We start from the raw sequence: 121,896 nt of genomic DNA, 5'->3' as shown, positions 1-121,896 counted from the left end.
TTCGTTTTCATTGAAATAAATCATAATAAGCCAGTTGCGCTTGGTGTTTCACAAAATATAAAATGGCAAAATACTTTCATGCGAATAGTGATGGCAAAATACTATCACAGTTGGCGATTGTTGCAGTGTCACTTACGAGTCTGTGGTGGCAATGAGGATGAAATGGAACATTGAAATGCTGGCAGGGTATACCGACTGTCAGTTATTCCGGACGACAGTCCTCGTGTCGAAAATATCCCATATATTGTGCACATTATAAGTTAAATCCGAAGGCATAATCGATACTGCTGCATGTTTATGGGATCGAAAACACATTAACCGATTATTTAGTCATCGCCGACAAGTCGTATCGATGCGACACACTGTAAGATTCTTTACAAACACCGACATTCCGTCCGGAATAACTGAGAGTTTGTAAAGCGCATAACACTACTTGCTTATTTTGTAATGATTGCACCTAAAAGGATACTTGGTGTACCTTAAGTACACCAAGTACCATTTTAGGTGTTTGCCGACAAATGATATGGCAACTTTTGCTGACACATGATGTACGGCGTACATCAGTATTATTGTAGAACACTGCACGAAGAAGATTTTCAATTCAGTTTGTTTACATTGAATATCATGTCCTTTCATTTAAGTACCAAAGAAAGGCTCCTTCTCTTGATAGATGATATGGAATTGATTGCAAAGTAAGTTGCCGCACATTTATTAGATGATGTTGTTCATTGCCAATATTTCAGAGAGCTGATTGAAAATCTGGTGCCAAAACACCAAATTGTAAAGTCTTCCTCTGCCGAACATACTCACACTGCTCTTGTGGATCTTTTGGTGGCCAAGGATGAAGAGTTTAGAAAAATGTTAGAATTAGCCGATGAGCAAGCCAAACTTGAACAAAAAATGGATGAGCTAAAAGCCAAAGTTGATGTGCAGGTATGAAACATATTGAATGTGTTTATGTTAAAATTAAAATATGTATGATTTCCATATCTTGTAGGATCGTGAAATACAAAAACTGCAAAAATCTCTCAAAGAGGCAGAACAAATACTTGCAACTGCTATTTTCCAAGCTCGTCAAAAACTTGCTAGCATAAATCAAGCCAACAAGCGTCCGGTCTCATCTGAGGAATTGATTAAATATGCCCACCGAATTAGCTCGGCTAATGCTGTCAGTGCTCCAATCACTTGGTGTATTGGAGACGTAAGACGTCCCTATCCAACAGATATTGAAATGCGTAATGGTTTTCTGGGAAAATCTGATCTTAATATCAATGGTGGTGGTGTGGTTCACCAAAATAACTTAGCGGACAATCAACGTAGTGTGAATGAAGTTCCCAATGCATTCCAAAATCAGTTTAATTGGACAAATATGGGAGAACTACACATGTCAATGGGAACATCTGGAAATTCTGTTCCTTTAGAAACTCGGTCACATAAGGAGACCTCTCAGGACGATGTTGAAGTTATGTCCACAGACAGCTCAAGCTCTAGTTCTAGTGATTCTCAGTAAATAAAGGTACAGGTATAGTGATTGTAAAGATTAATTGTTATAAAATTGCATCTACTATTCCTCTATTGTATGTTTTGTCACTGCCTTGAAGTTGGTGGCATTGACACTTATTTTTAGGAAATTCCCTAATCCCGTATGAAACATGGCCTTATTGGCACACTGAGCTTTATGCCCGGTATTCCGTTTCGGAATTCTGCGACAAATCATTAGGAATAAGCGACTGCAAAACTCCGCTCAATTTTTCGACGATAATATTGTTTCGCAAAGTGCAAACTGAACAATGTTTCAATGGAACTTCCGTTGCCGAAAATAGATTTGTATTTCTTAAGGGTAATGTTAATTTCGCTTTCATTCAATTATTTGGGGACAGTGTTTGAGTTCTGTATTTCCGATAAAAAATTGATTGCAATAATTTTGCGTATATCTAATACTGAAAGATTAAAATTTTCTATCCGAAAATAGTGGAGCTTATACAAAAAAAAAAAAAAAAAAAACTGAAAAACACCATGTTATATTTCTATCGACAGTTAAGTAAGACAATGTTATCGACTGTTTATTTTATGCAAAACTGTATTATTGGCACGTCTAACCGTCGCATACTGTTCCGCCATCATTATTTGTGTTTGTGAAAAGACACGTGAAACCGGTATATGGTATATTTAAACTCACTAAGTTAGATCCGATAAAGTACAATGGGCCTAAATAGGCATGGTTTCTCCTTACGAAAGATTGCCCACCTGTCATACAAACTAAATCCAAAGATCACATAAAACATTGAATACATATGGTGATGGCCCAAAGAAAGAGGCCCCTTTTATTCATGTATCGAAGACAAAATATATACGCCTGTTCTAATAATATTATCAACCAGCCGTGGGTATGTATTCGCAAATTAATTTTTTCTATTGGATTTGTATTTATATGTGCTTCGTACATATGAATCTATGATGCCACTTTTCCTGGAATTTAGTTGTGGGTATTAGCAGTGCTGGCAATATTGGGGATTTCCCCAAATATTTTCCGTGGATGGGGACGAAAATTTTGAGTTGGGGACTTGGTGGGAGAATTTCCATAAATTTGGGGATTTTTTCGATATCTTTTCAGTACAGTAAATCAGGTCTGTAATAAGAATTTTCGTGAATTGTACAAAAGGCGCAAATGAAGCATTTGCAGCTCTCAAGCTGGAATAAGATCATATTTTTGTCAATTTTATTTTTGTTTTAATTATTACAATTTTTAAATTATTATTATTATTTTTAGGTTATTTAAATTCTACCGCAGATCATTTCTTTATTTTTTTTTTTTTCAAAACACCTTGTCAAAAAATTATTGGGGATTTTTGTAAGGAATTTTAATATAAATTGGGGAATTATTGGGGACGAAAGCGTCCTAATTTTGGGAGAAGACCCAATAAACACAGGATGAGCGTTTTTCAAATACAACACCTTTTCAGTTTGAGGATAAATATCATTATCAACATAAATTCAACTTGACTTGAAACATGTCATCTTCAATACATTTTCAAATTGTTTGCGGATCACTTCCAAACCGCCAAAATATTGACGAAAACTTTGAAAATGTGTTGAAGATAATTGGAGAAAACTTTGACAAAACACTACCATGAAATGCAACGAAAAAACCACATGGTTTTCAATACTACTTTGTGCAACGAAGTTCGTGGAAGAAATAATAAAATGTGGAAATTTTTTGATAATCAATAATCAACTGAAATTTCTTAAAATATTTTATAATAATTGGTAAGTAAAAATAAAACACGAAATGAAAACTTTAAGGAAGTCACTAAACTCAAATCTCTTTGCCGACAACTAAAATCTTTGGATGCTGCTGCTTGGAAAAATTAAGAGGCTGGTTATGCTTTCCCATACCAACTGGATGATAAATCACATCGATAGTTTAATTTACATCGCATCATCGGTTCAATTTGTTATTTTGTGAATTCATATTGCTAGAAATTTGTTCTAACTCTCTGGCCAGCACGTTAGTTGCAAATTGCCGAAATTTTAATGAATTTTATAACTATTTTGCGACACCAACGTTCTTGAGGAAATCGAATTTTGTGGGTCAGTTGGAAGAAATACAAAAATACGAAATATTTTGGACAATAGACTGGAATTAATCCAAAAAGCTAACTATAATTGGTAAGTCAAAATAAAAAGTGAAATGAAAACTTAATGGAAATCACTAAACTCGATTGTTTGCACAAAACTAAAATCATTGGATGCTATATTCTTGGAAGATGTTGGCCGATGAAAAAATGATGAAATAAACAACAAGGAAAAGTTTCCAGAAAACTTTCAAAGTGCAACAATTCCCATATCAAAATGTGCATTACATCAATTTACATCCCGCCATCAGTTTCTTATTTTGTGAATTGCTCTTGCTGGAATCTATTACAACACGCAGGCCAGCAAGTTCCTCGATAGTAATTATTTCAAACTGCCAGCATATTAATTAATAATTAATTAATTAATTAATAGTTATGTGACACCAACATTATGGAGGAAATCGAATTACACATGTAAAAATGTTTAAGATATTTAAAGTTGTATTGATAGTTTTATTTATTAATAGTTAAATAAGATAATTATGTTTTGATTGGTATTATATTATTATTTTTATATATTATTAATGTTATTTTTAATACTATTCTATTTTTTACCGAAAAAAAATTAATAAATTATACAAAATCCCTAGAAATTTAGCGTTAAATTCAACTATGCTTTAAAATAAAAATACATTCTCCAATATGTTCGAATTTTAAATGTATTGAAAAACTCGTACTAATTTGTTGAATTCTACCCTTTGTTTTTTGTTGAGAACGTAGTTTTCTCAAGCTAAAGGTGGGTATTAAGTTCGAGTTTAGCCGCTAAAGTGAAAACTAAATCAGTTAAAAAAGGCATAACATTATACATTTTTGTTGCAAATTTTATTACAACTTGATGGGGAATAACCCAAAGCAAATTTTCACAATGTTTGTATTCCGTAAAATTGATTATTAAAGGAAAGTAATCGTGAAAAAATGACGATTTTAGCGGCTAAACTTGAACTTAATACCCACCTTAAGTCAATAAATTGTGGATTTCCGTTATGGGAAAGAACTGTGTTTTAATTATTCGTTATGCGCTTCACAGACTATCAGTTATTCCGGACGGAATGTCGGTGTTTGTAAAGAATCTTACAGTGTGTCGGATCGACACGACTTGTCGGCGATGACTAAATAATCGGTAAATATGTTATCCCATAAACATTCAGCAGTATCGATTATGCCTTCGGACTTAACTTATAATGTGCACAATATATGGGATATGTTCGACACGAGCACTGTCGTCCGGAATAACTGATAGTCTGTAAAGCGCATTAATTAAATACGAATCAATATAAGACATAATCATATAAACCATAATAAAACCTTTCACGGCCGTATCTCCGAAAATAGATCTCTCAGACAAAAAATATACATCACTTCATGTTCTAAATCGAAAAATATATGAACTTTCAAAAACTAGACAAGTCGGACAACGTGTGCTATAATAGATTTACGGCCATTTTCATGTAGCTCTGTTAGGTTTTAACTCCCAGTTAACAGAAAGTAAAATCGAAATATCTTCTCTCCGGTTAACTTTAACTGAGAATTTTTCAGCAGTTAAGATCCTAACTGACATATGGAATATATAACCAAGATGTCAGATATGTCCGTAGTACGGTTTAAAAGTTCGTTAGCTAACTGAGCACTAACGGGGATTCATGAAAATGGCTGTTAAGCTCATAATTTTAGGTTATTTTGGTAACGCTATCTTTAAACAATTTAATTGAGCCGATGCAAATTGCTAATGCTTTCAGATATGTATACACAGTCCTTGTGAACGCTTGGTATGTTTGAGGTAGGTTTTTGCATGATAAAACTACTAAAGGTACTGCATCACAGTCAGCTGAGTACATCCAACTGTCAAAAACATGTCTTATTACTATTGGTTACATTTTACATTCCACAGGTTACTATTGTCAAAAATATGTCTGGTTACTACTGGTTACATAGGTAGTTACTAACATTAGTATACTAACATTAAAATTATAAACAAAACTGACGTTTGGATGTAGTTGAATTCTGTTGTTTTTGTTTTTTTGTAATACTGCCTGGGAATTATTGGGTGTTTGTAACATTTTCGTTTTGATATTGACATTGAAGAATACATTTAACTGTGTGCAAGATTTTTGGCCATTTTCTCCATTTACCCGCTTGTAACACATACAACATCAATAATAATGTTTTGATGTATTATGCGTCTTACAAAGTATATGTTCTTCCGGAATGAATTTCTGTGTTTGCAAAGAATCTTACAATGTGTCCAATCGATACGACAATTCTTTGATGACTAAATAATCGGTAAATGTGTTATCGATCCCATAAATATGCAGCAGTATCGATTATGCCTTCGAACTTAACTTATATGGGATATGTTCGTCACGACCAATGTCCTCCGGATAAAATTATATTCTGCAAGGCGCATAAAGCTATCTTATAAATAATTGTACTATGTTATACGTTCCAATTTTAAAGGAAAAGCGCTCCAACTCGTTATCGGTGTGATAAGGGGTAACGATGGAGCGCATTTCATTTGAAGTTATTAATAAAATTCGATCAGCTGTGTGACTGTGTTGTGTTTTGGCCTGTGTACTAAAACACTGATGTGAATTGGAATAATGGAGGAAATTTCTGAAGAAGGAGTTCGTCTAAACTTAAACGGAAAATTGTACAATAAAGTTCACATAATTGCTGAAGGTTATTCTTCCTTCCACTCTGATGAAAGATCATCGGAAATAGTTGGTTTTATGTTAGCCAATTGTTCCTGCACCTTAATACAAACTTCTGGAGGAAGCAATATAATCGTTGACACCATGACTGCTTGGGATGGCGACATAATTAAGGACTCATTGGCGAAAATTGGAATAAGGCCGGAAGATGTCAATTATGTTGTTTGCACCCATGGTCATTCCGACCATATTGGTTGCAATTACCTTTTTTTGAATGCGAAATTACATTTTGTCGGCTCATGCATGTCGCATCGTAACACATATCCAGATTTTCGGGAACCATTTTCTATAGACAATGGTGACGTGGAAATCATTAGCACTCCAGGACATACAATGAGTTGTGTTTCTGTTCTGGTTCACAATGCTGAACCAGATGGTAGCACTATTGGCATTTGCGGAGATTTATTTGAGCGAGAAGAGGATGTATTTAATGATGATATCTGGTTAAGCGCAGGTTCCGAGGACAATATGGCACAACGCAATAATAGAAGCAGGATTGCAGACATGTGTTCCTTCATTGTGCCCGGACATGGTAAAGGATTTTCTGTTACTGAAGCTATTAGACAAAAACTACGGTCGGATTTACAAGAGCCATCGGCCAAGTGATAATATTGGAATTATTATTGGAAAGGTAATTTGTCTACCTGTTCTATTTACCTATCGCTAAATAAATCGGCAGTATGTTCAAAAGACAAATTTAGAATCGACCAGTTATATGACAATACCAAGTAAGTAAACATTTTTTCTTACAAAATGTGTAGAGTTATGACTAAATGTAGGAGAGGAGTATTAAATCACTGCATGTATAACAAAAAATGCCGTTTAAAATGATGGAGGCCATAAATGAGATTTTTGTAGCGATAATATCGTTTAGCACATTCTTTGTTGATGTCGCAGCTTAATTACGGTATGGAGGTTTATTCCGGGACATGGTCATATAACTTGCATCGAATGGAGAGAGTTGTGAAGAAGATTGTCCGATATGTGTTCAATTTACGTGTTCGGGATCATAATCTAGTTAACCAGTGTATTCCTGATATATTAGGATATTTCTTCAGGAACAATATTAAGATGAAGTCTGTTTTTTCACTTCTACAAAATTTTTAAGTATGGGAAGCCGGAAGCTATGACCCGTGAATTTGCATTTATTAATTCAATAAGAAATTTATAGATTGATGTCCCAGAATTCAGTCTAACATATTCGAACAATACTTTCTGGGTCCGAGTTTTTAGTTTGTGGAATCGACTGCCTTCTGATCTTCAAGTTTTCTTCACTTCTTGTAACGCATATCGAAAGAAACTAATTGACTATTTAAATAATGCGAGTACGGTAAATTGAAGAATTGCTGCCTGACACTTATAGGACTTTTTACTCTTTTTTTTGTATTATATTCATGTGGCTGGGGAGCCATATATACTTGTTATAAAATAATTTCAAGGTATTTAAAATTAGATTTACAATATCTAACGTAGCTTTAGGCCTTTAGTGGTTTCCTTTGTATTGATGTCTTAATAAATTATATGAAAAATGATTGCACTGAATACTTTACCTAACACCTCCGACATGTTTCTAAGAAATGATCGGCAAAATTAGGAGTGTTACCCTAGAAGGAAAATTGGCGTATATTCATAGTTATAAAATGCTTAATAGTAAGTAAAATGCCTCCCGTGAACGACAAAAATCCACAGTTGCTCAGGAGAAATTTCAGAGTTTATAGGCCTATAGATCGTGCTAACATTTTGTAGCATGTACTATGAAGTTTGTCCTTTATGGTAGATATGTATGCAGTATGACTTGAGACATTGAGACATTCGTTTTTATCACATTACTGCAATATTAATTTTTACCATCTTTCTGTATATCGAAAGAAATCCCAGACGGTAAAATAGCAGTCGCTGGAATTTGTATCAATTTGAGTTTCTGTATTTTTGATAGTTCGTTTCGTTTGTATGATTATCAAAACTGAGAATTTTCAAACGTTTTTCTTGACACACATTGATATATATTTTTTGCATGTAGTAGGTTTATCTGTTGTATAGCGAACACTCAAGAACAGTTTTATTATAAATTTCACAAGGGTCTGTCTAGAATGAATAGCATTTTTTGAGTTTTGAAAAAGGGACAATACTCACTGTTGATGTTCAGTATCTGTAGGCCCTACTTGTTTTTTAGAGTGAATTTTATCTATTTATTTTATATTTTATTATACCCTGCGCCACACTGTGGAACAGGGTATTATAAGTTAGTGCATATGTTTGTAACACCCAGAAGGAGACGAGATAGACACATGGTGTCTTTGGCAATAATGCTCAGGGTGGGTCCCTCAGTCGATATCACCATGTCCGTCTGTCTGTGAACACATTTTTGTGATCAAAGTCTAGGTCGCAATTGAAGTCCAATCGCCTTCAAATTTGGCACATGTTCCTAATTTGGGTCAAAATAGATCCCTATTGATTTTGGAAGAAATCGGTTCAGATTTAGATATAGCTCCCATATATATTTTTCGCCCGATATGCACTAATATGGACCCAGCAGCCAGAGTTTTATACTGATTTGCTTGGAATTTTGTACAAACATAACACTTAGTCGTATAGTCAAGTGTGCAAAATTTGATTGAAATCGGTTCAGATTTAGATATAGCTCCCATATATATATTTCGCCCGATATGGACTTATATGGCCCCAGAAGCCAGATTTTTGGCCGAATTTGGTTGAAATTTTGCACTAGAAGTACAATTAGTAGTATAGTCAAGAGTGCAAAATTTGATTGAAATCGGTTCAGATTTAGATATAGCTCCCATATATATCTTTCGCCCGATATGGACTAATATGGTCCTAAAAGCCAGAGTTTTGGCCCAATTTGGTTGAAATTTTGCACAGGGAGTAGATTTAGCACTGTAGCTATGCGTGCTAAATTTGGTTGAAATCGATTCAGATTTAGATATAGCTCCCATACATATCTTTCGCCCGATATGGACTTATATGGACCCAGAAGCCAAAGTTTTATCCCGATTAGCTTGAAATTTTGCACAAGGAGTACAATTGGTAGTATAGTCATGTGTACCAAATTTGATTGAAATCGGTTCAGATTTAGATATAGCTCCCATATATATGTTTTTCTGATTTCGACAAAAATGGTCAAAATACCAATATTTTCCTTGTTAAATCGCCACTGCTTAGTCGAAAAGTTGTAAAAATGACTCTAATTTTCCTAAACTTCTAATACATATATATCGAGCGATAAATCATAAATAAACTTTTGCGAAGTTTCCTCAAAATTGCTTCAGATTTAAATGTTTCCCATATTTTTTTACTAAAATTGTGTTCCACCCTAGTGCATTAGCCAACTTAAATTTTGAGTCTATAGATTTTGTGAAAGTCTATCAAATTCTGTCCAAATCGAGTCATATTTAAATGTATGTATTTGGGACAAACCTTTATATATAGCACCCAACACATTTGACGGATGTGATATGGTATCGAAAATTTAGATCTACAAATTGGTGCAGGGTATAATATAGTCGGCACCGCCCGACTTTAGACTTTCTTTACTTGTTTTTTATTCAAAAATTCTGTAATACAAAGCCAATAGAGCCTATAAAATGTGTATATTATATCATAACACAAATACTCATTAAACTCAGAAGAGAACATATTTAATTGGCTCCCTAGCCGAAAGAGTGGAAGTGATTATGTAAATAACGATGAAATAACTAGAAATAGGTCATTTATACGGCGCAAGCCATCATAAAATCAATCACGTTAAAATACATAAGAAATATTCCTCCTTATACGAGTAATAAATATCTGAACATTTCTAATAGAACGCGAAAAGGTAAAAACAGAAACCAAATCTAAAGGTCTAAAGGTGTTTAGCTAGAAACACTTCGAAAAGTGGAGTCCACCTTTCATAATCTTCAGAGAGAAGTTCACCAATGTGGTATCACAATGGACTGAATAGTCTAAGTGAGCCTGATACATCGGGCTGCCACCTAACCTAACCTTTGTAATCTTCAAGTTTGATTAATCGGCTTTATATTTTGCCAAAATCGATTAATATTTTTATTAAGTGACCAAACCCAAGTTCAATGTTGGTCATATGCAACTCGATATTAACATTCATCTTTTAAAGTTGTTTGTAGGAGAATTTGTTTAGTTTAAAAAATTCGTATTATTCGTGTAATTTACGCTATGATTTTCACTAACCGCTAATACAGAATGTCGATTTTTCCAATGTTAAAAGAAAAACGGCGGAAAGACTTTCCAAATCTTTATATAGTTACAAAGTAGACCTTGGCAAAATTCCAAAATTTATTTATTATTTAATTTAAAAAGTGAAATGTTTATAGCGGTTACAATCCCCAAGTGTTTGAATTTGCCATAAACCAATTCCCTTGATTTCACCCATTTTAAGTAAATCAAACACAATTCGAATTAATTTGTAACAAGTTTTTTTTCATGGTATATTTCTTCATTTTTGTTCAATTTTGTTTTTCTTTTAAATTATTACTTTTTTGTTCTGTTTAATTTTTAATTTTTTCCTTCTTGCTTCTTTTTAATTTAATAAGAAAATATGTGTGTACGTTATGCCTAAACAATATTTACAATGGATTACTTCTTCGAAATAGAAAACAAAACAGACTATACTTAATGGGAAATTGCAGATTTGCTTCTTTCGCATTGTTCTTTAAATTATTTCTTAAATTAGTAACAATATCTTAGATTGCAGCTAACAATATACATTACTACGATATATGTATAAATATTTTAGAATCCTTAAATAAACTGTGTATTTATGCATATATATTTACAAAAAAAATTAAAAAATTTTCTAGCATAGGAAATTAGGAATTTAATACATTTTGTTCAAGTATGGAAGTTTGCAATCCATAGTGGTTTGGTGTCACCACATTTGGATAAAAAAATCAGCAGAGCTTTCCTTGGGAATCTGTAGTTAACTTATAGTCTCCCTTCAGTGATCATTTATCTATATAATGATGGATGATAGTTATTTTATGGTGTATATTAGGTAGTAGTGTTGCATTTGAAGATACAAGAGAGATGTGTTCACAACCTGAGCTTATTTTTGTTAATGTGTGAGTGATGTTTCAGAGTTCATATTTCTGCACATATCGTAAAGTCCAATACTGTGGAAAACTGCTACTAAGTTAACTGGTATTTGAAATCCGTGAATCTGTATCGATTCTTGTTGGCGAAAACGATGAACCTGCTTAAAACAAATGCGTTTTAATTTACAACTGATACTAACTTCCAACCATAATGTGTGCTGGCTGTTCCAGTTCATTGTCATATCGCGTGTTTCCGACTGGCGTGAGACTATTTTTGAAGATGTCGTCGGCGGAGGAATATTTACAACTTGGAGCAAGTTCGGTGAATTCAGTGCCCAAGCCGAATTCCATGTCGAGAAAGCCATATTCCCATGTCGAGGCGGATATGGAGTTGGAATTCATATTGCTTACATACGAAGAGGTTAGCGAGTGTGTTGCCGACGAAATCGTAGACAAAGTCGTGAACGTTGCTGTGGTGGTTGCTGAGGGAGGTGTCGTCGATGTATTAGAAGAATTTGAGGATGTTCCGGAAGATTGTACTGTAGTAAAAGTTCCACTTATCGCTACGGATGTAGAGGATGTATTATTTTCAATTGATGATGTGACCGAAACTGGGACAGCGGTGGCTGGATTAGCAGGTGGTAATATGGAGAAAATATCATTGTTGTTCAGGGGATCTAATGCTGATTGAGAAGATAAGCTTAAGACGGAACTCCAATTTATCGACCTTGTTGAGTCATCGTCCGCGAAACCTGAATCAGTATCGGACATTAGTGAATTGGAGGATGAGGTGAGTGTTGTACTTCTCGCACATGCTGTTGGAGAAGATTGCACATTGCTGCAGGCTGATGGGGCAGACGATGAACTTGAAGTAGACGGCGCTGATGAGCCAGGGGTAGGTGGTGATATCACAGATTGGCAGGGAAAAGGTGTCACGCGTCCCGAATTAGACTCTCGGAACGGGTAGTGGTCATAAGGGTGTAATGTTGTTGTCGTTGTCATCGATCCAGCACAGCTACCATTTCCCTGTGAAAATTGTGCTGACGACGTGGCAGGTTTTTGAATAGAATTTTGAAAGTTTTGCTGTGAAATATCGACTAAGCGCTCCGAGTTGTAGTGTTGTTGTTGTTGCTGCTGGTGAAAGCTATTGTGGTTAGATTGTTGTTGGTTATGATACTCCACATTGCCTCCAAGTCTGCCACAACTCAATACAGGCATATAATCCTGATGTTGAGGGTGAAGCATTGGCTGTTGAGTATTATGATGTTGCAGGGACTGTTGTTGACTACTCCCCGTGTGTACGGGCGAAGGTGACTGTATTTGCATATGCGAATGCAAGTGGTGATGGTATTGTGGTTGTTGGTGTAGTGAATGCTGCAAATGATGCTGTTGTTGGTGTTGGACCGCATGAGCTGTGGCTTGGTGAAGCTCCTTAGCTTCCGTTTCAATTTCCCGATCAATCCTCTTTAGTGTATTGCAGATTAGCACAGATCGGTAAAGTGATTGCTCTGAAACCTGCCGGAATCTGGACAATTTAAACATTGATAGGTTGCGAATTTTTAGACGAATGTCTTTATAGCAGTTTTTATTGTTGCTACACCAAGTGCCACGACCATCACAGCACCGTTTAAGAGGTGGATGCCTTGACTCCAGACTTGATGCGATAAAAGGCGTAGAGGCCGAAAGAATGGGGCTCATGTTTGGGTTTGGAACTGGACTACTACAGCCCAATTCCAAATATGATTTACCATTCTCGGCACACCGTATTGTTTGTTGCTGCTGTTGTGCTGAGTAAGTGGATTCGGGAGCAGGGTAGAAGGATGATGGACCACTAGCCCATATGAAACCATTAGGGCCCGTTCGCATATGGGGCGGACTGCCAGTTCTTGAACAATTTTGTTGCGGGAATGGTTCCGAGTAATAATTGGGTCGGGAGCCATAACTCTGCGAGGACGCTGATGAGAAGCTACCACTCATACGCTGTGCCTGAAGGCTGGACGACGAGTTTGAAGAGGCTGGGAATGTGTGATATCTCAATGGGCAATATGTTGGTATAATACTTTCTTCTTCTTCATAATCATCTTCAAAATCATCATCGTCGTCGTCCAGTTCATCTGCACTGAGTAGGGTCGTTGCTAGGGTTGAACGTGTTGAAATGCTGCCCCAGGGATCACTAGGCACTGCAACGGCTTGCAATTTCGATATACAATCGACAGGTTCGGGAGCAGATGACCATGGCTCACATGCACTATTGGCCACAACTTCTAGTTTAGCTATGCTGTCCTCGGGTACTGGCGTTGTAGACGTTGGCGGTAAAGGTGTTGTGGCATTATCCTCCCCCTCGGAAGGTATAGCAGCTACAATTGTATGTAACATGGCTGGGCTACTAGTTGATGATTTTGGAACTTCTTTACCATTTCTAAGACTAATCGATGATGCATTACTGCTGCAGGAAAGCTGACAACTTTTATTTTCATTGTTATTGTTATTGTGATTTGCCGCTTTATAGCCATTGATGAGAGCTGTTACTTTTTGCTCCTGCACTGCATCAATATAATTGTTGTTACTCAATGACCATTTGCTAGATTTAATTGGCGGCGGACAATTTGTGTACGTATTTGTATCCTTGGAATCGAACGATAAATCATGCTTCCGCTTAGTGGCGGATGTGGCTTGTAGACCCATGGCAGAATTTACCTAAAAGTAAACAAAAACATAAGGACGTTTTAAAATCAATATTCCTTGCTAATGAAATATTTTATATTTGTGCTATTCTAAATTCCCATTTCAATTCTTTTCTTACATTCCCAATAACCACAAAAAGAAAAAACGTTACAACATGTTTAAACCGTTAAGAATATATTTAACTACTCGCGGTGACTGAAAGGAAGAGCGTTGCCATGCAGGACTTAAAAGGCTGGCTGCTTTGCCAACTCGGATGACGCAGTTCGTTCAAGTAAATGCCACAACAGGCTTATTTTTCTTCTTTACGGTGGTCGACGAGCCATCCTTCTCCATACACCACTAAACACACAAAATGTAAAATATAACCAGTACGCAAGAAACATTATAGAGTTATAAGAAGCAGAATCAGAAGAAACAACGAGGAAGGCGATTTCAACATTTCACTGAACACACAATGCAGAGGCAAAAAAAGGAAAATATAATGAAAATGTTCCATTGTGTTTATGAGTTGCCATATGCCGTGCCGATGATGTTCTATTCTTCGTTTTTGTTGTTGTTGGACTTTCTTATTCCGAACCATACTTCTATGGCTCTGGCTGTTGGTTCTTTAAAGAGATTTCGTTTCGTTTTACGTACGACGGCTGATGCCACCACATACAATTCCCTTCGCCTTTACGATAACATTGGGGTGAGTTTCAATTCGTTTCAGCGTAAAGTTCTACTTACGAGAATTCATGGTACTATTGCTGCTAAGCTGTCACGGCACGGCATGTGTTATTTTCCTTGATGTGCCTTTTTGTGTGTGCTCTTCTATTGTAAAAAGGTTTTACGTTTTTCCTGGTGGTGGATGGATGGATTGATGGAAGTATGGGATGGTAAAATCGAATTTCACTTCATCCCTTACTCCATTCAAGCAGGCCGCACTGCTGTTGGAGTAATGAAATAATGTACCTTCCTAGTCGACTTATACTCACTACTCAACTCGTGTTTCCTGCATAGAACACACAGCGGCCCATGAAACAGTTCCTATGCTATTTTTCAAACGGCCTCGGCCTCCCTTCGCTCTAGCAAAACTCCTCATTGCATTCACATCTGTGTACATACATACATACAAATGGGCGATGGGATTTAGGAAAGACTTCTTCCTATCTGCCCTTCTTGGAAATAACCAACAGTACGGTAAACGATATGCACCAACAATACCAGATAACCAAAAATATGGGATATGTGTGCGTGTGTATGAGTTTCGATGTTAATCAAATCATGGGACGTTATTTTCATTTCGTTTAGCCCTGTTGTGTGTGTTTCTGATGAACCCAACCAAAATGTACACATTTGTTACACTATGGATGAGATGAGGGGTCGCTTGATCTATTCTCCAAAGCAAAACATAGAATGTATGCACTTTTCATATGCACAGTTCATAGGATGTGGGAATGTATTTTGAAAGTGGAGTTGAAACGGAAAAAGTTTTACCGTAAGCTTTTGCTGAATGAACTTCTCACACTTTGGTGGGCAATGTAGAAATTCTAAAAAAATGTGTCACATAAGCTATGACAACAATATCGCAGATCCTCAGAGCCTGCTATTAAATGCAATTCTAAAAAATTGTAAACACCTTGAGTAGAGAAGTCCGATGATGTGCACTGCCACTCATCGGAAGCTTTGGAATTTTACATAAGCTATTGCCATTTTACCATATTGAAGAGTTAAACCATGCAACTACAAGAGTGAGGTGGAGAGAAGCTGCCAAACTTCATTCATAGCCTTTTAAAAGTCCAGCTCAAAAATCATCATCATCGTCGTCGTCGTCAACAACAATACCACTGTGAGACCGACAAACAAAACAACTTCAACGCCACATGCGCCGACTCTATACCTAATACCAGCAATCCAGTGGATCTTTCGATTTGTTCGTTGCTGGCCGAGATGTTAACTTGGAGGTGAAACCAGCTCTCGAACAGAAAACATTAGCCATTTACCTGTTAGCTTTGCTTTTTTGCCAGTACCTGAATTTAACGAGCCAGAAAGCGGCGAATTGCTTTGCTTATTGTTAGAGTGAATTAAAAGACGTCGGATCGTTTCGTTGTTGGCCAACAACGCAAAAGCAGATAAAAATACGCCACTGTCAGACTGAAACTTTGATACCAGCTCTTATAAAATCCATATGTGTTTTTCATTTTGGAAATAATGAAACTGGTTTTTGGTTTGCGTTGAGAAGAAACCAGCTTAGTAGTGACTGCAACACAGACTTCAACGTCGGCATTTATTTTGGATTGAAAGTATGAACAAAACCAGTGATGATATTTTTGCGATACGTATTTGCGTTGGCTGCCAAGTATTTAGATTGCTTTAATATTCATGGCAATCTCTTCCTATCACAGTTTGAGTATTTACTATCTAAGTATGAGAGAGAAATTTACTTTGCCATTCAAGGTTCATTTATTTACTCATCATGGAATGGGAAAGATTTACTTAAGTACCTGCTATGGGTACCTGTTCCCATAAATCTGTGTCTGACCTTCTAAACATTTTTCAAATCCTTATGTTGTAATTTGCTAGTTATCTCTGGATTTTGGCTGGCTACCTGTTTAGGATTGTTAGGGTGTTATTTCTAAATGGAATTTAAATGACCTAGTCCCTCGAGGGCGACAAGAGCAAATGACGAAGAGACCAAGTCATACATTTTCCTCTCGAAGTATTAAGGATTTTCAATGGATGAATTGCAATTGTGGTGTTAAATAAAACTAGGCTTCACTAAACAATCTCACGAATATTTCAGATGGGTCTAGGGGGTCACTTATTTTTCTATATCAATGAAACTCAATTATTACAATACTATGAAGATCACAACTATCACAGGATAAACCACTGACTACTGACTATTGATATGTAGTGATGACTACCCAAACAAGTCATTCGTTAAACACTCAAGCAACCTTCGTTGCAGGCGAAATTTGAGTGAACAACGGGTCGACTCGTCACTGTTGGATCATCAAAACATTAAACGTCAGTCAAGCTATAAATGCTCATGAACCATCCAACTTTATACCAGCTTTAAACAAACCCAATGGAAAATGTGAAAAATGAAATATTTTCACATTACACAAACACACGCACACATATATCTATAATCAAACATAAAAACGTATATTTTTGTGTACGGGTTCGTTTGGCTGTGCGCATACACTTTTACAGAGTTTGTTTTTTTTTCAATCCCAACACAAAAAGCGAACAATACAACAACAGCAGTCAAGAAATCGTTGATGGTGGATACAACGGCCCATCCATCGAACCAACCATTCAGCTAACTACCGAACCGACCGACTACCAGCCATCGGTGAAACTCAGGCCTGTTTTTATAATACACTTAGGAAAAAATATGCAGAATTAAGTGATTACAAGGGGAGCGATTATACAACAAGAATGAATTCAGTCTCATTTACACAATGCAGTATTTACTGAACTATGGTATAACCAATAAACCGGCAAGAGTTTTGCAGAAAATAAATTAAATTGAATTATTTCCCTATAGCTCTTAGAAAAATATTATGTCAAAATATCATTGTCATTTGCTGTAGAGGTCTGTACTTATGAAAATCGCTTTATTTTCGCGTTTCCTTTTTTTAGATAATTAATTCTCAAGCAGATTTTACTTAAAATTTAACATACCTATGTTTGCTTTCATTTCTATTTTTTTTAATAATTGCACATTAGATATCCAACTTTTTAACCGTCATTTGCCTTATAAAAGGGATTTCAAATCCACTTTTAGCAAAAATCAAGTGTTTTCGAAAACCGTACTTAGCACAGCCCTTATAGGAGCAAAAACGATCATATTATATATATTCATAGATTGTAGTTTCTCTCAAAAACAAAAAATATATATCGGTTCCAAAGATTATTTTCTTGTACTGTTGTTGGCATGTACTGTTGTGTTGTTCGTAAAGATCAAATCTGCTCAAAATTAAATTTCGTACTTTCGCGGCTAATTTTTTTTATTATATATCTTATTGTGCATCATAAATGTTCTCAATTATGGGTAAAATTGACTAACTGAAAAGGAAAAACTATTGTTTGCTTAGTTTATTCTTAATCTTCGGAACTGTCAAACAGCGTTTGACATCGATGAACCATCTATGCAATCTATGGATATACATTCTTATTTTTTATTTCTTTAATATTTATTAAAACTGAGATCACCCTCAGATTAGCTGCTAATTGCTGCCATTGTCTTTTGCAATTCAAGAAATATTTATATATTGTTCTCCACTCATTAAAATATAAAAATTCTCTCGGTGTATTTCGAAAGCAATCCAAAGAAGAAGTAAAATCGTATAAACGCATCAGTATAAATGTATGCTTGGACCCCGTTGCCGACAAAACGACGTTGTACGTCGCCATTGCTGCCGTCATGTCAGCTATCATGGCATTCACTTGGCTCTGTAAGACCCCCTTACACCACAGCAATTCTCCCCCTCACTTTGTCTTCATCGCCATCATCCTCATCATGATTCTATACAAAAAAAAATACGAAAATACGTCGTTGGCCGACTGGCTTGTACGTTGGATGATGGTTGCGTTGTTTATTCGATCGACCGACACAGTCCACACTGAATGTACGACAACGACGATGGCAAGCAAGTAAACAACAACAACGAAAATCGACTTGAACAAAACAAAAATACTGAAAATGTAAAAAAAGAACACCACCAACAACAACACATCTAGTGAAGAAAAAAAAAACTTGAATGTACACAAAGTATTTCCACATCCAATGTTGCTGACTCGTACTAAAACTGAATCGACCGACACACAACAGCCAGCAGCAGTACGGAATGTTTGGTTTTATTATAGCTCTGAACTCATATAACGAGCACAATGAACGACGACGACGACGAATAACGAGCGAAGGAGAGATAGACTGTAAGCAGTGGCAATAACAACAACCAACGACCAAACGAATGCCGTACCACACATTCGTACACATTTCACGAAGTACAGTCTCAGTGTTAAAAATATAACATGGGTGTATTCAGAGAGGGCATGTAGCAGAGGGGATCATCACAAGCACAACACAGCACAACACCACATCAACAGCCCGACATAGCATTCAGAGTACAACAAAGAAAGATGATGATGATGTAGGGTTGCTTTGAAAAAATAAAAGTCCCATGAACGAATAATATTCCGTTCGAAAGCCGAGAATACAACCCAACCAGCTTATGAATACAACAAACTGACGATAATAATGCTGGTTATGCAGTACTGTGTATTCGACTGACTGTTCTGTGTGTTTTAGGTACACAGTGGGCACATTAATGACATGAGTCATAGCGACATCTGTCGGTTAAAGGTAGCTAGAATAATAAATGATATCGAATAATAATGATAACTTCTTTTATGATATTTAAGTAGTTCGATTATAAATTGCATTGAAGGTTTGGTAAAACCAAAAGAAAACCAACTTCGAATTTCAAAGCGAAATTATAATGGATAATATTCACAAATGAAATGAACTGAATTTTAATACAATTGCTTTTAGAGTCACATCATCAGTGCTTTATACAACGAATCGAAAAGATCACAAAATGCATTATGTAGATTACTGTGTTATAAAATTATGACTTTTTATAACACATTCGCCTATACAACCACTTATATATACGTGATGGGTATGGCAGTTTCATCCCCACCATCATCTCTTTCAAAAAGCCCTGTGATGTTTCATTGTCTTTCTGGCACTTCACTTTTGTATGTTTGTCGCTCGGTCTGTCGGTCGTACGCATACACCATCCTCCCTTATGCTGGTGCTTGGCTAAGGTTTTCTGCTATAAAACCTTACAGTCGTTGTCGTATCATGGTTGAAATGACGATATTTCACATTTGTAGGTAAAAGGGAGCTTTTGGGCGTAAATGAGGAGGATGAAATACACGGAATTGAGGATAAGTCGATAGAAGGATGAGGTGGTTGCTCTGGCATTTGGGCGAGTGGGTGGATGGGGGGTTGTTTATAATGTTGGGTGTTATTTCCGTTCGCAGGATAGATAAATGAATAGACCAGGGGAATGATTCAAAACCAGCAACTAAGTAGAATAGTCTGACTGTCAGGACAAACTGCCTGACAGTTTCTTATAACTATATATATATGAAATTTTCAGTCAGTATTCGGCAGTACTGCGCATATACACATTTGTGGTGATTTTTATTTGCCTGTAACAGTCACACGTTTTGTCTGTGTGTCTTTGCTTCAGACCGACAAACTGGCAGTCGTCGTTTTGTTCGTCAGACGAGAAATTCTCTTAAACTCTGCCACAGACAAAAACTAGTGGGCGATGTTGATATCTCAAAAGAGTACACAATCATGAAAATTGGGTGATTTGCTTTTACATGCTGCAGTATTAATAGGTAATGGATGTTGGTATCAACATCGATTGAATTCTCTTGAAATCGTCAAATACCGATTACAAATCACTCTACATTTATGAATGCTTTCCAGAGGACTGGAAGTCAGAAGTTGAATTCAAAGTAAGACAAGGAAAGGAGGAATTAAATCAACAGGTCTTGTGGTAAATTATTTGTCCAATAATTTATGGCCGTGAAATAATGGGGAATGTTTATTTGTTTTCTTGAATCGCGAAGACGAAAAATAACAGGGGAAAAACTGTTATGGGGTATGCCACCAATTGGCTGACAACCACCCCTTGCTGCTTTTAAAGTAACTCATTACTATAACACTACGAAATTGAATCCTTTTCATGTTTTGTTTTCCAAGAGAAAAATGCACAAAAAAATCGAATAAGAAACAAAGGCCGCCAAGGATGAAGGCAGGCATTGATGGAATGGGTGCATGTGAGATTTTATATCCGTGATAAATGGAGAGAAGGAAACACATATAAGGAGCATGGTCATTCATGAATATTTTAAGTGTCGAGAATTTGAAGTGAGCATATTGAACTCATTTTTGTGGGCCATTCAATCTTTATACCGTCATCATCGTAGACATTTGGAAATCGAACAAAGTCTGCAACCAAAAAATGCATGAGAACAAACCTTCAGTATGATGCATGTTCAAATCGAAACATTGACCATCTGCATATTGGGCGATAATATTGGTGACGAAAACATTTTAGTAATCCATCGACGTTCACATATGATTTACATCAATTATTTGGGAATATTTAGATCATCAAAGTAACACTTTTATTTTTCATGTTGTCCAAACATTTCAAATGGTGGACTCTTTCGAAAGTCAAGTGTAAATAATGACATACAATACGTGTGAATGTGTGTTCACCCCACATCCATGAAGCATTGAGTTCCTCCGTATTCCGGTTGTTAATTGAAAGAGAGCCAAAATCTAACTAAATGAATACCGCAAACAAATTAAACTTTTAAAGGAATTCATTACGACAACGTGCTTTTGTTGGAGAGATTCTTCTTCGACGGTGATTCTTTTGTCCAAGACGTAAAGATTTAATGCCTCACCCCATGCAAAAGATATACCAAGCTAGTGGCTGTGGAAATGCCGTGAAGTGTTGTTGGCTGTTTGCTTGCATTTTTGTTAGCAATTACTAGCGACATTGTTGGCGGAGTTTGTTTCCATAAGGAAATGCTTCCGAAAGCAAAAGTAAAATAGGAAAACAGAGAACTGTTGCACCATAAATGATGTTGCGACCATCGAGAAGATGCCTTTAAGAGCGCTTGGCTGTTGAGTTGGTGTTGAAATGAATTGAGAAATGTACTGTGTTTACTGCTTGGTTGGCCTTATTCGTTTTCCTCGAAGGCATGTGAGGGGTTTTGCATGTTTACTTTGGTGGCTGCTGCCTATATTCGAGATAACGCAAGACATCTCAACCCTTAAGGGTCCCTGTGTCGAGCCGTAGCTTTTGTTTTGTTTTTTTTCTTCTTCTTTCCATTATTATTACCCAAGGAGAGAAATGCACCAGTAGACATGACAAGTGCTTTATGTGTGTGTGTGTTGTTGTTGTTATTGCTGTTGGAGTATTGCAGCCAACTGATTCAAACATGCATAAACGCAGATATTTGGGAAGGAAGGAAGTATTGCAGTGTGCTCGTCGTCATTGAGTGGGTGGAGGTTGCTACCAGGGGCTGGTTTCATAGCAAAAAGTTTCTCAGCCATTGCAATTTATAGTCGGTTAGTAGTGTTGTATGAAGTAAGCAAGCAACCCGACCATGCAGTAGCACCTCCACCATATTCTTTGCCACAGTCACGCAAATTTGATGATTGTTAAGAGGGGGAGTATAAGAGGACGAAGTAAACAAAATAAAAGAAATACAAATACAAATACTAAAACAAATTCAATAACCAACCACGTGCTACATCCTAAATACCCTGTTGGATACATTGGTAATGTTTTGTTGATATCTTAAAGTATTATGTGTTACAATCTGGAGAAATAATACCAACATCTTCCAACTAATATCTCTAAAAATTTGTATTAAAAATCGTGGCTCCAAATTGTAATGTTTTCCACATTTGAAGAGGAAGAAGAAGTCTCGTACAATCCAACCGTCTCCAAAAATCTAATACTGATCCCATTTATGGTTTGTTCTGGTAAATTTGCAAAAGGTTTATTTACTAAAATGTCGTAGTATGTCTTCCAAACCTCACCGAATTAAAGATTCCCCATTCCCTTGGTGAAAAGTAAGTATTATGTGTTAAAAATTAAGGGATCATATTTTGAGAAATGGTTCAGAGTATGTTCGAAAATATACAATCCGAAATAATCTGACTTGGTAGAATACAAACTGCACAAGTTTTACGCTAATGGATATCCAACGATTTAAAAGGTTACACTATATGAAAAAATCTCTGTATTTTGGGATAAAGCAAAGACATTGGAATTGAAATTAAAGTTTAGAAGGAATATTTATAGCCAGCTTTGTTTAAGAGGGCTAGTGTTTGTTTTTATTACTCTCCCCACAAATTATACCGCTTCACTGGGACCTATCACAATAACACCTAGCACAGCACTTGCAGTTAATGAATTAAACGAGTTGAAGGAAACTTACCTCTGTGCACATTATTCGATTGAAACGTATAAATAAATCCACAATACTCTCGTGAAGGCTTTGTGGTGATGATGTTGATGGCTGGAAGGGCTCCAAAATACGATGGTCCACTTTTATAGGTTTTTGGATGGAAAAGTTCTTTTTGTGGAGGCGATGGTTATTGGGAGGAATTTTATCGGCTTAGGCTTTATGGCAAACAGATGCTATAGCCATAATATGATTGAGATATAAACACAAGGACACAAACATTTCAACAGGGATATATTCGGACATCTTTCTGGGCTAAAGTTTTTCACTTATGAATGGTCGGTCGGTCAACAGTTTGTTGACAACTTGGTGTTATTGTTTGTGACAGTTGCTTATGGTGAAAACAGTCAATCAGCAAGCGAGCGTGTAAGGTTTCCTTGCTTATTAAAGAGAGATGGTTCTGATGCTGTTTATTGTGTTATTGTTGTTGTTGCTAGTGTTGGGCAAGTACGCGCGGCACAATGGATGGATGGGGGTACATTCATTGATCAATGAATGGGATCTTGTTTGATTTATATTCTTCTTCCTCCTGCTTTTCTTCGTTTAATTTGATTTGATTGTTTATGGTTGGTTGGTTAATTGTTTGTTTTGATTATGGTATTTCTTGTTACGCGCCGAACTAATGGGTGAATGCGAATTTAGCTCTGTCTGTGTTATGTTTCCTTGTTTGGCACTCAACTTTAAACAGAATGACAACAATGACCAATAACTACAACCAAAAATACTTGACAGGTAGTCTTCTGTTTTTTTTTTGTTTTGTTGGTGTTACGCGTAATATAAACAAATAAATAATTTTTTGCACTGTCTCGAAGTTTTTATATTTAGACACTGTTTTTTTTTTTGCTCCAATGTTCTGTCACTTTATTTCACTCTCTTTAATTTTTTCCCACTTAATTATTATTTTGATTTCAAAATATTTTTTGTGTTTAATGTTTATCCAATGTACATTAGGGTTGATTGCTGGCCAAACGATATTAGTTGGTCGAGGAACTGCTGGCGCACTTTATTCTTTTTTGTTTAAATTTCTAAAAAAATCGCGCTTTTTGTTTTTATGACTACGCTAAAATTTTGTATATGTGACTCCAGCGGCTGTCTTGCGAGCGAACGTACGGGCGTGTACTTAGTCTACCATAGTAAAATCAGAAATAAGCAGTCGTTGTGAAAGATATGTTCATCAGAGTCTCAAAGCCGCATACAGGCAGCCAGCCAGCAAACCCTCTCGTTTTTCACCGTCACCCTCCCTTCAATGCAATTATTCCACCGACATTGTTGTATGTTCGAATTCTCTGCTCTCTGCCTCTATATACAGACACCATCACACAAAGGAAGTTCAATGGTATACAATGTGTGTGAGTGTGACGGCAACATCAGGTGTGAGAGAGAAAGGTTGTTACTAACTATACACTCTCACACTCACTGAGTAAATGGTTTTTGCTTGTGTTGCTTGCTGGCTGCCTTTCCTACATAATACATGAGCAAGCCGAGTAGTACACAGCAAAAATAACAAAACCTTATATAAAGCACATCATAGCGAACGGATGGAATAAGCAGTATTGCCAGTGTACTGTAGAGTATTCCCCGATTTTGGGATTTGCAATTCTATTAAATATTTGTCCATTATGGCCATACAAGGTAGCGTATGCAATAAGTTGTTTGCGCCAATCCAAAACGCTTGATAAATAGCAAATACACCTTTGCGTAAAGTTTAGTACAAACTACGAATAATTTCTCAAATTTCTTTTGTGAAATTTGAATTCAGTTTGTGGGAGTACGGGATAAAAATGAATGTGGCAACACTGTGATGGAATATGAACAGAACAATACAATGAGAGATACAAATACACAACACAAATGCATAGCTGAGAAAGATATTCGATTATTTCGATGACGAGATGAGAGAGACATGGGTTACCAGGCCTTAATTTGACTTGCCAGGCAGTCAGTGGCGTAGTGCACTAAATGCTAGTTACTGTATGTAATAGAAATATATTCGTCACACTTAGTGGAAACAACCATTAAAGACTGAATATGAAATAACTAAAGCTGTAGAACATCTTGTTCAAGTAATTTAAAATGGTGCATGGAATCCAACTCCAAAGTTTCAAAGATTTCCCGAACGTTTCCAATACAGTGAAAAAGAAAATAATGGAGAATGTCTTAAAATCAGTGACAATTACCCAAACCTCCCGAAGACAGAGGTGGATTAAAGAAGACTACGTTTCACCAAAAAAATGCATGATGAACAAATTGAGATGCGAACTCTATATCTTAGACCAACTAAGTCAAGTGACTTTTCATGGTGGAAAATTACTAAGAAACTAAATGTGATGAATAAAACAATTTATCGAATTCGAAAGAGTGACGGCACATGGCCCAAAAACAACACTGAAAAATTAAAAACATTCACTGTTCATTTGTATAATGTATTAACTCTCAACAGTTGTGAAGAAACTCCAGTATATAATCGAAATATTTTAGATCAAACTCATCCGCTCGATTTGTCCATTAAAAATCTCGAAATTGAGCTATAAAATCTCTGCAGCTAGCTAAAGCTCTTGGTTATGACCTACTAACCCCCAAAGGTCCTGAAGGAGCTTCCAAAAGAAGGTATTGATTGCATCATGTTTATGTTTAATACGTGTTTAACTTTAAACTTCATAAGCCAGTTGATCAAGTCGAACAATTAGTTTACTGCCCGCATTATCTAAAGTTCTGAAGTCTATTTTCCGTTAAAGATTATTGCCAATAACATTATACCAAATAATCATTTTGGATTCAGGAAAAATCACGGAACAATCGGTCAGGTACATCGCTTGGTGGGGACAATAAATTTACGTTTTGAATCGAGGCAATACTGTACATCTGCGTTTCTAGATATTTCAACAACGGCATTTTATACAAAGTCAAATCACTAAGCTATTATTTGTTATCAAATTTTATATTCCAAAACCGAGGCACATCTTTCAATACAACCATCAAGATATTGCAACAATTTCAATCGAAAATACATGGAAAAATAACCGGTGCTCCTTACTACATAACCAATAAATAAATATACGAAGAACTGAATATGAAAACAACGAAGAAATAATATCTCAACTTCGAAGTTACGGAATAAGAACCCAAAATCATCCAAATCCATTAGCAACAAATTTAATAGCAAATGTGGAAACTTTCACCAGATTAAAGAAAACATTTTTGAGGCAAAAATGTTCCATGTTACCTATGCAAAACTAACATTTTGCTCTTGACACATATTTCTGCGTGTACGATATTGCTGTGGCTATTTCGCAAAAGCTCCTGGAAAGCAGTTATTCGCCTCATAACTTACCCAGTTTTTATGGGAAACGTCAAAAGTACACTTCACCTCTCAAAATGCTGGTTGTTCGTGCCAATTCGTGCGAGCTCTTATGTCTAAGCTTAAAGTGGCTGACCGATTTATTTTCAGGCTCACTTAGACTGTTCAGTCCATTGTGACAAAATTAGTTAAGAAAGAAATGTAAGCGTGAAAAAAGCTTGTGTTATCGGTTATTTGATTTTAATCAAAGATTTCCTTTTGCATCGAATGTTACTACATAATAACCATTTTAATTGCAAATGACTACGCCTCTGGTAGCTACCCAATCAACACTAAGTGTGTGGCAACCCAGAATTGTCTATTTCGGTGATGTTGGGGGAACTATTCGGATATTTTTTTATTTTAACGTAGTGTTGTTAGTTTTATTATTTGGATTCTTTGGTGTGCTTGCTTGTTCATTTCCAAAGAGTGGGGTTTTTGGTGTACACTACACCATTTCAAGAGTGGCATATACATTTCGGCAAAAAGTCTGTCACAACCAATTTCGTTATGTTGGACTCAAAAATGTATTGTATTCAGGTTGCGAATGGGTTTGGAATGAAATATCACACGATTTCCTAATTTTTATTGTTTTTCTTTTCTGCTTCATGAACAATTTTTGTTTAATTTAATTACAAATTTATTTAATTCTAATTTATGTTGATACGCGTGAAGACAATAATATTTTTATAAAATCTACTCAAAACTTAGATGGAAAATTCCTACTGCATCTACATTTTGTCTTTTGAAATTTACTTAGAAAAGGAAACTGAAAACCGAGCATAGTGCCCACATTAAGTTATTGTTTTTTTCACAGATTACAAAAATTGGTTGTTATTTTTAAATATGGACTAGACTAACTATCGATACCATAAGGTATCAATTTTAGCACCGAAAAGGACAGAAAACTTATTGATGTCACATTTTCAGTAAAGCATATGTTTGAAATCGTTACCCAAATGGTATCAAATTTAGTATGTTGGGCTAGAGTTTAAAAACCTATAACGGAACTTGTTAACGAGATGTAGTAATAACAGCGAATATTGGTATTGGTGATGTATTTGCGGCCAAACGATGTAGATTTCTTGGATTAGAGTGTTTATGCATACGACCAATTCTCACATTTTCATGTTGTTTTGGATGAAGGTTTCCACACACACACAAACACATATGCAAAAACAATCTCGCACACTAACACAGGCACATACTGAAATTCAGTCGCACACGTGTGTGGAATGTTGTCAGTTGGGATTTTTATATTTTTCCACATCCACATAGTATGCTTACTTGATGTTCGCTCGTTTATGTCGTCGCATAAAATGGTTTTGGTTTTTGTTTTCGAACCGAACCCAACTGAACCAGCCAGTCAGCCAGCCAGCTATTGCTAGCCATCAACAAAGGCGACTACGGAACCAGAGAGATATGTATGCATGCATATACATTTATGGGATTGGGGTTTGTGGGAGTCTAGAGAGGAGGGACGGACGGGCGGACGGACGGACGAACGCAACGGATGGATGGGATAGATAGATGGATGGATGGATGGATCATACCATACAACTTATACGAGCTGAATGTGAATTTTTGCTTTAGCCCGCTTTGTTTTTCGGTCGGTCGATATAAAAATGAACAAAGAAGAGACAGGCGAGCGACCATACAAAACGGCACAGCAATGGACAAGTTTTCTCGTCCGTCGTTCATATCTTCAAAACGTTCGATGATGAAGTAACCATAAAGACAAGCAAAGCCTGCTGGTTGTTGTGGCTAACGAATATCATCAGCACAAGTTTCTTGATGTCTGTTTGGTTGGTCATTGCTGGCTTTTATGCTGTCAGAGGACAGACTGGAGACTGCCAAGAGTTGAAGGCGACTCGAGTTTGCTGGCGTTTCATCGTTCGAGTGTTATTTCACGCTACACTCGTCCATACATAACAATTTTTGCAAACTACTAACGAATGTACCAAATTACACAATGAGAAAAAGTGTGTGTAAAAGCATTACGAAGCTACTAGTGATCAAATAGTTGTTTATTTTTGGATTTATACGAAGTTAGGCTATTGGAAGGTAATCCTTAATTTTTAGGATATTTCGAAGGCTTATGGGCTAGACCGCGTTTATTTGCAATTTATGTAACATATTTGAAAAAAAGCCCAACTTCCATTACATGGGGTTATATATCTGTCCGGTCTTAGGTTAGGTTAGTTTAGTACCATGAACATTTTCTTGTAGTTACATTTCGCTTTCGTTTCGTTTGTGCGGTCGGTCATCAGAAAATAATTTAAAATGGGAATAACCTAATTTTAATCTAAATGGTTTCAATAAAACATGCCCCCATGTTCTGGTTTAATTACAACTGTTGACCACCTGACAGACTTGCTGTCCTTACCTAAAGGGTGGTTAAAATTTCAATGGCCGATGTTGATTTTGAGCAAAACACAAACTATTTAGGAAATTATTGTAATTTTATTTTATTGTGATATATTGGTATTACTCAATTATGTATGGAACAAAATATCGGCCAAATGGGCGCCGCGACCTCGGTGGCACACCTTCATCCGATGGTCCACATTTTCGATGACGCTGAGGCATAATGGAGGTTCTATGCCGTTAATGTGCCGAATTATCTTATCCTTTAGCTCTTGAATTGTTGCTGGCTTATCGACGTACACCTTTTCTTTCAAATAACCCCAAAGAAAAAAGTCCAACGGAGTCAAATCACATGATTTGGCGGCCAATTGTCATCGTCATTACGTGAGATAACACGGCCATTGAATTTGTTGCGCAAAAGAGCCATTGTTTCGTTAGCTGTGTGGCAAGTGACACCGTCCTGCTGAAACCACATATCGTCCACATCCATATCATCCAATTCGGGCCATAAAAGTTCATCTCACGATAGCGAACACCATTCACAGTAACTGCCTGACCGGCCTTATTTTGGAAAAAATACGGCCCGTTGATGCCGCCAGACCATAAACCGCACCAAACAGTCACTCTTTGTGGGTGCATTGGTTTTTCGACAATCACTCTTGGATTCGCATTCGCCCAAATGCGGCAATTCTGTTTATTGACGAATGCACTGAGGTGAAAATGTGCATCATCACTGAAGATGATTTTCTTCGAAAATTGATCATCCACTGTTGCCATTTCTTGGAACCATTTAACACGTTGTTGGATTGTGTATCTCTCCATGTTTCAAATTGAGTAAGTCTGAAGTAGAGAAATGTCAAATAAAATTCGGAAAAAAATTGGCGTTTAGGTGTGGTTTACATTCAACATCGGCCCTTACAATTTAACCACCCTTTATTAAAGAATTCGATAATGTGAGATTGTTTTTCTTTTTTTATAGAATTAAATTTACATATATATATAATAATTATATGAATTTTCTTTTGGGGAGTTTTCATGGGGAAAAATATTTCAGTTGGGGATTTTTTGGGATATAATTTCGAAATTTTGGCAACCGTGCAAATTACTACTAAAGGACCTATCACACGACTGGCACCAGTGTTCTTGTTTGTCGCAATTTTTAAATTTTCATATAATTTATGGGTTTTTATACCCTCTTTACATTAAATTAAATGATATTAATGGTCATTTCCATGTAGCTCCGTTAGGCTTTAATTAAATGGCAAATATAATTTCTTCGGTTAACTTTAACTGCAAATTTTTCAGCAATTAAGTTCGTATGTGGCATGTTCTATAGCAAGTTCGTTAGCTAACGTAGCACTAACGAAACTTCGCGAAAATAGGGGTAAGTGAACCTTTATTTCACAGTGTCAAATTAAATTTATTAGGGACCACGGTCGTAAATTAGAGTTGCCTCACAAAGGCAAAAACGGATTGACCATTGCTTGTTTTTACACGACATTGTTAGACGTATTTATCTGGTGATTACCTTCTAATAGGACAAGAAAACTTTGTTGTCTCTCTGTTTTCGACAACGTCCACTTTAGCCCATAGGTGAATATTATTCACCGTGTACTCACATTAATATGAACCCTACCCATCATCCCCACTGAAAGCAATCAAAACTCAAAAAGCCAGAGCCCAAACACTGATGACGGCTGTCTTTACGACGTTGCTCTACCATAGGTAACTTTTTGCCTTGAAACATTTTTTCGAACTTATTTATGTTGATGGTTGTTGCTGCTAACTCATTTTTTAAGAATGGCCACAAATAATTGCAATCTAAGGCATGGCAGCAAGGAGGGCAAAGCAGACATAATCGGCGACACACTAGTCCACAAGTCCGCACACGCGTTTGATGTTTGATGCAAGCCGAAGAATTACCAGAGAGAGAACACAACCATCAACTGCTAATGGTATCTCGCGTTCAGTGTTGTGGTGGGGTCGTTGGTTGGTTGGTCGGCCCAACAAGCCGATTAATGAATGTGCGATCAAAAGCCGATGACATTACGATAGAATTCACTCTCGAGTACTTCACGATCACATGCAATTTGGTCTGCTTGTTTTTGTTTTTTTTTTCCCAACGACGACCTCATTGCAAACAATAATCCCTTCAATGAGGTTCCATGGTTGTTTTGGCAATCTACCTATGCTCCCTCCTCGGTTGGATGCTCATTATTCTATGGTTGTTTTTCTTGCCATTTAGGTAATGGGCAGGCAATTCCTATCGATGTGCAAGTAGAATTTCTTATTGAAGTTGGTGGGAGGCGGTTTTGCAATGCCCAGAGTTAGTGGATAGGATTCAGACTGTCAGTTTGGCATGTAGACATAACAGTATATCCAATAAGGGCTGCGGCCAAATATCCCTTTTATGATGTTCAATCTATTTTTGACGAGTCAGTGTTTAGTACGATGTCCTCAATCGTGGATGCTGGAGGTTTGAGCGTTGTCGTGTCTCCTGGTGATGGAATGGCGAATAAAAGGGTTTTGGGGTTAACTGTTTCTTCAGTCTATATGGAGACGCGTATAAGTTCGACCCACGTTCATCTCTCCTGTGGGGGCGAATGATATTGGCCGTTATTGTTACAAAGAAGCTAAGAGAGCTCTGTTTGTTAGCAGGTGTCGGTAAATTCCCGCTGTTGAAACAAATTGTTGGAAATGTCCTTGTACGTGTGTTTGTTGCCATTATGCTGTACTTTACCATCATAGCCCATAAAAACATACTCGACACGCTTGTTGTCGCTGCTAGAGAATGAACGAATCGCATGTTTATGCTAAAGCAATGATATTTCGACTTAAGGATTGTGCAATCCAAAATAAGGCAGTGTTTTACTGTCATTGACAAGTTGTTGCTTCCTTGGAGAAACAAAATAAAAAAAAAACAAAAACCGCGTGCACAATCAGCTGTTCGAAATGCGAAAGGGTAGGAGCTTTAAGGCTCATTAGAGTGTAACCACACTGCTTGTTTGTTTTTTAATCAATAGTAACGAAAGAGAAGGAATATACTGTGAAATTTATATTTTGTCACTACCTTTTGGCAACACCAACAATTAATGAATATATACATTTATGAAGTTTTATTATTTTGGCAATTTAGAGACACCCCATTCAATATTCCATTCTGATTTGCCATAAGTTGGTAATACGAGATACTGAATCTTCATGGAATCGTAACACTCACCAAAATGTACCACATTGTTGCATATATCTTTTTCATGGGCTTCCTTTGTTTCCAAATTGAATGGGCTCAAGAATTCCTTGAGCCCATTCCTTAAAATGGGCTCAAGGAATTCTTGAGACTGGAAAAAGGGAACGATTGCCGGATGAGCTGCCATCCTCCAAAAGGGATTAAAAATCGTTTGCCTCAGTTGCTAAAGACAGCCTTGTGATGGCTATCATTAATAAAGGAGCATTGGACGGTATGGTTCCAAAGCAAAAATGGGGGGAAATTGAGAATGCTCTGTCTGTCGTCTACTCACAGGTGCTGGAAAAGTTTCCCGGCCCAGATCCTCGACACCAAGAGGCTGGTTGGTATCAAGGACGATTTAAGCTAGTCGCATTTGAGGACCAGAGGTCTATAGAATGTTTTAAAGCTGCTCTGATACTAATTGGTGAAGTTTGGGAAGGAGCTGCTCTAGAGTTAGTCGAGAAGAAAGACATACCGGCTAGACCTAGAGCACATGCGTGGATACCTGCAAACCCTTCTGACCCTGAATCTATTTTAAATAGACTGAAACTATGCAATCCAGATCTTCCAACAGCTGATTGGAAGGTTGGCCGTTTGGATGAAGTGGATGGACCCAGACGGCATGTAGTGTTTATATTGAACACTCAGTCTTTGCCACATCTAGCAAAGTCCCAGGGCCGTGTATGTTATGGCTTTCATTATATCCAAATGAAGGTATCTAAAAACGATCAGCTAAAGGATTCAGAAATGGACAAGCCTCTGTCTGAATCAGAAGTAAGCGGATCCTCTTGCGAAGTCGAGGGAGATACCAAAGTTGAAGTCATGGATAAACACCGTATGCGAGAGGAGGTTTCTATTGCCTCAGAACTCACCAAAGTTGAACCTATGGTTATTGCGAGAGTCACCGAGATCTCTGAAGAGAACATTCTTGATGACTCGATTGAAGCCGCTGATGTGACGGTTGTTGAAAATCTCGATGGTCCTACGGATCCTCCAGATAAATCTTCATCATTGTAAGGCTGCATGTGCTGCCTTAAAAGTTCTCCTGATGAAAGGGGACATAGATATAGTTCTTATTCAAGAACCATATGTTTATAGAAACAAAATATGTGAATTAAGTACTCCGGGGTTCAAACTATTGCAGTATACTGGTAATGATGTAAATCGAGCCTGTATAATTGCTAAAAACGAGCTCAACTTGTTTCTGCTTCCTTCAATGTGCAATACAGACACTGTCGTTGCCAGTTTCGAAATAGCCAAATGCAAATATTGGGTATCTTCGGTCTACATGGGAGATGCTGGAGGGAGATGCCTCCATATGCCGTTAAGACCTTAGTGGAGGGGTCACTGAAAACAAAGACGAAACTCATTATGGGATGCGATGAGAATGCACATCATAGTATATGGGGAAGTAGTGATACTAATGCAAGGGGAGAGTCGCTAATAGAGTTTATTTTGCGTACTAATCTGGTAGTTTGCAACAAGGGAGATGCCCCAACCTTTGTCACTAAAAACAGGCAAGAGGTTTTGGACATCACCTTGGCTTCGCAAGAACTGAATGAAATTATATCTGAGTGGCAGGTTTTAAGTGAACACAGCTTCTCAGATCATCGCTACATCAGTTTCAAATTTGATGTTCATATCACCAAGACCATATTTCCGCCAAATGTTAGGAAAGCTGACTGGAATAGTTATAGGGAATCGTTCAATAGGATGATACCAGAAATAACAGAGACAAATATGAGAAATGTGCAAGATATCGAACACGCAGTGGAGCGGATTACTAAGGCCTTCAATATCTCACTGAAAGCTGCATGCCCTAGAGGAAAGCCAAAGGGGAAACATCGACCACCATGGTGGTCTACGGAATTAAGTAATATGAGGAAATCCTGCAGGAAGCTCTTTAACAAGGCAAAGTCCACCAGAGCCCCTGAGGACTGGGACGCTTACAAGAAGAATCTGAGAGGATACAAGCGAGAACTGAGAAAGGCTCAGCATAACTCTTGGAATGATTACTGCAGCAGTATTGAGAATACGTCCCAGGCTTCCAGACTACGGAAGGTTCTAGCATCCACCAACTCCGCTCCAGGTTTCATTAAAACATCGGAGGGCAATTGGACAACGTCCAGTGAGGAGACGCTGGAGATACTATTGGACACACATTTTCCTGGAAATCAGACGGTTGAACCATGTACTGGCGGTGCCACAGTTGCTCAGCGGTCGTTTCCTGTCGAGGAAATTGTATCGGAAACTAGAATAAGATGGGCGCTAAATAGCTTTGGACCATTCAAATCCCCCGGACCTGATGGAATTACTCCGGCGGAGTTACAGCTGTAACTGACAAAATTATCCCCTGGTTGTCGGTGATATATAAAGGATGTATCAACTTATCATATATCCTAGGAAAGTGGAGGGAAACAAAAGTCGTTTTCATACCTAAAGCGGGAAAAGCCTCTCACTCGAGGGCGAAGGATTTCCGACCAATCAGCTTATCCTCATTCCTACTTAAGACTCTGGAGAGGATGATAGATATTTATCTTAGAACTAGCATCGATTCAAGTTTGTTCTCGAAACGACAGCATGCATACTCGAAGGGCAGGTCTACTGAGACCGCACTACATGAACTAGTCAGCTTTATTGAAAGCTCACTATCTGTCAAAGAATACACAATCGTGGCGTTTCTAGACATCGAAGGGGCGTTCAATAATGTCCATCCGAGCTCGATATTAAATGGACTGACAACTCTGAATGTTGATCCATGTATACTCAGGCTGTTAGACGAACTGCTAATGAAGAGACGTATTTCAGCCACACTAGGACAAGCAAACATACAAAGGTATGTGAACAGAGGCACTCCCCAAGGAGGAGTTCTATCACCTCTTCTTTGGAATGTTGCTATAAATAGCCTTCTGGTTACTCTAGAAAAAGAAAGGATAAAAGTGGTGGCATACGCAGATGATGTGGCTCTGGCAGACAGGTGAAAATTCCCATCCACAATCAGAGATATTATTCAGAGGGCCCTCCGGATGACTGAGAAATGGGCGAAAGACAATGGTCTTGGGGTAAATCCTGCAAAGACAGAATTAGTCATGTACTGCAAAGATCGCAAAACTCCCACGGTTAGGCCTATTTCCTTAGGGGGTATTGAAATTCCCTTTGGTGATTGTGCAAAATACCTTGGCGTTATTTTGGACAGGAAACTGAAATTTAAGCTTAATATTGAAGAAAGGGCGAGAAAGGCAACTGTAGCTTTGTACTCGTGCAAAAAGGCAATAGGAAAAAAGTGGGGACTAAAACCAAAAATTGTGCATTGGCTATACACGGCAGTGGTTAGACCTATAATGCTATATGGTGTTGTAGTCTGGTGGCCGGCACTTCAGAAACAGAATTGTTTAGATAAAGTTCAGCGTATGGCGTGTTTGTGTATTTCAGGCGCATTCAGCAAGACAGGAACAAATTCCCTTAATGTCATGCTGCATCTATTGCCTTTAGATATTTTGGCCAAACAGTCAGCTGCAACAACGGTTGCGCGAACTATCGCTGTGGTCGGAAAAAGGTTACGGTCACAGTTCTGTCCTCAAAATAATGCCAGATGTGCCTAACGAGTCCACTTTTCGACAAAAAGTTTGAGACTCTAATCCCCAACAGTGAGGCGTGGTGCACACATACCCCGGGGAATAAAGAATATATAGATTTCTACACTGATGGCTCCAAATTGGATGGACAAGTGGGGTTCGGAGTATATGCTAATGATCTGGAACTTCGAATAGCGAAAAGATTACCTAATCACTGTAGTGTTTTTCAGGCTGAAATATTAGCAATAAAAGAGGTGGTGAATTGGCTGAGAAGTAATGTTCCAAAAAATGTGGGCATTAATATATACTCAGACAGTCAACCTGCAATAAAATCCTTGGACTCTGTGTTCCTCAACTCGAAAACGGCCATCGACTGCCGCAAATCTCTCAATGAGATGGCTGAGCAGTACAATATTCATCTAATATGGGTGCCTGGCCATAGGAACATACCGGGGAACTACGAAGCGGATGAGTTGGCAAGGCTAGGGACTGCATTACATATTCCAGGGGAACTGGAATTTGTTAGTATGCCCCTAGCTACCTGCAAGCTCATGCTGCGTGAGAAGGCTGTTAGGATGACAAATGTTCGATGGGGTTGTAACGACACCAAGCAAATATGGCCCCATTTCAACTTAAACCGCACGCTAGATATGCTAATGTTCTCGAGACGTCAGATATCTGCTATAACGGGTCGCTGCCAGATAGGCGATTTTGCAAAAACTATTGGCGCGAAGTATAATGACTATTGTATGAGCTGTCATGATGCGGAGGAAAAAGAATCAACTAAACACCTCTTGTGTGAGTGTCCTGCATTTTGTGTAAAGCGCAAGCAACTTTTAGGAGCATATAGCTTCAGATTACTGGCGGATCTGGAAAACGTTAACTTAAGCAGTCTGCTAATGTTTTTGGAACAATCTGGTTGGTTCAACAAAGAAAAATAATCAAGAAGGTTCAGCGGTTAAAACTAGAAGAGCCCATATGTAATAGGTACTTTTAGTTAATGTGGTATCACAATGGACTGAATAGTCTAAGTGAGCCTGAATCTTAATCGGGCTGCCACTTTAACCTAACCTAACCTAACCATGGGTTTAAAGATCGTCAGACTCTACAGTTGAGACAAATCTCACAAAATAACGATTCTTTATTCCTCAAGAAAATTCGGAAGAATGAAGACATTTTTAAAATTGGACCTACACACAAAAACTTATTTTTGTCTTCAATCACAGAAATGATAGTATCAATTAAAAAATTAATTGATACTATTAATTTTTGTGATTGATTTTTGTTTCAATTAAAAAATTTGTTGAATCAATTAAATTTTTAATTGAATATTTTTTAAAACTCAATTAAGACTTTAACTAGGAAAATTTTCGTGAATTTTCTTTTCTGTGGATCTATTGTACATTCTGCATATCGGTTAGATTGAAAATCAAAAAATGGTTTCTCAAGGAAGATCGATCTATACGTGACAATATCAAAGCATGGTACAATGTTTAAAAAGAAGAGCCACATTGGCGCAATCATGAGATATTTCCCAATGTCTGCTGAACTTCTCAAATTTTTTTCAAGGGTTGTGTATTCCCGCTGAAGAAGGCTAATGACATTTCCGAGTGCTTCTTTTAATGGATTAGCACTATGTATAATGTGCCTTTCGGAAATGAGGCCAAATACTACTCGGCTAGAAAATTGAATCATTAGCCAAAATCGACCTTTTATAATCGCAAAGGTCGAAAGTCGACATGTTCATGCCGAGCAATAGAGTCGCAATTTGTATATAAGATCAACTATGTGGTAACATTATCGTCACAAACACCTAAGTCATCTATCTAATTTATCCGCCGACTTGCGTAGATTTCAATTCGCTCAAATTATTAATTTCTTCGTATACATACTCATGCATGCAAGTTTATGGCGAATATTATTCCTGTTGCTTGACAGGAATGCTTTAATGAGAACAGAGTTTAAGCATCCATTCTAACCGGAATTGCCCGAACTTGCCAACAGGGACCACAATCACTTGTGAGTTTGTGACGCACACTTGAAAAAGATATTCTATACAATCCACCTGTTCAGTTGGGTTTTAGGAAATGTTAGCGACTACAGTGAAGTCAATACATCCGCAAAAAAGTAAAAAAAAAATACAAAAAAGCCAGAAACGGCAAACAAACAACGAACGAACGACCCTGATCATAAAATGTGAGTAATGGACAATGCCGACTGACTGGTGATGGTTGTGATGATCTCAAGCACCAAATAATAACAGCTCACAACGACATCGAACGGAACGATTCGTACTTGGTTCGCTTTTGATAGCGGTGATTTTTGTTGTTGCCATTTGTTATTTGCCCAATCAGTCTGTTAGATAGTTGTGCGAGAGTATGAGTAAGAGAGGGGCAATTTGGTTGGTTGTCGGTCGTAGGATTTCTCAGTTCGAATAGCATTTCCGTTAAGACAACAAACAACAACAGTAAAATAAATAAAAATTCAACAGAACTATTTTTATGTTCCTGCTGCTGTGCTGTTGTTGTACAGAATATGTAATTTGCAATGCAATGAGTTTTCCCAATCACTCTCTCATAACTGATCTCACTCTCAGTCTTGCATTCGTTCACTAATCTACTCGGTGCCAATGTGTAACATATGACCAGCAAATAGAGATCACCTTGAATACACGGCAATATGTCTACATGTGTGAGTGAATGTTCAGGTGACAAGCGTCTATAGCTTAATAGCTTTTGTTTGCATTGTTTGGTTTGTCCGATTGGCAACATGTTCTTAACAGATTAAAAGAAAAACTTAACGAACGGCATGTATATACCTACCACTACTAGGACGGTACGGCTATATTCATTGATGTTGAATTGTTGCCTGGCTGCCCGATTGCTTGTTGCTTGTGACCATCGTATAATGAGTTTGGGAACATAGTGGTGCTCTAATGCCACAGGAACAGTAAATTTTATGACAACCACCACAACAACAGCAGCACAGTCAGCAACACCAAATTATGCTTGTTCTTAATTAGACTCTGGTTGAGCTGCTCGCGAAATATTAACCAATGGAAAGGCAGTGACATAACAGAGCGTCCAAAACGCAATATTGATGTGTGTTCCTTAACTCATTCAAATTGTAGGAATCGTCATTGACAGTCTGGTGAAGCATGAATGTGCGATATGTGAAAAATATACCAGAAGGTAACAAGTCGCAACAGCTCATCATCACTGCAAGCTGCAAGTAACATTAACGCCAAGTCGGTACCCAAGCCAGAACAGGCCATCCATTCGAATCAACAAAACAAAATTACGTATAAACCATAATAGTATGGAAGAGTAAGGATGAGTGTATTAAACCAGTTGAGATGAATGTTGAATTTAAGAAGTTGAGTTCACTTATATCTAATTCTTGGTGTGCACCCTCTCCCCGGGTCGGTTGTTCGAGGGGATCTATTAAAACGAAATTTCCATCTGAAACTTGGGGTTTTTTCAATCTCTTTTTCTTGTTCTCAATATAGACACACACACGCAAACACGCACAGTGTTTTGTGTTTTGGCAAAAGTAATAGACAGACTATATGATATCATATGCACTGCAAAAAAGCTTACCCAATTCCGAAGATTTTGTCTTTGACTATATAGCGAAGCTACAAAAATCGTCGAATTAAGTACGATTTCTATGATACTTAAGTACTGGGTCATATTTATTAAAGTCAAGTTGGCCTTGGTTTAACAGAAATTTATTTTATTGAACTGAAGCTTCTAGGTCGAATCGCATAACTTGTTTTGTCTCTTTATTTATGATTTGCCAGCAATAATAAAACATTTTGAATGTCTTGATGTTCACGGATGATGTAAATATTTTCTGATCCAGACAAACTATGCTATCTTCGAGCTGGTCTTGACGACTTTTATATATGGTGTGATGTTAATCTGATGGAACTAAACATATCTAAGTGAAAATTAATGTAATTCTCCTGAGAAACTCCTCTCAATACTAATTATTTTTTGTGATCTAACGAGCTTGAAGCTGTATATACCTATAAATATCTAGGCTTACTTCTGAACATTCGTAAGCATATTCTAATGGCAGTAGTAACCCAGCAAAAAATTTTGGAAGTTCTTCTAAAGGCACGGCTTTAAAAGCACTTCCAAAAATGTCCTCCCAAAGATGTTCTTAATTTTAATACACAGGAAGTTCTTTTAATTCAAAATTTTGTAACACGCTTTTTTCATATTTTTAATGGGAAATTTTAACTTTTGTTTGTTTCCATTAGTGTAAACATGCAGTAAGAATTAATAAAACGGTACAAATTATTCAAATTTTTTCGAAAAAAAATGCTAAATCCATTCTAGAAAAATTGCGAATTTTTTAAAATATTTGAGGTCAATCGTCCCAGACAAGCGTTAGAAATCATAAAAAAAATTATTTTTTTTTATTATTTATTTAAGTTTATTTCAGAACATAATATCAAATTTCGTAGTGCCCCAGCGCCTTATAGACATTTTAGGGGCGAGTTGGCAATGTGTGTTACAACAATAAATATATATTATACAATTTATAGTTTTTCAGATATTACAGTTCATTTACTTTCCAGTTGTTAAATTACATTAGAAGCATTTCAATATTTTTAAGAAGATATTGTCTTAATTGTGTTTTAAAAGAGGATATTGTACATATTGACTTCAGATGAAAAGGCATCTGTTTATATTCTATAGCACCAATGTGTCCAATTCTTTGTTTCGTTAATTCTAGTTTACATCTCTTTATTAATAAGTTAGAGCTATTTCTAGTATTAAAAGCTGTCTGGTTAATGTGAAATTCTATAGGACAATGTCTAATATTACGGATAGACTTAAACATATATACAAGCAATTGCATTTTGTAGATACCATTAATTGGCAAAATAGTCTTTGCAACGTTCTGATATAAGGATATTGTTGAGTACATACGCGGAATTATTTATTTATTTTGCAAACTACCCCAAATTTTTTTTTTTTGCTGGGAAGGTTTACACTGCCCTTGGCTATATGAAACGGCATTCCAAACCGGAATACGGTTCCGTAGTTTGGGACCCCTATTATCCCATTTTTAAGAATATGCTTGAATCTTTTCAGAAGCATTCCTCCTTCTATTTGATCTTCGCGGACGTGGGTTCCGTCATACGAATTTAGACTGAATATTATAAAATTTCCCTCATTGCCAAGTAGGGCGACTATGTTAATATAACTTTCATAATGAATATTATTCATGGAAAAATTGAATCAGAATTTCTCCTTGGTAGAATTCTATTCAATGTTCCGATAAGACCGAGTAGTTATTTTGAACTATTACGTATTTCTTACTATGGAACCAATTATGTAATAATGATCCCTTTCGTCGATTATGCATACTTTGATATCACAAACTTCTTGTCTGAGAATCGAGTATCGTTAAAAAGAAATATTATTTTATATCTAAATAGATACGTAATAATGTACGTATTAGTCTGTAAGAATGTATATATCTATAGACTTCAAATAAAAAAATCTCAGGACAATACGACTTCAATAAAAGGTTTATCGAATTTTTAGACAAGCAAAAGATCCGTGTATCGGAGAAATGCGTCCTCTATGATATGCAAAACGGCATTTGTGTTCCAGCATTCTGTACAGTCTGTTTTAGAGTGTTAACTATATTTTGTATTACTTTAAACAACTTTGTTGTCTTTAAGTATGCTTCACTAATAGCTTCCCGTTTTGAAGATAATCGGGCTAGACCAATATATTCTCTAATCAAATTATTCGGATTAATCAAGATCTTCAATTCATGCATCGTACTTCTAGATATTTACATTTTTCAAAAGTTTTTGAAACATTGAAGTGGTACCATTTCAATATGAACATTAGCGATCATGACGCTTGAAATGAAATCTACCAGAAGTGGACACCGATGGTCGCCTAAATTTTGTTCACATATGGGAGGTGTAGAGATCATGTTAATGTGATAATATAGCAAACGTATCACGAAAGTTGTCCACTTTTGAGAGGTGCTCGCTTTCCAAAGCGTGAAAGGCTTCACTGTTTTTAAAACAGATGAGTAGGTATTGTGGTGCTACGGTTAGCTCTCCCTCCTGCTTTGTTTACTCAGAGCCGTGAGTTCAATCGTACGGATAAAGTAAAAATACTTTTAGGCAAACAAGATAATCACACTGGATTCGCTTGAGATAGGCTCTTAGTGATAAAAAAAACGTCCTATAGTTATCTTTAATGAGAAGTTCAAATTACAATTTGATTGGAGTTTATATCGATTTTTTCATTATAAGAAAAATAAATGCTTGCGATTTGCCATTCCGAATATCGGAACATGGGGGAATATGTTTTTAACCTAACAGTAGGGGTTGCTATAATTCAGTTATTACAGACAGCCTATTTACAGATGACCAATATCTTCAAGACAATTGAGTCAGATACCAATAAAGAGACCCTTGGTCTCATGGGGGACTGACATCTTTATGTGGTGCATGATCTTACAATTGGCTGAGATATCATCTCACCGTACAAAGATCGAAAACATTTTTATGAAATATTAGATTTATTCTCCCATTGTGAGAAGTGTTTTTGGGTTTGGGTGAAGTTGCATGAGTGGTAATGGTGGATATATCCATGGTTTATGCTCTGTGCTTGGGCACATAGTAGGCAATGGCTATGGTACAACAAAGCACTCTGAAACAATCAACCAACATTTATAACTCTCCTATACAAAAATCCACATGCATACACACACACAGGCATACAGATATATGTATGCATACATCTATAGAGTTAACGAGTCAGTTTTATTTTTTGCTATCTCTGTGAACATTCCCTATGATGGGACATGGGGCGTATGAATGTTATATGGGTATCTGTGTGTTTATTGCTATAACAGAGCTGCTTTACTTGCTTGGTTGCTACTTTTATTATTGTAACATTCCAACCAAAAGTTCTCTTTATGCCTTGCCTGACTCACCACCGACACCGACACCATCATCATCAGGCACCAAGCTCTAGCAACACACAGCAACGACCGCCATTCAATTGTCGAACGGTGGGAATGCCAGTCATTTAGCCTTGTTCGACGGAACGACGCTCGTTTAATCATTATTTTGTAGATTCTCCGTTGTTGCTGCTTACTTCTTTCCACAATTCATTTCACTTCATACACCACACAACACGAACGATTACTCGTTCGTTGCTTCGTACATTCATAGAGTAGAGTTTCTCTACAGTGTACCCTCTGATGATGAGTAGAGGCGACCGAGCGATGAATACCCGCCCGACCGTATGAGAAATGAGTGAGTGTATACCGTACGCCGCCTCATTTTCGAAACTCTGTGTTATATACACATAACCTACAAAAATGTTTATATACATTTCATATGTACGGAGGGATGTACAATGTACACTCACACTTCCATAAACATATACACCACCGAAACATGGTTGTGTGGATGGGATGGTGGTGCTTCAACTCAACATACAGCCCAACACAAAATACAACAGAGACGACTATGACTACGACGAATACGGACCAGCTAGAGTATAGTAAGTGATTGTAGCAATCGAATGAATGCCGCAGCAAAAACAACACACAACAAATGACGGTCTGTCGTTTTGTTGTTTTTTTCTCTTCTCTCTGACTTGCCTGCTTTATACATTAGCCCTGCCGTCGATTTGTCCGTCGTTCCCTTCCACCCCTCCGACCGTTCGAATGGCTGACGGTCTGCTCCTGTGTTCACAGAGCACATCGCATTGTAGATCCGAGTCGTCGGGTATATCTTGTGTAAATGCTTCGAAATGTGGGAATGAAATTCAACAAAAAAAACCGAACTAATGAATGTTCAGAGAAGCAGTAAGAAAAAAAAAAACAGATTTCTGTTGTATTAAAACCATGGGTAGATACGTGCGTTGCTGTTGTTGTCGCCGTTGGTTTGGGTTTTTTCATACTTAGCCGGGGCATAGGAATACAATATTGTTGAGTTGGATTTGAAAACAAAAAACAAAAAAAGAGAAAGACTTGTGGGTTGAAAAATATCAACAAAATATAATTTTCTTTGTACAAAGACGACGACTATGTTGATGATGACGATGAGGACTGGTAGTAGTAAAGAATTAAGATACTTTGCGTACTTTAACATTTCGAGGTAAAATCATTTTCTATGCGAACGCCGGTTGACTTAGTTGAGTGAGTGACTGGCTGAATGACGACTATGAATTGGGGGCGACGATATTATGTTTGGCATGAATCAGAACCAACTGTCGTTTGTTGTTCGATAAATTGAGAAATTTATATGCATGGTTGTGCTGCTGTTGTTGCTTGGCCTGTCTGTAAGATTGCAACTTTGATTTCGTATCAGACTCTTGGTTGTCGAATGAGTTCTCATTGCTTGTGATTAGTGAATGAGAGCATGTGATATTATGTTCTCCCGTTGAGTATTAACATTACAGTTATCTACTGTAAACTTTATTATTGTGTTCTCATTGGACGAAGGAGGAGAGTTCGAAATATTGCGATCGCTCGTTGTTGGTGTTTAGTAATGCAGTCATCAATGGGCAATGTATTTAGTTCGCAAGGTCATTGTAAGTTATCAGGAGTTTGGAGAGCATTTATGTATAAAGTTAGCCAAAGACGATCATCATAAATAATCTACATATTATTCCAATTTCATTCTAGTATTATTTCGATACTTGAACTAAATTGCGATCAATAAATACTGACAGTTTTGAATATGCATTTGTATTGATGCGATAAACTGAAATTGAAATTAATCATCAAAGACAACGTTGATATCGTCCATATCTTTTCAAAAATAACTTCAAATTCTTATGTGGTACTATAATTATCCTTGGCAGAAAAGCATCATCGTATTTTTATTACAAAAAGTGTTTGGTTTTAGTTTAATTTTACTCTTTTTTTCGAAATTTTCCAAATCCCAATCCAAATTTCCTTGTCCGAAGTATTCTCAACATGGTTATGAACCGTACAAATAAGTTGAATGTAAACTAAAGTAGAAGAACATTTTCGTACGATTCTGAAAAATAGTTACAATGAACGTCAATCATTTATTTGCTTACTTTTAGTTAATTTGTTTTTTTTCATGATTTCGTTAGTGGTAGTTAAAAAGAATACCAGGTGACAAAAATATTCCACTATCCCCATGAAAAACTAGCATTATGCTATTGAAACATGTTCGAGGTGATCATATTCCTTCTTTATGTGTGGGAGCCACCGTGGTGCAATGGTTAGCATGCCCGCCTTGCATAGACCAGGTCGTGGGTTCGACTCCTGCTTCGACCGAACACCAAAAAGTTTTTCAGCGGTGGATTATCCCACCTCAGTAATGCTGGTGACATTTCTGAGGGTTTCAAAACTTCTCAAAGTGGTTTCACTGCAATGTGGAACGCCGTTCGGACTCGGCTATAAAAAGAAGGTCCCTTGTCATTGAGCTTAACATGGAATCGGGCAGCACTCAGTGATAAGAGAGAAGTTCACCAATGTGGTATCACAATGGACTGAATAGTCTAAGTGAGCCTGATACATCGGGCTGCCTACGTGTGGGAGTTACATCTAAATCTAAACCAATTTGACTGATCGTTTCCAATAAATTCATTAAACATTATCATATTCAGAATTGAATGAAGATCGGTTAATAAATACGCCAAATGTGGGCAGATTAAATTACTACAAAAATCCATAGATGGGTAGAACGACGGATAAAAATTCTCCTGTGATTTCTCCGTCTGAATGTTACATACAAATTAGTCTAACAAGTACTAACATATTTGAACATTGATTTCAAGCAAATCGAATGAGAATTGCTTTAGGAGATCGGTCTATATAGGGCCTATATTAAAGTAATGTCCAATATGAACCAGATTTACTATATCTCTTTAAGGCCCCAAAATCGGGAAAAAAATTCATATCGTTATATATAAAGCTATATCAAAATATGGACCGACTGGGACGATATTTTCCATGCCCCTTTATGGGTCAGACAAAATTCATTAGCTGCAATCCCAGTTTTGACAAAACACCAAAAAGTTTTTCAGCGGTGAATGAGTGTTTCAAAGCTTCCATTTCACTTTGTAGCGTATGTCATTTGGTAAATGGACAGATGTTAACCTTTCTTATATAATATGGTATCGCAATGGACGCATCTACACTGAAAAAAAGCATGCCCGGTTCCAAAGATTTTGTCTTTACTTTAAAAATGTTGGTATTGATTCCGAGCCAAAGAAGCGGAGAATACAAGTAAGGATACTTTTAAGACACAATTCTCTTTTAAATTTGGGGTTTGTGTATTTGCTTCTAGGAAGCAAATTTTAATTATTCGTTTTTTTAGTTTTTTTCTTTCAGATAGATTAAAACGTGATCTCTCTAGGGCACCAAAGTGAATTTAACTATATTTCAGTTATTATGTTATTATGGTTTGAGAAAGTTTCCTTGACTTTAATATTTTTTGGTGTACGTTAATTAAATTAACTAAAAAATGAGAAAAATGGACACAAATTACAAAGCATTACTAAATTGTATTTCCCACAAAATAGTTTAGAATTTTTTGAAATTTGTAAATTGTACCACAAATGCGCCCATCTTGAAACTACAAACTATAAAATTTTCTGAAAATTTGTGTCTAATAAATATTCTTGAATTAAGGTCAATACTATGTTCGCTTTTCGCGTTGAAATTTTCGCGGTTACTTTATTAAAATAATTCTATATAAAGCAGATACATTAAGTCAATGGAGGCGCCGTTTCTTTTTCCTCTCGATTTCGGCAAGACAGTACAGGAATATGTTTGTTTTCATTTATGATCTTGATTATTTTTGAAAAAGTAATCGTGAAAATATGATTTTCAACTCGAAAACCGGCTTTTAGTCGAAAAATATTTACTTATTTTTTGATATCGGCGTTTATAATACAGTTTAGTTCAAATTTTCTAAAATTAAACTAAATTTTCCAAAATTAACCAAATGTATCCTGTTAGGAGGAGGGTTTAAAATGTTTGGAGTGTACTGTGAATTTAATACGTTAAAACATGTACACAATTCCTCCGGTTTTGGCCTTGTTTTTGTAATATATTTTTCATTACTTCTGCTGTTACTTGAATTTGAAATAAGTTGATGCTTGTTCTATTTTTCTAAATTTTAAAAATTTTAAGGCCGAAATATAAATGTCTATACAGTTTATATCTGTCTGTTTTTTGTACGGTCCTAATGAAGACGTACTACCAATTTTATCTTGATTTGCCTGGAATTCACCAGATATCCATTAGCTACATAAATAGACATTTTGACATCTGGATTTTATTTCGACTCACAACAATACGTATCTTCGATTTCAATTAAGATTTTGTACCGTCTAAATCAAATAAAGGCTTCCGTTATGATCAAAGATATGAAGACTAAAAAAATTTCTCGATACACGCAAAGAAAAAAACGTGTACCGAAAACGTTTTTCTTTTGTTAGAGTTTTTTGAATTGCTTCGAAAATTATACACTTTTCTCACCAAAAAAATTCGTTTCTTACAAAATTTTTATTTTTTCAATAAAAAAAGTTATTTTTGAACCAACAACACAGTCCATTTCGTTTATATCAAACACTGTTCTTTTCTGTCTTTAATAAGACACATTTTACAGTTCATAGTAAAAATTTAATATAGTAGAATGTAATGTTAAACATTTTTTCGGAATCTTCCGACCATGTCTGGAATATATGTAAAAAAAAAACTTTGGTCGAAGCAGGGATCGAACCCACGACCCTTGGCATGCAAGTCGGACGTAGCAACCACTGCTCCACGGTGCCCAACTAAATGTATTTTTCTGTTAAATAAAGTTTGTTTAATCGGCTTGTGGGCGCCGCAAGCTATGCTATATAAATATAACTTATATGCACTGTTAGAAAAATATGTTTTTCATATATTTCGATATAAACAAAATGTGTTTCGGGCACAATTTTTAAACACAATATATTTAAGTGCGAACATGTAATGTTCCCAAACTAACACTAAATGTTTGGAACACATATGTTAATAAGTTAGAATATATTATGTTTGGGGCATACATGTCTCATAAAAATTATATGTGTGAATGTAAACATATATAATTTTACAAATTTCGAGTAAACATATATATGTTGTTTTATTTTATTCAGAGAGCGACAAATAGAGATAGAAACCGGGAGGGTTGACGATAGATATCAAATTAACACAGCGAGAGAATCAAAAGAGAGCAATTTCTGTGAAACCGCTTATATGTTGTTTCGGAAACTGCTTTATGATAAGGCCAAAAATGTTATATGCTTAAGTCTAAATATTATTTAATTTGAATATTAGAATGAGTATTCGGAATAAAGAGAATAGATATTCAGAACCAAGAGAATAGACATTTGAAAAAAAAAACAGCATGTGTTTTCGTCTTGAAAGCAGCATTTTACGTGTGTGTGGACATGTGTTTTGTTTATCATTTTGCCGTTATGGGTACACTAGTTTTCTTGGTTCGTTAAAAGAAACCGGAACGTACGAGGAGTAAGTCAAAATATTCAGGCAAAGGAAATTACAAAAAAAAAAAAACGGTGGAAAATATACACAAATTACAAGGGGATATTCATAAAAATAACGAAAGGGCATTATACTCTTTTTAGAGTTGGGACAGTAAAATGAAAAAAGGAGGAAATAGTGAAAAATTAAAAAGTAAAATGTATAAGAACAAAGTTTAGTTCCTCTTTATTAATAAGTAGTCCAAGAGGAGTTGACGGACACCTTCAAATATAAAAGCGGGCATTAAGTTCGAGTTTTGCAGCTAAAACATTTGAAAAAGTTTATTTTCTTTAGAATGAATTATTAAAGAAAAGTAAAAGGCAAAACAGGGTCATTTTAGAGCGATAATACCAACTTAATACCGGCCTTAAAGTTAAAAATTAAATTAAGTACAAAACATGATAAGTATTAAATGCATTTAAAATGGTGTTAAATGCTAGTAAAAAACTGTTCACGCCTAAATAAATTTATGTGTATATTATAAAATTATTTATGTATGTTTATATTCGACTCGTTCTTCTTTTGTTAGAGTTTTTGAATTCCTTCCAAAATTTCAAACTTTTATACCAAAAACAGTTTTTTATTACAAAATTGTTATTTTTGCTATAAAAAATAATATTTTATCCAAAAGCTCAGTCCATTTCGTTTATATCAAGCACTGTTTCTGACTGTAAATCTTTAATAACCCACATTTCGAAGTTTCATTATAAAAATTTAATATAGTATAAATATAAATGTGTAAATTAAAAAAAAAACAATGGGTGTTTGGTCGGAGCAGGGATTGAACCCACGACCCTTTGCATGTACGGCAGACATGGTAACCACTGCTCCACGTTGCCAACACATGTGTGTTTCTGTTAAATAATGTTATGTTTGCATGGGCTCGTGGGCGCTGCAAACTATGCTATATAAATGTAACTTATAACGATAATTGTCTACTGGTGACTATAACAGCTACGTAACTCAGTGGTAGTGTGTTGGCTTACAAACTGTATGGTCCTCGGTTCGATTCTCCGTCCAGGCGAAAGGTAAAATTTAAAAAAATTATAAAATTGAATAATTTCTTCAACATTATTTGTATTACAGAAAAAGGTGCCAAGAACCAAAAAATTTCGTGGAAGTGAAAATTATGTTAGGGAACGAGCACAATCTTCTTTGGGGAAAATTCTTCTAAGCATATAATATTTTTGGGCTCAAAATGCTTCCAAACATATAATATGTTCACATTAAACAAATATATTAATGTTTCGGCAGTATCCAATAATATATATGCTTCCTGCAAAATATGTTTGGAACATATGTTAGAGAGGCGATTTTTTTTGAGGGTGTGTCTATTAATGACAATAACGGCTACATAGCTCAGTGGATAGTGTGTTGGCTTACAAATTTCATGGTCCGCGTTTCGGTTCTCCGTCCAGGCGAAATGTAAAAAAAAATTAAAAATTTATAAAATCGTATAATTTCTTCTACATTGTTTGTATTACAGAAAAAGGTGCTAAGAACTAAAAAACTTCGTGGAAGTGAGAAGGATGTGAAATTGTTTTTACATCCTGGAAAAGAATAAACGTTTATCATAAAAAGTATATACTTGTCTTCCAAATAAACTTCCTTTCAGCGAAAAGCAAATGAGAAACGTCTAAAATTTCGTTTGGGAGGAAAGAATTATTTTTTGCGTGTAAATATTCTGGAACGATTTGTTTTTGGAAGGTGGTGGTGGACTTAGCACCCCCAGGACCCCTCTAGCTATGCAAATGGTCGTGGTACATGTCTACCTTGAGTTCTCACCTCATACTTTGCCTAAAGTTTTCTAGCGGAAATTGTGTGACAATGCTTTTTCTTACGAATTTGCGTTTTGGGGTTTAAAGAAGAGGAAATGTAATCTATCGATAACAACGCTACGCTCTTTTTCAGTAGCAAAAATAATAAAATGCATTTCTTAGCTAAAGGTGCCTCCCAAACCAAAAGCATTATCAGCAATGGTATTTCAAAGCTTCTCCAAGTACTTTTGCATAGTATAGTGTCAATCAAACAGCTCCCATCGATAAGAGCCAAGTGCATCAGTCTTATCTCAATGAAGTCATAGATATTTAACATAACACATAGATGATCCGCGTCCCTCTCAGCAAAAAGAATGTTAATATTGTGAACAATTTCGGAAAATTTTCAAGAACGAAAATCAATCTGCTTGACATGGACGGGTCATATATGTACTAATTACCTATGAATGTGTGTTGCTAGTGTTAAATGTGTCTGTAACAGAAGGCTGCTAACCATTGCATATTGAAAAAGCACCGTTAAATTTAAACCTGTTCACCATAGAAAGACGAACGAACGTATGTATGTAGTAGTAATTTTTGGAGAAATTGCTCTCAGATGATCATAACCGTATTGAGAGTGACTTTTAAACAAACAAATCATCTGTGATGTTACTTTTGATATGAACGGAGCAAATGGTATGTGGTTTGTACCTTTGCAAATTGCAATCTCATAGATATATCCATGCACACTCTCAATCATCTATGCATGTACATAATGATCCCTCCATGAGAATGTTTGTGTGACTTATGTGTGCTACGGAGCCAAAAAGTTCATGGCTCCTCCAGAGTGTAAGGTTTTTATATCCAAAATATTTCCAAGCCTGTGAATAACGAACAACGCAGCAATTGAGGTTGTATGGATTGGTCGTTCGGTTGGCGGGTTGGTTGGTTACTTGCTAGTTGGCTGGACTGTCGGTCGGTAGCTTCGAGGTTGTTGGTCGTTTTTGCCTGCCTGCCTGCCAGTCTGATTGTTCAGTTTCCCAACTTGACAAAGCAGAAAAAGCTAAAATGAAACATTTCAACGCATTAGCCAGCAAGCAACCATTTTGCAGGAACTGAGGCAACAACAAGAATCCCAAATTGTGTTAAATTTACGGATGTTGTTTTCGTTGTTTAAAATTTTTGGCTGAACGTAAAGTAAGAGCCTAACTCCAAACTCCCAGTTGAGGCAATGCCACCAGTCAGGCAGTATCAACATAATCAACAATAACAACAAGCATGGTTGCTATTATCATTGAACACGGGGAGGTTGTTGTTACATTTAACAACGCGAGTATCTGTGTTTCAGCTTTAGTGGTATTCCATGCACCTTTCGTTACCTCTCGGATAAGGGAACGAATGCCAATGTGCTGAGTAGGATGCTTGAAATTGGCGACTTTGATGTGATGAGTAGTTGCTTCCACATCCCTAGAAAAGACGCACATCAAATCTACCATTCCATCGTCATTTCTAATGCCGCCTAATGCAGACGGCAAAAACAGCAAACATTTCTATGAGAAATTTACACTGAGTCGACACAATCGTCATCACCGTCAACTCACCAACGCCATCATCATCGCTATCGTATCGCCATTGCCATCGCAATCACCCAGCAGTAACACAGTCTAAATCGAACAACCAAACGTATGAAAAAAAAGAAACCAACTTTCATACGCAAGCACACAAAAGACAGTGTTGCCATAAGAACAGACACTGAACGGATGATGGACAAATATTTGTGGGAGAGGGTTTATACACTCTTTAGAAGTCTTCAGAAGTATGGGCAGACTGATCAATGATGGACAAATGTGTGTGGGAAAATCCCATTATGGATTCATATGGATCATTTGTCTTGTTTATGATCTTCAACTAACTTGCTGTTCCTGAATTAAAGTGGATCTGCACCCAGAAAAAAGGGGATCTAATGCCAACTGAACTTTATTTTAGTTCATGAAGATTAGTTGATTTTAGTTAAATTTTGCACAATATGAGTAAATGTTCCTTATTTGAATAATTTTTTGCTAACTTTAATGATATAGTGCACAATTTTACTACAAAATAAAATAGTTCATATTTTCCTAAAATGGCAGAAGTTTGCTTAAATTGAATTCATAAGTCTCTCAAATGAGTAAATTTTAATAAAATTTTACCTGTCTTGAACTTCGTACAGCGCTAAAGACATTTTTAACAATTTTTAAATCCAATTTTTTCTTTCAACATATGAAATTTTCTTAAACAACAGAAAAAAATTAATTATTTTTAAAAAAATTTCTTCAGCTTTATTTGCTCTTAAAGAAAATACTTTATAAGAAAGAAGAATTTCCTTCCGGAGGAAAGTATTTTTTCTTTGGGTGTATCTTTATCCGTTCAAAAGTTGCACGATTTTTTGGAAACACTGTGGACTTTTATCCAATTAAATGTTTATGCTTGCAAACTTTAATTAAATAATTTCCGAAATAATAACATGTTTGCTATAAACATGCTACGTGTTCCCCATCCAAAATTAAAAATCATATTGAAACATGTCATCCTTAAAGATGAGGGATCCTTAATCCCAAAATTTTGACAATCCCTTGAAATATTGACAAAAAGTATTAACTTATTTATAACATGTTGCATTTAGAAAACTATTTTAGTTAAAATTTTCTAAAATAAACCAACATTTTCTTCCACAGTGGGTTCACTTTTTTTGGGTGTGGTGGAAAATGCTCCTGCCTCATACCTTAACATACATGAAACATCTGCAATTTTTTCGAGTAAAGATTGTGAGTAGGTTCTCCATTTGCTTCCATTTTAGAGCTCAGGTTGTATTCACTTTTTATGCCGTTAACCGGTGATCAAGCTCTGGCTATTTGCAATTCGTTTGTGGGAAAATAGGTTTTATTGATTGAAACAATAATTTATGAAGGTAGGAATAACGAAATTTATGGGAAGACACAACCAACAGCAAAGGTCGCAGGAGTTCCATCTGCCTTAATTATATTGAGTAGGCCGAATTCAACAGATAGTAGCTGCAAGACGAGGTTGCGCATTAATTCGTTTGTGACAACCAATCTGCATTCTGTGTGTACTTTGTAATAAGCTTTCTGTATTGTGTGCAAAAACTTAAAATGGCAACACTGACACTACTACGAGGTAAACATCGACGGATTTGCTGTATATTTTCATTCGCATGACAGAGTAAAGTATACCAGCAACAACATTAAATGGAATTGAACAGAACGGTGTTGAGTGAGCGCGCGAGGAGGTGAACGAAGACGAAAATACGTAAAATAAATCCCCTTCATTCGATGAAAAAAAAAAACAACATATCAAAACACCCGAAGCCGCCCGCACTCGGTTTAGCTTCTTTTGCCAACCAAATGTACACACAAACACACACATCAACGTCTGTATGCATATACGAGCGGCTAACGACTACAGGCAATGGGACAGTGAACAAACAGACACTGTTGTTCAGAGATACGTGTATCGATACACTTAGAAAAATTAAGTATATAGCTATTATAAACCCAACGTATTTTATACCATAGATATTTAAGGATAAACTTTATCCAGTGAAAGAGTAAGAGTCTGTTTGAATGTAACATAAAAAAAACAATTAAGCTGTGTTATTTTGAGTTAAAACTTTTTGCGCCATTTTGAAAATAACTTCACCACATTATTCGTTAAAATTAAAGCTATTCGTGTGAGAATACTTCACAGTACAATCCACTCTAAATCTTCATACATTAATGTTAAATAAAATGTAAATCCCACGTTTTGCTCTAACCTTAAAATACAAACGGACACGTTCTGATTTCTAACTACAGCACCTCAAATGTAGTACAATAAAGGGCGATGACTCTATTATATTATTTCATAGCGAAAAGTTTAATAAACCAGATATGGCAAAAACCAGCATGAAAACGATGTCAAATACCATTGCTGTTAAGACACATTTTTATCGCTGCAAAACTGAAGCGCTAGATATCTCTATCAACATAATGTTATGAAGTCTGCGCCGATGTTACTCTCAAATGTGTTCCCGTAGAGTCGGACTATATCAATAGCATTTACGTGTTTGGTAAAAATTCGGAATTTTCAATTTTTATTGAAGTTTGGTATCTCAATAAAAGAGAGCAGGGATATATCACATTTTACTATGTAAGGATTTATTATTCAGTTATTACTTTTTTATTTTAAGGAAACAGGAACCTATGGACTGAAATCATTAAAAATGTCAATTTTCAGTTATATATAAATTAAATTAACCCTTATACTACGTTGGGGTCATTTGATGACCCATATCGTATTTTTCAACACCGCATATCTTACTGTTCGAATATAATTAACAATTTGTATCACTCAGTGTATTAATTGGTAACAAATGCTGAGTAGTAAGATGATGAAAATACGACCTAACACCCAGAGAAGTATAAGGGTTAATGTCTTGGTTGGTAGATTTTTCACTGTGTATTCATATGACTTGGCATTAACAGAAAACGAGGGTAGGGTAGGTTTTTGTGTTTTTCACCAAACAATGGCATGAACAAAAAGCAAACGTTCGAAAAAGAAAAAATGCCGTGCCAGCATTATCGCAACGCTCTATCACTGACATATTTCGTCTTTCGTTTAATGAAAAAAAAAAACTCGAATCAACCAAAAGAAAAGAGAACACAAACAAACGAACTCGTACCAATGACAAGCAGAGCAAAAACAAGTAATCTTATTAGATTGATTCACAACGACTTGGTGTGGTGTACTACTTGCTTAAACTCGAAGTAGAAAATTTTAATTTTAAATAAAAGGTTAATCGAACTTCAAAAAGTTGGATGTAAAAGGACAGCTTATGATAAATCGGAGATATAATGGACGAAAATATCGCGAAAGATTTTTGTTATTCTAGATGTCCCAAGAAATTTAATGCTATCGATGCCTACAAAGAAGGCTAAAATATGTAAGGGGTATAAGCCTGTCTTATATAAGAAATAAAAACGCATATAAGAATTTAAGTAAAAATGCCATACCTAACTACTTATTTATGAAAAATAATTGCTATAAAAACGCATTAAAAAAACAAAAAATTCAGAGTTTCTTATATGCGTAATATACTGTATAACTAAATTCGAATATGTTTCTCAAAGATCAAAGTTTTCGTGTATCACAAAAAAAATAATAATTATACAATTTTAGTTTTTTTTTGAAATGTTGATTGTATATATATTGATCTAACTAAATTCGAATATGATTCTCAAAGATCACAATTTTCGTGTATTACAAAAAAAATAGAAAAAAAAAATAATTATATATGTTTATTTTCTATGTTTTCCTTAAAAGCCTATTTACTTTAAAAGTTTTAAGCAACAATAACGCCAAACGCTTTAATTGTTTACGAATTTCCATCAATGCAACGTATAGGGTACCAATTTATATTAAACACAAAAGTTCATACTATATAAGAACTCGAGGTGAATTGGAACAGAGACGTATCAGGTATTTTAAAGGTATTTTACACATATACTGTGCATAGGATAAATTGAAACGGACAATTCCGAATGGGTTTTATTGCACACTAAAGTTACTACGCCCATGGCTGCTTTTGTATTATACGTTTCCATGGTTGTTTTGTGGATGAAATAGCTCTAGCGTCGTTACATCTTCTCTTCGTTAACGAACTCAGTATGTATGTAACATAGATATGAATGTTTGTGCTGTGTGTGTTCACTTTATATCTATCTTTACATTGTACGTTCTATATAGGGTGATATAGTAGACATTTAGAGTTGCCATTATTTGTGAAAAAAGAGAATGTGTTTAGTAAAAATAGAATAAAATTGCATTTCAATCGACTATGCTCGAAATATCGTTTTGTTTTTCGAGTTATGAAATTATCTTTCTCATACAAAAGCGAAATGACAAAGACATTCAAAATCCTACAAAGTTGACATAATTCTAAAAGTTATAGTTTAGTTATAAAAAAGTCCAAAAATTTTCGATAAAGAAATAGTTTTTCGCTTTTCCAAGAAAATGTTAGTTTTTCCTTTATTTAACTCTCCACTATTCTCTCGATTAGCATTGAACCATTTCAAACTACTAAGAATACCCAATTGATGATTTATGGAAACTTTTTTTTTAAATTGCCTTGGCAACAGTACTACTGAAATATATGGTGTATTTACGAACAGCAGGGGGAGTTTTGTCCATTCCCCTCATTACTTGGTGTGGTGTTATGTACTGCCCTTTCATTCGAACGTTTTTGCTGCTGTTAATCCTTGCAAAAATTACCAGAACAAGGGGGAGATGTAATATAGAATCGTAAAAAGTATAAACGAGCAAGAACAAAGGATACACCACATACACTAGCACACAAAATACCCCTGTAGACTCATACAATCGCATATATACATATATGCATGTACTTTTTGAAATTTCGCCAGTTTTCGTCCTTGCGAATTTGCAATTGTATAGCATCCGTTCGAACTGGCACTGATGTGTGCTCACCACTCGAAGGATGAAATGCGATTGAGGCAAATAATGGACTTTGACAGCCCTGTTTATTATTCTCGCAATGGGTAGTAGTTGGTGACTCCCTCTTGGTGCTTGTTTTTTTCAGCATGTGCATGTGTTCAGAGTTTTTGTGTGCTGATTTTTAAGACCATGCTTTTTTGGTTATTGCACCTCGCTCATTGCCATTCAAGAGTCTATGTTATATGAAGGATACGACGATGCTCAATTCAGGTCGTTGAGCTACCGACATGCATTACACATCGCCTTCATACAACAACAAACACTTATGTTTATGCATGCATGCAGTTGTCATCTACAAAGGTACTCCTTCAAAATCCTTGGATCGTAACACACACACATATATTCATGCAGATTTACTGTGAGAGGATGCTGCAGTTTCCTTCATGGTGTTCTATACAATTTATGTTGCAGTTGCATTTGGTATGAACCGAAAATTTAAGCAACCAACATGTTTCGAGTTGTTTTTCTTTAGTTGGCACATTCGATTCTGTTCAAGAAACAAGAGCGAATACTACATAATGAGGTTGTGGTCCTCGCAAATTCTACGAAATGAGATGATTCGCCTTTGGGCCAACAACAGTCCATTGGCGATAATCTGATCTCGACCGTAGATGCAGCAGTTGGGATTTACAATTAACTGTTACTCTCTGTAAAGGCCGCAATCTTGACAGTCATTACCTTTATGGTTATTGAGTAACAGGTATTTTCTCATGCTCATACCTTTCATCGTAGATAAAGAAGCTATACATGGCTGTGTGTATGTGTGCAGGTACCTGTCCATAAAGTATCTTTGTGTGAGCGCTTGCCTTGAGAGACAATTGTGCAGCAATCTATTCTTGGGAAAATGTTTCAACATTAAGATTAACAATTCATTCGTTTCCACCCATGCATCCCTGTTTCTGTTCTGTTAGTGGACAATGTTACTTTCTCAAATATACGCGGAATTGTAAAGCAAAAATTCTCCACTCGTGATTCATTGAACACTGAGTAAGTAACAAATATGCATGTGCTCACGTATGTCCGAATGTATGTACATCGGAGAACGCAAGTTCAAGCTCTTTATTTATGGGTATGTTCCCAACTCCATAGTGAATGAAACTGAAAGTCTTAACAAGCCATTCAGTTATAGCCATGTAATGATTAATTTCATGTTTGGTTGGATGTTTCTTTGTGTTTGTTTTTATTGACAGGCTAGAATTCCCCACGAAGAGAAAGACGCACATATAACTATGTGAACTGTCTACAGTTCTCTCAGCACTTAAGTAGTCAGCTGAGTGAGTGTGGCAATTAACCACGCAATATGAGTGAGTTTGTACACAAGTGTGTGTATAAGAATGTGCATTGCATACCATGCGGATGTAAACAAATTAGCAGCGGCCGGAGCATTCTCTAAGCGCCACTAAACAATAGACGACTGACTGTGTTGTCTTTGTATTGCTAAACCGACCTCTAACACATGGCTAGTAAACAATCCGAAAAAAAAAACACATTATCATTATTGTTAGCAGAGAGATTAGAAGCTTTGAAAAAATCTCTTCCTCGAAATTACTACAGCTTGGAATTTGCTCTTTGTGCTGGTATGTACGATTTTAGCACAAGATGTGACCAAGTGTTTGCAAAATTGACTTGTGAACTTAAACGAAATAGTTTTTCTTTTATTGAATGGAAGAGAGAGCTACTATATGGCATTAAGATATAGAATGAGCAATTTTGATTTTTTGCCATTTTACGAAAGACTATGAAGTTCTTTTTCGTTCGCCCAATGTAAACTCTTCGAAGACAAACATAAATGAAATGTTTATCTTAGTTCCATATATACATATAATAATAAGTTATTTAAAGTATGTTTGGCACGCAATAAAGTTTGAAATCCTTAGATCCAAGTACAATTTTATTTTAGTATAGGAACATTTCTTCAAAATTATAATATCGTGTGCTAAAATTGGAAAGCTGTGCGTTTTTTGTATACACTTTGTCGTTTGTTGTGTCCTTGGTCAATTGAGACTTCCAAACTTTCGCAAAATGTTAAGGATTTTATGGAATATAAAATACTTGAATATTTTTTACACCAATAAATTTTATTTTCTTTTCTCCGATGTTATATTTCAGGCAAATTAGATTATCATTTCTACTTAAAGGAATTTCATTGAGAACACACATTGGAAATATTGGTTGCTACGTATTCGGTTGCTTTTCGATATCAACAATTTGAGATGATAAGGTATTGTTAAAAATTCTCTAAGTAATGAAGTCTGATAGCTATCCTGATTTGTGGAAAATATACTGAGGTTATGTAAGTGGTAAAGCAGTTTCATATATAGGTACTCTTATTGTATTTGGAAACGCTATATTTATTTCCTCAAGATTTATAAAGTCCACTTATGGTAGTAAATAAATAAGAATAATTGTTTAAACCAAGTTCGATAAACATTTTAAAATGTTTTTATATAATATATAATAATAAGAAAAATATTCAAGCACAATTGTTAATAGGGATTGTTCTTTGATTAAATATGAATACATCAATGTCATAAGCCAATAGTATATTGGCATTATCAGCATTGGACCAATAAGAAAAGTACGAAGTGTTTCATAGTCGAAATAAGAAATTTTACTACATCCTTTTAACCCAAATAGCTAACCTTACTGTCAAATATACACATGTATGTATGCTAGTGTTTATATTTATGACATTTAAATCAAATTAATCCTGGTTAGGTACTTAGTGGTGATGCACCACTGACACACTAAGAGCAACAATTGACCGTCAAATTAAGAACAAAAGAGGTACAAGTACAACAACAAAACACGCATAATTATGTGCGAGTACTACTCGTAAATTGCATTTTCTCACTACAAAAACAACCACTTGTCAACACGGCCATTGTCGATGACAAAAAAAAGAAATGAAACGATAAAGCCAGGAAAGAAAAACAAAATACAACAACACTAAACCAAAGCGCCAGCAATAGCCATAAAAAATCAGCGAATCCCGACCTACGACCACATGCGGTGGCGCGTGCCAAACTAATGAAAACACTCCGCTACCAACAACAAAAAATCAAAATTATAAAATACAGAAATAAATGACAAATAAAAAACGATTAAATAAATAAAGACACTCGCTCGCTAACCAAGCAGCCAGCCGCCGCCAGGCAGGCAGACAGAGTGAACATATCAACAGCATAAAACCCAACCCCCACCCCCATCCCATTCAACCATCCATCCATCTATTCATTCACCCCATTCAACAATCAACATTGATTCATTCATACCCTAAAACGAATGAGTGCAAAGGCCGTTTGATATTTAGCAGAGGCTCACTCACAACACTACATGGATGAGAACGCATTAAAATGGGACGCATTGTAAAAAAACAACACAACAAGAAAATATAAAATCAAGCCGAAAAAGAAGAAACGCAAGAGGCAATTTAAAATTTACTCTAACTCTCTATGTCATACAGCAGCAGCAGAAGCACACAAGAATTTAGTATAAAACTCTCAATAAAATGAAAATGAATTGTAAACAACACCAACATCACCAACAACAACTACAGCATAAACCCTTTTTTCGGTTTTTGTTTTGCTTTGCATTTTCTAATCTACAACGCCAATACAAACTTTCATACAAATATATATGGAGGCTTTCCCCAAAAACGTACGTTTTTATTGTCTGTATGAACTTACGTACATGCCTTACTACAACGATACTCTTTAGATTGTTGTAAGTACGACGTAGATTTGTAGTATGTTAATACATATGGACTTGTATGGAGGCGCGCACATTTAAGAAACAAATAAAAATATTATAAAAAATCATGAATGTCGAGCTTTCCGTCGTTTTGATACATTGCGTATAGAGCAATAACAATAACAAGAACAGCAACAACGTCAAAACAACAGGAAAAGCCAGAGCAACATAAGAGCAAATGCTTTTAAAAGAAACCACTTGTGTCACCGGTAATAAAATTATAACAGCAATAACAGAGAGTATCAGAGAGCGAGAGGATAAAATTAAATCAATATAAAGGCAGCAAGGCGCGACCTCACCTAACCCCCTTTTTTATGAAAAGCAAGCACAACATAAACAAATCCTCATAAACACACACATACACATAAACACCCAAGTACCCATTATCCACTCGCTCTCACATTTAGGAAAAAAAGTCCCAATGAATGAAAGAGAAGACTCCTAAGTTTTGTTTATTTTGTTTTTATTAATATTACATTTTTTAATGCCATACCTATATAAGTATGTATGTGGAAACATCTACTATGTTTTGTAGTCATACTAAGAAGGAACAACGAAGCATGTGGGCACTTTGAATAGCGGTTTGAATTTTGCGGTCGTTTTGTTTACTACAAGCCAAAAAAAAAACAACAACAACAACCACCAGCCACAATACAGACGGACAGACATCGTCACATTAAATATCGTCATTACCAAACATCAAAATGTGTGCACAGTCAGACCATAGAGTAGAGAGACAGACGGAAGAAAAACATTTGCTCAATTCATTCATAATCGAAATTTTAATCGAGGTTCCACCACGAATGCCCAGGCAGGAAAAAATACCACCATAGTACTCTCAATATGCAATTGCTCGATATGCGAAAACAAGCGATGTAAGAGATCTTGATTTCTTTTATGTATGTTTGTATTTTTTTATAGATATTTATGTATGTCAGCTTTTATTCCTATACAAATGTGTGTTAATGTTTATGTGCCAGCGGTAGTACAATATTATATATTGTTTTGCTATACATATTATGGGGTCACTAATGATATTGTGTTGCTAATGCTTCGCTAGCAACATTGTGCTAAACATGTTGATCTGTGAGTATTGTTTGTTGGGTCATAATAATCAAAACAGTTAATTGAAATATTTTAATTGACAATGTCGATTACATTTGTTTTCAAATAGAAATCTTATTGTCCCTTTTCATGGTTAAAATCTCATAAAGTTGTAATTTATTACATATAACTATTTTCATCAAAATCTTGGATTGAACGAGCTTGTCCTAATTATAGAGATAATAGTACACACACAATATGGTAGAGTCCACCAATCTATGGGTCCTCCAACTATAATGCACCATAATCTATAATTTGTAAGTTTACGGTCCCAAAAATGAAAGGATAATATAACAATTTTTTACGTCACAATACAAAAAGTATTGATTCGAATATTTTTTTATATTTGCTCCAATCACGAAAATGATAATATCTATCACTAACAATAATTTTGTTATGTAAAATTAGATTACTTAACTGCAATAAAAATGTAAGTGATTCACCTAATTTTTAAAATTATATTTGAATTACATTAATCAAAATTTTAAGTATATATTTTCAAATTTAACCTTAATGGAGAATAAAAACAAAAAGATAGAAAAATATAGTGATGTTAATGAGGTGCGATGATCATTTGGTTTGATACCATTGGATACCTTTTTATTGCAAGAACAATATGCATGTTAGTGCTACCCAAGCCTTGTCAAAAAAGAGGCAGATTTAAGAAAATGAAACTTTCCAAAGGGACTTGAGATTGAAAGTCTTAATAAGCTTGTGGTACAATGTGGTATGAGTAATATATCATATATGTAAATTGGTACGGTTATCATTCGCACCCATGGTCCAAGTTGCCAAAAGTTATGTGAACCAATGGATTTTCCCAAATTAATGAGCTATACATTTAAAAGTATTGAATATATTTTATTTATATTGTATTTCCAAATAGAGAAAATTAAGGATGTATATTTTGGACAAGAGAATATTTAAGTAAAGTTATTGCAGCTTCAAGGACACTATAGTTTTTTTTTGGGAAATAGTTACACAAAAAATCATCCTTTCATATAAATTTTAGTGAAAATTATTTATTTTTTTGTTCAATTAATTTAATTGCTTTTTTCACTTTTCCAAACATAACTAAAATAAGTTTCAGCCTAAAAATGTATGAAATGAACGGCCCATAACTTACATTGAAATTTTCTATAATATACATTCTTTCCCGTTCTTATTTCACTCACTGTTAGAAAAATATGTTTTTCATATGTTCCGATATAAACAAGATGTGCTTCGGGCACAATTTTTATACACAATATATTTAAGTGCAAGCATGTAATGTTCCTAAACTAAAACTAAATGTTTGGGACACATATGTTAATATGTTAGAATATTATGTTTGGGGCATGAATATTTCATAAATATAATATGTGTGAATGTAAACATATATAAATTCACAAATTTCGAATAAACATATATAGGTTGTGATATTTTATTCAGAGAGCGACAGAGAGAGAGAGAGAGAGTATAGAGAAAGAAATAGAGATGGAAACCGGGAGGTTTGACGAAAGATATCAACATAACACAGCGAGAGAATCAAAAGAGAGCAATTTCTGTGAAACCGCTTGTATGTTGTTTCGGGAAACTGTTTTATGATAAGGCCAAAAATTTGATATGCTTTAGTCTAAATATTATTTAATTTGAATATTATAATGAGTATTCGGAGTAAAGAGAATAGACATTCGGAACCAAGAGAATATACGTTTGAAAAAATTAACAAAAAACAGCATGCGTTTTCGCCTTGACAGCAGCATTTTATGCATATGAGGACATGTGTTTTGTTTACAATTTTGGCATTATGGGCACAATCTTTTTCTTGGTTCGTTACAAGAAATCGGAACGTACGAGGAGTAAGTCAAAATATTCAGGCAAAGGAAATTAAAAAACGGTTGAAAATATACAAAAATTAGCAAAGGGATCTTCATAAAAATAACGAAAGGAGGAAATAGTGAAAAATTAAACAGTAAAATGTATAAAAACAAAGTTTAGTTCCTCTTTATTAATAAGTAGTCCAAGAGGAGTTGACGGACACCTTCAAATATAAAAGCGGGCATTAAGTTCGAGTTTTGCAGGTAAAACAATTGAAAAAATTTATTTTCTTTAAAATGAAAACAGGGTCATTTTAGAGCGATAATGCCAACTTAATACCGGCCTTAAAGGTAAAAATGAAATTAAGTGCAAAACACGATCAGTTTTAAATGCATTTAAAATGGTGTTAAATGCTAGTAAAAAACTGTTCACGCCTAAATAAATTAATGTGTACACTCAAAAAAAAGTTTACTTGGATCTAAAGATTTTGACCTTCCTTTAAGGATTTTGGTATTGATTCCGAGCCAAAGATGCGGCTTCTTTAAAATAAAGACATTTTTTAGGGACCTCCCTGGCTTTAAATCTAGGATCGATAAAATTAAAATTGGATACAGATCTCATTCATCGAATTTTTATTCTCTGTTTGCGATATATTAATAAAGGTATTCATGTACAAACAAATTCCAGTTTCAAAATCCAAATTATACCAAGTACTTCAAAGTAAACACTGTTTTCTTAATGCTAAAAAAACTTTAAACCAAAGATGCAAATCTTTGAAATAAGTCTTAGCCTTAGCCATTTGAAGCATTTTTATCTTAAATTTAAAAATTCAATATATCAGTTGAGTTAAAGACGATTTCTTTAAATTAAAAATGTTTTACTTTATTTTAAGGAACATTTGCCTTACTTCAAAGATCTACGACTTCAACAGAGTCACGCAAAATTTCAAGATTTGTGTCCTAAATTTAATGAAAAATTTTTTCGAAGCAAGGATTATAAACTTTCTTTTAATTAAAATGTCATTATTTTAAAGAATTTTGTCCTTAACATTGCGTAAATTTCGAGTCCTAAACTTTAAGTTGCATAATCTTCCATATTAGGTCAATATTTTTATCAGTGTATATTATAAAATTATTTATGTATGATTATACTCGACTCCACGTTCTTCTTTTGTTAGAGTTTTGAATTCCTTCCAAAATTTCAAACTTTTATACCCAAAAACAGTTTTTTGTTACAAAATTGTTATTTTTGCAATAAAAAAATAATATATTATCCAAAAGCTCAGTCCATTTGTCCTCGGTTCGATTCTTCGTCCATGCGAAAGGTAAAATTTAAAAAAATTATAAAATTGAATAATTTCTTCAACATTATTTGTATTACAGAAAAAGGTGCCAGTAACTAAAAAATTTCGTGGAAGTAAAAATTATGTGAGGGAATGAGCATAATATTCTTTGAGGAAAATTCTTCCAAGCATATAATAGTTTTGGGCTCAAAATGCTTCACATAAAACAAACATATTAATGTTTTGGCAGTATCCAATAATATATATACTTCCTGCAAAATATGTTTGAGAAGCGATTTTTTTTAGGGTGCAATGATCTTTGACGTTTTAAAAATTATTGTTTTTATGTTTTATGGTAAAAACAACTGTTTTGATTTTTTTTTTATTTTCGGAAAATGTATGTTAGTACAAATTGTTTCCGAAAAAAATATTTCCCACATAAAACAATTTTAATTCTTCAACTTTAAGTTTAGACTTCATGACATGCTGTTCGAAGTTCGATATAAAAGAGATTTCTTAAGATAAGTGCGGAAGTGAGGGTAGAAAACATTTCAGTGAAATTTTATTTATTTATTAAAAAATAATAAATTATGATATTAAATGAGGGAGGTACTAGCAACAAACGTTTTCGACCTACATTTCAGTGAAATGTTTTTCGTCTTTTTTTTTTTTTTCTAAGGAAATTTGTCTTTTATTGTAATTAAAAATTCGATTGCTTACGACAATATGTGGTACAAACAGTGTGTGCAATAGGTATCATTAATAAAAAAAAATATTTTACTACCGCACAATCTTTTTGGAAAGAGTATTTAACTAAAATTAAAAATTCTTACTTTAAATCTCTTATAGCGCCAACAACGCTGTTGAGCCATAACTAGCAAATATAGTTGATGAATTAGGAAGTCCCTAAAAGATCCTCGAATATGTCCTCATTAGCAATAAATTTAATGAGGTAAAGTTTCCATGGGAAATAAATAGATTCCGTGTATGAAATAATGGCCCCTAATGGTTTGTCTCAACCTGATTGCCAAGAGTTTCGCAAAAATATTTTCATTTTAATTATTCGGAAGCGTTTTATGCATTTGGTGTGCTTTCTTCTTGGTCACACAAAGCGTTGTGCTGACAGCCCAACCATTAAGATACACCAAATAGGCAGAAGTTATGGTGCTCTGTCTGCAGCGCATAGTCGTTTATGTAGGCACAGCTTTCCATATGAAACAGTCACATATGTTTTTTTTTCCTTTTGACAAAAAAAGTCTGCATTGCTATTTGTGTTTTCATTTTTTTTGGAGGTTGTTATTTTTTCGCGTTTTGTTTTGATCCCTGTTTCTTCTCATTAGTCTGGTAAGGGAGGGGGTCGACCGCGTGTTTGAGTGCATGTGTATGTGATGAGTGCATACCATTCCTATAGTCATTAATCTCCGAAAGTGTTTTAATAATAAAAGCGATAGGAATTTGATTTTTATATCCCCCATACAAAAGCTCATTTCAACTTTTATAAACACACACACTCATATCACATTGTGTAGGTCGTCGAATTCGAATTACTGTTGTAAAGAACAACAACTGTGGTGGAGGTGGTCATCTCAAACCTCAACCACCGCTGCCATCGCAGTCACCTCTACTACGACGACGACATACTACAACCATCATCGACTAATAAAAAGGCCAATTGTTAGTAGTAGGCGATTAATGGCTGGTTTCGAACCAATTTAGGTTGCCTCTAATATTTCCGTGAATATGTATGGCATTTATATGAACGTTTGTGAGTGTCCGTGTGTGCGTGAGCAAAAAAGAAAACCAATGCTAAATATTGAGAATCAAAACAAAATGTGGAAAATGTGCCGCTATTGTTGAGCAAAAATAATAAAAAAAAAGTACACACAAGACAATTATCATTCGGTGCTTACGTAGTGCTTAAGCCAAGGCGGGGGGTGGGGGGTGCAACCATTCGACCTCACTCACATGTTTATCTTCGAAGTACATGTGTTGTCAAACTCTTCTCAGACTTAACAATAACTACCCCCAACTTTAGCATGAGGTATATGCGTGCATATGTGGCTGCAAGAAGAATGGCAAGAATGCAATCACATTGTATCACTCGCCGAAGTCTTTGCATTGCAACGCGCAACGCATTCCTAATCAGTAAAACTATCACAGTCAATGGATTGGCTTAAAGAAATTCAAATTTGAGATGAGTAGTGGGAGGTACTTACTTGGTGACAAGTCAGCATTTTCACTTAGTTTCTCAATCTGTTGATTTTTATTTTCTTAGAATAACCCCGAAAATTTGATGAATTCCGATTCAGCCATTATGTTCAGATTTAGAATATTACAAATAAAATTTTCAAAAGTCTTTCGGGAAATTGCATCTTGTGAACAATCAGAAGTCTCTACTATTTGCGTTTTTTTTTTTAATTTTAAAGTTACCGCTAGAATAGCTTTTTGATTTCTTTTCTTTTTTGTCGTAAATTACGTAGAATTTTTTCTTTACGTTGGTGAATTCAATTTTAGTGGATTTGCGCTAAAGCGCTGTATTGCATGTTCTGTGCTCTTGAAGTGCAGAGTTCACACTGTCCATTTTTTTGTTGTTGACAAAACAAAAGCAACAACAACAAAAGTAGCACCATCAAAAGAATATCAACAGCAGCAGTAGCAGAAGTCATTGCAGCTGCAGCAATAATTTTTGCCACGACCAGAGCCAATAGTCGTCGTACGAATCCAAACGAATCCATTTTAGGAACAAACGGCCAGAGAACCGAAAGCTTTTAAGCATTTTCATATGTATCGTAGTGTGTAAGTATGATTGTAAGTAAATGAGTGTGTTGTTGAGATACATGAGTTTGTGTATGTGTGTGTGTGTACCTGTTCATATATCGGTATATACTTAAGCCAGGATTTTTTCATAGAGTTTTGTGAGTTTGTATAACTCGATGTCCATACACATACACGTAATGATACTAGGGCACTACAGTCGAACCCCTTACAGTACCAATTGCGATAATCGAAATGAATATGAACTGAACATTAAATGCTCAAAAGGCTAAAATTTCAAAGAAAATTAAAGCTAGAACTCACTGTACCTAGCATGATTTTAGAATGGACTTTACATACATATCCATCCATGCTATACTTTGGTACATATATATGCACTCACATATAATTGTCATTATAGGTATTAAATGAGCTACTTTTCCAGCAGATATATTCGACTCCAGTATGATACTTTAAACAAAGGTACCTAATTATTTTCTTCACTATTATTACATATTGAACATTTTGAAGAGTAAAAAAAGTAATTTAGTTGATATGAATGTGAATACTACACCATAATATGGACCCATGTGGACTATTTTTAAAAAATCCCATTTTTAAACTTTAAAACAATATCACAATTAAAATATAACCAAATAACAAATGCATTAAAAAACCTCCAGAATTCAAATCGGCATATTCCCCGAGAAATATGACAACGACATTTTTTATAGCCGATTTAACTTTATTTTAGTTCATGAAAATTAGTTGATTTTAGTACACTTTTGCCAAATGTGAGAAAATTTTTCTTATTTTAATTAAGGACGTGGACTAAAAATTAGAAAAAAAGTTTTATATAAATGAAGTACACAATTTTACTAACTATGAAAATAGTTTATATGGGTGGGTGAAGTTTGCTGAAACTTAGTTCATAAGTTTCTTAAATTACTAAATTTTACTTAAATTGTGTCTGTCTAAAACTTAACATATAACACAAAAGACATATTAACATTTGAAAATTATATTTTTTTCGAGCTTGAGATCAAGATCTAGATTTGAAAAATAAAGATCGAAAAAGCACAAAAATCATCACATACATATGAACAATTTTTTATTTATCATTTATTCCAAATATTTTCTTCAAAAATATGAAATTTTATTAAACAGCAGAAAAAAAATATTATTTTTAATAAATTTTCTTCAATTTGACAAAAATTATTATCTTATTTGCATTTTCTATATAAACCTTGTATTTTCACTTTTTTCTGAGTGTCGCTTTTATATAGGCATTTTTCAGCCCTATAGATAGGCTGTCCATTACATCTCTTTTAAAGAGAACATGTTCTGTTTTTGTGTTCGTATCTTTTTGTTCACTCTCTTTTTTTGGTGCCGTATTTTTATGTCCAACAGTGCTCTTTATGTACTCTATTTCAAAAAAATCCTAGATTGATGGAATTTTATTTATTTAGTAGGAATTCGCCACAATTGTTCGCCACTAAACAATTAGTGGGTTAAATCTGTTGACAAATTAAAGCCCGGAACACAATTGCGACGTTTCGACGTACCGCGTAAAAATTTGGCGACGTAAATACACCAATACGTTGTCGTCGTCAATTGTGGGCGAGTTAATAGGAACATGTGTGTTTTATTTTTGACAGCGTATTTTTGAATTTATTCTGTTTATTTTTTAAGAAAATGTGATTCTTTTTGTTTTTTATTGTTTTAATAGTTGTGTTCCTTTACGTACTACTAGTTACTACTTTTACTAGTTTTTACTAGAGACCGTTCCTCAACCCCAAAAAATAGTAAAAGTAGTAAACAATTTTAAGAGAACAATGTCAAAATGCATGTCTCTTTTAAAAGTTTTTTACTACAAGTTACTTGACAAATTTTTTCGAGTAAAGGTTGTAGATATGTCATGACAAAAATAATTATTTGTTTTCAAATTTTCGAAACTAAAGTAGTTCCAAATCACTTTTTTTGGAAATAATTCTGTAACTTTTTAATGGATTAAGATATCATCATAATATTTTCTTTGTGTCAAAGCTGAAATGTTTTTCTCTATATTTAGAGGTTTGTAGGTCCCTAGTGGATTCACGGGCTGGTCTATAGACGTTGGAAGTTGGACACCTGATCAAGACTATATATACTTTCAGAATTCGTTATTTGTATGTGTTACAAACGGAATGAAAAACCCCACCTTATAAGATACTGATAATATGCTCTATTACTCTACTTTATAGCCCAGAAGCCAGAGTTTTACTTTGATTAAAAATTTTGCAAAAGGAGTACTTTTTTTAACAATGTAAAAACCATAGCTTCTTTCTATCGTAATAAGGATTTCAAAGTTTCCTGCAAAAAATCTGCCATTTGTCAAAAAATTTCGATATAAAAGTATTTAATTTATCTACATGTTTTTAAAATATTTATTCAAATCACAATGCTTCTTTTGTTTTTTATTTGACATTTTTAGAATTTTTACTATATTTTCGTTCCTGTACATTTAACAAATATAGAAATCTGAGAGGATTTTCAATATTTCTCTCTTTTACTACTTTTTACTACGAGTAAAGTAAAGGAACACACCTATTATATATTCATTTCGTTGTTTCTATCATTAGAAACTATTATTTTAATTTTAACATCAATAAAATTATTAATTATTTAATAAAGAATTTTTTATTGTAAACTCTTTTTTAGTTAAAATGTTCTCTTTTTTTAAAGCGAAAGTTCTCTTTTGAAAATTATCCATGTGGAAGCCCTACTATAGACCCTGAAAGTCACGGCTTCTTTTAAAAACAAACATATTGTAGGAAGCATCTCATGACTTTTATATTACGGGATTAGAGAACAAAAACAAATATTAATCATCAAAAATCAATAAAGCGATTTCCTTTCAAATTATTCCCCATTAAAATCAATACACTTTTGCATGCTTTTGAACCGATTCTTCTTACGCCGATTGTCGGTTTTCGTGAAAATCCCATTTTTGGTTGACCGGTGTTTTCAAGGCCTCAACAGTCGGCTGTCGATTTTTTATTTTCATTGTAAAATGGCAAATATAAGCAAATTTTAATAAACTGCAATGAAAACACTTTTCGTTTTTTTTTTGAGTTTTTGTTGAGTTTTTGTAAAAATATAATTAGATTTTCTTTTCAGAATGTTTGAAAACCAGTTATGCCAGTTATTTGTTTCAAGAAAACAACGAGCACCGGTTTTGGAAAAAATCCGTTTTTTAACCGACTTGTACAAAACCCGGTTTTTGATCATTCTATGTACAATCCAAATTGATTTTTCTGCGTTTTTCTATTGATACTAATGCGACATGTCCAGTTTTTCGGAAGAACCAGGTCATTGTCTTCTTGGAAGTTTTTCGTGCTCGAGCAACTTTCGTTGGATTTGGCCCATCTTGAAACACCCATACAGTCGACTGCTGCGACTGAAACACCGCGATCGTATTTTTGGAGCATTTGGACCAATTGACGTGAAGCTTTTTCTGAGTGATTGACAAATTGTCTCACAATACGTCACATGACGATTTTGCAATATCAGTTGGCGCCCATCATCAATGGTTTCCGGAACAACAACTGATTTTGATCGACCTTCGTGAAATTCATCTTGAAGTGAACTACGACTTCGGTTGGATTCACCATACCATCTACAAACACTGGCACTTGGCGAAGCTTCATCGCCAAAAATTAAGTTCATCAATACACTGTTGTTGAGTTAATCCACGTCGACGTTTAGGTTAGGTATACTGACAGCCCCATATTTTCAGACTCACGTAGACTATTCAGTCCATTGTGATACCACAGTGGTGATCCACGTCGAAAGTTGTAAAGAAATAATAGCACGAAATTATTCAATATTTAATTTTTTGGGCGAGAGGAGTTATTTAAGAGCGATAGAGCTGTCAGTTGGCAGATTGCAACACCAGTGTTGCCCAATCCCGAAATATAAAAGGCAATCCTCGTAACTTGTCGGTCCAAACAAGTTCCCTCAAGGTAAAGAGGAGTTTGCAATAATTATTCCAAAGGGTCCATAGTTCTTATGAGAAGATAAAACACAATAGTGAAAATATCGTTTGGTAGCATAATAAATACCATAAGGATATTCCCAGAAGTAGGGAGCTCGAGGACACCACAATGCCAGTCCTCCCTGGTCGTTCGATATTTAAGCCTGTTAATGTTTGTAGCTAGGTATGGGTGTGTGTGTGTGTATGTTAACAAAAAGCAAGTGGGCAAGTGGAATGGATGTCTACTGGCAGTAAAAATCTACCTCTTGGTACATCATCATTGTCAAGCCAGAGCCACAAACAACTGCCAACGATAGAGATGAACAACGGAAAGCAAAGCGAAAATCGTTCGTTACGTACTTGAGTTTGCACATGCGCCGGACTCAAAAATTTGTTTGCAAACTTTCCCCCCCAGCTTCATTCAACTAACAAGCAACGTGTTTACTAACAAACAATGCCAACTCACAACTTGATAATCATCTTCGACAACATTATTATCGTCATCATCATCATCATGGACTATATCGTTGTTGCCGTTGTCATGACGATACGTCCGTCCATGAACGGTGGTGAAGTTTATTTCCCAAGCTGAATGGAATTCGAGTCAACCAACCGACCGACCAAGCAACCAATTTTGTGAAGCTACGAAACGAGCAAGCACACCACACTCTAGCTGAAGCACATATTCCATAGTCTGTGGTTGGTATACGGCGAACAGAGTCCGAAGTCGTTGAGACCTGTGCGCTATGTAGAGTGTGTGACTGCGACGAAATGAGTGCTGCGGCAACGAAAACAATCAACCGACCGAGCAACATAATGAAATCCGCCAGCCAGCCAGAGCCGTTCGTATTATCATTCCACCGTCCAAACGAAAGACATGAATAAATGGTCATTCGTCAGTTAGTTGCTGGTGGCGATGATGATGGTGAAATCGACTGACAGAGGCCAAATCACCCAACGAAACAACAGTAGTAGGGTCGCTTGTCATTCATTCAGCCATCCTCCGCCTGGTCCCTGCTCCCATGCCATAGCAAAGTCGTTGGCATTAATGTTGTGCTCTTGCCGTTGTACGATTTGCGTGGTAGCAGCCTACATTAAACCCACAGACATACACACACGCACAGCTTGTATGGCCCATACAAAAGCTTGACATACATGCATACTTACGGCTCTATGTAAGTATGAGTGAATGTACCACTATCCATGAATGTTTATAAACATCTAAATATAGCCATGTATGTGAGTGTGTGTGTTTTTGTTGAACGTTTTAATATTTTTTGGGTAATGGTGTGCGTTTCTTTGTCTCTGTATTCTGCGAAAAGCCAGTAATCATCCATATACACTCTACTGGATCTCTAAAATATTTCGTAAGATCCTTGCCACTATTCCTTGCGGTACGATGGTTGGTGGTGGTGGTGCGAAGTAAAGGTGGGCGATGATATGTCCTTGTGATAATTTTACTCTCTCTCTCTCTCGATATATCTATCCTCTTTACGGTCTTCTCGAATGCTGTATGGTTGCAATTTATTCATGTAGCGTGTTCTTGCTGTTGGCCATGACCGAACGACCAATTCCTATGGCTCCTAAGCTGGCTTTCCACTGGCATATTCGTTCATTTGCCATTCTCATTTTGTGCGCAAAACAGTTGCTTTTTTTTCTTTCTGTTTAATATCAAAGTTTTTGTGGAATGGAGGACAGATGCGTCATTCAGCATGGTTTTGAGTCAACTTTTTATTTTCCTGTGCAGCCCATTGCTGATAGTTATGACATTGCAAGTTGCCAGGATGCATAACCATCGCATGATGGTTGTGATGCTAGATTATAAACCAAAATACCTATGGCCTATAGATTCCTATTCGTATGGATTCCAACGGGGCCAAATGGGAAAATACCTCTTTTCGAAATCGGACAAGTACATCAGTTAATATAGCATATATAATCCAATGGGAATAGGGAGCATAGCCCATTTTGTAACGCCTTAGTTGCCATTTGTCAATCCTCGTTTAATCTACTTGTCGCAACTTATGACTAATTGACCATGTTTATAGCGTAGCTAACTGGACGATCTGTGGATAGAGGCTCCCTTCATTCTATATGACTCGTTATCACAGATATAAGGTTAATTTAGGTTAAAGTGGCAGCCCGATTTAGTTTCAGCCTTACTTAGACTATTCAGCCCATTGTGATATAAGGAGTGTTAGCGTACATCCTGAGAATAATACAAAATCTTTTGTATGCATTAGGTTTACCATAATTGCTTGGGTTTTGGTTAACATGCTCGCCTTGCCATGGGTTTTTCGTCGCCTTGGATACAATTTGTCACGGATTCAATACCAGATTCGACCGAATACCAATAAGTTTTTTGTCAGTGATTTATCTCCTCTCAATAGCATTTCAAAGTTTCTCTAAGCGATTTCATTACTTTTTAAAGCGTCCACAAAAAAAAAACAACAAAAACAGATTCATTTTAATTGTATTAAACATGGAATCGGGCAGTACTCATTAATAAGCATCACAAAAGACTGAATAGTCTAAGTGATCTTAAAATATTGCTCAGGTATTACACAGAATCTAATCTTAAGGTTTTTGCACGGCTACGTTCGGTCATTCGCCATACTCATTTTTTGGGTTTCTCATGCCGTATGTCCATAGTATTTGCCAGGGCAACCATATTACGTGAACTGCTCAGCCATATCGTTGAGAGATTGACATCATCGTAGGGATGCTTCGGGTAGAGTTAATGGAGATGTTTTGGGAGTTTTTGGCTTTAAGGACATCGCTACATGTTTATCGTTAAGCTCCCGGTTTATCGATTCCTTAAGTGTCGGCTACCAGACTACAACACCATATATCATTATTGGTCTAACCGCTATTATATACAGTTACTTTGGAATTTGTGCCTTTGGCTTCCTTCTTAAACAGGTAATCCGAATTCAGCTCAAAAATATTGAGGTACTTTGCTCAATTGCCAAAGAGACTTTGTACTAAAGATAAATTCTGGTAATGATGGACCTCGTTCCATCTTTCAATTTACTGCCAGGCAAAAATCCTTCGTCCAGTTCCCAAACATGTGCCAAGGTTCATAATGTAAGCTGCGAACGACTTTTTGACAATGTATACGTTACGGATTCGAAGAACTGTTGCACATTCGTTTGCATACCATCCTGTTTTTGGTCGTATTAGTTTATAGTATAGCACGCAGAGAAGGAATATGATCACCTCAAATATGTTACTTTTGTACTGCGAACATTTTTCTCGCCAAACATATGCATGCTTGCCGAAATAATATACATTCTCCATCTTCCTCTTATAGCACGCAGAGAAGGAATATGATCACCTCAAATATGTTACTTTTGTACTGCGAACATTTTTCTCGCAAACATATACATGCTTGCCGAAATAATATACATTCTCCATCGTCCCCGTGGAAAAGTAACACTATGCATGAGTTTATCATATTCATTCTCTCAAATCATAGACATTATTTTCGAGAAAAAAAGTGTATGCATTCACTTTTGCCACACGCAGACAAACATATTCCATGTTCACTGTCCAATAATAACATTTTGCTCTTGAAACATGTTTGTGGTGATCATATTTCTTCTCTGGGTCCACTCAGAACTCATCACCGCTTTTTCGAAAAGTCGACTGCTGTTTACTTCCAAGGTCATACGCGTAAATTCATGATTCATCACCTGGCACTATATCATAGACGTGTTTCGAAGCACCGCCATCGTATTTCTGGAGCAACGCGATCGTATTTTTTGAGTGATTGACAAATTGTGTACGATCCAAATCTTCAAATGTTCATGCAATATTGAATGTATGCTGGATGCACTAATGCCTAAGGTTGTCTCAATCTCACGATAGGTCACAGATTGCAACACTAGGGTTGCCCAATCCCGCCGAATAAAAGACAACTCTCATATAAGTACGGGGCCGCCGTAAATCCTCCGTTATAGAAATTTAATGAATAACAATGTCTTCGATACTGTCTAAAACTAAATGGGTTTGTGTGAATACGTCAGTACTAAAAACTAAACCCATCCGATAGTTTCATTGGTTGAAATTCTAAGGATGTATTACATTGGAATTTCGCCTACATCATAAGGATAAATGATAATTTTGATGTTTGTTGTAGAAGAAGCCAACAACACCTTTTCTAAAATACTTTTCTTATTTGTGAAAAGAATTTTGGGAATATTTAAACACTTATGCTGTTGGCATACTTTTGTAGAGACTCCAGTGCATTGGAATTGATTAATTATCTGGGAATGGGGCAGGTTTATTTTTGTTGGTTTACTTGGGCTGAACGACATCCTTCATGGTTATTAAAAGTAAGTTTGCACATCCTGACTGAATGGACTATAATATGTTTGAGTTTGCAAATTGATGTTCAATATATACATGACTATCATGTATGTATCTATGTGTGTGTGTGTGTGTGTGTGTGTGGTGGGAGAATGTGCATGTATATAATTATTTAAAACTACAAAAACGTATAGAGTAATGTGTAACTTCATTGTGTCACAATCGAGTGTGAAGATGATAAACTGAATTGAATGCTAATAAAGGTATGAAATAAAATGAGCTTTAAGGTATTGTAAATCATCTTAGGAGAGAGAGAGAGAGAGAGCAACATTATCTCATTAAGTAATATGAACTTATCCCATTTAATCATTTCCGATATAGTATAGTCGTAACTTGCATTCAACCAAGTTGACTCAGAATTGAATTTTGAGTCGCTCTAGCGATTTTCCTCTGCGTTCTCCTCGTTGTCTGTACAAACTTTAATTTTAAACTCTATATTTGGCATAGGATTTGGTTCGGTTTATGTGCTTGATATATTACTTTGCAATTTGCAAGCGAAAAGCATATGTCATGAATCGTTTTGATAACGTAGTTTATCCTACACACAAAAAAATTTTTTCTGATTCAATCACGAAATTAATTGATCCAATTAATTTTTTAATTGAAATGTCTTCAATCACGAAAATGATAGTATCACCCGTGTAAAAATTGGTGGATCTGACCAGATATTATCAGATCTACCGTCATATCTGATTAGATACGGTAGTATATCTAGTCAGATCTGGTCAGATCCGAAAAATGGTAATATCTGATCAGATCTAATTCTAAAGGAATTAGATCTGACCAGATCTCAAATTTGGCCCACATCTAATTATATCTAATTTGATATAATTAGATGTTAATATATCTAATTATATATAATTTGATCTACAAATTCAAAAACCTACCCGTTGCACATAATATTACCGTAAACAATAAAACAAACTGTATTATATTATGTACTATGACTTATATTAATAAAAGTATAACTGAGATCATCATACGTTTCACATATGACTAGGAACTTCAATAAAACAAAGAACTAAATTGTAAGAATTCAATAAAAAAAGAAAAAAAAAAAAACAAAAACAAAACATCAAAGTGTTCACTATTGGCGCCGTTTGATTTCCCCAAGACGCTGCGACATTGCTCTCTCAACGTCCTTCTTGGATTGTTGCTCCCAATTCCTCTCTTTTGCAACCCGGAACGAAAAATCTAAAGACGGAAAAAAGAATTTATTACTACATTTGAAATTTGTAAGTTTAGTATATATGTATATACTTACCAATAATTGCCTCCCTGGCTTTATAATTAAGAGCAACAACTGGCTCCAACTGACGTTCCAATCCTTGTGCCCTTGGAGGTTGTCCAGTCAGCGTGGCTTTTTTAAGAATGTCTATTTTGAAAACGCCTTCCAACAGCTTCCGCGCCACATGCGACGATTTGTGGGATGTCCCCAACGCCATATTATGGATGATGGCACGACAATAAATATTATTGCCTATGCATATCATCTATAAAGATAAAAAGATTAAACTCCTAGATATGTTGAAAAGAATATAATTTTATGACCTATGTTCATTTATTTTGGCAAGAAACAAGGTGGGTTTTGATCGAAAACCAACAATTACCTTTTCATGAAATTTGCTTCCTAGAAGCTGCTCATCATCATCATCATCACATGTTTGGGAAGATTCTTCTACTGCTGGCAAAGCCTGCGTTTCCTTTAAGGCAACGAGTTGCTCCTCTGTCTCTTTGATTTTTCTTCGTAGAAGAACCATTTCATCTTCCTGAACGAAAAACAATAAAGTTTATAAAAAATATAATACCGAAATACTAAACTTACCTCGTCGCTGGACGTACTTACACGTCTTTTAATATTTTTTTTTATTTGCGATTGCCCGCTGTTTCTTATTTTTTTATTTTTGTACATTCTTATTAAATTTTTTTCTTTATTTTCTTTAATAACGCCAACCAGCTACGCATGTGTGCTTATGTTTCTGTAAATGATTTTCAAAATGGCACTTAATCGACGCACAATGAAACGCCAACGTTTATGTGTACTGTTACAGCCGCAGAAACTGTCGCGCATTTAATGTGTGTATCTAAAGTGGTATTTATATATCAGAGTTGCAAATAATTGTACTATGTGGTACATTTTTTCGATTTTGGCCAAATATGACCCAAACGATGATCTAAAGCAACTACTGAAAAATTCTATTTTACTTAAAATGAAAAAGTATGAATGATAACGTGCAATTTTATTTATTATATTTATATATTAATTATTTATTGCGATTTTATTTATTATATATTATTTATTTTTATGTTATTATTTCTTAAATTAGCCGCAAATGAAAGTTAGTCCAAATTCAAATTCAAAAACGTTAACGTTTGAAAAATGCTAAAATTCAACACTTTTTCAAACATGTTTTTAAAAGAATTAGAGAACATTTCAACTTGAGAAATCCTCAACAGTAGAATTCAATATAATGGTCCTCAAATTAATATACATTTGTAATTAATAATAATAACAAAAAAATAAAAATAATTCTGGCTATGTTTGAAAAATTGTTGAATCGTAGTATATTTCAAATGTTTGATATTTTATTTTAACCGCATTGGGATAGGTGTTGTTGAAACTTATGCCTTAACGCAATGATACGCTTGCGATATTCTTTCTTTCTTCGATAAATAAACAGGCTTGAAATCTTATAACAAAAAAAACTATGTATCTTCATTTTGAAAGTAGGACGAAAGCACTTAAATTTAGGGTACTTTTCAAAATTTCTGTACTTTTCTGTGTGCATTTTTTTCCAACAATGTGAAGATGTAAACAAACTTTTTTATACTACTAATTTGATATGGATTAAAGATATGGAGCAAAAAAGAATATATAGAAAATATAAGTATAATTCTTCGCAAGAGGTAAGTACAACGATACACAAGGAAAAAAATATAACTTGTTTAAATTGGTTACAGATTCCAAGGAGGACATTGCGAAGATGGAAACAAAATATCAGTTCTACATCACAGGAAGACAGCTTGCAATACGAACCAAGCCCAAAGCGGTATAAAGCCTGGGAAAAAGAATCTAAAGCGACAGTAAGTAAATTAAGCCCAATATTCAAATGCATATATTCAAATTCATATATGTTAATTAACTATTTTAGCTTCCTTACTCAACTCGCAAACGTTGGGAAGAACATAATAAGAACTTCATGGGGGAAGAAGATCTAAATTATGAGGAGACTCTAGATAGCAACAATGATGACGAGGTCTATAAGAATGCTTTGTTTTTTGATGAAAATGATACCAGCAGTGAGGAAAATTGGTCGGATGAGGAAGATAATAGCTGTTCAAGTTTGGAAGAACGTGAAGATCAAAATGATGAATATCCAGAAAGTGAATCTGACTCATGCTCCGTTTATAGTTCCACAAGCAATTCACAAAGTGAAGACGAAGAAAGTTTAGAAGAAGATAGCGTTGAATCCTGTATGCTTTATAGAGGCAGTGATATAACGTTGGACCAAGCAGTATTTAATGTCGTGGATATGTGGCTTTCTCAGAACTTAACAAAAACTGCTTTGTTGTGCCAACTTCAGCTTTTAGGAAAGATGTTGCCAGGAGATAATTTGATGCCTAAGACGCTGCACAAATTCTTTAAATATCTCGAGAATAAATTTGATCCCATTTCGATCATTGAGCACTATTATTGCGTGGACTGTCTTGTGTATTTGACAACGAAATCTATTAATATATGCTCGTCGTGCGGAAATGATAATATATGCAATTTCTTCGAACTTGATCTGGTTCAGCAACTGAGGCTTCTATTTGAAACAAAACATATTGGTGATATAATAAAAAAATATAAAAACGAGTCAGAAGAAGGTTGTATTACAGATATTATAGATGGATCAGAGTACAAAAGAGTAAACATGAACAGAAACACATACGACTTGACTCTTATATTATATACAGATGGAATTTCCCTTTCGAAAAGTTCTAAAAGTAACTGTTGGCCGCTTATGTTCACAATTGCAGAGATACCCCCACATTTGCGATCAAATTATATTATAACCATTGGACTATGGTATCACACAGATTTAAAACCCACAATGAATCTGTTTCTGCAACCATTCTGCAATAAATTAAATCAACTTTCCAGAGGTATAAGGTGGTGTGATACCAAAACAAAAAAATACAACATTTCTAAAATACATGCGCCATTGTTTGTAGCTGATGCGCCAGCAAGGTCCCAAGTACAAAACATACTAAACTTTAATGGCAAGTACGGATGTAATCTTTGCGAAATTAAAACTAAGTCATGCAAAAATGCCACACGAACCAGAAATATTCGATTTTACCCATACAAAGAAAATCTACAATTAAGAACAGATCAAAACATGCGCCTTCAAGCACTAAAAGTTGAGAGAGTAAAATTGTTCCACGAAAAAGGCGTAAAAGGTCAAACAATTGTGTCATCCCTTCCCTCTTTAGATTTAGGAACTTGTGTATTTCCAGAGTATATGCATTCGGTTTTGTTGGGTATCGGTAAACAAGTACTAAATCTTTGGTTGACAAAAAAAGGTCCATGGCGAATATCCAAATATATAACTAAGATCGACAAGCGGTTAAAAAATATTCGACCGCTCCAAGCGTTTGCCAGAATGCCTCGTTCACTAAGTCTATTTCAAACATACAAAGCAACTGAAATGTATTATTGGATACTTTTTTACTCAATACCAACGCTTTCCTCAATTCTGCCAGAAGAGTATTACCAACATTGGATTTTGCTTGTTGTATGTTTACATAATTTACTTTTGCGAAAAATCTCAAACAAGACTTTGAAAGATACCGATGTGTTATTAAAGTACTTTGTTAAAGAGTTTCAGAAAATATACGGAAAACATTGTATGACATATAACGTGCATCAATTGTTGCATATGTGCCTGTATGTGGAAAGATGGGGCCCACTGTGGGCGACGTCTGCATTTCCTTTCGAGTCTCACAATGGTGTATTGGCGAAAACTGCACATGGAACTAAGAATTTAGGAAAGGAAATAATGAATAATCTAAAGATATCAGAAGGTGCAATTAATCTGCGCAAAATGTTTGAAGTACCACAATTATCGTTTTCGAAACCACATGTATTTCATACATTTGGAAAAAGTGTAAATTATGAACTGAATTCCCAAGAGTCAAATATTGCAAATACCTATTTTAAAGACTTGAAAACATTAATATTTTTCTCTAGGTGTCAAATAGACAATGTTATCTATACGTCATTACTATACAAGAAAACAAAAACAAATAATTACACAATACGCTTAGTTCATAAAAATGACAAAGAAATATATGGCCACATAAGTTGTTTTTTTATATATTGCAATGAACTTTATTTTTTTTTAAATGTTTTTGATGTTAATCGAAGTAATCGAATACAACATAAAAAAACTAAAACGTTTGTTAGACATATTGTACCTTTTTCTAGTACAAGCACAATTGAAATAATTAAACTTAGCGATGTGGAAGAAATTGAACACGTTGTGCAAATTGAAAACTATGTATGTAAAACGCCAAATAATTTAAAAGTGGTAGTATAGAAAATGTGAAAAATAAAAAAAATTATATTTCCAAAAATAGTGTTTGATTTGTTGTCATACATGTACTATTAGATATGGTCCAATATATGCTAGATGCAATTGGATATGATCCCATATATAAATATATACATTTATATCTTATTAGATATTGTTTATATAATTAGATATAACAATATATATCCTGAGATCTGACATTATATCTAATCATATATAACACTATATGTGTCATATCTATATAGATCTAATCATATCTGCAACCATATATGATCAGATATAATTAGATAAATTTTGATATAATTATATATTACCAGATCCACCGATTTTTACACGGGCAATCAGAGTTTTAATTGGGCATAGAAAAAATTCTTGATTAAAAAATTAATTGATTTCATTACCAAATTTCAATTAATTTTTTAATTGATTCAATTAAAAATTTAATTGATGTTGATTGCAAAACTCAATTAATTTATTAATTAAAAAAGGTAACTATTTTCAATTACATTTTGAATTGGCTTAGAATTTTTATATGGATTAACAATTGATTGTTTGAAAAAAAAATTAATTAAAAATTTAAAAAATGTTCATCACTTTTTTAACTGACTTAGTCTTCCGAATTTGATTAAAAAGTTAATTGTATCAATTAATTTTTTAATTATAAATTTTAAAATTTTCAATCATTGACTTAAGTAACTTAATGTTTCTATCATGATTAAAAAGTTAATTGTATCAATTAATTTATTAATTGAAAAAATTTTCAACTTCAATTAACTTTTTAATTGGAAATATTTTGGTGATATTTTTTTCTGTGTAATTGTACAAATTCAAATACTTGATTTAAAACCATGTAGTTTTCGGAGTCACTATTAAAATCGTTAATTGAAGGTTTACATTTTTGTATTCAATTCAATTCACGATAATAGGGTTTGTATTTAGCAATACGTCTAATATTTCAAACCTGTACACTGAACAACTATCGACCCAAGAAGTTTTAGATCTCAAAATGTATACATTATTAAGGATAAATTTAATTAAAATTTAACTTATTTTTTATTGTAAACAAATTATTTGTTTGTAGTTATTTTTTTTAATTTTCCATAGCCCAATGAAATTTTCTTTTTTTAAGTATGTCTCAAATATTTTATGGACTAAACATGGGTATAAAGTTCAATGACCATACACATAAGTTCTATATGAACTACCGCAAAAGAAAATTTTCGTACGATTTCAAAATTTAGTAACAATAAACTGTATGTTAGGCTTAAAATGGCGCCAATGATGTTCTTCTTTACTTTTAGTTAATTTTTTCTTCTATGAGAGGATTTTAAGTCGTCAGATGTAGTTAAAAAGTACAATAGGGCATTACTTTTTGTTTTAATAACGCTTTGTGGGAATCTCAAAATGTGGAGTATAATTTAGTTCAATTTTCGAACGACGTAGTTCCTTCTCGTATAATACAGTTTATTTTTTTTCTGTGTACACGCAGGGAAGGAATATGATCACCTCAAACATGTTTCAAGAGCAAAATGTTATTTTTGGACGGTGAACATGGAACATTTTTGTCGCAATCATGTTCTTTTCTCGGAAAACATATACGTGATTGCCGAAATCAGGTACATAATTTTCGAAAACATAACATGGTTGCGACAAACATGTTACATGTACCCCGTCCAAAAATAACATTTTGCTCTTAAAACATGTTTGAGGTGATCATATTCCTTCGCTGGGTGTACATTAGTCTTATGTCTTTAAAGTAGGCAAAGTATCTTTGATGTTTTACTTCTATTACAATTTGAAGTAACATGTATATGTTACTGAATAGGTCACATATTTAGGCTAATGTGGTAAAATATGTGTTTTGGGTCCTATTGATATTGGAAGAAATCGGTTCAAATTTAGATACAGCTCCCATATACAGTGCTGTTCAAAACTTTTGCAACTAGTCCTACTGTTTACCGCGCAATCTAATTTCTATTTATTGCCTTTCGAAATAAGAAGATGTTAACCCTTTCACTACCGAAATAAACCTAATGATAAAAACATTTATTTTTCTTCTTTTTTACTTGTACTAACAGCATGTAGAACAAAAATTGTCATTTTGAAAACCTACCTCAATTACTTCAAAAGCTATATGAGCTTGTTCTGAAAATTTGATTCTTGAATTGTGACCAAATGGCCTTGCGAAAATAAGCGCTTTTTGGCCTATAATATCTCTCAAAGTGTGAGAAAAAATACACAAAAGAACCCGTAAAAATATCAGCTATAGTTTTTGTATAAATGTCCTTTTACTAGAAACATACAGTACAAAAATTGTCGCAAATTTTCGTATTTTTCGTTTATTGTTAAAGAAGTTTATAAAAATGTATTTTAGACCTCACCAATATGGACAATATATATAGCTTATTTAGATGAAAGCCTCTACTTTAAAATAACATCGAGAAATAAATCGAAACTAAGTGGGAAAATAGAATTTAGTGTCTTTTTCGAATGTCCTTCTAAGTGGACATCAGTAGTGAAAGGGTTAATGTGCAATATAAACACGGATTTGTGCAATATTAGATTTACGCTTAGGTTTATGTTTAATTCAACAGTTTTAGTTTAATTATGTGCCCATCACTTTCATTTAAGTTCTCAGTGTTATATGTTTGTTGGGTCACTTTGTGTAAACGTCTTCTTATTTCTTTTGTTCACTAATTGTATGTTATTTATTATAAATGTTTATACAAAAATCACTATGCACTCAGCGTTACCGTTGGGAATTTTCAAAAAGTGGTAAACGTCAAGAAAGTGGCACAATTATTTTTAAAAAGTGGCACATTCCTTTTATTAACTTATACCAAAAAAAAAAAAAACTTAAAAATTAAGAATTTTATATCATTCCATTTTTTGTTATTATGTCAATTCATAATATAATTTGACAATTTTAAAGGGTGATACGTCAAAATTTGGTTAATATAAACTTGACGTATTTCTTTCAATTTTGCATTTAAAAAACACACTGAACACCCCTAATTTTGAAGGTGTGTGTGTGTAGAATATTGATCCTATTTTGATTTTGGAATTCACTCTTCAGTTGTCAAAATGCCGTCCAAGCAAGAAGAGCAGCGTATCAAAATTTTGCTCGCGCATCGCGAAAATCCGAGCTACTCGCACGCAAAGCTGGCAAAATCGCTAAAAGTTGCCAAATCAACCGTTACAAATGTAATTAAAGTGTTTGGGGAATGTTTGTCGACATCCAGGAAGTCTGGATCGGGGGAAATCGAAAACCGGAAGCCGCTGAGACGACAAAGAGAGTTGCCGGTAGTTTCAAGCGAAACCCTAACCTCTCTCTCCGAGATCCCGCAAATAAGCTGCACTGAAAAAACAGTGAACCCACCAGGAAAGATAACTTTCGATTAATTTTAGAAAATTTGGAACTTTTTTAGAAAATTTTAACTAAACGGTATTACAAGCGCTGGCATCACTCCGATATGGCAAAAATAAGTAAATATTTTTCGACAAATTCAAGAAAATTTATAAGACATAACTAAATTTTTTCAGTAGTTAAAGAAAATTGTGTAGTTTTAAGAGAAATCGTGGAGTTCAAAATTGCAAGAATGTCTTTAGTGACATACGAAGTTCATGATGGACACATTTTTGGTAAAATTTACAAATTTAAAGAAATAATGAACTATTTTGTAAGAAATACGAAATTAGGAAATCTTTATGCTTTATTTGTGTATAACTTTTTCCCGTTTTTTAGTTCATTTAACTAACATACGCAAACAATTATTTGACTAAAATAAACTTTTTCCAAACATAATGATTCTATGAACTAATATAAAGTTAATATGGCTTTAGTGAAATAGAGAGTTCACTTTTTTTTGAGTGTGGGTGTATCGTCTACAACCGTGCATCGAGCCAAAAAACGAGCCGGACTATCGACTTTCAAGAAAGTAGTGACTCCAAATCGCGATGATAAACAAAATACGACGGCCAAAGCGCGATCCCGGAGGCTGTACATGACGATGCTGACGAAGTTTGACTGCGTGGTAATGGACGACGAAACCTACGTCAAAGCCGACTACAAGCAGCTTCCGGGACAGGAGTTTTATACGGAAAAAGGAAGGGGAAAGGTAGCAGATATTTTCAAGCACATAAGACTTTCAAAGTTCGCAAAGAAATATCTGGTTTGGCAAGCCATCTGTACCTGTGGCTTGAAAAGCAGCATTTTCATAGCTTCCGGGACTGTCAACCAAGAAATTTACGTAAAAGAGTTTTGAATAAACGTCTGCTGCCTTTTCTGAAGAAACACGGTTGTTCCGTACTGTTTTGGCCGAATTTGGCATCTTGCCATTACGGTTAAAAGGCCATGGAGTGGTACGCCGCCAACAACGTGCAGGTGGTTCCCAAGGACAAGAACCCTCCCAACACGCCAGAGCTCCGCCCAATTGGGAAATACTGGGCTATTGTCAAGCGGAACCTAAAGAAAACCAAAAAATCTGCTAAGGACGAGCAGCAGTTCAAGGCAAACTGGCTTTCTGCGGCGAAGAAGGTGGACAAGGTGGCTGTACAAAATCTGATGGCAGGTGTCAAGCGTGAGGCCCGGCAATTCGGATTTGGAAAAGCGAAAGCCTAACTGAATATTTTTCCTGAATTTTATACAAATTGAACTTGAAAATGAAATTTAATTTGATTTTTTAAATAAACGATTTCACCGATTTACATGCGTTTTCCCTTGACCAAATTTTGGCCGTATCACCCTTTAAGGTAAATTTTTAAAATATAAGTTTTTACTGTAGTAGTACCAGTTTTATAGTCGATATCTGATAAATCACTAACTGCAATATAATTCTTTTAAAAAAAAAATATGTATATTTCTAATAGAATAATTTTAGTTAAATATATTTTATCAGAATTATATTCTGCCGAACTAGAACAATCAGTGTTCAATAGATAGGGTCACGGCCTAAAGAAAAAAAATGTTGATGCGGTCACCCCCCAGTTTTGTAGCATATTCGAAGACAATTTGAGAACACCAAAACTTTTTTTCCGTGCACCCTACGACCCCCCGAAACCGAAAGTGATTGTTAGAATTTTAAAACAGTAGGCTCTCAAATTGTTCTAGCAAAAACACATGCACTTTGCATAACGCAGAAAATGCCGTAGTGCAAACAACGAGTATGAATACAAAGGTAGCGTTAGAAATGTACAGATAAACAGATTTTGTGTTCTAAATGCCTTATAAATTAATTTCGTAGATGTGAATAATGATGTGCATGTGGTTTCGATCGGACATCATGACAACACAGCAAAAACTATTGACTTTTTAAAATCTCTGTAACTTTTTTGTTTATGAATATAAGTAAATATTTCAAAAGCAAAAGTTTCATATTTTGTTAAGATCTTTATAATGGTTATGGGAAATGGGCATCATAGGGGTATACGAAGAGAAATAAAAAAATTAAAAATCAAATTTGACGTCGGAGTCAAAAATGACGAATGCACGAAATATAGCCCCTGATCAACCACGATCAGCCACCGTGGTGCAATGGTTAGCATGCCCGCCTTGCATACACAAGGTCGTGGGTTCGATTCCCGCGTCGAACGAACACCAAAAAGTTTTTCGGCGGTGGATTATCCCACCTCAGTAATGCTGGTGACATTTCTGAGGGTTTCAAAGCTTCTCTAAGTGGTTTCACTGCAATGTGGAACACCGTTCGGACTCGGCTATAAAAAGGAGGTCCCTTGTCAGTGAGCTTAACATGCAATCGGGCAGCACTCAGTGATAAGAGAGAAGTTCACCAATGTGGTATCACAATGGACTGAATAGTCTAAGTGAGCCTGATACATCGGGCTGCCACCTAACCTAACCACGAACAACGATGTGCGTTTCTCTTCGATCGGACTTCAAATGACGACACAGCACAATAAATTGTATTTCGAGGGGGTCGTAGGGTGCACGGAAAAGAAAGGGGGGTGACCGCATCAACTTTTTTTCGTGACCCTATCTAGTGTCCAAGAGTGATTGCAAACTTTTTTAACTGAGGTCTCACGGGATTCATCACCAATTACACAAGGGAACAATGGTTCTGTTGATTAAAAACTGAATATAGTTTTAAGGTTATTTGGGACGGTGAATGTAAATCTGCAATTGGTTTTCCAATTTTCCAAGTAGTTTTTTTTGTTAAACATTCAAATTTTTTCGAAAACTTAAAACTTAAATGGTATCTCTAAAACTACTTGGAAAATTGAAAAACAATGTAAGCACGACTTAAGGAGAATATTGTTTGGGATTTTTTTATTTTTTTTAATTAAATATGGTGAACCGTTTTCAAGTTATTCCAATATATGTAGCGGAAGTATACATTTCAAATCACCACAAAAAAGTTCAATTTTGTTCCCCTGTGTTTTTCTTTGCGGTAGCACTACAAACCTTAAACATTTTCATAATTATCATATCATCATAGAAACGATATTTAACTCCACAATAAATTTGACATAACCCAAACTGAATCATATGCGCTTTACAGATGACAGTGCTCGTGTCGAACATATCCCATATATTGTGCACATTATAAGTTAAGTCCGAAGGCATAATCGATACTGCTGCATGTTTATGGGATCGATAACACATTTACCGATTATTTAGTCATCGCCGCCAAGTCCGACACACTGTAAGATTCTTTACAAACACCGACATTCCATCCGGAACTGATAGTCAGTAAAGCGCAATAGTCGCTTACAGAAGAATTAACGGACGATATCTGTTATGGTATCTATTTATGATGTTAACTTCCCATAAATTTCAAACTTTTTGAAAAAGTGGCACAAATTAATGGAAAAGTGGCAAATTTTCCACTAAAGTGCACAACGCTAACGCTGTATGCACTTCCGATACTTTACTTGACGGGGGGAGCAGAACGGTGGGAAACGATTTAAAGCCGTCGACGCGCGAAACTCAACTCCACTAAACGGAGTTTTTCAGTCCTTATTCCAAACATCATTCCAAATAAACAAATGAAGGACAAAAGGAAATTTCGAGAAATTGAAGTTGTCCGCTATATACAGTGGGACCCACACATATCCATCCACAGTGGAAGCTATATGTGTGAATTCCCTGTTCAAATGAACTTTGAACACCTACCATGAACTTAATCTAGTACATCTCCCATAATAATAATTTTATAGTTTAGCTTCCAAATAATCTCTATGGAGTGTATTTATTTTTTTGTTTTTTTTTTCCGATATTTCTGTTTTGATTTGTCACACTCCAATATACATAGTATGTATGTAGGTTTATGCCTATGATCATAGTTTTTCAACGTGCAAATGTATTTGTATGTTAGCTATGTATGTATGTATGGGGGGTATGTCTGTATACATCCATTGCAATGCATATACAACTGCTATGCGTTTTACACATCTCCACGCACACCCATTAATCGGAGAGCATACAAACAAACAAACAGACAGACATATATACATACAAGTGATTGTCATGTCAGAATCCTACAATCGTATATAACTGTAATGTGGAAATGCAGCATATACATATGTGTATTGCACATACATATGTATGTGCAAATGCATTATATCAAAGCAACAACAATGTTCATTCGTACGTACTGACTGACACTCGATATGCATGCACATAACGAGGAGGCTAGAATTCGTACAAAAATTTGAATATACAGGGATTTTGACCATGTATGCTAGTTCATCACTTAAATGAGCATTCCCACATATATCTTTCATTTGTAATAGCGATCATTTTGTTTGCCTAGATTGGCCTTACTTTTAAGCAAGCATATTTCAATATTCTGGCATGCCCTTAATTTACTTATTAAACTTTGCCACAAATTGTACCATTTGGAAATGCAATGAAAAGAATACTTTTATTTACTATGGCCAGGGTTTTTTGAAGAAGCATGAATCGAAATCTTATGTTAAAGTTGAATGAGTTTGTTTTTCTTGTTATAATATTTAATAAAAATAATTTATAAGTTTACCCATAATAGTTCCAGAGAAGTTTTTTTTTAGCCCGAGTAAATTTGACCTCTACGTTTTAATATAAATTACAATTTACAAGAACATATAGTCAAGAGAACAAAGTTAAGTTGAATCTAAGGATTTTGTTCTTCATTTCAGGAAATTGTGTATCGATTCCGATTCCCAAACCGCAATTTTGATGGTAGTGTAAGTCCATTGTGGTGAAATGATTAACGTACACGTCTTACATACAAAGGATCGTGGCTTCAATCCCCGTTTCAACCAAACACCAAAACTTTTCTCTGTAATGCTGGTGAAATTTCCGAGTGCTTCAAGCTACTCTATGTGGTTTTACCGCACGCAAAAAAAAAAAAAATAATTCTTTCCGCCAAAACGAATTTTTAGACAAACAAATATCGTTTCCCGTTTGCTTTTCGCTGTAAGGAAGTTTGTTTGGAAGAAAATAATATACTTTTGTGATAAACTTTCGATTCGAAACAGGATATAAAAACAATTTCATAAAGACTAACTCAAAAATCTTTCTCACTTCCATAAGGTTTTTTCTTAGTTCTTGGCACCTTTTTCAGTAATACAAACAATGTAGATTATTCGATATTGTAATTTTTTTAAATTTTACCTTTCGCCTGGACGGAGAATCGAACCACGGACCATATAGTTTGTAAGTCGACACACTTTCCACTGGGCTACGTATTGTCATTAACAGACAATTATCGCTATAGCCATCATCGCACTAACAACACAAATAGTCAAATAATTATATTTATATAGCATAGTTTTGGGCGCCCACGAGCAGATGTTAAGAAACTTCAGTCCAAACCTTTCTTTGCTTTGCATGCGTAATGTTCGGACTTAGCTGTAATAAGGAGGTCCCTTGTTATTGATCTAAACCATAGACATTATAATACATATAGATGAGCCATGGGTGTCAAACTATGTGTGACAGTTCCGAAGATTAAGAATAAACGAGAAAAATAAGATCACGCTTACAATCTCTTTCGTTTTCTTTTTGTAGTTTGCCAAATTAGAACGTTTATGATGCACCAGAGGATTTATAAATAAATTAATATATTAAAAGTTCATATTTGAACAAAAAATTGTGACTAAAACCGCGAAAATACAAATTTAATTTTGAGCAGCATTGCTCTTTACGAACAACACAAAAGCAAATGCACGAAAATTAATGTTTAGGACTGACTCTTTACGAAAAAATCAAAACGAAATGTCAGAAAATTAATTTTTGGAACTGACACATTTTTTTTTAAGAGAATAATGGATCATCTATGTATTAAACATAGAATCGGGCAGTAGTCGTTGGTAAGAGAAAAATTCAACACTTGTGGTATCATAATCAACTAAATAGTCTAAGTGAGTCTAAAATAAGTGGCTGCCACTACATCTATCTAACCTAACCTATTGTACTATATACACACCCAGAGAAAGAATATGATCACCTCCTAGAGCAAAGTGTTATTTTTGGTCGGTGAACATGTGACGTGTTTGTCGTAACCATGTTATTTTCTAGGACATTATGTATACTACCTATACTAAAAATAAAATGAAAAATGTTGTCCTTCACTTAAAGATTTCAGTATTGATTTCGAGTAAATACGAGGCTTCTGTAATACTGCGTTCGCACTAGACACGAAATCCTCGTAAACGAGGATTTTGGCCGAAATCCTCCTGGATCTCAGTAGATGTGCAATAGGCAAATATCAGCTGGCTCGTAGAGGATTTCAACAAAATCACTTTCAAAATCCCCTTACTGCCTTGTACAACTGTGGTTTTAGTACTAAAAATGCGCTTTTTGCAACCCTGCCCCAATTTTCCTTGTACATGAATGTGTGTGTGTGCGTGTGCACATACTGGTTTGTGTTTGTATTGATATATTTATAAATAGCTGTTAAATCCTCAAATCTACGAAATCTCGTTATTTTGCCAGTCCGAACACTTGAGATTTGTAAAGAGATTTTGGTTCTAAATAGCGAGATTTCGTGTCTAGTGCGAAGTAGTATAAAGCCGGTAAAGGAGGAGGTTTACCGAATTTTCTATTTTCGTAACTTGAAACACATACACATAAAATGTTGTCTTAACGGAGGGCGTTAAGACAACATTTTATGAAAAAATTGTTAATGACGATTTTTAAGAATTATATTTCTTTTTCGAAAAACTGCGTATGGTATGAGCTATAACAATAGGACTGACTATAGTAATTATACGCCATGGTGAACTGCATACTGCATACTGCATTCTTGCAGCTAAACTAAAGTTTTCCACTTAATGAATGAACTACACAACGCGATAATCTAATATAACAATGGAACCAAACCAATTCCAAACAAATCATATAGAGACTACCGTGAAGTGTATTTGTCGGCTAGATCAAAAGTTTGGAAAGTCATTGGAATCAGACTTTTTGAATTCTACCAAAGTCAATCCTCGACTTTTTTAAAAATTTGGAAAAGTCGAGTTTTTATTTTTGTAAACCAAAAATGTGGAAAACTCAATTTTTTACGAGTATGTTATTTTTTCCTAATTTTTTGTACCACTTTTATTAATTATCTACTAAATTAAGGCTTATAAAATTTCCTGATTATTTCCAGATTTCCTGATTATATATATCTTTCAAGCTCCTTGGACTTGTATAATCCTGACCAAAATAAAATTACGTTTCCAGATGATGATTGCTTAACATCTTAACCATTCAAAATGCAGACATGTCCAACAGTTATGACAATGTCAACGACTATGTCTGAAAGCAATTCCATCAAATAAACCTACACTCACACACACACACACATCCATACACCGCTACATTTACACGTACATATACCTCTTCAACACCATTTACAACTAAATGTTTGCATACTCCCAGAAGCAAAGAACCTTCTCCTGCCAAAAGTCAAGGCCACGAAAATGTAACAAAATCCGAATACGAAATATGTAATGCATTTGAATGATTCCTGGATGATAGTGGTGTGGTGATGGTAATGGCGGCGGTGACGAAACTCTTCGTCCTATACGTCCTTCACCAGATACTCTTGGGTAGACTTTTGATTTATTTGAATGATGATTTTAGGAACCGAAAATATAAACGCACTCATCATTGTGTGGACAAGAATGTATGCATCCATGTGTGTGTGTGCGTATGCAAGTATCACTCTCTTATATTGGGTAGGGGGTTTGCCATTGAATGTTTTCACTTCCGGAAATGTTGGTGGACAAGTAACAAATTTAAAGGCAGCGAAATACTCATACGACACGTTGTCCAGCACTCACCAGGCATATGGTGTATGTCTGTCTATCTGGGTGTGTGTGTTTGTGTGGGGGGGATCCATCATCATTCGTCATTCAAAAGTTGTAGTTGCGTTTTTCACTTTTCGGCCAAAAAATCAACGAAAATCAAAAGAAGAGGAGTGTCTGCCATCGAGGAGAAGGGATATACCGGTAACTTTCACTTGATGGCGGCTGCAAGGATGTTTGTGAACGCACAGCTTCATTAAGAACCAACGAAGGACTACTACATAACATTCTCTAAAGGATAACAGACAAATGTATAAGAAACCACCATACATACATACACGGACCACACACATCCCTTTGCGACGCACACCCGTGGCCACTGTGACGATGATGATGTTGAGAATGACTACGACGACAATATTAGAGTCCGCGCTTATTTTGCTTCATATGTTGAGATTCTAATAGGCCCACTTGCTGTGTGGATGAGTAGACGTGGTTTAAGCCACGTAGTTAGTTGTAGTAGAGGCACTTTTACTATTGTATTGGGTGACTCTTGATACGTCTACACATGATGGAAGCACACATAACAAAAGCTCGGCGGTTTGTCAAGGTAATGAGCATACATTATAGAAGGCCTTTACTTTAGGTTTTGTGAATAAAATTCCCCTAATATGTCCAAAATTATCAATGGACATTTTACAACACTAAGAGAAAAGTTTACTCGTCCAAAGATTTTGACAAGATTTAAATGATTTCATAATTTTGGTGGTTTATTTGGGAAAGATAAAAATATTTTTACAAGGTAGAAGCAACTTAATAGTTCCCGTTTCTGTAGGATTATACTCACGACGTAAATATGAAGCTGCATTAACCAGAAACATTTGCTCTTATTATTAGAAATATCCAAATGACCCTATGCCACTATTAAAATGGAAGTATTATGGAAGTATCATGTAACTATTCCGTATTATTTGATAATATGTTCCGAAATAAAATGAATTAAATGAAAAAAAATGAAAAAATCTGTGTAGAGTTATCCTTTCTCTATGAAATTAAAAATCGATGAAATTACGGCGTTGAATTTAATCGATTTTGGACAACGTGAAGTCAATTAACTCTCTTATCGTTTTACCGGGTTTATCACATTACGGCGTTGAATTTAATCGATTTTGAGCAACGTGAAGTCAATTAACTCTCTTATTTCTCCTTTTAATTTCTTCTTTTTTTGTGATAAACCCGTTAAAACGATAAGAGAGTTAATTGACTTCACGTTGTCCAAAATCGATTAAATTCAACGCCGTATTTTCATCGATTTTTAATTTCATAGAGAAAGGATAACTCTACACAGATTTTTTCTTGTATGTAAAATCTTGTTCTTTATTAATTCATATTTTAAATAATTTTATTGTTGTAAGGTGCGTTTAACTTAAAGTTTCCCGGACTAATATACAAGAGGATTGAAAAACATTTTAATCGATTTTGAAAAAAAAACACCTTAATTAGTCAATTTTTATTTTACAAAAAGTGGATTTCGGTAACTCGAAAAATCTAAGTCTTTTGAACTTTTTATCCTACACTGTATAAAATATACTTTATAAGAAAGACATTTTAAGATTAGTATCCTCTCATTGAAAGTTGTTTCCCTTCGTTAGAAGGGAAAGACGCGTGTCTTTGAAATAAGGGAAATTTCCTTGAAATAAAAAATATTTGGTTTAAAGAATGAATCTTTAAACTAACAAGATAATCTTTGGATTTATGATAAAAATCCTTCAAATATAGGCTAAGTTTTATTTTGAAAATGTTGGGTTCTTAAGCGTAAGTTTTTTTTTAAACCAGAAATTTGTATAATTTGGATTTTTAAGGCGACATTTTGATAAATGAGATCTCTATCCTAATTCCGATTTTATAAATCCTGTCTTAAATCGCTGCTTCCATGACGTAACTTTATTTTAAAGTTGGCGCGTCTTTGAGTCAGAATCATTACCAAAATTGAGGCTCGAACTCTTTGGATTCAAGCAAACTTTTATTTTATACCATAACACTTTTGCCACTTTTAATAAGAGTTTTGATTATATGCGTTAACCAAACTAAATGTCTGTTGAGTTGGTGACTGTCCTTTTTTTAAACATAGTTAAGATTTTCCTTATGGAACTAGAGTACGGTAACTGTCGAGGATTATTCATCTTTCTTATGGTATTAGAATAAGGCCCAAATTTGAAAAACCTTGTCAATTATTGGCAATTGATGTATTAATGTTTTTTTATTTGCATACGCGTATGTGTGGATATGGATGTGTGTGTGTAGTAGAGGCACCCACTTGTTTAGGAGTTTGAGAGCAATCCATATATTTGACAGACTAAATGTTATTGTCGGCAGTAGATGCATGCAGGCATAGACGATATCCGCAGACATAGACAGATCTGCATGAGACCAGCCACAGACATGCAACATATGTATGTTTATTTGCATATACTACGCTGGTGATTCGATGGGTTTGTGTGCATGTGTGCGTGAGTTAGTATTTTAGTCTATTCGTGGCCCACTGAAATGCAAACAGTTTTAAGTGGCATTTTCATTGTATGTTGTTGTCGTTTTAGAAACAAACCTATTTTTCTCCCATTTAACTTTATCCACACATCCATTGGCATTGCTCCTCTGGGCTAGATGGTTGTGAGAAAAATACCATCAATACACAAACGGTTAATGCATCCCCCACTCCCCCCATTCATATTATCCTTAGAGCTGTGTTCGTTTGCATCCCAGTCAGCTGTGTGCATTCAGAGTTGTAAATTCCCTCACATATACTTTCACGCTCATAGAGAAACCTATGAATGTGTGTGTGTGCGAGCATGTGAGTACCTTCAGACGTTTGTATTTAAATTTGTTAGAAGGCTGCGAGTTCCATTGAAGGCAGTCAATTGAATTGCCATTGCTGTGGTATGGTGCCGCAGAGGTTCATGTGTGCTGCGAAGGATATTTCAAAATCCTTCAGTTGGTCGCCACTCATCGTATGTAGGTCAAACAGCAACGAAATACAAATATTCACAAAATCCACTAGCACGACTCTTCTCTGACCTTTTGCGTTAACAACACTGTGGTCAGAGGGAAATACCTTTTGCGCCCGCAATGTCTTTAAACTTCTGGCCATTAATGAAAACAAAAAAATGGGATAGCCAAATAGAAATTAGGTAAAATTCCGAAAAATATGTCTTAGTGAGATGATGACGATTTTTACATGAGACTCTCAAGGTTGTTGAGAAAATTATCAAGGCTATTGGCGAGGTCATTGAATAAAGCTTTTCTAAAAGCCATAAATGACCATTATAATGGACTACTCCAGAGTACATTATTTATAACTAAATATACATTAAAATTTTATATATCAAAGAAATCTTTTTCTCTTTAGCGACTTAAAAATCTTCATCTGTTGGGTTTTTTAAAGCTTTGAAAGCTTCTTCTATAGATATTCCATACGATTTAATATGAGTGTAAAGCTTTAAGTGTGATCTAAAACCAAAATTTCCATCGAGTTCTGTTTGACGTATTTCATCTCATAACTACACAACCCACATCCTTGCACATTTTTCATACATAATACTCGATGTGCATATTGAATTACTCTGAGTAAAGTCCAAGCTCAAAACGAAAAAAAAAACAACTTTTGGATCTAGAGAAGAAATTGAAATTCACTATGCCACAGAAATTGTTTAGAAAAACTTGAAGATTTCTATGAAATCACAATTCACTTTAAAATAAACGTGCCTTACCTAGAAATATTTTCTGAACGGTCCAGTCAGAAAACCAAAATTTAAAATGATATTAAGGAAAAGAAAATTTTGTCCAAAATTTAAAAAATATTTATTACCTATTTAAGTATAAGGCCGAGTGATATAAACGTATTGGAGTAATACCTTAATCTTGACCGTTCTGACAGATTCTTTGTAATGATGAGAGGTATTCTGTAACATTCAGTGTAGCTGACATGTATTGCAACCAACTTCAGGTTGCTACCAATTCTAAACCGCTCGTCTGGCAGCTGACTGATTTATTTTAGTGAAGGTTTTTTAAAAGCTTGCAAAACAAGTTTGATCTATTGCATTCAGAAAGAAAGTTATTCGTGATGCAATTCATGCCTGATAGTGTGATAGAAATAAAATTTTGACAAAACATTCCATATAAATAAAATTTTAATAAAATATTCTTTAGAAATAAAATTATGACAAAATTTTCTATAGAAATAAAATTTTGACAAGATTTTGCAAAGAAATAAAATTTTGACAAAATTTTCTATAGAAATAAAATTTTGAAAAAATTTTCTATAGAAATAAAATGTTGACAAAATTTTCTATAGAAATAAAATTACGACAATATTTTCTATAGAAATAAAATTATGACAATAGTTTCTATGAATTCACAACAAATTAAAATTCAATATTTTACCTTAACAGGTTGGCTGATAAGTCCCCGGTCTAACAAAGAAAAACACATTTTTTTTTGTCAAAATTCGTTTTTATTATTCAACATAGTTCCCTTCAAGAGCGATACAACGATTATAACGACCTTCCAATTTTTTGATACCATTTTGGTAGTACTCCTTCGGTTTTGCCTCAAAATAGGCCTCAGTTTCGGCGATCACCTCTTCATTGCAGCCAAATTTTTTCCCTGCGAGCATCCTTTTGAGGTCTGAGAACAAGAAAAAGTCGCTGGGGGCCAGATCTGGAGAATACGGTGGGTGGGGAAGCAATTCGAAGCCCAATTCATAAATTTTTGCCATCGTTCTCAATGACTTGTGTCACGGTGCGTTGTCTTGGTGGAACAACACTTTTTTCTTCTTCATATGGGGCCGTTTTGCCGCTATTTCGACCTTCAAACGCTCCAATAACGCCATATAACATAATACTAATAATAAAACATTTCATTCGAATAAGAAACATGCTTTTTCAATGTAAACTGATATTAATAAATATAGCACTTTACATTGTTGTACTACATATCAGCCACCCCGTAAATTTTCAAGTAATGTCAAGTAATATAACATAATACTATATAATAAAACATTTCATTCGAATAAGAAACATGCTTTTTCAATGTAAACTGATATTAATAAATATAGCACTTTACATTGTTGTATTACATATCAGCCACCCCGATAATTTTCAAGTAATGTCGAAAACTCGAATTGTTTTCTTTTAAATTGCATATAAGGATAATTCGAGTAGATAAAATCGACCTGGACATTTGATCAAATGCTTTTATCCTTAGAAAATCCTTCGAGTTTTACTCATGCATACAAACATACATACAAGCAAAAAGCTTTGCTGATAAATGTACATGTTTGAAGGTATGAATGGTCCTTCGTTCATCGTTGGTATGGTAAAAGACATTACAGTTTCATCTAAACACAAAGACGACCAAGATCCTTGGCAACCAATATACTTTTCTATCCTGTCGTTGTCCATACGATGCGATATTAGAAACGTTTGTTCGATCTGCCTACATTTATTCATTCATTCATGCAAACACACACACACATACGTGTATGTGTGTATGTTTGAGTGTGTATATTTGTATTAATGTCTGTAGATATCCACATTACGGTGTCTTAATATTTTGTTGTTCATTTTTTTTTAGATAGTTCCTTTTTAGGATGTTTACACTTGTCCGTCCCATGGAGAGCAACCGACAATGTTGGATGTTCTTGGTCCAACGACGACGACGCATGGTATTCCATTTTCATCAATTGTCGTCGTATAGCCGGTCGAGCAAGCCACCAAACCAAGCAGGCAAGCAATGGCATCATGCAAGAAATTTAATCAACAATTTTGCTCTGCCCTCACTGCCAGGAAAGGTTGGTTTTCGCAGAGTATTCTGAGCTCGCCGTGGTGGTGGTGTTGTTCTCCCTGTCGCCTCTGCATTGGTCTGGTCATGGATTTGTGTGCCTGCATTGTATATTCGATGGTTTTGTTTTTGACTGGCGAACGAGAGGGGTCATAGCGGGCAGCCAAATGTGGGGGAAAACATAGTGCAGGGGTTGGTGTCCTGCGGAATGAGTCGTTTTTGGGCGCCTGTTATCCCCGTTGTATTGTTATCGTTATTCCTAATGTAATATGCTTAGAAGGAAGGATGGAAGCCCGATTCCAACTCATAGCACTTAGAATAGAACAGAAGCAGCAGAAACAGAAGCCCAAAGACAACAACGCCAGATGAACAAGGCAAAGAAGAGCAAGGATGCTACGGCTGACTACCATCATATCTTGGTCTTTGTATTCTCTGTTTTCAAACTAGTCCTTGCCACATGTACTAGTGTGTGTGTGTATATCTATTGGTGTGTGTGCATTTGTCTGTTTGTGTACTTGGATAGATGAATGTTAGTGGTATGAGTGTTTTGTTGGTTTATTACCCGAGTGTAGCTGATATTGGTTCGTTGCTGTTGTTATAGTTGCGCTCCTTTCTTGGTGGGTTGAATGTGTATCTGCAATCGCATCTGTATCCTTCGGTGAGTGAGTCACAGACATGTGCGACCTCACACTGACATACTCGCATACACACACCGTACACACTCAGAGAATATTGGCATAATGTGAATACACTCGCATCCCCAGTGTTCGGCATTGTATGGTTTTTGGTTTCGGTTCGTCAGACTGTCAGTCGGTCGAGTCATCGAGTCACAGCGGCTGTGGGTCGGTCGTTTGTCGTAATGGCTGCCTCTTTGGGGACTGTGGGCGGTGGGCGGCTGTCGATTCGATGAATTCGTATTTTTATATTTGGCTTAGCTATGTGCCCGTGTGTTTGTGTGTGCGTGTGTATGTATGTGCATTATATTTACCTTGTGAGATGGTGAATAGGTTAACTCACCAATACAGTATCGTAACTGTAGTCATTGCCGTCACCGTAGCCGTCGTCATCATCATCGTTGTTATTCATACGTCTCCCTATCATCCTCTCCCCAATACTAAATGCTGTCATAGAGTCGAAGACGCAATGGTTTGGAGTAGAATGTGGGCTGCTGTGTCATTTGGTGGGTGGCTTCTTTTGCGAATTGCCGTATACCAAATGGGCGCATTATAGTGTGTGGAGGTTTCGTAGTCAGTCGGACTGGCATGTAAGCAGTCATTTCAGTTGAAGTTCCACATTCAAGTTCGCATTTGCTTAAATTGAAGGGAGAATGTATGCGTTGAATGAAAAACAGGGTTCCAAGTTCCCTTCTGTCATTTAATATTTGAAATTTGCAGAGGGCTGAATTAAGGCAACAAAAAAAAAAACAATTTTGTTACCCTGTATTTTTTGCCTTTCTTGTTTAGTTTCAGGTCGGTGGTTGAATGCAGCTCTTGCCATGGCAGTTTTTTCATCTTTTCATAACGATGAGTGTGCCGTTCAGTTCAAATCTGATATTATACAAAACGGGGTTGTAAAATGTAGAATGGAGAAGCATTTGGCAACCCTATGTGCACAAATCCAAAGATGCAATCAGGCTACAGTGTTGCACTTTGGTTTTTATACAAATATAATAGATCCGTCGTAGGAAGTATTGGTGAATAGCAAAAGATCTTTTACATATAAACTGTCTCAAAAAAACATGATATTTTATCTGAATACAACACCATATAAAAGATAAACGAATTGAGTTGAATATTTTAGCCCAATTGAAATCAATTTTGAATCCATGGATTTTAAATACATAATATTGGAAGTGTGCAAAGTATACAAAAGTCAAAAATAGACTCTACGTCTAAACGATATTTTGTATTCTACAAATTCAATGTTGGTTTTTGATGTTGGCCAGAATCGACTAATCGACTTTTAACGAAAATGTCGCAATGTAGTCTTTCGATTAAAATCATAAGCGTAGAAAGGCCTCTGGGGGAGGGCTTAACCCCCTCCAGAAAATGTTTAGCCCCCAGGATTTGAAAACCTATTTACGATTTTCCAATGTATTACATTACTGTATCATAGATAGAGGGGCTATTGTCCCCCCCTAGCTAAACTTTCTAGAAACGCTAATGACACAAATATCTCCATGATAATTCTGAGAATAGAGGTAGACGATATCATTTATTTTAGCAATTATTTTAAAAGGCATAGATATGTACAGACATACGGCGATTATAAATCTGGTTTAAATTTAGCCGCAGTTCACAAGTCGACTTTTTAAAATTTTGCTAAAATTGAAAGATCACAAAGTCGACTTTCGAATTAAAAAAAAAAAAAACTCAAACAACTACGAAAGAAATAGACGTTTTGAAATCCCATATTGGAAAGGCAATTTCATATCTCGAGAGAGCGAAATTTCGGGTGTAGTGTGATTTAACACCTTAAGAAATTTGTTAGTAGACACAGCAGAAAAAGGGAAATATGACATTTGGGAGGTGTCCGGATTTCAGAGTATCCAAGTTTGAGAGGTTTCACTGTGTTTTGTTTTCAGATCCATTACATTGCTTTAGACGTTGTGCCTTAGAAGTTCTTTTCAATGAAAAAATTAAAAAAAAATAAAACTGAAAATGTTCATCAATCAAACACTTTTTATTTCTATCAATATTTTTTATTTTCTAATTATCTATTTTTTAGAATTTGAAAAACTTTCGTTCCAACCTGGGGTTGAACTTGGGTTCGTTGGCACCATAACAACGCCTTAGCACACTCAGCCACAAACGCCAATTAACACCATGCAACGAAAATCAATTCAAATGTTTGTGATATGATCGTAATATGACACAAAGGAATAATATTCTAACTTCTTATCGAGATGTTGTTTTATTAGTATGAAATAAAAAAATAAGGAGCGCCTGTTCAAATCTCATCAGCGGCGAATTTTTTATCAAATATTTTTTGCAAAAAATTGTTTTTGTTGAAGGATTCCAAGAAAAAAGAAAACAACTTCCAATTTTTTGCTGGGTAATTGAAAGCGATATTTTTGAAAAAAATGTATGAACTATGAAGTATATGTTTGTTGTGTTACACCACACATGTGGTTAGCTAACTTAAGGTTGTTTCAGGAATATGGGGGGTAGAGCTCGACCGAAGAATCGGCATTCGGCCAAAAATCAATAATCGGCCTTCGGCGTCAAGAGGCCGAATAACCGTAATCGAGCCATTATAAATCAAACTACTGAATTTTGAATACTAAAAAGTCTGTTAGTTCTAAAAGATATGGACTGAATTACCTTTTATTCTTGTTTTTTTAATTTTGTTACCGTCCGTTCACGATTTTGGAACGTCATTTTTCTAAGTGATTGAAATTTTCTAAAATGGCAAAAACATGTTTTTTTTATTGAACTTCAACTCTGCGATACCTGTTGATAACAAAAATATGGTTCTGGACGCTTTGCTTTCCCCAAATGCAATCTATTCCAATACGGCTACCTACTATAAAAAGAATTTCGAAGTGATTTCCATGAGAGAATCAAACTAATGTTCATAGATTAGCAACTAATGAAAAACCAAAGTAAAAGGTAACTTAAAAAGCTTGTATGTAATTACTGCAATATTATTAGATATGGATTCACTTTGCTCGAAGATTTTTGTTCTCCTTATTTCAAAACATAAAAGCTATCTGTAAATATGTTACTTTGGTTTTTCCAAAGACTGTTGTGCATTGTTAGCGAAACACAGAGAGTGGACATAAACATCCATACATACAATTCATTGGCACATTCATGGACTCGAAATCGGGGTGTATCAATCGTTGAGTGCCGCATGTCGTCTGTGTTCTGTTTACACTCGCATGCGTTCATCTGAATTCCTCGTACTCCGAAAATAACACTCTGACGAATACAGCAACGACGGCATAGCGGACATGAGGAATGTTTCATCGCATGACGCATTCGATTTGTTGCTTCTCATTGTTTTCACACGAACACACATTCGCATTCATAATTACCAGATCTACAGCTGCAGGGTTATTGTGGAATTTTTTTTATTCTGTTTCATGGCAACAGTAGATGTATTGGCAACACTGATGCTTTATTATTATCTTTGATTGTTTTGACAGATCCGATATTCCTATGCTACAAATACAACACTGTATAAATACTATTATCCCATTGGAGTAGAAGATACACAATCACATATATAACAATATTTTGCATTTAAACATTTTGTTAAGTATAATTATAATAAATACAATATCACTTCAGCAGGTTTACGCTTTGAAATCCATTTAATTTAAGAGTATTAGAAAGGGTAAACATTAAATTGAAACACGAGAAATGTGTTGTCATCTCGAAGAGTCCTTCCTTTCAAGTCGGAAGTTTTTTCTTAAACAAAAAACAAAAAGTTTTAGATTTGATGAAATAATCTTTAAACTAATATATTGAATCATTGGATTAAAGATAAAAATCTTCAAATATAGGCTAAGATTGTTTTTGAGGACTTTTAATCTTGGATTTTTATACCCTCCACCATAGGATGGGGGGTATATTAACTTTGTCATTCCGTTTGTAACACATCGAAATATTGCTCTAAGACCCCATAAAGTATATATATTCTGGGTCGTGGTGAAATTCTGAGTCGATCTGAGCATGTCCGTCCGTCTGTTGAAATCACGCTAACTTCCGAACGAAACAAGCTATCGACTTGAAACTTGGCACAAGAAGTTGTTATTGATGTAGGTCAGATGGTATTGCAAATGGGCCATATCGGTCCACTTTTACGTATAGCCCCCATATATACGGTCCCCCAAATTTGGCTTGCGAGGCCCCTAAGAAAAGCAAATTTCATCCGATCCGGCTGAAATTTGGTACATGGTGTTAGCATATGGTCTCTAACAAACATGCAAAAATTGGTCCACATCGGTCCATAATTATATATAGCCCCCATATAAACCGATCCCCCGATTTGGCTTGCGGAGCATCTAAGAGAAGCAAATTTCATCCGATCCGATTGAAATTTGGTACATGGTGTTAGTATATGGTCTCTAACAACCATGTAAAAATTGGTCCATATCGGTCCATAATTATATATAGCCCCCATATAAACCTATCACCAGATTTGACCTCCAGATTTGAAAATTCTTCCCATTCGGTTGAAATTTGGTACGTGATGTTAGTATAGGGTATCCAACAACCATGCAGGAATTGGTTTCTATCAGTCCATAATAATATATAGCTCCCATATAAACCGATCCCCATATTTGAAATTTGGTACGTGGTGGTAGTATATGATATTTAAGTCTTTCGTAGATGTTTCTACGCAATCCATGGTGGAGGGTACATAAGATTCGGCCTGACCGAACTTACGGCCGTATATACTTGTTTAAATTTATTATTATAATTTGACCTTCGTATAGCGTATATTAAAAAAAAATAAATTCCTAAATTGAAGATGCGGTTATTTGACATTAAAGTCATTTTTGGGAAGTTTAAAATGTACACTGAAAAAAAAAAAAAAAAAATATATATATATATATATATATATATATATATATATATATATATATATATATATATATATATATATATATATATATATATATATATATATATATATATATATATATATATATATAATATATATAATATATATATATATATATATATATATATATATATATTATATATATATATATATATATATATATATATATATAATATATATATATATATATATATATATATATATATATATATATATATATATTATATATATATAATATATATATATATATATATATATATATAATATATATATATATATATATATATATATATATATATATATATATAATATATATATATATATATATATATATATATATATATATATATATATATATATATATAATATATATATATATATATATATAATATATATATATATATATATATATATATATATATATTTTTTTTTTTTTTTTTTCAGTGTACATTTTAAACTTCCCAAAAATGACTTTAATGTCAAATAACCGCATCTTCAATTTAGGAATCAATAACAAAATCCTTAAGTGAAGATCAAAATATTTGGATCAAAGAATTTTTTTATGTAGAAGGTTATAGTTTGGAATAGGCTTTTATTGCATATCTACCCAGAGTACAATAACTATCATTTTGATGAAAATCTCTTGTTTCGATATTAGACTACCATGAAAAGCAGTACATTATTTTTGGTAACATAACAAAATACATAGAATATTTCAATAATCATTAACATTTAATTCCAGAGGTTACTAAAAATTTACGCTGACCCTTAATTCTCACCAACAACCGCTATTAAGATCAAGGACAATGTCACATTAACTAAAAATTTCAATATCAAAATCAGACTTTACACTCACAATATTAAACCTTTTTTTTCAGAAATATGATAAATAGGTTTAATGATATAGTAGAGCTTTATAAATGGAATTATTCTTGAATCAGCTCGATTATTTATTGGTTGAGACGATAGCTTTGTCGCTAGTGCTTATTATAGTTTTTGAAATTTTAATAAAAAAAATATTTATAAATCATATAAAATTTATATGATACAATACAGTTTGGTGGATTTGAATCCATTTTTTAAGCCAAAGGATTTTAAATCCATTTTTTAAGCCAAATGACAGTTGAAATCAAGTTAAAGTGGTTTGGAAAGTGTAATGTAAATCAGATATAAGATACTGATTGAATTTGAAAATTTAACTACACTGGACCTTCCACCCATGTAAATAAAACAATGAGCAACATTTTAATATCAGGAGCTACATCTAATATAGAATCATTAGAAGTAGTCATAGTAAAAATTTTGAAATTGTCATCAGAATGTCAAAACTCAATTTTAGCATTGACATTTCTGTTTAATACCATTCTTCATTGGCCTATGAAAATGACAGTCTTCATTGTAGTTGCCACCTTGTCTTAAAATAGATCAGTTGGCTTTATTTCAATTCAAATACAAAACATAACCACTTGAAATGTGGAATGTTTTGTGAATGCCTGACTATGAAGGTTTGTGGGAACCATTGCTCTCCATCGATCGATAAGATTCCTTTTTTTAGCCGTAATAATGCTTTTAACTTTCTTGTAGCTACGAAACCTTGCGAATTTATAGCAGTACGAGCATTCTACGAAACAACCATGAAACATCATCATCATCGTCTATTAAAAAAAAATGGGGACGAAGTAAACTGCGCATCGGCAAAACCCAACACAAATAAGCAAATTAAGTTCAACCACAGTCGAACTCAATATACCTTACAACGACTACTTGCCATCTACCATTCAACATTTTTGACTCATGCTAATTCAGGAGTAGTAGAGAAGATATGGTGATTTTTGTTCCTTTGCCAAATGGTATTTTGGTGCAGGTTTATTGAGTGTACGGTATACTTCTAGAAAATTATTCCGTTTTTGCCTTGCACAAAATAGATAGCTTTGTTGTCGTTGTATGAGATACCAGCAAAATACTGCCTAGCTAGCTTCAACTAGAAGTTGTGTTGCCCCACAACGATGTGCTCTTTTCGACTTCCATCGGCCAGGCATAACTTGTGCACAAAACCATGGTATATGTTCTTGTAAATATCTATAAACAGTAGCTGGCAAAAGTCTCGATACACTGTAGACATAGTCATTATAAAGTCCATAGATATATTTTTATTATATACGTAGTTAGATGTCCACTGAAAATAAGTAAACTGTTTTATGGAAAAAATGAACTACCTGTCAAAATTGATCTAAATCGTATTCCACTTTCTTTAAAATTTAGATTTTTATACCATTCATCCTTCTAATAAAATCAAAAATGAACTAGATGTAAAAAAACAACCAAATCATTACCATATTAATAACACATTACTTTATTCTTACTATTACTGAAAAATTTCATCTGAATTTGCTAGCAGTGGAATTTATACCCACGTTGAGTGTATATAATTTTTGCGACATACTGGAAATAATGAAAATTTCATTGAGCTGGGGAAAGTTAATTTTTACATCAATTTAACTGTTGACATTTTTTCGATGTAGTCATTCTTTACAGTACCTATTGAACTAGAATTGAAAATCGACTTTTCGAAAAGTCGAATTCGACTTTATGTAATCTTCAAATTCAACTAATTAAAAAATCTATCTATGCAGACAATCGACTTTCGATGTTGGCAAAAAATCGAAAATTACAAAAATCGAGAGATATCGAAATTTGGACATTCTTATGAATAGTTCTTTTTAATGTAGATTAGGTTAGCTCATTTCCTGATGAGTTTGTCCTGGGAAATACCAGTCAACGTTTTCGAATTTAGCAAGCAAAGGATTGGTTTCCATCTTCAGTACCATTGCCGACAATATCGAATATTTTCTAAACATAATAGTCATTATTTTCCATGGTCAACTGAATTCGAAGTCGTTAATAATATCGGATAGCGCTTTTAATGATGTTTACGAGTTGGAACTTCTCCTTTCGGAATTATTCGAACTAAAATTCGATTCTTGCATCATAATTTTTGTATCGACTGTGAATGGATTTAGGTATGGATTTGTGTGTGTGTGTGTGTGTAGAGATAAATACGCGTACATCAAAAATATACGTATATACCATAGCTATCCACCCAACCAACCATCCATACGTAAGTTGGTATTCCATTTCGTATAAGAAAGTTTTTACTTGAGCTGACTGGCAGGCTGGCTCCATGAAATGTGTACTCTGGTAGAATGGTATTTCCTTCAGAATGAGATGACAATGACGATGGTGGTGTGGCAGTGGAGGGTGTTGAGGTGAATATTTGAATGTACTCATTTTGGTACGTACGTTCTTCCTTCGCCCCAACGTTCGTCGTACGTCGTATATGCTTCTTTTTATTCTGCTGTGTGTCTTGACATTTACGTTGGATGGAGTTACGATATTTTATAATGTACAGTGGAAAGATTACAATGCTATTGAAAATAGAAATTCAAGGCTTTGTCATCAAGGAGACAACAATTTTATTAATATTATAGTAAAACCGCACCCTTTGAAGAGGTTAATAATAGGTGTAGTAAAGAGAAAATTTTCATTTTTCCAATAGATGGCGTTTTTTATCTGTGTCTCACCCTGTCCGTTAGATTGTGTTAGCAAAATGACATATCTTACTAAATAAGCTTTGCTGTCAGTTTTGGGGTTAGTTGGCTCACACTGAAAAAAAAGCATACTCGGTTCCAAAGATTTTGTCTTTACTTTAAAAAATTTGGTATTGATTCCGAGCCAACGAAGCGGAGAATACAAGTAAGGATACTTTTAAGACACAATTCTCTTTTAAATTTAGGTTTTGTGTACTTGCTTCTAGGAAGCAAATTTTAATTTTTCGCTTTCTCAGCTTTTTTTCTTCATATGCTATCAAAGTCCTTTAAAAACGAGTTAACGGCAACTTTGTTTTCCAAATTAGGACTCGACTTCCAGTAGAAATTATGCTATGTTTGAAGTAAAAAACTTCTTTAAAATAAAGTTTTGAAAAACATGTCCTATATTTGAACGATTTTTTGCTTTGTAGTGAAGATGCAAAAAGACAACAAATTTAAAGACAATTTCATTAAATTTAAAGAATTTTTCTGAATTATTAAAGTTGACCTTAGCCTATAAATTTTTCTTTCATGTTAAGATACCCATTTTTAAGTCAAATCACTTAATTATAAGGACAATACGACTTCATTGAAAAGTTTATCGACTTTTGGACAAGGAAAATAACTTTATTTTAGAGAAATGCGTCTTCTATGCTAAGCAAAATTTGTATTCGTATTTTAAAGACATGAAATCTTTGACCTCACGACAATATTTTTTTCAGTGCAGTTCCCCCAAATACAAACAGTAGCTAAGAGAAAATGCACTTTATTTTCCAGTTTTTCTCGGAGGAGGGCGACAACACAAGATGCACCAGGAAAATATCTAGCGATAATGGACATTGTCGGATGCGAGCGTCAATTGTCCAAGAACCAAACAAACTACATCTGAAAATAGCAACAAAATCGGCACAATTCTGAAGCGCGTGCTGACAGGCGATCAAAAATGGATTACTTACGACGTTAAGCGAAAACTGTTGAGGTCGAATTGAAGTAAGCCGGTGGCAACGGTTCATTAAGATAGAATTGATGGACGGGAAGTTTTTACTGAAAAAAATGTTAACCAAATATGGAAGATTATGCATCTTAAATTTTAGGACTCGAAACTTACGCAATGCTAAGGACACAATTCTTTCAAATAATGACATTTTAATTAAAAGAAAGTTTATAATCTTTGCTTCAAAATTTTTTTTTCATTAAATTTAGGACACAAATCTTGAAATTTTACGTCCCTCTGTTGATGTTGTAGATCTTTGAAGTAAGGCAAATGTTCCTTAAAATAAAGAAAAACATTTTTAATTTAAAGAAATAGTCTTTAACTCAACTGACATATTGAATTTTTAAATCTAAGATAAAAATTCTTCAAATATAGGCTAAGACTTATTTTAAGGATTTGAATCTTTGGTTTAAAGTTTTTTTTTAACAGTTAACAGTTTTCACTTTGAAGTACTTGGCATAATTTGGATTTTGAAACTGGAATTTGTTTGTACATGAAAACCTTTATTAATATATCGCAAACAGAGAATAAAAATTCGATAAATGAGATCTGTATCCAATTTTAACTTTTTTGGGTCCTAGATTTAAAGCCAGAGAGGTGCGTAAAAAATATCTTTATTTTAAAGAATCTGCATCTTTGGCTCGGAATCAATACCAAAATCCTTAAAGGAAGGTCAAAATCTTTGGATTCAAGTAAACTTTTTTTTGAGTGTAGTATTGACAATTGACCTGGATGAAGGCAGCTATTCTCCAGAAGGGCCAGCTTTGGTCAAAAGAAGACGAATTATGTTTCATCATGCCAGCGTCAGGCCACACATAGCCGGAAGCTTATTTGGGAGGTTTTCTCAAACAATACGGAGCATATCTGACATAAATCGGATCATCCCTACTGTGGTAATTAAATTCTTCAATTTCATACGGAAATTACTGATTACTTGTTTCTACACCTGATACACTGAAAAATATATTGTCGTGAGGTCAAAGATTTCATGTCTTTAAAATACGAATACAAATTTTGCTTAGCATAGAAGACGCATTTCTCTAAAATGAAGTTATTTTCCGTCGATAAACTTTTCAATGAAGTCGTATTGTCCTTATAATTAAGTGATTTAACTTAAAAATGGGTATCTTAACATGAAAGAAAAAATTTATAGGCTAAGGTCAACTTGACTTTAATAATTCAGAAAAATTCTTTAAATTTAATGAAATTGTCTTTAAATTTGTTGTCTTTTTGCATCTTGACTACAAAGCAAAAAATCGTTCAAATATAGGACATGTTTTTCAACACTTTTACTTGAAACATAGCATAATTTCGACTGGAAGTCGAGTCAAAATTTGGAAAATAAAGTTGCCGTTAACTCGTTTTTAAAGGACTTTGATAGCATGTGAAGAAAAAAAGCTGAGAAAGCGAAAAATTAAAATTTGCTTCCTAGAAGCAAGAACACAGAACCTAAATTTAAAAGAGAATTGTGTCTTAAAAGTATCCTTACTTGTATTCTCCGCTTCTTTGGCTCGGAATCAATACCAAATTTTTTAAAGTAAAGACAAAATCTTTGGAACCGAGTATGCTTTTTTTCAGTGTAGGTTCTTCCAATCTACAATTAAATCATTTAGTTGATATTCTTCATTTGCCTGCCCACTGTGCCCATTTAAGTGAGTTTTCATTTTATTCTGATTACGAAAAAGAAGAAAAAAGATGAAAAAATTCAACATTAATGCCCGTTTGTACAATGCTCCATAAGTTGTTTGCTTGCTTGCTTGCTATTGCCTTTGCCAGTGCCTTGGTGCTTGTGCTGGGTTGATGCGACGTTGTTGTATCTGAAAAACTGGGGTTGGCTGGCTCTTGGCTGACGTTATTCGTACGTCTATAGATACAGGAATACATACGTATAGATGTATAAATACACACACACACACAGATATACATACATACATCTGTCTGTATGTATGAAAATATCAATGAATGGATGGATGGCTGGCTGCTTCACTGGTTTGTAGCGCTGGTGAAGTAAAGTTGGGTTCGTTAGTTCACAATCGATCAGGGTTACCAACGTTAATTCAGAGTTTGTATAAATTTTTTAGCTCTTCTACCTATTGTAAGAGTCATAGGAATCATTCAAAAGTTTTTTACAGTTTCCGGTAGTGGATTGGTTTGAATGAACGCCTTGCTTATATAGGGTTTTTTGAATGGACTATCCTGACCTTAATTGAACTCTCGGAAGTTACTCATCAGTAAAAATGTCACCTATATACCACGTGGAACTTCGATAATAGTGAGGTTTCCTTGAGTCCCGATGGCATTTGCATTGTGAATAACTGGTAAAACAAGTATTATTTGTTTTTATTTTCATCATGTAATTTGAAGGCACTTAGCGGCCAATTTATATAAAATACAACGGACTACTAACTACGGCCGAAATATAAGCCAGACCGAATCTAATGAACCTTCCACCGTGGATTGGGAAGAAAGTTCTAATAAAGATTGCCATGCACAATCCAATTACTCGGGTTGTAGTAAAATGCCGCTGGGAAGGTATAATTTTATTCCTTGACAAATGGAGTCTCTGTTAGAGATAAAAAATGCAGATTAAATACCTATATAAGCCTCTTTAGTTCTTAATCGTTTTATATAGATGAGTCTATAAGTAGGTTAGGTTAGGTATTGTGGCAGCCCGATATTGCAGACGCACTTAGTCTATTCAGTACATTGTGATACCACAGTGGTGAACTTCTCTCTTATCACTGAGTGCCGCCCGATTCTATGTTAAGAATTAAGAGTCTATAAGTAATTACACACAAATAATACATTTATTTTATGAATAGTGTTCACAAAAATTTTCCAAACACGGGATTCATAAATTATATGAAAACAATTCATAAAATAAAAAATACAGGTTTTCATTGACTATGAATGTGTACATAATATGAATGTAATTTTTAATATTATAAACGAAGTATACATATTTTTGTCATTGAAAAATATGTACTTTTACATATTATATACTAAAAACGTCATGCATTATATGTAACTTTTCTCTTAAATTTTTTCCCCTGATTGTTAATGCCTGCATAATTGATCAAAATGTATGAACCAATTTATTAAAACCCGCATTAAAATCCAGCAAGCAAAGAACATAGTTTTATAATATTTTATATTATTAATAAACATGAACACCAATGCCTCCAGTGAATATTGTTTTTCGTCAATTTTTTCTAAAGCAATAAAACATCTTCGAATCGCGACGGCGACTAAAACTGTACTGAAAAACTCAAACACAACAAAATCACGTGTTGCCTTCAAAACGTTACGTTTCGGTTTTTGTCTCGTATTATATGATTGTATTGTATACATATGAGAGTAACTTTATGTTGTGGCTCTCTCACGCTAAGAGAAAACCAGTATTTTTGATATATTAAGTAAAATTTCATTAATTTTATGAAACCGTCTGTACATATTATTAAAAAAATTCATAATTTCATAACAAGTATTTATGAAAACAATATATTATGTAAGTGTACACATTTTTTATGAAAAATTCCATAAATTTATAAAAATGTACAAATGTATGTACAAATTCATATTTTATTTTTTTGTGTGTATGATCCGATATGAACCAATTTTCGCATGGTAATTAGAGGGATAAATTTCAACCGGTTCGGATGAAATTTGCTTAGCCATCAGGCTTCAGAAGTCACAAAATGGTCGGTTTATATGGGACCAATATGGACCAATTTCCGCATGGTTATTATAAGGCATATACAAGTATGGCGTACCAAATTTTATCTCGATCAGATGAAATTTATTCCTCCATAAGGCTCCGGAAGTCAAATCAGGAGATCTGTTTATATGAGGGGCTGCATATTGTTATGGGCCAATATCGACCCTATTTTGCCAAATTTCAAACGGATCGGAAGAAATTTATTTCTCCAAGAGGTTCCTTGTCATTAATTCGTGTTTATTCGTAAACACAATACTTTATACCAAAAGACATTTTTTGTCTAAAGATTCGTTCCGTACGAAAGGATTTCAAATATATTTCAAGTATGGTGGCCTTATTATCTAATTTTTTATATATCTTAGTCTACTTTACTCTACGCTAAGAATATTTTAAGTATAACAGGTTGGCTGATAAGTCCCCGGTCTAACAAAGAAAAACAATTTTTCCCTTCAAGAGCGATACAACGATTATAACGACCTTCCAATTTTTTGATACCATTTTGGTAGTACTCCTTCGGTTTTGCCTCAAAATAGGCCTCAATTTCGGCGATCACCTCTTCATTGCAGCCAAATTTTTTCCCTGCGAACATCCTTTTGAGGTCTGAGAACAAGAAAAAGTCCTGGGGGCCAGATCTGGAGAATACGGTGGGTGGGGAAGCAATTCGAAGCCAAATTCATGAATTTTTGCCATCGTTCTCAATGACTTGTGGCACTGTGCGTTGTCTTGGTGGAACAACACTTTTTTCTTCTTCATATGGGGCCGTTTTGCCTCGATTTCGACCTTCAAACGCTCCAATAAGGCCATATAATAGTCACTGTTGATGGTTTTTCCCTTCTCAAGATAATCGATAAAAATTATTCCATGCGCATCCCAAAAAAAAGAGGCCATTACTTTGCCAGCGGTCTTTTGAGTCTTTCTACGCTTCGGAGACGGTTCACCGGTCGCTGTCCACTCAGCCGACTGTCGATTGGACTCAGGAGTGTAGTGATGGAGCCATGTTTCATCCATTGTCACATATCGACGGAAAAACTCGGGTGTATTACGAGTTAACAGCTGCAAACACCGTTCAGAATCATCAACACGTTGTTGTTTTTGGTCAAATGTGAGCTCGCGCGGCACCCATTTTGCACAGAGCTTCCGCATATCCAAATATTGATGAATGATATGACCAACACGTTCCTTTGATATCTTTAAGGCCTCTGCTGTCTCGATCAACTTCATTTTACGGTAATTCAAAATCATTTTGTGGATTTTTTTTTATGTTTTCGTCGGTAACCACCTCTTTCGGGTGTCCACTGCGTTCACCGTCCTCCGTGCTCATTTCACCACGCTTGAATTTTGCATACCAATCACTTATTGTTGATTACCCTGGGCAGAGTCCGGAAACTCATTATCAAGCCAAGTTGATGCTTCCACCGTATTTTTTCCCTTCAGAAAACAGCATTTTATCAAAACACGAAATTCCTTTTTTCCATTTTTTTTCACAATAACAAAAGTCGCTTCACAAAAGACGCTCTATCTCACAAACAAATTGACTTACAGACGTCAAATTTTGACACAAACCATTTGAGGGTTGTACTATATAAAAATAATATGCATTTAATACTAGCGACCCCATCTATGTGACAGAACGGGGACTTATCAGCCAACCTGTCAATCAAAAAACGATTTTTCAGTGGTACTGGAAAGCTTAATTGACAATTGAACCATCCTCGTTTTCTCTCACGCTACATGAGCATCGCTGGAGCCACCGTGGTGCAATGGTTAGCATGCCCGCCTTGCATACACAAGGTCGTGGGTTCGATTCCTGCTTCGACCGAACACCAAACAAGTTTTTCAGCGGTGGATTATACCACCTCAGTAGTGCTGGTGACATTTCTGAGAGTTTCAAAGGTTCTCTAAGTGGTTTCAGTGCAATTTGGAACGCCGTTCGGACTCGGCTATAAAAAGGAGGTCCCTTGTCATTGAGCTTAACATGGAATCGGGCAGCACTCAGTGATAAGAGAGAAGTTCACCAATGTGGTATCACAATGGACTGAATAGTCTAAGTGAGCCTGATACATCGGGCTGCCACCTAACCTAACCTAACCATCGCTGGCTTATGCTTACTATGATTTTCGTCGTGTACAATAGTATTTAACAATAACCTAGTATATGTGCTTACATACTTGGTAACCCTGGAACTTTCAATGCTATTTGCCTCGGTGTTATTCTACTCGGTCGCTCGATGTCGCTATCGTTGTTTTTGTTTGTGTCGTAGAGAGCTGCTTTTATTACAATTTTTGTGATGGCTTATGTTGTTTTCAGAGTTTTTTCCTTCACTTGGGTTCAGTTCAGTTTAGCTCAGATCGTTCGTTTGCTTCCATTTGCTGTGTGCATTTAGTACACCAGTAGCAGATGGTAGATGATTGTGAAGAGGGCCTTTTCACCCATCACCTTTTCACGAATATCTATAGAAGACAATTTAATGGTCTGCTTCTCCATGTCGAAAACGAACACTTTCGTTCGACTAAAGTGTAAAAACAGCTGATTGTTGCTGTTTTATAAGCGAAAATTTAAGAATTTAGCTCAACTTTCGAACGAAAAAGTTCATTCTTCCCATAAAACAGTTAACTTTTTTCTTCGTAGTGCGATTATTTATGATATTTTTTTTTTTTTTAACATTCATCTTAATGGACAAATTAGTCACAAAAATAGCTATTGTAAACCAAAGAAACGTCACTTTGCGTAAATTCAATCTGGCAATATCATAAAAGTATGAATCATTTTCATTCAAATACAAAACATCTTAATAAAAGGCATACAATAGTACAAAGTACGAAAAGTATATAGATAAGTACGAATTTTGCTCACAGAAAGCATGTAGAATTGGTGGCTCAGTTCTCTCTGGTGACACGGTTGTTCGCATCCCTAAATTACGTCAATCATAAAATTGAACAGAAACAATGATTACGGAGGTAAGAACAAAAAATCGGACCAAAATCGCACGTAACATTTCGTACTTTTAATGAGATAGTACTTTGGTTTCTTTTCCAAAGAGTATTCATTCCTTGTTGATAACTGATGGATTTTCAGTACTAGTTCTACTTTCAGTACAAAAAGGCCCTTACTGATTAACCACCTCTGATGGATAGCTACTCCATTTCAAATTCATTGTGTGCTGTGTGCTTTAATGCTTCTTTCCTTGTGCGGCCCTCCCTTATCTTTTCCGTTCCGGAGTGAAGTGTGTTGCTAGCTTGGTGCTTGGATGGCTGGTTGAGTGCTAGCTGGATGGCTGCTTATGCTTGGTACTTGGGTTTCTACCATACGACGTACGTAGTTTCTTTCGATGTTGGTTGCCGTCGTCGTAATTTTGTGTTGGTTTTTTCCTTCTCTACATCCATCCAACAACCTCCAAATGTGCACCACAAATATACAAGCATGCATACATAGCCCTCTAGATTTGTATGTCTGTATATACTTCATTTGTATTATTTTGTGCTCGTTTTGTTTTCTATTCGAGTTTAGGTTTCGAAATATATTCACTTTAATATGAACACTCTACGGTAGAGGAGGGTTTAATGCTTGTTTTTGTTTTTTTTTCTTTAGGTCTTTAAGACAGGCAATATATAGATGAGTCCAAGGGATAAGTTCAAAAGAAATTTCAGGGATATTTTTGAGTTTATAAGAGAAAGTAGAAACTTTCCGTATGCTGGACGGGAAACGATTTTCTAAGGCAAATTATTCTCAAAATTTCAAATCTAGGAATTTTCAAATCTAACAATGCATCACTCTGAAATTTTCAACCACGCAAAGTGCATTTTAGTGCTTCGGTTATTGTTACAATAAAGCCATATGCATATCACCTCCCCATACCTGAAGATTCAGATCATTCATCATAGATATATAGCAGCGACCGGTGTAAAATGTCTATTGCAACATTCACTTGTGTTCTCTAGGAGAACGAATATGTCACACAATTGTGATTGTGTGATGGAAGTCGTGTTTTTTTATCGAGAGCCACCAATGATTTCGTCGATAGCGATGAATGACTGTGCCTAGTGGCATTTATGCATGAATATATTTTTTTTTTATAAACAAATTAGGTGACGCTTACTACATGAAGAGAGTTTTGGTAAATAATAAGTAGGATAACAATCTTGGGGATGAGTTACATTTTTTCTTGGGAAGGCTTATTTTAAATACTACACTCAGCTCACTTTACGTTTGGGATGAATGATTTGAACGGTTCATTTTAAATGAGATGTATGAATAATAAGGATACTTTCCGATTCAACCCAGGGTCTATTAGTTTATTTTTGTTCAATTTGTTTATGGATAATGCCGTATCCCAACATAATAGGTCTTGACATTGATGCAAATTGTCACGGAGGGAATATTCACAGGCTGCTACCTATGCTCCAGTTTGTGCATTATTTAAATGCTCATATAATTTATTAATTTCTATATTCTTTTGATATTAAAATCTTGTTGGATTTACACATTTACTGAAATATAATTATTAGAGTAATCTATTCAAAATATTCCAAAAGTTTTCCCTTCTGGTGCGGATCCGATGCTCAAAATAAAATACGTTCTTCAGGGGGTGTCAAATACTGGTACGTTGGTCCCTGTCCATGATGTGGTCCAACTAAACTGTCCCATATACGTCCTTTGCAATGAGTTATGTCATGTCATGTCATGGCAATCAAGTCATGTCTTAAAGTGTAAATTTACCCCGTCAATGTAAACACCATGTTAAAGAGACCGGTCCCTCCCTTACGTTTTGATCAGAACTCGGACAGGTCCGTACAACCCGGTATTATTCCTGTACCGGTCCTGGACTTGATCCGTTTTCCGTAGGGATAATATCAAGAATATGTAAAACTTCAGAATTCATATTTTCAGCGAGCATCTCGCTGGGGCAAGAGGAACCTTTCTAATGCCCGAACCAACGGCAGTGTTGCCAGGTTAGGGGTTTTACCCCCTAATTTAGTAGTTTTTTATGTTTAGGGGTTTGGGGGTAAAAAATATCTTCGACCTAATAAAGTGGAGCAATTCTCAAGCAATTCGGAACAAATTTGGCATGAATTGAGAAAAAAGATGCGGGAAGTCAACAAGATGATCCTAAATACAAGCAAGTATGCAATAGCATTATTTTCGTTGTCTTTTTTAAACTCTTCTGTTGAAAGGGCATTTTTAATACTTGACACAATTAAAAACAATCGCAGCTGAAAGCATTTTAAGAGCAAGCCTGCTTTTTAAATTGATATGTTATACATATTGTATTATTAAATCCAAAGAAAAAATAATTTCCTCAGGGTTGAAATTTAAAACAAACGAAAATCTCTCTTGTTATAAAGTATTTTCGTTGTTGTTGTTTTTGATTACAGCTTAACACCATGCATTGACTAAACTACAAGTGTAGCTTAACCAACAGAGGAAAAGAATGTTTGTCAAATTTATTTGGACAAAGCCCTATAGACTGCAAGATGGATGGATGGACGCACGTTTCGGAATTACCACATTCCTCATCAGCTTCCTCTACTTGCAGCAAAACTATCAACCAATTATCAGAGTAAATTCAGGTAGTTCCCTAAACCCAAAAGTGAACCACACTTGAACCTTCCGAAAAAAGGTTTTACATGATAGCCGGCTTAAGGTGGGTATTAAGTTCGAGTTTAGCCGCTAAAATCATAATTTTTTCAGGATTACTTTTCTTTAATAATTCATTTTAAGGAACACAAACTTTGTGAAAATTTTCTTTGGGCTATTCCCCATCAAGTTATAATAAAATTTGCAACAAATATGTATACTTTTATGCCTTTTTTGCAGATTTAGTTTTCACTTTTGCGGCTAAACTCGAACTTAGTACTCACCTTTATGCCGAAATAAATTCGTACAAACATATCTCTTTTCCTTTGCCACCGTCAAATCATTGATTTGAGTGCAGTTGGCTGGGTTTATTTTGAGTGTGCTTTATATACCCTGCGCCACACTGTGGAACAAGGTATTATAAGTTAGTGCATATGTTTGCAACACACAGATAGACATATGGTGTCTTTGGCAAAAATGCTCAGGGTGGGCTTCTGAGTCGATATAGCCATGTCCGTCTGTCCGTGAACACTTTTTTGTAATCAAAGTCTAGGTCGCAGTTTTAGTCCAATCGACTTCAAATTTAGCACAAGTATGTGTTTTGACTCAGAATAGAACCCTATTGATTTGAGAAATCGGTTCAGATTTAGATGTAGCTCCCATATATATTTCGCCCGATATGGACTTATATGGCTCCAGAAGCCGGAGTTTTACCCTAATTTACTTAAAATTTTGCACAAGAAGAACAATTGGTACTATAGTCAAGTGTGCCAAATTTTATTGAAATTGGTTCAGATTTAGATACAGCTCCCATATATATCTTTCGCCCGATATGGACTAATACGGTCCCAGAAGCCAGAGTTTTACCCCAATTTGGTTGAAATTTTGCACTAGGAGTAAAATTAGTAGTGTAGTTAAGTGTGCCAAATTTTATTGAAATCGGTTCAGATTTAGATATAGCTCCCATATATATCGTTCGCCCGATTTACACTCATATGAACACAGTGGTCAATCTTTTACTCCGATTTAATTGGAATTTAGCACAGGGAGTAGAATTAGCTTTGTAGCTATGCGTGCCAAATTTGGTTGAAATCGATTCAGATTTAGATATAGCTCCCATATATAACTTTCGCCCGATTTACACTCATATGACCACAGAGACCATTTTTTAACTCCGATTTAGTTGAAATTTTGCACATGGAGTAGAATTAGCATTGGAGCTGCGTGCCAAATTTTATTGAAATCGGTTCAGATTTAGATATAGCTCCCATATATATTTTTTTTCTGATTTCGACAAAAATGGTCAAAATACCAACATTTTCCTTGTAAAATCGCCACTGCTTAGTCGAAAAGTTGTAAAAATGACTCTAATTTTCCTAAACTTCTAATACATATATATCGAGCGATAAATCATAAATAAACTTTTGTGAAGTTTCCTTAAAATTTCTTCAGATTTAAACGTTTCCGATATTTATACCCTGCTCCACACTGTGGAACAGGGTATTATAAGTTAGTGCATATGTTTGCAACACCCAGAAGGAGACGAGATAGACACATGTCTGTCCGTGAACACATTTTTGTAATCAAAGTCTAGGTCGCAGTTTTAGTCCAATCGACTTCAAATTTGGCACAAGTATGTGTTTTGGCTCAGAATAGAACCCTATTGACTTTGGAAGAAATCGGTTCATATTTAGATATAGCTCCCATATATATTTCGCCCGATATGGACTTATATGGCCCCAGAAGCCAGAGTTTTACCCTAATTTGCTTAAAATTTTGCACAAGAAGAACAATTAGTACTATAGCCAAGTGTGCCACATTTTATTGAAATCGGTTCAGATTTAGATATAGCTCCCATATATATGTTTTTCTGATTTCGACAAAAATGGTCAAAATACCAACATTTTCCTTGTAAAATCGCCACTGCTTAGTGGAAAAGTTGTAAAAATGACTCTAATTTTCCTAAACTTCTAATACATATATATCGAGCGATAAATCATAAATAAACTTTTGCGAAGTTTCCTTAAAATTGCTTCAGATTTAAATGTTTCCCATATTATGTTACTAACATTGTGTTCCACCCTAGTGCATTAGCCGACTTAAATTTTGAGTCTATAGATTTTGTAGAAGTCTATCAAATACTGTCCAGATCGAGTGATATTTAAATGTATGTATTTGGGACAAAACTTTATATATAGCCCTCAACACATTTGACGGATGTGATATGGTATCGAAAATTTAGATCTACATAGTGGTGCAGGGTATAATATAGTCGGCCCCGCCCGACTTTAGACTTTCCTTACTTGTTTTTCATTCGTTTTGTTTTGTTATTGTTGGTTTTTCTTAAAGAACAAATTTTAGTTTTTATTTACTTCAAAAGAAAATTTTTAGCATCAAAAGAAAACTTGGTTTGTCTAAAATTCCGTTTCCCAGAAAAGAAAACGCTTCTTTCAGTATATATATTTGTGTTAAATTTAATTTGTAAAGTGTATCACTACAGGATTTTTTCAGGAAATGTGGGACCCCTTTTTGTACTTTTTACATTCTTAAATTTTTTGGGGGTTTTGAAAAAAGCCTAGACCGATTTAGGGTTTTTTTTCTTAAGATTTGGGGGGAAGAATCAACACTGATGTGACGCACAACTTTTAGGAAAGGTTGAAGTATTTAGAAATATCTCAAGTATTACAACTTCATTATTACATGGTTGGTTGCTACTCCAACGTTATATGCAATAGCAGGAAAGGGTATTAAAAGGGTACAATGATTCCCTCGCCTCTAGTCTACATAACGCCTGTCCATTCAGCAGTTTACTTGTCATGCAATTATTCAGTATTTCTAAAATCATTAGGTTAGACTGCTAAGGATCAACAATTTTTCCTGTGACTGTATAAGATAGTAATAATGGCAGCACGTTATTTGAGGCTTGCTTAAACTATTCGGTCCATTGTGATACCATAGAACTTGTCATGCATCATTGGGCTCTGTTCGGCTCCATGTTTAGCTCAATGACAAGAGACCTTTTATAGTCGTGGCAGTATAAAAATTTATAACTTAGAAGTCAGATATTTTGAACATTTAAATTGGCATTCTGGTTCCTCTTATCAGCCAAATGCCCTGCAATAATTCTGCTGGATTTATCAGAAAACGCAGTCGATTCTCTTTTTGAAAAAGTTATCAATATTTCCATTTAACAATTACACCCTAACAAAAAATCGCTTCTGTAACATATACTCCCAAACATATTTTGCTTCAAGCATATACATTTTTGGGTATTGCCCAAACATTTATATGTTTGATCTCTTCCAATATATAATATGTTTGAAAGCATATTGGTCTAAACAATATATGTTTAGATAGTCTAAGTTCCAAACATTTTGTATTTTTGCATCCAAATTCAATAATGTTGTCTTCCAAAAAACAATATGTTATTATGTGAACATACAATACGTTTGGAAGCATTTTGCACCCAAAAATATTATAAGCCTAAAAAAAATTCTCCCAAACAATATTGTGCTCAAAATTTTATTTATTTATTTATATATTTACAATCATAATGAATTATGAAAATAAACAGGTAATATAGGTGCTAACAACATAGGTTTTCGACTTGAATGCTCAAAATTTTGTTTCTGCCTAATTGTATATTCCCCCACATCTTTCTCACTTCCACGAGATTTTTTAGTTCTTAGCACTTTTTTCTGTGATACAAACATTGTAGAAGAAATTATTCAATTTTATGATTTTTTTATTTTAATTTTACCTTTTGCCGGACGGGGATTCGAACAGCGGACCACACAGTTTGTAAGGATCAAAGAAGTAGTAGATCAATTGCCCAAGGAAAAATAAAATGTTAATTTTGTAATAACAAGCAACAACCACCAACTTAATTCAATATCGCTCCCTGTCAAATAGCGCTCCAAGCTACTAAACACATATATGTTTATAGGCTATTTCTAAATTAATATATGTTTGCATCCAAGCATATTATATTTACAAACATTTTATGTCCCAAACATAATATGTTCTAACATATTAACATATATGTCCCAAACATGTTATGCTAGTTTATGAACATTATATGCTTGCACTCAAAAATGTTGTGTTTAAAAATTTGTGTTCCAAATATATAATGTTTATAGCCAAACATATGAAAAACAGTCTTTTTCAACCGTGTAGCTTCATAATCCCACAAAGTCGG

At 34.9% G+C, this 121,896-nt stretch overlaps 5 protein-coding genes and 1 long non-coding RNA gene across 10 annotated transcripts; 4 read left to right on the top strand and 2 right to left on the bottom strand.

Annotated features, from left to right (window-relative positions):
- Positions 1 to 533: 533 nt before the first annotated feature.
- On the top strand, positions 534 to 1,538 carry MED4 (mediator complex subunit 4). Its single transcript, XM_075288841.1, has 3 exons — positions 534 to 692; positions 744 to 933; positions 998 to 1,538. The coding sequence occupies exons 1-3, from the start codon at positions 544 to 546 to the stop codon at positions 1,508 to 1,510; spliced, it is 852 nt and encodes a 283-aa protein (XP_075144956.1). The 5' UTR covers positions 534 to 543; the 3' UTR covers positions 1,511 to 1,538.
- A 4,644-nt stretch (positions 1,539 to 6,182) lies between these two features.
- Positions 6,183 to 59,202, top strand: LOC142219998 (metallo-beta-lactamase domain-containing protein 1). Its single transcript, XM_075288840.1, has 2 exons — positions 6,183 to 6,974; positions 58,630 to 59,202. The coding sequence occupies exon 1, from the start codon at positions 6,233 to 6,235 to the stop codon at positions 6,947 to 6,949; it is 717 nt and encodes a 238-aa protein (XP_075144955.1). The 5' UTR covers positions 6,183 to 6,232; the 3' UTR covers positions 6,950 to 6,974; positions 58,630 to 59,202.
- On the bottom strand, positions 10,778 to 66,983 carry tara (SERTA domain-containing protein 2 taranis). 5 transcript variants are annotated; one of them, XM_075288835.1, is made up of 2 exons: positions 66,676 to 66,983; positions 10,778 to 14,109 (listed from the first exon to the last, which is right to left on the bottom strand). In XM_075288835.1, exons 1-2 carry the CDS (start codon positions 66,691 to 66,693, stop codon positions 11,608 to 11,610), a joined length of 2,520 nt encoding a protein of 839 aa, XP_075144950.1. In that variant the 5' UTR covers positions 66,694 to 66,983; the 3' UTR covers positions 10,778 to 11,607. The 5 variants fall into 5 exon arrangements, with proteins under 5 accessions (XP_075144950.1, XP_075144951.1, XP_075144953.1 ...); XM_075288836.1 differs by lacking the exon at positions 66,676 to 66,983 and adding an exon at positions 23,134 to 24,311; XM_075288838.1 differs by lacking the exon at positions 66,676 to 66,983 and adding an exon at positions 15,072 to 15,252.
- A 9,323-nt stretch (positions 66,984 to 76,306) lies between these two features.
- LOC142237066 (uncharacterized) lies at positions 76,307 to 77,628 on the bottom strand. Its single transcript, XM_075308420.1, has 4 exons — positions 77,425 to 77,628; positions 77,210 to 77,368; positions 76,864 to 77,092; positions 76,307 to 76,793 (listed from the first exon to the last, which is right to left on the bottom strand). Exons 1-4 carry the CDS (start codon positions 77,509 to 77,511, stop codon positions 76,687 to 76,689), a joined length of 582 nt encoding a protein of 193 aa, XP_075164535.1. The 5' UTR covers positions 77,512 to 77,628; the 3' UTR covers positions 76,307 to 76,686.
- An 815-nt stretch (positions 77,629 to 78,443) lies between these two features.
- On the top strand, positions 78,444 to 81,221 carry LOC142219991 (uncharacterized). The gene is made up of 3 exons (XM_075288828.1): positions 78,444 to 78,506; positions 78,561 to 78,683; positions 78,752 to 81,221. The coding sequence occupies exons 1-3, from the start codon at positions 78,456 to 78,458 to the stop codon at positions 81,182 to 81,184; spliced, it is 2,607 nt and encodes an 868-aa protein (XP_075144943.1). The 5' UTR covers positions 78,444 to 78,455; the 3' UTR covers positions 81,185 to 81,221.
- Positions 81,222 to 114,943: 33,722 nt separating this feature from the next.
- LOC142237063 (uncharacterized) lies at positions 114,944 to 115,690 on the top strand. Its single transcript, XR_012722318.1, has 2 exons — positions 114,944 to 115,081; positions 115,200 to 115,690. It is a non-coding gene; the product is annotated as an uncharacterized LOC142237063 (long non-coding RNA).
- Positions 115,691 to 121,896: the final 6,206 nt, after the last annotated feature.

Source organism: Haematobia irritans, chromosome 1, assembly GCF_050003625.1.
Source record: "Haematobia irritans isolate KBUSLIRL chromosome 1, ASM5000362v1, whole genome shotgun sequence".
In the NCBI taxonomy this organism is placed as follows: Eukaryota; Metazoa; Arthropoda; class Insecta; order Diptera; family Muscidae; genus Haematobia; species Haematobia irritans.
This window is presented reverse-complemented; position numbering and strand designations above follow the sequence as displayed.

Coding starts and splice junctions, on each gene's coding strand:
- MED4 (XM_075288841.1), top strand. CDS start 544: ATGATGTACGGCGTACATCAGTATTATTGTAGAACACTGCACGAAGAA. Junction 693..743: donor GATATGGAATTGATTGCAAA/GTAAGTTGCCGC, acceptor CCAATATTTCAG/AGAGCTGATTGAAAATCTGG. Junction 934..997: donor AAGCCAAAGTTGATGTGCAG/GTATGAAACATA, acceptor CATATCTTGTAG/GATCGTGAAATACAAAAACT.
- LOC142237066 (XM_075308420.1), bottom strand. CDS start 77,511: ATGTACAAAAATAAAAAAATAAGAAACAGCGGGCAATCGCAAATAAAA. Junction 77,093..77,209: donor GAAGCAAATTTCATGAAAAG/GTAATTGTTGGT, acceptor TTATCTTTATAG/ATGATATGCATAGGCAATAA. Junction 76,794..76,863: donor AGCCAGGGAGGCAATTATTG/GTAAGTATATAC, acceptor TTCCGTCTTTAG/ATTTTTCGTTCCGGGTTGCA.
- LOC142219991 (XM_075288828.1), top strand. CDS start 78,456: ATGGAGCAAAAAAGAATATATAGAAAATATAAGTATAATTCTTCGCAA. Junction 78,507..78,560: donor AGTATAATTCTTCGCAAGAG/GTAAGTACAACG, acceptor AATTGGTTACAG/ATTCCAAGGAGGACATTGCG. Junction 78,684..78,751: donor AAAAAGAATCTAAAGCGACA/GTAAGTAAATTA, acceptor TAACTATTTTAG/CTTCCTTACTCAACTCGCAA.
- LOC142219998 (XM_075288840.1), top strand. CDS start 6,233: ATGGAGGAAATTTCTGAAGAAGGAGTTCGTCTAAACTTAAACGGAAAA.